This window comes from Alosa pseudoharengus, unplaced genomic scaffold (assembly GCF_046254945.1).
Source record: "Alosa pseudoharengus isolate Yale_2024_CS ecotype anadromous, Long Island Sound unplaced genomic scaffold, YU_APseudo_1.1 YU_APseudo_1.1_scf_9, whole genome shotgun sequence".
Taxonomy (NCBI): Eukaryota; Metazoa; Chordata; class Actinopteri; order Clupeiformes; family Clupeidae; genus Alosa; species Alosa pseudoharengus.
Window position 1 is genome coordinate 29,098,588 of NW_027468881.1, and position 144,179 is coordinate 29,242,766.

Here is a 144,179-nt window from a genome sequence, read left to right on the forward strand (position 1 = left end):
GAAGCCTTACCCCTGTGATTCACTGTGACTCACTTGACTTACGGTATTTGAATTATTTGTCACTGTTGAAAGTGAGAGATTTTTTCTCATTTTGGAGAAAGTGAGATGGGTTAAGAGTCCCCAACCTGGAACCCTGCCACACAATCTACAAGCAAAATGATATTCTCAATGAGAACATAAAGGCTTTCTAATGGTTCTATTGATTCTATTTTATGTGTGCTCATCATTTTATGATCCTCAATATTAAAAGGTCTTGACTCCAGCAAGACAATCAAGCTCCATGAGGCCATTACTGAGATCATTAAAAATAAGCCATTAACCGTTTTTTGTTTGTAATTCGATCTATTAAGAGATCCACTTTTGTTCTTGTGTATTTTCTATTAGATTGGATGACAACATCCTCTATCAGAGGAAAAGAGAGGGAATGTGTGGCTAGCTTTTGTTCACTCATTGTATGTGGCAAGTCATTTCCATTTTATATCTGGAGTATTCAAAATGATTTTCCAGATTTGACTCTGTCATAACACTTCCCTCTGTTCACCCTGTTTTTTATACCATACTGAAATGCCCTTGTGTCATATGCAGAAACATATAGCTGAATGATATATGAGTCATACCACTATACAACATCATGAATATCCATCATAAAACCCCATTAGCTTATTTATATTTGACCAGGAAAAGGCTGTAAGATGATGACCTTCACTCTCCCTCCACTGGGGCATCTGTGGCCTATCGGTTAGCGCTTCAGACTTGTAACCGGAGGGTTGTCGGTTCAAACCCCGACCAGTAGGCACGGCTGAAGTGCCCTTGAGCAAGGCACCTAACCCCTCACTGCTCCCTGAGCGCCGCTGTTGTTGCAGGCAGCTCACTGCGCTGGGATTAGTATGTGCTTCACCTCACTGTGTGCTGAGTGTGTTTCATGAATTCACGGCTTGGGATAAATGCAGAGACCAAATTTCCCTCACGGGATCAAAAGAGTATATATACTTATACATATATATCTTCTTTAGGAGGCCATGTTATTTGATGACTAGAATGATTAAGGAAAAGCTCTGCTGGAGTCCTGTCTGTTTTGTGGAGTGTCACTGGAGTGTCTTTCCATGGGAGCTGTACGAAATGCCACGCTTAGAGAGCTACAAAGGCTACGGGAACTGCTTTATGTCTGGGCATGGACACTGTTCTCAATCACACTGTGTGACTGAAGTGGACTAAGTGGACCGAATGGTTGGGGGGGGGGTTATCCACCTCTCAAAACAGTTTATTCACCAATTGCAACTTGTAACATTCAAACATCACACTGTATTATCCACATTCACAATCACAATATGTACACTCATCAACATTTCATACCACTGGTATTGTTATAAACATTGGACAATAACCTCCACCATCATCAAATATGTTCTGAGTGCCTTTTAAAAAAAAAAAATCTGATTCCGCATGGCGCAGTCCACCTTACCAAGATCACAGAATTCATAGTTTACCCACCTCTTATTTTACCACTACATCCCTGGGGTGGCTTTCTCTTGATACACTTTTGTCGGGAATATCTTGTTAAGAGGAAGTCAAATTGGTTCTAAGCACTTCAGAGAGATATCTCCGTTGGTGAGATTGGAATAAGGGAAAATACACAATATACATGTCCATGCCACAAGGAAGGCTATGGGCTTGTAAAACCATACGGTGTGGTTCTCAGAGAGTTACATATTCATTGTGATATGATGCAAAAGAACCTTGGAAAGGAGAATATATGTGAATGCTCAGAAGAATGGTCAAGACACTTTCAGAATCTCAAATACCCAAATATGGTGGTGAAAGAAGCATCACTTGGCATATTCTAGTTTCTTATACAATTTGATGTCTACATGTTGATGAGTATGTATGTAAAACATTGCAAGAATAACTACAAAAGCTGCAATATGTAACTGTATATTCAACATGAGTACTACTGTCCACTAACAGACTGAAATAACATCTGAAATGCCTTTGAGGGGGCCTTATATTAAGCAGTCAGATATTACAGCCATAGCCTAATGGGTATAAATAATTCTATGCTCACACAGGACATAGATCCTCTCTGGGCTGCTTTTGAAGAAGAGGAGAATATCTAGCTTGGCCTTTTTTCGGGAAGAAAACATCCGGCGAGGGGACATACCAAGATGAAAGCCTCTCTGCTCCTGTGAGCTGAGAGCACATGGAGCCAAGGTGCTCCTCCTGTGTGTGCTGTGCTGTGCCCTCACCCCACACCACCCCCACACACCCTCCTTCTCTCCCCTCACGCCTTCCCATTGCCAGCCCTGCCTCTCCGTTGTGCTGCCCGGCCTTGATACTGACAAGGTTGACATCAGAGGAGAGTCCTGACACTGGCTGAGTTAGGGCAGCCAGCTGTTAGCAATCAGGCCTATTTTGAAGTCAGGGACACACGGACCCCCGGGGGCCGAAGCAGTAACTAGCGCAGCCCTTTCAGCGCCCTTCCTCTCCCCAACCTCGCCGCAGCCCGGTGCAGCTGTATTGATTCCAGATGTGCAGTGCCTGCAGCTAAGGGGCTTTTACCTAGGAGAACCCCACAATAATTACACCCTCATGAGGAGGGAGAGAATGTAAGCAGAGCAAATATAAACATAAACACTTAGGCCCTCATCACGTCAGATTGGCCGCAGGACACACAGGCCGTGTCGCCGCACCATACCCTGAGACACTCTGTGTGTGTGTGTGTGTGTGTGTGTGTGTGTGTGTGTGTGTGTGTGTGTGTATTCTATCAACACATTTTTATGTTTTTCTCATTGACTTTCCAATTCTATGGTATCACCAATGTCCTTTGTTGTTTACAGTGAATGTTTAGGTTTATTTTAGAGAAGATGACATTTGAATATTTTGTCCACAAAAATACATCCACTTATTACATATGAAATATCAAATATTTACAAATTTTTTATTACATATGAAATATAAAATAAAATATTACAAACTTTATGAAGTTCTCACTTCTTGAACTTGATCAGGAATATTCTCAAGATACTACCAGGGAAAACTTAATAAAACAGAACATTTTGTTTGCATGATCTGTTGTCACTTATTACACTTTTTTGCAGACACAATGTTGTACTGCAAGTACAACACCAATACCTTGTCCTTGATAATACTTTCAAGTCAAAGGACTGGGACAACCACAGCAGAAAACTGTGTGAGGTCCTCAAAGAAAATCTATAAAGTCAATTTCTTTTAACATTCACTATTGACTTTCTGAATGGAGGCATATTTGTCTTCACAAATATACTTAAGGGTGAGGGATGTGTATCTTTAACTAATTAACATTAGGAGACCCACTTTGTGCAACACTCAATGAGGTAAAAACATGTAGGGGTTGTGGTGTATTTTTTTATTCAGAATATTATAACGAAGAAATGCAATCTACCATCATCCAAATAACAGTCTTGGATGAAAGGCTATTGAACATTTTCATTACCAAGTAGTATAACAGTAGTCAAAAAATAAAACATGCATACAACATACAACATACAGACAGAAATATGAACTTCAATGATGAGTTTTGAGTGATGTTTGAGCGCTATAATACCTAAAACAGTTTCCATTTCTGTTCTCTCGATGGCATGGGAGGGATGAGTGGGTAACTGAATCCCCCATCTCTGGAACTTTGTAAAACCTATCACACGCCAGGGTTTGGCAGCCAATCTGGCTCTTCACCTCCTCACAGGAAATGAGTTTGGATGTCAGGAATGCCTTAATGTTGACTCCTCGACCTTATCTGGGATTGAGTTTTTGAAATTTGTTGATAGAGAAAAGGGCTCAGTTCTGTGTTCAATGTTGAGTTCAGAGTTGGAGTGATTACCTGCATAGAGTTGTTGGAGTGATTACCTGCATCATTTTTTTAAATATATATTATGAAGATAGTCATGAATACTCATGATGTTGCTCTTTAGCCAGTCAGGACATCCATGTTAATCTCACTTATTCTTCGAATGAGTAAGATGACTTCAAATCCTAAAATGTATGATTACCAAGCAGTATCACCTATTGAATGTACAAGCTGTTTACTCAAACTTAAATGGGATATTTCTATCGGAAGAATCAGTCAGTTGTTTAAAATTAATCATTGCTTATAATACAGCTATGGCTCTGAGACTGTATTTGAATCCTCTCTCGTGACCTGTGATGCATCATGGGTATGATACCTGCAGCCCTCCAGGATATACAGTATCTATATACTGTATATTATGGCATATTTACCATGCTGTTTCCACTAACAGTAACAATCTATTCATCTACAGATCTCCTCTTGTAGGCCTGCTTTGACAATTAGTCACTTCGGAATGAAATGTGTGCTCTGCCTGTATGAACTCCAACAAGGACAATGTGTCGCTGGCAGGCTATCTTTAGAAATTATTGGATCCATCAGGGCGCCAACCCATGTACAGCATTTGAGCCGCTCCAAGATCCCCCCACCCACATGCACTGGACACAAGTGCTGAGACATAATTGGTCATAATTGGCAGCAAGTTATGCTTATAGGCTTACATTCTAAATTAGCTTCATTGTTCAATTAACCTTTATAACAGCCTGCAACTTCTCAACTTCTTTTCAAATGAGCAGCAGTGAGTTATTATGCAGTAGTATATTGTCAAAATATTTGACCATTGTTGGTTGATTTACACACACACACACACACACATACACACACGCACACACACACACACACACACACACACACACACACACACACACACACACACACACACTCACTCACACACACACAAACACCCCCTTTTCCAAATATTTGGTGTTTTTTTCTGTGCCATAGAACAACACGATTCTATGAAATAGCAGGAATGAAAAGTCACTTAACTCCATGTTGTGCTTTAGTTACAATTGCATAAGTTTGTAGCATTGGCTAATGTTTGTTCAAGTTTGTATGAAACACCAAACACCAGCTCTTATGATGCAACTTACGAACATACAGTAACAACTCATTTGATATCATAAGATATGCTATTTTTGTGATTGAACTAAGCAAACATATTGCCAATGGTTTCACTACCTATGCTATTTTTACCTTTTTGTTGGGGCCTTGAACACTTGCACAGGAAGAAACTCTGGCATGCATGCAGTAGAGGTTCAAGGTACAGATTCAGCTTTTTTCCAAAACAAATTTAAGCTAGGCTCTCTCACATTAAGCACATTTTATGTAATCACCCTGTAGTACGTTACCAGTGAAAAGACTGAAGATTTGGTTTATTTTCTGAAAAGGGGCCACAATACCATTTACTGCCCACAAAGACGGAAAAAGCTTGAGAGCTACTGCTGTAAAGTACTTCATCATGTAAAGTGAGACAGTTTCCCTTCCTCACCTGGCCCCTCGGGTTCCCACAGCTTGGTGCCATTACAGAGGAGGGGAAAGAAGTGTGAGGTTGCCGTCTCAGGGACAGACCCTGCAACTTCACACAATATTGTGCCATTGCTTCCTAAGCTTTTCTCAGTTTTGTGTAGTCAACAAGTTGGTCACATGCTCCAGAGATAAATCATCTCTTTTCTTTTTCACACACTTTAATGAATACCAGGAATTACTTTTATGCTCAAACAAGAGGAAAGACTCCAAAAATCAGAGCATTTTCTGAATCTCTATTTTACCAGAGCTTGGTTCCCAGTAAGACAAATATATTTTATACTGTATATCAATAACCGCAAGGGTACATTAACAACTGTTATACCACTGTGGATGCATTCAAGACACAACGTGAGAGAAACATATGTTTTTGACCAGTACATGCAAAATGTCCACCCACCATCTCACTGTAAATTGACAGTCTGGTGCAACAGAAATACAAGGGTTGGGAGATGGGAATGTTTAGATTATTGGTGCCACCTTGTGGCTACAAACTCAAATGCCCGAAATATCATCTGTATAAATTAGGCTACAACACAGCATTTTAAGAATGGTGATATGTAATGACAGATTTAATGGGTGCACATTAAGTGTGCAAGCTTTTGTATAGGCTATTTGTGACATCCGTCTCTACCACAACTATCATATTTATATTAGTTATAGTGTAACAATAATGAGGAAGTTGTGAATCACATGGTGATATTGTTTACAACGGGAGTAGCCTACCTGGTGTTTGGTGTTTACCTCAAAGCTGCTTAACTTTAGTGGAATTATTTGCATGGTGTGGTAAGCCTACTACTTTAAAGACCCGTGTGTCACTCTGTGATATCACCAGGATATGGACAAGCAATGAGCCTGAAATGGAAACAATTTTGCTCATACAGGATGCTTACTACATATTTATTTTTCTTTTAGAGGCATACACAGTAAATAAACAAAACAATTAAAGAAAAAATACATTCATTTATCATGGCAATTTCAGTGCTATGGTGATAAGTGAAAACAACTTTCCCAGAGCCAAATGGAACAGTGACAGGGACATTTGAATTATGGAGAGAATAAAAAAAACGTTTTTATTTAAAAAAAAAAAAGTACAGTGTCAGCTATATTTTAATTGTAGGATAGCCTGACATGAACAAATATGTTCATTCTCTTGGAGAGGGAAGGGAATATCATCGTTTTAGAGTCCAGCCAGTCCAGGCCGAAACGTTGGTATCAATAAAAAGAAGAGTCCAGCAACTTGCAACCAAGAAATGGAATATGCTACAAAAAACAGATGCATCTATATTGAATTATGACTCTTTTCAATCTTTGTTGTAAGTCTTTAAACAACACTGTGTTTACAGTATCCTCGCATGAGACATATTGTAGCCTATTGCCTGAAATAATGTTATGATACATTGTAGTGTGTGTAGTAGGGTAGCCTAATTAGTGACTTGCAAAAAGCCTTGCGTAATCATATTTCGATCACAGAATCAGTTCCTGGTTAAAAACACAAAAAGGTCCCAACTCTTCTTACGGTAAATTGTGCGAGGAACGTAGGCCTACAGAAATTACAGAATGATGTTTGACGTTTAGTCTACCTAAATTGACTCAGTTATGCCGAAAGCGAAGAACGCCAGACGTAGCCTATGCCTCTAGTTTTCAACTGCTGCCTACTGTGCCTAGCTGGCTGCGCACTTTCGGTTTCGTCGGAGAGGGAAGTGTTACTACAAATCATCAGTGGCTTCTGTAGCCTATTTTCAGTTGAGTGTTAGTATTCAAATCTTCTTCTGATCAAGAACATCAAAACTGGATTTTAGACGCGTTGGAGTAAAAGTGAACTGGTAAGTAGCCTATACGCAACTGTCCAGATGTTACAGCATCGTAAAAAAAAAAAAAATTTGAGTAGCCTACAACCAATCTACTTCAAATCAGGCGTAGGTTAGCTAGCCACCATAACGAGAACAGATGAGTTCTTGTTGAAATAACCCTAAGTAGGCTATGTTTTAGATGACAGTCCTACACTTCCATTTGGTCTGTGTTTCACACAATCGATGACTGTCAACCGTAATTTAAACAGTCTGATTAATGTGAAGCATTTAAGAACACAAATTAACTGTTGTTATGGGCCTAGTTGCCTCAGGATGGTGACAACATGTTCCAAACATCAGGACATTACGCTTTATCTCACTTCTATCGCTAAAAACCAATGAGGAACATATCAGAAATTATCATATTTCTTTAGAATAACGTCTATCATTTTGTCATAAATGCTTTGACATTATATCTGTTTTGGATGGCCGTTGTGTGGGCTTATGGTTTTTTTGTGCACAATACAGGAAATGTTTTTTTTCCCTTTCTCTTTTAATTTATCTGACACAAAGTATAATAACAATTTAACCCAGATGAAACTCGTACAGTTTTACATGGTCTTGTTTGATGTGGACTAGCTAGTCTATACGGATGGGTAGGATATTCGATCAGTACAGTTAAGTTGTTATCTACTTCAGTTCAGCCTACGTTACAGTAGGCTACATTAGAAGTTGCATACTCGTGTCTTCCGCAAGAAGCGAACGCATTGCAACACCTTCTTTTCTAAAAAGACCTAGTTGCACCAAGCTAAGCTATGCTGAAGTGAAAGTGGTGATAGGAACGACTAGGCTAACGACTTGTATTAATCATCCTAAAGGCCTATTTTAAGATATCTTAGGATGTCTGAACTCTCGTTATAGGGCCAGTCAAAAGTTATCCTTAGTGAAAAAATATTTGTAAGTTAAGCAGCGGTCCTCTAGTGAGTTGGAACATTTGCGTGGCCTGACAGTAGCCTAGTCTAGTGAAATAAGGGAAACTTAGTAGCCTACTTCCAGTGCAACTCCAGGTAATGTAGTTATTACCTTTGTGAAATCGTAACCTATAGCTTAGTTATTTAAGTTGTTTAAAAGGATTAGGCTACGCGCAGTGCTACAGTAGCCTAGGCCTAGGCTATAACTCCAGTATTATTAAGGGCATTCGTCATCGGTTGAATCAGCGTTTGAAGCCCATGTCAAAATGTAATAAATTATGATATAGGCTGTGATATTCCCAAACTCCGGGATTTTTTAATATTCCCTGTTAATTATCGTTTTGACTAATCAATTGGAGTCCAGGTCTGCCCGAGTAAACACAAGGCGAAAAGGTTGTCCTGTGCGATGAAGGTTTTCGCAGTTTATATTTAGGCGGTGCAGTGCGATGCGAAGCAAAGTGGGAAAATACTATTGACTATCTAAATTTGCATGATTCGATGCAGTCGTACATTACATAAGCTTATTTGAAATGTTTATTTTTATTTTAAAAATGCAAAATTATAAGTGCACAGTCAAAACATCTCCAAAAAAATAAAACATTAACCCTCACCTCACCCTGACTCACAGATCAAAAGTAGATATTAAAAGAAACCTGCTCAAATTAAAAGATGAGCCCCGTCAATGTGACCGTAGATGTACACAAATCATCACCTATAGTACCACCCCATTATACTTGTCCTCTCTTGGCCTAAGAGATTATTAGTCAGAAACCCCCAGTAGATCAAGACTGGGGTGATGAAATTGCATTCTTGCACAGACATCAAGACATCAGACCTGACATCAAGACAAGTTTCCCTTTGATATCATAGTCAGGTTACTGTCAGTCTTTTATAAGTGCTTAGCAACCTTGAATTTCCCCTTGGGGATCCATAAAGTATCTATCTATCTATCTATCTATCTATCATCTATAATTATTTTGGCTTACTGTCTGTATTATGTCACAGTTCGACGCCTGTCATTATTGTGACCTATGAGTGTGGAAACATGAGCCTACCTCCGCCCTGTATGCCCTTACATCAGGAGAGGAAGCCAGTTTACTAAGATACCTTGAGATTCAGTACTTAAAGGTAAGGTTTCAACAATACATGAAATGTGCCGAGTTTATAGCTTCGACAAACAAAACAGTACTTCACGTGTCCATTCTGTGTTTGTCTTATGGGTTAATAAATGTGTGCATTGCTGTGTAGGTTAATGGTCAATATACAAGCTGCAGTTCTCTGAGTAAAAACAGACAATTGTCTTATTCTGAAGTAGTTTAATAGGCAGAAAAGTAATATCCATGTAAACATAATCATTGGGACTTGTGGGGAATTTAATAGACATGTTCTAACATCTGAAAATACTTTTGGAACAAAGTTTTTTTAAACTATGCTCAAATTCAAAACAGCAAGGTGGAACTTCCAGCTCTGTTTATTTTGGCCGTGTTACAAAACAAAACAATTCGTATAGTCATAGTGGTAACACTTTATTTTAGGTAACACATTTTAGTCATTAATACATAAGTAATATGTGTATGTATTAGTGCTTAATAGGGTCTGTGTTATGTGTCATTACACATTTATTAGATCATTATTAATCCATTTCTTATTCTTACTGAATAGGTGATTTATTTTGGGTAAATCCTTAGTAAATAACTAGTTCAGGGGTTCCCAACCTTTTTTGGCAGGTGACCCTATTTTAATGTCACAAAACGTTGGTGACCCCGATCATATACAACATCTCTGTTGTAACACCCAGTCGATGGTGGTACTTTGATTTTCCCCAAATGTCGTTTGTTCGTTTGGATATCAATTACATGTCAGGTTGTTTACTTTTTGGAAAATTGATCAAACACGATTATGTCAATCAAACATCTCATGTCTATGTTTATTTTGACGTAGCCAGATTGTAATGAAGGGTCCGTTAGTTATTAGTTACTTAACTTGGATATCATGGGGTTTTTAATATTTTTATTTAATGTATGTATATTTTAATGTAATGTACTGGCCAAATGTAAGATACCCAGTATCTCAGGCGACCCCATTTGAATTTCAGGCGACCCCACATGGGGTCCCGACCCCAAGGTTGGGAAACGATAAACTAATCGGTCTTGATCTAAGGTTATTGATACTGTGTATAGTATGGATCAAAGTAGAAACTTGATAGCCTTCTAATACATTGGCAAGAAATTACTATTCTGTCAAAATAAGTCACATATTCAGACAGTGTATTAGGTCTATTAACTCTCTATTTTGATCTATACTATACCAGTAGCCTTACAGTACAGCAAGACCAACTAGTAGCTCATCAAGGATTTACCTATTGATTAAGAATAAATTGTTCAATAAAGACCTAATAAATGTGCAATGATGATTAATACAGACCTTGTTGAGCACAAATACATGCACATAAGTTATGTATTAATGGTTGACGTGTATTCCCTAAACTAAAGTGTTACCGTAATGGTTAAGATTGACAACACGTGTAAACATAAACTCTGGGGCCTATTGCACAAAACTAGGATAAGGGATTAAGCCGGGATATCTTGGTTATCCTGGCTCAATTTATCCGTGATCCAGTTGCACAAAAGCAGGATAGGGGGCAGCAGGATATGTTATGGTATAAGTTACCATGGCGATTTATTCTGTGGAGCTATTGGAAACACCTCACCTCACACATCAACTCCTCAGAATTCCTCAGAACATTCTCAGAAGGTTGTTTACGGTGTGCTAGAGAATAAGAGGGTGTGTCAGACCATTTGACTTGACACAGCATAAAGAAGTAGGATGACAGTCACAGATGCACTGTCATGCATAGGTAGATAGGCAGTACTTATATATACTTTTGATCCCGTGAGGGAAATTTGGTCTCTGCATTTAACCCAATCGGTGAATCGGTACTTATCAGGCAGTATTATTATATTCTGGTTTTGTTGTTGTCCACAGTTACACATAATGCTACAACATACATTTTGCAATGTACAGTCAAACACGCAATATTTTTAAAAGCATGACATAAAGCAACAAGGTAGGTTTAGACAGTAGAACGACATGTTACTGTAACTAGTAACTAAATTTTTATATATTTATTCGGCTGTTCATTGCTGTTATTTAACAGGGGTTGATTATGACTTTTCTGGCTTTTGCTGTAATTATAACTCTCCTAGTTATGAATCTTGTGCATATGAAACTGTGTCTCACCAGCTTATATATTCCCTTGTTCCATTGTTTAAAGAGGCCCTAATTTAGTTTGTTTGCTCACAGCTGGTTTCAGCGTGGTGACCATGGCTCAGTGGGACCAGATGAAGTTGGTGGTGCAGCGGCTGCCTAACCAGGCTCTGAATGACCTCTATCCCACCTCATTCCCCATGGATGTTAGACACTACTTGGCCAACTGGATTGAGGATCAACCATGGTATGGCTTATAGTTAAAGGAGAATTTCTGTGATTTTTCACATAGATCATGAGATGTCAAGGTCACCGAGTACTGTCGGTACGAAATGAAACGAAAAAAACGCTGCTACCTAGCTTAAGTTGCTGCAGCCAACAGCTAGATTAGCCAGGTAGCTACAGTGCTACACTCTGCAGGCATCTTTAACATAACCTTGAGAACCGGAGATGTATGTGAAAAATTGCCAGAGCGTCCCCTTAGAATTATACGGTTCTATCGGACATTTTTGTCAAAATTGAGTTATTGACATATTCTTATTCTGTGACATCTTAAGAAGATGAGGTGAGGTGTTTCTTGGAGTTGTATGCATTTTTGGACATTATATCTGAAGAGGTTTGTTCCACTTATCAGTATAACTCTATGGAATTCTAAAACTTTGAAGCTCAATATCTCAACTACTCAGAACGTAGATAGAACCCTATAATTCTAAGGGGACGACTGAGGTTTCCTTTAATTGATTTGTATGATAATTACAACTTGAAAGATATTGTGGAGAAATCAACAGCTTGAGGTTTTACCATGCATTGGATGAATATGCACAAATATTCACCCAATTCTCTAACTGAGATATTCGACATTACGCCTGCGATCCTATATTCAGCTTCTCTGTGTGTGTGTGTGTGTGTGTGTGTGTGTGTGTGTGTGTATGTGTGTGTATGTGTGTGTATGTGTCTCCTCAGGGAGGAGTTTGACATTGAAAATATGGAACAAGAGCCCCAAGCACAGAGGCTTCGGGAGCAGATTGTGCTGCTACTCATGGAACAGGCCCACCAGCATCAAAATGTGCTTGAGAGAATGAGACTGCAGGATTTCAGCAGAAAAATGGTACTGGGCTGTTTGTGTTATTTATGTCCGCCACTAACGTATGTACTGTGCGTTGTGTAAAGGATACATGTCAGTAGTACTTAATGCGTACAGATGAGAGACTATTGCTTGTCCACAACGACCTGAAGAAGAGTCGATGTGATGCTGAGTTCACCTGTGCTTGGTCACTGTCTGTAGAGCGTTGTCCAGCCAATGATGCTAGTTCAGACGGTGAGGGATATGCTGCGGAAGGAGAGGCACTTCCTTGGCCCGACGGTAAGCACATGTTCAGCCTCTCCTGAGTACTCCCAGCGTAGAGTTGGGATGTCATAATGGCCACTATGGCCACTGTGCTGTATTCAGATTAGGTGAGCTGCTTGTTTTGGTCTCATCCCACTAGGGGCCAGCGAGGGCTCACTACCACCTTGGTCAATGTCCGCCGGGGCAAGCCGTCCACCAGCCTGGGCTCTCGCCGAGCCCTAGAACCGTGAATGGCAATCCCATAACCAAGAGCAACCAAGACATGGACAACCTGGTCCTCAAAGTGCTGGAGATACGCAACTACCGCCAAACCATGCACCAGCTGCAGGAGGAGATGAACTGGGAGAAACAGGATGGAGAATCCATGTCAAGTGTGTCATCTCTAGGACATAGTTATGAACTTTTGCCTGTTCCTCCTCGATAGAGAATATGGGCCTTTTTACTCTTTAAAATGCATATTAATGTTGAGGACCTTCACCATTGGAAGCTGTCTATAGGAATTTGGTCTGTTGAATCCGATCCACAAAATGTGTCACATCTATTGTCTTGAACAGTCTTTGCATGGATAAAATAGGTGATACAAATAGGTATAACAATGATTTGTATCTTATTGTTGCTTTACCTTAGGGTGCATTCACACTAGACCCTTTACTCCAGACCTGAGTTTGTTTGAACCGATGGTTCTGTGATTTTTGCTAACGTGAACGCAATGTGAACCAGGGTCCGCTAAAAAACCGAGGTCTGGGGTACGGTTTATTAGAACTCCGGTCCAGTGCCGTTTGAATGCTATCTGTTCCAAAATCAAGAAATAAACTGCCGTTTTTGTGACTGTGACAGACCCAGGTCCGCAAACGAAAATGTAATGTGAACAGAGACCAGCTGGGTCAGGGCTAGGGGGGAGTAATCACACATGGGTACTGTCCAGTTAAACAGATGCAGTGTGAATGTTCCCCTTAAATAGGCATTTCCTTGAATATGCAAATCTTTCCTGTAAAGGCTGAGTAATTCCATATTCCTCAGGGACCCTACTACAATATCCCACTTGCATGTGGAATACACCCAAGCATAAACATAAACCTGAAAGTTTATGCTAGGATGTATTTACAGCATTTGTCTGTTAGGTCATGAAAGTTCAAGAGTGCAGCACGCACATCCAAGTAGTTGAGTACTGGGTGCTGGACAGGAAGGCACAAGCAAGTAGAAGAACGTTGAGTCCGCACACCAGAATCTGCTCCTTAGCGTTTTTTTTGTAAAAAAAAGTCAGGATTGTGTGGTTGAGTAATGAGTAAAAGTATTTTTTTCATATTTCCGTGCAATTGTGAGACAGCACATTGTCTCAGCTGAAGTTTTCCACACTGTTGTTGGGTCATTGGAGTTGTCCTAACATGCCATTCTGTTTTCTATTTTCAGGCCCCATGCACTCCAGTGAGCTTGATACATCACAGTTAGAAAAGCAAAAACGCATCCAACAGCTGGAATACAAATATCAGGAGTTTGGCAAGGTAGACCCATCCATCTGTACCAGGGGTGGCCAAACTACGGCCCACGGGCCAGATCTGTCCCATCATGCACTTTAATCCAGCCCACCGAGCATTAAATTATCAGCTACTTGCTATTTTCTTCCTCGATAGACGATGTTGTGGTTAGCTTTACTGCAAACTGCTTTTCACTCTTCTGTTTTAGAGAATGTTTACAATGTCAATGTCAAAACAGCATGTTACATAGAGATAAAAGGAAATCATGAAGGCAACAGTAGTTCCCACTACTGACCATTTATTAACTGTGAGACAGGCTTGTGCAAAATTCAGAATTGAATTGAGAATGACTCCTAAATTCCAATTAAATTCTTGAATTTGAATTGAATTTGAATTGAGGTCCAAAATAGGATGTAGAATTACAATTCGAATTTGAAGAAATTCATAAACATAATTTAAGGGTAGTGCTTAACAATGAAGCTTCACAGTATATGTCAGATATGATTGCATCAAACACACAACTTATAAATTAAGTTTATAAGTAAATTTATAATTTATATAAATTATAAATCTGTGTACTTTTGCGTTCATTCATTACTCTAATTGGGTAGGGAAATGGAAAATGAAAAACAAGTGGTATGTGACTTTTTGAAGTTCTATAGTGCAATCCAGGGATTACAAAGACAATGTTGACTTAATGAATGGATAATGTGAAATGCAATACATTTCCCCTTGGGGATGAATAAAGTATCTATCTATCTATCTAAAGAAAAATTAATGTCATTCTAACCAGGTTATTTGGACAGTAGGCTAGGTTAGGTCTGAACTAGATAGACCTGGAAGTACAAACAAGGCCGGTTTTCGCTAATTCTTTGATGGGGGGGATGGGGTGGGGGTAATATGGGGGCCATCTGAATGATATGGCATCTCTTCAGGTATAAAGGCTATAACCTACAGACATAGGCCTAATCTGTGACACAGACATCTGTGCAGGACGTGGATGCGCTGTGATGAGTGTAGTGTAGATTTTGCGATGTTCACCAACTCAAGCGAGGATTAGGCTAGGCTGTCGCATGATGCGTAGCTGGAACTTGACGTTTCGTCAACAAACAGAGCCAAACCCGAGTGCATCGTGTTTAAATTTCTGTAGAGACTGGTCCAACCCGGTGAAAATATATGACCGCGACCAAAGGAACGGTTGTTTGCAGAAAATCTAGTTCAGATCTTTTAGGTAGCCTACTGTCCAAATAACACTGTTAGAATGACTTTTATTTCTCTTTATTGCATTTTGCATTTTACATTATCCATTCATTAAGTCAACATTGTGTTTGTAATCTCTGGAATATGTCAAAATACGACATCATTTTCATTTAGCAAGTTACTATAGAACTTCAAAAAGTCACATACCACTTGTTTTTTCATTTTCCATTTAACACAAAAGTACACGGACCCTTTCAATTTCCATGAATTTAATTCCACTTCCTGTCATTACAATTCAAATTCAAATTCAACTTCCTGTGGGACAGAGCCAATTCATTTCAAATTCCAATTCATGATTCCAATTCTAAAATTCGGAATTTTGCACAAGCCTGCTGTGAGAGGGCACAGCACAAGCCATAGGCTATCTTTGAGTGGAACTGGCAAAAGATCACTGAGAACTAAACATGTTCTTAAATGCTTTTAAAGTGACAGTGCACCATTTAGAAATGAGTTAAACAGCATCAAATTAGCAGTATTTCTTAAGAAATTAATATTCTATAACAAAATTGCTTTATCATTATTATCATTTAAATGATACAAAATGTCTAAACCCAATGTGGCCCTTGAGCCAAAATGTTTGTCCACCCCTGATCTGTACTGTTTTTATAGATTTGTTGATTACTCTGTGGCAGCCGTGGCCTACTGGTTAGCGCTTCGGACTTGTAACTGGAGGGTTGCTGGTTCGAACCCCAACCAGTAGGCACGGCTAAAGTGCCCTTGAGCAAGGCACCTAACCCCTCACTGCTCCCTCAGTGCCACTGTTGTTGCAGGCAGTTCACTGCGCCGGGATTAGTGTGTGCTTCACCTCACTGTGTGTTCGCTGAGTGTGTTTCACTAATTCACGGATTGGGTTAAATGCAGAGACCAAATTTCCCTCACAGGATCAAAAGAGTATATATACTTATACTTAACCATTGTTTTTTTTATTTTCTGCATGGTTTTTGTGGAACCAGCTCCCATGTTTGTGTTTGTGTGTGTGCTCAAATGAACTTCAGTGTTCATTGTCAGTTCTAACTCTGTAAAACAGAAGCAAACATAGACCTTAAATTAATGTTATATAGAATCTTGAGCCAGAATTGTAAATTGTACTACTTATAGAAATCTTATGGTAATCTCATATTGACAGAAACGCGTTCAGCTGCTGCATGAGACCATCGGCATACTCCAAGAGTGCCAGAAGCGCCTCATCCAGAGAATCAAGGACTGGAGGTGGGAGCAGCACCAGGCCACCATTGGCGGTCCTTTTGATGAGAACCTGGGGCCTCTGCAGACCTGGTGAGAGCCAACGCTCCTGTATGGGCTTTTCAGTCAGCTCTTCTCCTGCAGTGATTAGTGCAGCCTTGTTTGGGCTAAGGTGGTGTACTTGAGGTTATTGAGGCCAGTCTGTTTTGAAATCAGCTTTTGCCAGAGTTCAGGTAGATAACACATACACCACCTTCTCATATAGCCCAGATACACACATTTGAGTGAAGCCATAGACTGTATAGTGAAGCAGATGGACACCCCTGTAACATTTTCTTGATCTCTAAACTGTGTGACATGTATTGCTTTCTTAGTCAATCAGAGGTGTTTTGTTTTCAGATGTATATTCTGATCCATTTGAAAATGACACCAGTTTGGAATGTTAGCAAATGTTTTGCACAAGCAACATCTACCCTGACTTCTAATTTCTGAGTTGTGCGGTTGCTGAACCCTATCTGCCATGCCTCCTTTGTAGGTGTGAACAGTTGCTAGGTGTGAACGTGCAGCTCAGACAGGAAGTCATTTTGGTGGGACAGGATCATGGCAGTTCAGATCCGTTCTCAGATATGCAGGATCGGCTTGGGAATCTGCTCAAGACCCTCATCCAGAGGTGAGACCCCCCCCCCCCCATATACACTCACACACATAGACATCCCTGTTCAGATTTCAGACATTTACACCGTACCATGATACCATGACATCTGTAGGAATACACCGCTGTCTTTTCAACTCAGGTTCAAAGCAGCATTGCGACATGTGGATCTGGTTTTAGGCTACTTGTGAACATAGAATGAATGTTCTTTAAAACACTCTAAATTGATAAAGGCCATTGGCTAATGTGGAATAGATTGTATTGAATGTTTCTTATTTATTATATAATCTTTGTGATAATCTTTGAGTGTTACTGAGTAAGGAGAAAGAGGTTGCTGTGTTTGGATCTGAAAGGCTCACTGTGCTCCACTCTCTTCCTACTTCAGCTCCATGTTGGTGGAGAAGCAACCTCCGCAGGTCATAAAAACCCAGTCCAAATTTTGCACCACCGTGCGCTATCTGCTTGGAGAGAAGGTGGCCACGGGCAAGCCCATCCTCCTCAGGGCTCAGATCGTCACAGAGATGCAGGCGCGGAACTTGGGACAGCCCGGGGGCATAGCCATGTGAGCGTTGCACTATTTCACATGACATCTCTCTCTCTCTCTCTCTCTCTCTCTCTCTCTCTATTTCCCTCTCAAGTCTCAGGTAGCTGTAATTGTAAGTGGTATTTTCATGACACCAATCCAAAGTTTCCTGTGTGAAGTCTGCAAACCTCAAAATAACCACTTTTTTGTAAACTGCAGATTTGATCCTGTAACAAGGATCAATTCAGTTCAACAGTTCCACAACAAATTGCGTTTCATAAGTCATGAAGATGTAATATGCTGCAAATGAAGTCTTGTACTTGACAGCTGACAAAATTATGTGATGTAAAGCTAAATGTATTTTGACCTGCATCCTCCATACTGAAAAGTGCATTACTCTTTCACATTGACAACTTCCTTTTTGAAACACTCAGTAATAATAATATGTTGTGTAATCATCTGAAAGCACGTGGTACTTTGCAAGACATTGTGTATCTGTAATTGTGATTATTGGAAGGTGATAAAGCAATGAATCAGTTCTTAAGAAAGCGTTTGGTTGGCATGGGTAAGTGCCGAAGTGCAAATTCCACTGTGACGCTGACACTATGGTGTTTCCCCTCTGTTTGGCAGTGAGAACGTTGGGGAGCTCATCAACAGCACGGCGATATTAGAGCATATCCCGTCCAGCAAAAGCATGTGTGCCAACTTTCGAAATATGGTGGGTGTGGTAGCAGTGTGTGTGTGTGTGTGTGTGTGTGTGTGTTTGTGTGTGTGTGGAGGAGGGGCAGGTGGAAGTGAGAGCTCTGCTGAGTGCTCCTTAGTCATGGTTTTCATTGGAAAGTGCTCCATTACAACACCTACATTGGAGCACGAGGAAGATTCTTTTAAAGCTGCCGTTTCCTGCTGTCTTCTGACAGGTTTATCACATGCACTGCAGGGATTTTTTTTTTTTTTTGGAATTTATGTAGTCAGATTATGTGGACAGATAATGTTGAAAGTCCAACTGCTATTGGCATATTATAAGAGCCACAGAAGTGTGCTAAACAGCATCCCAGGATCTCAGGGCCAGATGTACTAACGCTTTTGCACCCACTTCAGGTGTATTTGTTTCGCAATGTGCGTGTAAAATCATTGCGAGGTATGTACAAACAGGCCGCAATGATGTAAAAACGCAAACTACCTGTCGCGGGAGCTGAAAGTGGCAGATTGCGTTTGTCATGTCATGCATATGCATTCATGCGAGGATCCAGGGGTAAAGAGCGCCTAATTATGAATTCCGCGGTATGTACAAAGACTGCTCCTGAAAGCGCACGTCTATTCTGCGCCTAAACACTTGTAAAAGCAGGTGTTAATCCAAATGTGTCAACGGCGCTTGTATGTATGCGCTGCCATTCAGTTGTGGATGTTCGTAAATTGCGTTTATGGGCGGAGAAAGGCAGAGAAAGGCGCAGTTTACACTAAGGATTGAACAATTGATAAATACGACGGAAACTTGGGTCTGACAGCGTTCGCAATCTGCGGTGTGTCCATGACGCTGATAACGCTACGTTCGCAAATGTACGTACATCTGGCCCTCAGTGTCACATTTCCGTAGCATTTACTGCTTTGCCACAGCGTATACAATTGCAATAGTGCCTAGTTTCTATTCTAAGATTGCTTGTTTGTAAAATACTATGGCCATCACATCATCTATAGTCCTATTGAATTTTTTTATTTTATTTTATGTATTATACTTGCCCAGGGACTACAGGTGCAAATTAGCAATTACTGCTACAACCTGGCCCAAGACATTTTCCTAGCTGGATCCCAGGATAAATGTTATTTTGTGCATTGTCCCTGCTTCAAATAAATAGATTTCCATTCCATTCCATTCCATTCCATTCCATAGTTTCACCTGCTTCTTCCTTACAGACCTACTACACAATATGTTGTCTGGAGCAAATATCCACACTGTTTAGTGAGGAGCCCTGCAGTTAGTTGCTCAGCGTTTTTTGTTGTGATAATGTGTTTTTATTGTTGTTGTTGTTGATACTGGGCTTATACTTTATACTTATACTACGATTTGGGCTGAAGTCAATGATCTTCTCTGTTGTCACTCTATCAGTCCATCAAGAAGATAAAGAGAGCAGACAGAAAGGGCTCAGAGTCAGTGACGGAGGAGAAGTTTGCCATTCTGTTTACTGCTGACATCGCCATCACAGGATGTGACACCGCTTACGGCGTCCAGGTATGTGAGCAACCCATAGCCTCCGTTTACACAGTGCGTCTCACTCAAGCTCTGTGTACCACAACTACGCACGGCTTAAAGTTCTGGCCATTTGATCTGAAAGCCAAGGTCACTGTACCTGAATACAGGCCATTTCAGTTGATTGGACTACGCACAGGATAAAGTTTCAGGCACTGTGCCTGAATACAGGCCATTTGATCTGAAAGCCAAGGTCACTGTGCCTGAATACAGGCCATTTCAGTTGATTTGACTACGCAAGGCTTAACGTTCTCAGGCACTGTGCCTAAATACAGGCCAATTGGTTTGGAAATAAAAAAAAACCTATGTAACAAATAGATAAGTGCTTCTAATTACTTCAGGCACAGAATTTTCTTGCTTTAAGCCCTGCCTACTAATAATAATAATAATAATCATAATAACATTGACAATTACAATAATGATAGTGTGCAACTCTGCTAATGTAATTATATTGTATTGTATAATTATATGCCATCATGTATAATTATATGCCATCATTTATATGTTATATTATTGCAATTATTATATTAGAAGTATTGAAAATAATCAGTCTGCTCTGCAAAAGAGTATTGAAGAGATAAAGAGAGTGTTTATAAGGCCCTCTAAAGGCTCCTGGGATTCTCATTGAGTGAGGAATACTCTGGCGCTCTGGCTAATTAGTTTAGCTAATAGATGTATTTCTTCCTTACAGACAATCTCCCTGCCTGTGGTCGTTATTGTGCATGGCAGTCAGGATAATAATGCTATGGCAACCATCGTCTGGGACTGTGCCTTCTCAGAGCCGGTACGTTTGTCTCACCTATCACCTTTTATATCCATTTGATATCCCTTCTTCCCTGCAATACTAATTTTAGATGAATCTCAATGCAATATTCACAGATTATATTGTTGTATTGTAGTATATTGTTCTTTGTTAAATATATGATACTTGGTTTGGACATATTGACTTTTACACAACCGAAGAGGGACCTTAGGACAGTAACTTCAATAGTCAGTCTTTCCAGCACAATCCTTTTATTAATACTGTTTCATGTATTCTCTCACCTCTCACACATTGTATACCCCCCCCCCCCCCTGCAGTGCAAAGTACAATCACAGCTGGCTTGCCTCAACATTCTTGACAATATCCTGGTGTTTACACTCCCCGTTATCATCTAAACTATAAATATCAACTGCTGGAGCTTCTGTCTCAGTGATGCATTTGCTATATTTAATTCTCTAAACTCTGATTGGCCAATGGCCATTTGTTTGCTCAAGGGGTTTGAGACCCTTCCCCAGCTGTTTTTAGCATCGGTGTGAAAGAGGGGAACTATCCGTTTTTCTGAATAGTCTACCCTGCCATGTATTTCGCAATCGAGTGTTGTATCAGTTTAAACACGCCCCAATTGGTATTGTCAGAGGAATTGTAGGAACTAGTGCAGTGCCCGTTCAAACATGCCATTCCTGTAGAAAACCCGTAGCCCAATTACACGATCTGTCTGCCACTCGTCTGTAGCTGATCGAAATGACATAAGCCTAAAGCTTTGACGTAAGGCTATATGTTTAGCCTATTGAATAGCTTATTCATTGGGCAGTCGTGGTCTACTGGGGGCAGTCATGGCTTACTGGTTAGGGCTTCGGGCTTCGAACCAAAGGGTTGCCGGTTAGATCCCAGACCAGTGGGAACGGCTGAAGTGACCTTGAGCAAGGCACCTAACCCCTCACTGCTCCCCGAGCGCCGCTGTATCAAAGGCAGCTCACTGCTCCTGGTTAGTGTGTGCTTCACCTCATTGTGTGTTCACTGTGTGCTCTGTGTGTTCACTAATTCACGAATGGGATAAATGCAGAGACCAATCCTTGTGTACTCAAGTGTACTTGGCCTAGAAACCTGATTTACATTTTTTTTTTTTTAATGATATTGAAGACAAAACATTTTGTGGAAAGATGCATCATCATATGAGATTTGCAACAATGTGACTCAAAAACAGTCTTTGGGAGCATAAGTGACGTCGCTCTGTCTGCCACTTGTTGTCTAGCTGTCTTCTGAAATGTTGTTAAATTCGGGACCTTGCAGTCAGAATTCTTGTTTGTTTAGTCAAAGTCTCAAGTCCAAAGTACCCAGGGCTATTCAAAGCATCAGTTGATTGCACATAGTTGTTATGTAATTTTGAATAGCCACTACATGCCAATAGCAAGACACCTATCAAGTTTGAAATCAATCGGACAATCGGTTTGAGAGATATGCGAATAACAGACACAGACACACACACACACACACACACACACACACACACACACACACATACACACACACACAGACGTTCCTGCAATTTATAGAAAGATGGTAGTTTTGCGAGTGAGCATTGATTGGTGTAGTCTTGCTAGAAGGTAGATAGGACAGCACACTTTCTTGATTGGCACTCTCTTTCACAAGCAGAACAGGATCCCGTTTGTGGTGCCAGAGCGGGTACCCTGGACGCAGATGCGGCTGACCCTGAGCAGGAAGTTTATGTCTGAGGTTGGGACACAGCGTTGCCTAGACGACAACAATCTGCACTTCCTTGCCCAGAAGATTTTCAACAAACCAGACATCTCTGAGGACTTCAGCAACCTCTTAGTGACCTGGTCCCAATTCAACAAAGTAATTTCAACGCTGATTATTAGACAGGATGTTATTTTGACTTTAATATGACTAATGTAACCATTGTTTGTGAGAGCTGAAATAATATTTGTGTTTCAGGAAGTTCTGCCTGGTCGGCCATTCACCTTCTGGCAGTGGTTCGATGGCGTGATGGAACTCACAAAGAAGCATCTGACCCGATACTGGAGTGATGGGTATGCTTCACTTCATAATAATGTAGCTAACCACAGCAAAAACAAGCTCATGGGAAAATGGCTATTTATTTATTTATTTGTTTGTTTGATGATTTGTGCCATTGTTTGTTTGTCTCTAGTTTGATCTTTGGCTTCATTGGGAAGCAGCACCTGCACGTGATCCTGCAGAACAAGCCCAATGGCACATTCCTCCTGCGCTTCAGTGACTCAGAGATCGGGGGAATTACCATTGCCTACGTAGCCCCAGCCGAGAGTAAGTCATTACAGTTTTCTTTCAATGTCTAACAAGCGCTTACCCATACTTCAGATACTTTTTTCTTAATTCTTAACACAGACTCACACCTACAAAACACAATTGGCCAAATGGATAATTTTCTTCTTAAAAACACATTTTGTTAAATATAGACTAACTCTTCATTTCAAAATAGAGCACATCTTTCTCTGCACACACTAACTTTACCAAAAGACTGGAAATCTGACTCAAAATGAAATTATTCTGTCAAAGAATAACACTTGTTTTGACTTCACAAGGTACATGCAGTCAATCAAAGTACACCAGGGGCCTATTGCACAAAACTAGGATAAGGGATTAAGCCGGGATATCTTGGTTATCCTGGCTCAATTTATCCGTGATCCAGTTGCACAAAAGCGGGATGGGGGCAGCAGGATATGTTATGGTATAAATCACCATGGCGATTTATTCTGTGGAGCTAGCCTGCTCCAGACCAGGCTAAGTTCCAGGATCTATTTAATCTCATCCCTTATCTCAGTCAGCAGTCACCACAAACGGAAACCAATAGTTATTCCACTGCCCACTACAGATTGTTATCACATATACCTAGACCCATTGTCATTATTTAAACATTTGTGATCATTAATTAACTTTTACATACTCGCCATTCCCGACCTGTCATGCGACAATGTGACGTCACGGGAGTGCCTAACCATTTTGTGCGTGGTGGTCGTGGAACTAGTTGCAATATTCTCCTAGTTGCTGTTTGTTGCTGTTGTGAGAATCTACCTACTTCACACCGTAGAAGAAGCAATGAAGCCGCTCTAGTTGCCATGGTGAATCAGTGAATCTGTGATCGGTGGCGGGGTCTATTTGAGGGAGCCGTGAGCGCGCACTTATCCAGGATAGGTTTCACCTGGCTTGATGAATCCGTGTCTGCTCATCCTGTCTTGCTCGTTGTGCAACCAATTAAGCCTGTACGCTCTTGTTTTGGATTCATTGAGCGCAGCTCAGTAACTTATCCCAGATGTCTTAATTCTGCTTTTGTGCAACAGGCCCCAGGTTTCAAAATACTGGCTATTGTTGACATTACAAAATCGGCATAGACTTTTATGTTTCAGTTTTACAGGTATTTGCATGCAAAACATGCAATCCACCGTTTTTACACCAAATTTCTTGGTTGGGAACTGTCCACATGTAATGTTCATATTCAAAAGCATTCCAGTAAAAAGCAAATCAGTTTTTTCCCCTTTTACTGTTTACTACAGGAGGTAGCCTACAGAAATACTGTTTACAGTATGATAGAACGGAAAAAGTTTTACAGTATTGCTTACAGTGAACAAAATATCCATGAAACACACAAGAGCATTCTGAACAAAAAAACCAACAGCAGCCCAGATAAAAGGGGGAGGGGGGAACTAAAAAAAAGCACAAAATTACTATATCTAATCTCTGCGATCTTCAGGGTTAGGCCACATGTTTTCATCAACATCACATCTGATATTATCCAAGGTATCACTGACTACTGTTCTTGCAGCACTTGGAATGCCACCACCACACATTCTTACACCTCTACCTTGCCCTCTCCTTGGGCCTGCTCTTCTCCCTGCACCTGCACCTCTCCCTGCACCTGCACCTCTCACTGCTCCTGCACCTCTCACTGCACCTCTCACTGCTCCTGCAGCTCTCACTGCTCCTGCAGCTCTTACTGCACCTCTCACTGCTCCTGCACCTCTCACTGCACCTCTCACTGCTCCTGCACCTCTCACTGCACCTCTCACTGCTCCTGCAGCTCTTACTGCACCTCTCACTGCTCCTGCACCTCTCACTGTCATGCCCCTTTCACTGTTCCTGCACCTCTCACTGCTCCTGCACCTCTCACTGCTCCTGCACCTCTTACTGCTCCTGCACCTCTCACTGCTCCTGCACCTCTTACTGCACCTCTCACTGCTCCTGCACCTCTCACTGTCATGCACCTCTCACTGCTCCTGCACCTCTCACTGCACCTGCACCTCTTACTGCACCTCTCACTGCATCTCTCACTGGGCCTGCTCTTCTCCCTGGGCCCCTTGCTCTTATTCTTCCTCGTCCAGACATTACAGTGTTTGTCTTTTTCTGTTTCTGTTTCCAAAAACATCACTTCTCAAAGTCCTCCTTTTACAATGTAAGTGTCAATGTAATAGAAAACAAATAACCCCTGCCACTGAGTCTAAGTCAGACTGGAATCAGCTGTGGTTGGCCCAATATACCCAACATAAATCAGCTGTGTGTCAATTATTCAATTGTTTGTTTATTATCAGCTGATATATATTGTTTTTGAACTGATGTCATTGCAGAAGCAAAGGTTCTTATACTGTATCTAAGGTTTGGAATATTGTTAACATTTGCAAATACTACAAAAACAATCCATAATTTTGTTGGGAGGTATAGCTTGTCTGTTAAGAAAATGTAAGCATTGTGGAAATGGGTTCACTGACTGCATATTGTGTGAAAACGGTATGAAATGCGTGAATGGTATGGCCAGACTGATGCTGTGCTAATTGTGTTTAGAGTTTTGAAAATGTGACAACTGGTTGGACAAACGCTTGTTAGCGACTGAATAAAGCTGTAATATGCTATTTGAGCTGGGAATGAAGCTAGACTGTAAACACATCCATGACCCAGAATGAGATCAAAAGATCTTCGTTAGAGACTGTGTGGTTCAAATCAATTCCGTATCTGATTGGAAAAAACGTCAATTTGGTGAAGTATGAGACAAGTTGATGGGTAACTTGCTAAAGGAGAACGGAGAAAGATCAAAAGAAAGGACATGTTGGCATAAAGTTTTGTAACTAAATGTCTTTTCATAATGCTCAGTAGACAAACTATCACATCTACTACTATTATTGGACAGATGATTTATCCAAAGGTCAAAAAATATGTATCTGGACATTTAAAAGCTACAGACAGATTTGCCAGCTCTTTCACAGCACAGTATAAATGATGATGCTCTGATTGTATGGTGGAAATGTTTTTCTGAGCCTCCATTCTATGGCTGCCCTTCAGACGGTGGCCGAAGAATCCAGAACATTCAGCCCTTCACCAAACGGGACCTGGAGATCCGCTGCCTTGGTGACCGCATCCGAGACCTGGAATTCATCACGCATGTATATCCAGACCTGCCAAAGAACGACGTGTTTGGCCAGTACTATTCAGGTAAAAAAAGACTGACAGCCCACAGTCTTTTCTTCCAGGAGTATTGTCACAAACCGGATATGCACACATATTTTTCAACATCCCAACTCACTCATGGCATTTACGTAACAGTTGAACTGTATTACATTTGCAGTTGTTTTTTTTTCAACTTCATGTATCTTTGCAGCAGATATGTTAGTGCCTCTCCCGCAATCCACAGAGGGCTATCTCCCTACAACTATAACCACCACAGTCGTTGGTGCAATGTAAGTAAAGTTTAAGTGAAGTGTTATTGTTCTCCATGATTTGTTTTAAAGACTTCAAAATCTGATTGATGTGCTTTTGTATGTTTGAAGGGACCATCCCAGCCCGTCTTCGAGTATGAATGATGTACCAATGGCTGCCTTTCCTCAGTTCTCTGGGCCCATGTGAGTACATGCTGTGGGTCTATCTCTCTCTCTCTCTCTGTCTCTCTCTCTTTCCCAGCTAACACTGTTACGTTGCAGTGCCGTCGCTGTCGCTGTCGTAACATTGCGGTGACCATATGGCAACTTTTGGTGATGTTGCTGTAATGCTATGTGTTAGCTGGGCTCTCTTTCTCTCTCTCTTTCTCTCTCTCTTTCTCTGTCTCTATCTCTCGCACTCCCTCTCTCTCCATCCCTTGCTTCCTTTAACCCAGGGCTGGGCTGGAAAGCTTTCCTATATTAAGAAGCAGCTACTGTTTTGCTCTGTGTGTACTGCATGGAATGCTCATGTACTAAATCACTGACTCATTTTGTTTACATGAACTGTGTTTCAGGTCTCAGTTCTCACCGGACTTCAGTCCTTCTCATTCTGCTGCCCATGTAGCGCCAGTATTCCCCCACCATTTTGAAGACTTCCCCATTGCAATGTGAGTCTACAGCCATGTTGTGAGTAATGGATGTGACTCTAGTAATCACAGCAAAGTAATGCTAACTGAGTCATTCTTACTGCAATATTTTGTTTTATATAAATGTGACACTGTGTACATTTTTTATGAAAATTGTTTTTATGAAAAACCATATTCGCCTTACATACAGTATCGCAATGTATTGAATAGTAACCCCTGTATTGTAATATGTATTGTATCGCCAGATTCTTGCCAATACACATTCCTAGTTACTGAACTCTGTAGGATATGTACTTCGATACTCATTGACATCATCAGGGCATCATGACATCATCTCGATCTTCAACTCCAGTGCTCATTCTCGCTTTTTAACCTCTTTAACCTCTTGCTTTCTCTTTTTGAAATAGTTAAACTTTTGAGGTTGCGTCGTTGCTCAGCTGCCTGTCTTAGTTAAGTCAGGGAGCTAGTGATTTAGCTAAATACAACATATCATAACAACATGTACACAATCAATTTCTACCTCACATGTTTTTACAGTAACACTTACTACTTTGCAATAGGCTCGTTGATCAGGACCTTAGTAGCAATGTAATGATTCACGATTAAACATTTGAACACGATTAAGCATTTGAATCTAAGGCTGTGTTTTTACTGTGTCATTAGAATTGAATGGTAGGTTTTGCTTGTTGGTTGATTTTGCAGATAAGCTTCTTGACTTCTCTTTCAAGTCCTCATTCTCTGTGTCACTGTGACTTAATCTGTGTTTTCTTTCTACAGGCCAGCAAATCAGCCTGGGTCAGCTGATGGCATATTGGATGGCATCCTCTCAGACTTTGATGCATCTATGTGAAGACTAATGTGATGGCACAAGCCTCAAAGATGTCACCTGCCAGAAAGAGACTGTGTTGCAATAGACTGTGTTGCAATCTGAGGGTTTGGATTGTCAGTTTGTTGGGACATCATCAGACAGTGTTAGACTTTACACAAACTCCTATTTTTTATGATGTGAGAGAGGCAGGGTCGATAATAGCTTAGTAAATATTAGTGAAGTGATAATAAACTCAAGCAGTTGGTTGGTGGGCAGAGATTGACATTAAAGGGATCCCACACTAAATGCAGTATCCAGTCAGCAACTCTCCATGGATGGTCTCCTATGGATGGCTTTAACATGCTGAAATGGGATGAGCTGAGCTTGAGACAACAGACCCGCATCACTGTCCACTGGTGAGAACTACGAGAAAGCTTTTGGGAACCTGTCCTAGTATTGAAATGCTATTCATTCACACATTACCGCCAAAGGGCCTTCCCCTGCATAGTCTTATTTTATTTTTTATCTTTGAGGTTGTGGTCATTTCCTTATTTGTCACCATGGCCTGCTTAACTTCAATGTTTTCTACATATCCAACAAAGCTGGTACAGGAACCAGAGTTCTCTATTCACCAGCTGTCTTCATGTCCCTGTTTGTGTCCCATTGAAAAGGGATCGTCTTTTTAATGAAAGTGAGATATCTTAGTTCTGATCAGTGTGTCTTTACAAACTAAAAATAGCACTTGACTGTCAGGGGTATTTAGTGATGCTTCACTTTATATCTGACAAGAGATAACTCCCCTGTTAGCTTTGAGGATGTGTATAAGCTCCATTTGCCTTCTATATGGGGTCACTGAAATGCAGCTCATGCCAGAGTACAGTATATTATGTCTGAGCTGCAATGCAACAGCGATGTGAGTGTAATTGTATCCAACACGGCAATATTTAGATAGGCCCAATACTTGGTTGTATGTGTATGTACATTTTCTAAATGTCTTCTAAAGCATTCTCCACAATCATACAGTATATGCATACCTCTAAGGTGATTTAAATTACATTCTTGCTTTTTCAATCTTAATTTTTCAGCGTTTTTGCCATATACTCTTGTTTAAATGCTTTTAATCTACTTTAATATAATTGTAAAATTGTTTATCTCGAAACAGTTCTAAACCGTGTCTGCAAGTATGTTTACATTACAAAAGCACACAGTAGTGTTCTTACAGTGACAAGTTTTGGTCTGACCGTGCTGTGAGGTAAATTGCAGTAATCATATGTGTGGAATAGTAGTTGCCTGTTTTGTCAGTAATCTAGTGGTGACCAAATGGACTCTACTCGGTGGTTATGGCTTACAAATGTTCGCTTCCTGTGTAAAAGCTGCATCCATTGTGGCAAGAACAGGAAGCTATTTACAGGCATCATTATAACAGACTATGCAGTTTTTTACAAAACAATTTTCACTCTAGAGTTCTTTGGGGCTAGAGAGTGGGTGTTCAAGGTTACTGTACAACTGAGCTTGCAGGTACATAGTAATTTTGGAAATGGAAATGATAGTGTTACTGGAAGACACCTATACTCTAACAGTCAAATTGAAAAGTAGGTATCTTCCGTCTTTCCATTTTACGTGTACAAGTACCCTCTCATACATATTTGATTAATCTTTCAAACGTGAAAATGCTTGACTGACTGGCTGTGGCTGTTAGTTACACAAAAATCTAGGGCATGTCAAGTGAGTCTTGGGCAATGTCAAAAATGTGATTTAGTGTTTCACGGCTTCCTCTTTTCTCATATCATCCTAATGCTGCTAGGAAGTAAGTAACCTAAAAATAATGTTGCTGCATGCATCTGGTGCTGAATCATTACTGCAGGATAGGCACACGCACAGGCCTATCTCCAATATGAACCATCGTCGGGTCTTAGTGATCTGATGACTGAGTGCACTGGTCTCATTTTAGTCTTTAAGTGTTTAGGTCCACATTGGGATTAATGTCCTCTAGGCATATACAAACCATATAGAAAAATGGAATGAATTTCTTGAATTTCCCCTAGGGATCAATAAAGTATATCTATCTATCTATCTATCTAGAACATGTCCGTATCAAAGGAATCTGCCCTGCTGGATTAAGTTATTCCAGCTGGTTCTGTAGACTATTCATGCCAACAGAAACAACATGAGCTCCAGACACAGACAAACTTAGAACAAGTTAAAGGGAAAAGAAAATATCAAGTATTGCAGTTGTATTTTACTGAATAACCTCAAAGTAATCGTTCTCATAAAGAACTGTTCAGTAGTCATTTTTTTCCAGTATTCAAATGATGAAAAATGAAGCAGTGAAAGCAAGTGAAATCCTGTCATGGCTAAAGATTACACGGGTCATTCCAGAAAATGTAAACATCCACTCCCCGAACATAACCCTTCAGGTCAGCAAAGAGGACAGGAAAAATATATGCAGTCTAAAAGTACAGCGACAAAGAGGGAAGACATGAAAACAAAACCGCTCATTAGTGTTCCTGACAGAGACAAAATGTCTGTTATTTGGAGTCCAGCTTGCTGACAGAGCAGAACACTGGTGGAGAACAAGCTTAACAGACATTGCCATAGTCAAGTGGCCAAAGAAGAGACAATGTATAACTTGAAATGATTGTTTATATTTATCTAGACCAACAATCATGTGAATTGTTCTTTTTTTTAAAAAAGAAATGTCTTTACACTGTACATTACAAACTCCTCTATCCCAGCCTCCCGCCCCATTTTGTAAATAATTATCCATTTTCAACATTTCAACATCATTTAAGAAATCAAACAAGCATATTTCTTCAAAAGCCACAGGAGGGGTAACCTGACTCGCCAGATGAATTTCGTTCGGAGTGGAGCTAGGTGGAACGAAATTCATCTGGCAAGAGTCAGGTTACAGGATGGGGGCAGAGAAAGAGAAAAATAAACTCTTGGTCTAGCATTGGTCTGTCCAACAGAGGGCAAACAAGAGAGGGTGAAAATCTGCTGGTCACTGCCAACGAGATGTTGAGCCATTCACTCCTCCGTTCATCCATCCGTCTGTCCGTTTATCCCCTCACTCACCCGAGGTCCTGCCACATGAGCTGCTAGCAGCAGGCCGGTGGGGCAAACAGAAGGAGGAGAGGAGAGCTCTGCTGACGCATCACTCAACAGACACCTCCTCATGACTCACCAATGAAGAATGAAATGCGAATGATTCACTAGTTAGAGTACAAAAGCACATCCAACAACCCCTCCAAAAAAGAATAGCAAAATTGCTCAGCTGCCAATAGATCTGGCCTTCCTCAAAGACAAAGGCAGTGACAGTGTCAGGGTTTGAATGGCCTTCACTAGGGCAGAGGGAGCAGACTGCGGAGAGAAACCCAAGCTCAATAGCCTTTCCTCTTCAAATGGAGAGGAAACCGAAAAAATTAGGTGAAAAGAAAACTCACTGCAGCACTGTACACTCTTTTTTTGTCTGTTTCTTGTGTTTTCTAAACCACAATATTACAATATATGAAAATCAAATCAAATAATATATTCAAATAATTGTTTTACTACAAAAATAATGATACTGAACAAAAAAGAAACTCTAAAGTACTGTCTTGCTCCCAGCTTTAACATTAAGTGTATGTCTACAAGCATGAGGATGTCTTTTGGTAAACGTTTGTTTAAAAATACACTGTCATATGTTATTCCAAGTCAGGCCATATGATGCTCTAATGAAACTAGCAGTGGTTCAAACAATATGGAAGGTTATCTGAAAATCTTTTAAACAAAAATATATAGAAGCAGTTAAAGTTAAGAAAAGACCAGTGTTGTTTTTTCTGTCTTTGTGTTTATTTTTTCATATGAATAATAATTGATATGTGCTCCTTGTAAAGAAACACAGACTAGGCCTGAAGCCTTAAGAAACCAACGAAACAATGTCCAAAAAAAGAGAGACTAGACTAGATTCCCATAATATTCAAGGCTGTTGTTATGGGAGAATAGAAAGGGGGAATCCCAACATAATGCGCGTAAAAAAAAAATCAAGAACCTGTACTTGTTTTCAGCAAAAATTAAATGAGCGATGGGGAATATCTTTTCCATGAGCGAGGTAAATAAAAAAGGAACATGGTCATGATACAAACATGGTGATAATGAAAAAATGTAATAATAAAAAAAAACCCGCGAGTAAAACACACACTCATGCACACACACACACTGAAGAAAAATGAAAGTGTGGTTGAATATATCCTCGAAAAAAAAACTATTGGTATATTACAAACACATGGATTTTATGTAGGGAAAAAGAATGGTAGCGAAGTGATCAAACTCAATGAAGGGAGGCAGGCGGGGGGGGAGGGAGGGAGGGAGGAATAAAGTGGAGAGGGATAGGGAGGTGGGGAAGCATGCGGAAGTGCACTGCTCTACGGTAGCTCACTCCTAGTAGTCTACATCTGAGAGAAATGCCCCTGTCCTGAGGAGTCCCGGCCGGCCTTTCAGCCAGGTCCGACCCCCCCCCCCCTCCCGGCATCAGCAGCAAGCCCAAGAGTGAGCAAGCGAGCAAGCACCGTCTTCAGAGGGGGAATCCTCCGCTCTCCCCTGTCCATCTTTGTCCTGCAGGGGAAGGTGGTGGGATGAGTGGAACGCTGAGATGAGAGGGCCAGGCGGGATGGAAGGGACGATGGCGTAGAGGGAAGAGGGTTTCGGTTTTTTTTTTGTCTTTGTCTTTCCTTGTGTTTGCATGGGTAAGTGACTGTGAGACCTCTGTATGAGCAGATGCGTGTGTGTGTGTGTGTGTGTGTGTGTGTGCATGTGTACAGGAGGATGCTATTGTCACTGTGGTGGTTTTTGGTGCTAAAGCAAGCTGTGTGACTTGGGTAAAGGTACACATGTGTAGGTGTGTGTCTTGTCTGTGTGTGTGTGTGTCTGTGCCTGTGTGTGGGGGCTCAGGACGATGCCCCTGTCGGTGGTATTTATAAGGCCTGTGTCTTCAGCTCGATGGGCTCTCCCCTGGTGTCCTGCTGTCCCTCAGCCTCAGGGGGTCTGTTGCCCTTGAGAACGGCCAGCCTCTCGGCCAGTCCACGCATGCGCGGGAACAGCATGAAGTCGTAGAGCAGAGCGCCCATGGCCCCACCAATCATGGGACCTACCCAGTACACCTGGACCAGGACATGGAGGAGAGAGAGAGGACAAAAACATGCGGGAAGAAGAAAAAAAGTTGAGTATTAAATGGCATGTGTCAATGCTCTCCAAAGCATGCTGTGGACATTTCAACTTGGGAAGTGAATTAAAAAGAGGACGTTTTGGGCTGCTATTTTGAAAGTCTTACCCAGTGGTTTACAAAGTTTCTGACCATCACAGCAGGGGCAAAAGATCTGGCAGGGTTCATTCCAGCTCCAGTGTAGTACATCTGTAACGAAAAACAACAGCCTTCTCAGGAGACATCTGGTGCAACTCTTTAGCTGGTTGCTCAATCATAAGTTACATGGTATTCTGTTCCACAGCAATTCACATGGAAATAATTTGTAAGACTTTATGAGCACAGCGTTGCTCAGCACTGATGGGAATCGATGTGTGTCACACACGGCGGATGACCTACCCCCAGGAGGTGACCCATGAGCACAGAGAAGCCAATGGCCAGGGCGGCGGAGCCCAGGCGGCCGTTCCTCCTCTCGTCCGTCACGGCGAAGATGCAGACGACCAATTGCATGGTGAGGAACACCTCCATGGTGGTGGCCATGCCCAGGCTTATGCCAGGCTGCAGCTGGATATGTGTCAGAGAGAAACAGGATATATGTCAGAGAGAAACAGGAAAGTGGGGTGACAAACTGGGTAATATCCACCATCAGCAGTTTGGCACTTCCAGTGTAAAATATTTGTGAGCAGATTGTTCCCAGGAACACAAATTAGCAAAAAACACTGAGTGGACAATAGATGGGCGTGAAGAGACAGCAACAAAGAAAATCTCACTACAATCTAATTTTATCATCTGACCAAACCGTATCTTAAATATGCAGATACAATCATTCCTTTACTCCACCAAATAGGTGTTGGTAAATCAGTAGGATACAACCATGATTTGCACAATTTACTGTCAGTACCAGATTGTCCATCCTTATTTAGCCAGAACTCCTCATAACATTACACTGCATAACATTGCACCATAAAATGACTGATAAACCCTTCAATTTCCTTCTCCCATCACATTAGACCAAACAGAAGACAAAAAAGACGCTTCCACAGTCAGCTCAGCGAACCCAGTGTTGGGGTTTGCTTGTATGCATGACATGTACAAAAATCCAAACGGGTCCAAATGACCAATAATTGGCAATAGTCTAGAGAGCTGGTGTCCACTTACTGTGTTGAGAGCCAGGTTACCCCTCATGTTGTTGGGTGTGACCCCATACAGCACGGCAGCACCGGCCAGGGCTCCTAGGCACTGGGCGCAGATGTAGAAGACGGCGCGGAACAGGGACATCTGAGAGCCGATCAGGTAGGCGAAGGTGACGGCCGGGTTGATGTGTCCGCCGCTGATGTGGCCAATGGACTGGATGAGCGTGGCGGCCGCCAGCCCAAAGCAGAAGGCGATGTGGAGAACGTTGTGAGGCCCGGTGGTCCAGCGGAGGGCCGCTCCCAGGCCAAAGAACACGAAGAACATGGTGCCATAGAACTCGGCAAACACCGCCCGCCAGAACGTCATGGACCGGAACTCCCACATGGCTGCAGTTAGTCAAACAGTAGTCAAACGTAGGCAGGCAGGAGAAAAAGATGCAAGCTGGAGGTATATGTTAAAAAAAAAGGAGACTGGGAAAAGTAAAGCCCTCTGGAGAATGTGGACAAGCCCCAAAAAAAACGTTCTTGTCCTCCTCTTCTTCAGCGACAAAAATGACCCACTCTCAGACAGAAGCCACGAGCGACGAGGGGGGGGGGGGGACAGAGTGAAGCACCAGGTGTGACAAATGGAGACAGAGAAAACCTCTAAAGCTAAAGCCGCATCAGCCACTGCAGACCGCTCAACAGGGGACTGAGCGCAGGTCAGCTTTACTGCTCTGAAAAGGTTTGTGCCGCTGGCCCCTGAGAGCAGTTGCTGTGGTCATAGAGCCTTCAGGTGTGTTGTGTGTGGAGCTTCGGGTCTGTCTCTGAGACACCTATGGGAGAAACCTCTAGCTCTGCTGCTGCCTCTGCTGCGGATGGTGATTTAGGAAAGGAACATGGACTGACAAAGGTTGAGCATGTCCTGCAGACATTCAGCCTCTCTGAGCGAGCTGGGGGACTCCACGGGGGTATTTATAACGCCCCTGGGGCCACGCTGACGCCATCACCCCTGCGGCTGCCCGGGGGGGGAGGGCGCCCAGGACAATACAACAAATCAAAACAAAAATACTTAACCCTTCGGTCACCCACGCTCGAGCCCAACGCTGACCCCTAGTTCACCGTCAGGGACCGTGTCCATGTCCATCGAAACTGCGTGACATTGACTGTGCAGGATGTATGTGTGTGTGTGTGTGTGTGCGTTTTTTTTTTTTTTTTGGGGGGGGGGGGGGGTAGGAGTGTGCACTCTTAAACATTTTCTGGTGGGTTATGGTAGGTTGTATTCCAAATTTGGGAATGTAAGATCTGTCCTCAATAAACCATAGTTTTTAAGTGTAGCATATTGGTGGTCACCTTCTCTGAGGACCATTATGGTCCTCACTGGGAACTGGTTTATGTGTAAAGTGTGTAAAAGTCTAAATTAATGAGTGCTGAAGACTCAAGCCCCCAGAGATGGACTTAAGGAACTTTTCCAGATGCTAAAATAGATCTTCAGGCTCTGTGCCTCCTGAGCTATATCAGGAATTGATGCCAGGAGACACCAAGCTCACATGGTTCCACTTGAACCAACAAAATGCACGCAAAAGGCAACAACCTGCCCTTGGCGTGGATTAAGTGTTGTCCCCGGTGAGCCGTCTCACATGGAGAAAGAGGGGCCCCGGAAGGAAACCCAGCGGAGACAATGATCAGCCAGAGCCATCGCTAAAACAACCGATTCTGCTTCAGCACTTTCTACATCAGCGGCGGGGAGGGGGTTAAGCAACAGTTTCACAAAAAGGCAGGCCTGCATCAGTGAGCTCTATCTATTCATGTTTGAGACAGGAATCGATACAGTCAATTAAAGTTTTGAAGAATATGAAGTGGCCTTACATTCCATTCTCCTGCAATAACCATATTGCCATATAATTGCCAGTTTCATCAATGGCGGCATTGTATTATTGACTATTTATATATGGCAAATGATTGGTACCTAGGACCTTGATGCCATCTTACAAGATCAAGCACACACGTAATTTGATGTAAAGGCCTGTTGGCAGTATATCTAGCTCTGCAGCTCTATTTGATGATAAGCTTTGCTTTGGTCTTGCACAATAATGGAGAGCCTCCAACCCCCACCCAAGCCTGCCACTAAAGCCCCATCCACACCTGACACACACTCCGCCCCCATCCCCATCCTCATCATCCTCATCATCCCCATCCCCATCGCAGCAACTAAAATGGCACACAGTGGGCATTCCACACTAGCTCTAGGTCCTTTTCCCCCGGCTATCGCCGCAGCCACTCGAGGCAGTGCGAGTTTGTTCTGTGCAGAATTGATTAGGCAGAGGTTTTGCATTGTGACGGCTGGCGAGGCTAGCGGGCTGAGGCCAAATAAGCTCTGGAAAATCCATGTTTGGAGAGGAGGAGGGGACTGCAGGGCCCGGGCCATTGAGCCTCTTCATTGGAGCATCACAAGGCCGTGGCCGTGGCCGGCCGCTGAAAAGATACTGCTGTGCTCACGCTTTTTCACCCTTTTCAAGGGCAGCGCAACAAAATGCTGGCAGCAACAATTTCTGTTTGCTTTCTTTGATCTGTTTGTGTTACAGGGGCTTGCTCGAGAGTGCATTGAACAATCCCTCGATCCCTCGTCTTTTTCCCCTATTTACCAATTAAATATTACCATCATACATCTGGTGTCCTCTCTAGACTGGAGAACAGCTGTGTGCATCAGAGAGAGTGTGCAGGTCTCTGCAAAAACTGCACTAATGTGTAGTACTGGAAGGCTTGATGCAAAAGCAGTGTCAGGCCCTCGTCAGAATGATGTATCAGTAGAGAAACCAAATGATATGGTAGACAGGGACAGGCAAAATCAGGCTAAGATGGGGAGGGGAAAATGCATAATAGTCTATTAAAAGCTGGGGGTAGGCCTATAATGTTACACAATAATCAGTCTTTAAGCAGGTTCATGTTTCATATTCCAGATAAGGCAACATATGGCCGTTCAAAGTCTCTCATCATATAGGCTTATGCCACCAATGAGAAGTGTGAATTTCAGTGTGCCCAGCAGGCAAGCACATAACCTACACTTTCATTCAAGTTCCACTTTTGTCAGATGGCGATTCCCTCATGACACTTTGGACTAAAATAGAACTCTGCCGATCGGAGAGTAAAGCAGACTAGGTCCAGAATTAACTAGTTGGGCAATTTGTGTGTGTCTATTGTGGGGCGGATTACGACTCTCTCCTGGCTTCCCCAGAGCTGGTAAGCCCCCTTTTGTGGGTGTAAACCTGCAGCGCGGGGACGGCTCACCAAACCCGCTTGCGTGGGGACTTTTCTATCATTGCTCCTGCAGACTGCTGACACCAACACAAGCTCCCGCCCACAAAAAAAAAAAAAAAAAATCCAAACCAGAATCCCAACATGCCTCACACCTGAACCATAACTAGATCAGATGTGGAACTCAGAGATAGACTGGCCACAGACACACCTTTATTTTTTAGAATGAAGATTCCCCCTGCCACTTGCAAAAGACAAATCGCCCCATATTATTTCATGTCTATTTTTGAGGCAGTAAAGACCACCTACTGCATGCACAAAGTGCTAATGCATCTTTGGCTGTAGCCTACATAGGATTTAGGACTCCTGATATCTGGTAGCTTGAATGACAAATGCAGCGTATTGTGAATCATGTATGGTTTTATGTTCCCACCAGAGCAGGAAATTCTTTCTCTCTCTGAATGTAGCCTAGCTGATGGCCACAAGCCAATGGACATCTTACATAACTTGGCTGGAATAATTTAGCGCCATCTTGTGGTGATTAAACACCATTCCCTCCAGTTGAGATATCTTCGACAGGGGGTCCATGACCCCTCAAGGGGCCCTCAGAGTTACTGCAGGGGGTCCAGCAAGTTATTTGCGCTTATGGTTTTCTGCCAAAAAAAAAGAATTGCTAAGAGCAAATTGCGTAAAAATAGAAAGTGAATAAATATTAAAAGGGATGCCATTGCACTCCAGTCCTTCCCCAGGTGGTCGGAGCTCACAGAACAGGAGTGAGTCTGATGCAGACATTAGTCGTTTGCACATAGTAAAAAAAGTTATTAGTGGTCTTTTTTTGAGTGCAGTCCTCTGAAGTGGCCGATTGTATTTGTCAATACTGAATGGCTTTTGTATCATCACAATGTTTACACATGGATTGGCTGCCGTACGCATTGTTGGCCCAATTTAATAAGCAGCACAATTTAGCAAAATATGTAATCAGTTATTTTTGGCAGACTGCTAGAACACTTATCTTGCTTAAATGAGGTTTCTGTCTTTAAAAATAACCAATTTATGCACCGCAGTGCAAGATGCAAGCCAAATATGCGACGCTCTGGAATGTAGATTAGGGCATGAAGCATGTTCTTGATAACAATCTTTTTGTAGTAAACTGGTTAATCCTGAGTTCCATCCCTCATTTCACACGTTGCAGTGAATCATAGTATACAGCATGTCCTATTGCATGCGTCCATAAATGTTATAAGAAAAGAAAAGAAAAAGTACACCTCAAGTTTAAAAATAAGAAATTTGACACAAGTTTTCTTAGTTTGAGACAAGTTTATTAGAAATAGGTAGACAAAAAAATCCTCACTGCATTTAACTAAAATTCTTAACTCCGCTGAGACAGGTCAGCACAGGATACAGTAATAAGTGTAATCTTGCTTTGCTCACACTTGCATTGATATTCCGAGTGCAAATACAATTTTGGTCATCTATTGGTGTCATCCTTTTCTTGGTTTCTTTTGTTCTGCCCAGCTGTTTGGCGCATGTCTTTAGCCATTTCATCTTATATTCATCATATATTGGAAGCAATCAGTGTTTTGATGCCTGCTACACTTTTAGGTGTTATGAAAACAGAACAGAGTCATAGCCATTAACTTGGAACCATTCAATAGTTTGTACAGACAGTAATATGTATTTGCAATATATCTTATGTACATGGATTTACTTCAAGGGGTAGAGATACCCCTTTGTCAAAAGTGATTCAAGGGCGGTACCAATAGAACCTGACCAGCATACACACAAATCAAGCATTTTCATTCATGGCCTGGTACACCACGGAGCGATTGTGGACATCATCCACACTGAAGGAAATGACAGTCTCACTTGCAAAAAACAAATACCTTTCAATTCATAAATTAACAAAAAATAATTTACAGCCTGCATCACAGAGTAGGTGGGAAAGAGTGTTGAGGAGGGGCAATTAAAAAGTGAATTAAAATATTTTCTTTGCCAAACTTTTGACTCCATCAATTGCGAGACCAATGGCAAGCTCACAGAGTACGCACTCACTGATATGGAACAGAGAAGAGGGAGTAAGACTTGTGCAGGAGCCCACTGCAACCACTTTTGTTAAGTTTAATGGACAAGAACTATGACCCCACAACACGCCATGGAAACTATATTGTCCGTGCGAATTTGAACAGATAGGCGCGGGAACTGCCAAGACTTCAGAGGCAGCCCTGCACATCAATACACAGTAAGCTCTGCCCCACGCAGATCTTCAAAAAGAGATAGGAGAACAGCTGCTTTAAAAAAAAAAAATGTTTGCAATGTTTCGGTTTCTTTTGTATATGGCTAACAATGGATACCCTAATCTTTTTTTTTTTTTTTACCAATTGACATTATGTGACAGTCCTTGCTTCCAAGTATTACACAGCCTTCATCATGACTTCCTTCACTCCAGGTCAGGCATCTCTGCAGAGAAGAAAAGAACAATGTCATTTATGGAGTTTTGAACATGCATCTGTGTATTCTGATCTGACTAAATAGTGTTTTGTGGAGCCATGTATGTTAGTTTGAGCTCACTGAATCAGGGAACAGACGTACCATAAGCTAGTGATTATGTCTGAAATGGCAGACAGAAAAGATATTTGCAATTGAGAAGTATGCGTCTTACACACTGAGAATGGCTTGTTGGTGCATTCTTTGCCCACTGTGAATTATTGCTTTCCCACTCTGCAACCCACTAAACACCACTTTTATGAACATGGAGGTTCAGCAAACACAGTGTTTGCACAATCAGTTGCCATTTTATTTGAATGACTAATTGCAGTACTGCCTTTCCTAATGCAGAGTTAATACAAATGAAAACACTGCTCAACAACAACAAAAAAATGCAGTAAACATGTATGCTTCATTTCCCCAAGTCATGGACACAAATGGTGAATGAGTCCATTACATAAAAACAATTTTGTTAATGGAGTATTAACAAAAAACAGTTTGTTAATACTCCATTAACTGTACTGAAGGAAATTAACTATTTTAACTGCAACAACAGGAAGCTTCTCTGCATGTTCATACGAGGCCCCATCTTGGCTGTCTGGTGAATCTACAAATGAGATCTATGCACTCAAAACAGCAAAGTAACTTTGCTATCAGTGGCATCTTGGTTTGAATGTAACTGTATTATGCTGCTGGCTGGTGAACAGAACGACACTACGGTTCTGGAAAACACAGTAAAAGGTAGGGTGTAAGAAAAAATAAAAGATACACTTATTGCCCAATATTTTATTTTGCAATGCCCACTGTTTCCCCTACAGGTAGCAGTGTAGCGGGGCGCTTTCAATTGCTTTCATGTGCCACTGGTAGACTTAATTCAGTCCTGCACCTCTAACTGTAAGAACATAATCCTAGCAGGATTTGTGGATCTGCGTTGAATCTACAACAACTTTACCTGACCCATGCAAGTGGCATACAAGTTTAGCATTTATATTGTTTATACTGTGTGCAGAAGAGAAATAACTGGTCCTTTCCAGATTCAGGTCCAGACGATAGCAGGACCGAAGTTATAAGACAGGGCTAACGCCTTTCACCTCAACGTCCGGCTGGTAGAGGGCAACAGTCGAACACAAGATACAGCTGTAGTCCGGGGAGTTGCTGCTTTATTCAATGACCAACAATTCAAACTCTGCTTTAATCGGCAGCTTCCTTCTTCCAGCCTCTATCTGTTGATCAGCATTGCGTCACTCTCTCTTCTAGTCACTCTCTATGCATCACGTTATTTAGCCACACCACACCACCTTGCTATATGAATGTTGTTGACTTAATAGCTTTATTGCTGCTGTACCATGGATGACAGGGCTATTATCACTTCTGTCCATCACTGGAAAAAAACTGATTGTATGTGCTTAATTGGTTTACCTAAACAAATCTTCCTTATACAATCACAATGTTTCTAAAACTAGATAAAATAGTCACAATATATTGTTGTACGTATAGTATCGCAAAATATGGAATCGTAACCCCTGTATAGTGATATATATTGCATCGTCAAACAGTGAAAATCATGATACGGTGAACTTACTTTCATCATCACTATCGGCAGAGTCCTCCTGTGGGGGTAGATTTCACAAAGACACTTAACATTGTTCACATTCCAAACACAGATGGATATGAAGCAGAAAACGTGGTGTTGTGATGCATCATATCGAAATATTTCATATTTAAATTAGAAGGGCCTTACATCATCTGCAGGATCCACATCTGGTAGATCATCTTCCCCTCCCATGCTGTTCATCATCTGCAGGTGAAACCAAGAAATCATTGACGAATATTCCTAACAATTCCTTAACAAATATGAAATTGAACTTAAAACATTAAGAATAAGAGCTCTCCCTGCTCTTCCTCTTCTCTGTCCAATGACATAAGAACTTGCATATCACATCTTGCATGAATAATAATTAGACTGGCATTGGCCAATTGACAGTTCGCAAAACCCCGCCCATCGAACGCAGATGAGCCAATGACAGTACAGTAGCTCCGTGCAGGCAGACATGGCCCGTCAACTTCACCTTATGGCTTTTGTCCGGTTTTATGATTTTATAGTGATATGAGTTGAAAAGGACAGTCAAATGACATATGTAGGATTAGCACCGATACACAGAAAAATGCTGCTGGAGAAAGAGGCCCCCATGTGATAAAATACTTTTGGGCCTGCATGCTCCCTGTGACGAAAATTTCGAAAAATAACCCCTTAAATGGTGACTTCTGGGGAATTTTGTGGAAACTAATTGACAAATTGACTTAAAATATATTATATTATAATATATTGATAGCATATTACTATACAGCCTATACAAACCTACACAGGTTCTTATATTCAACTAATTTTAAGCAAGTCTATTAGAACTTTGATCTCATCACATACTACATCAAGGGAGTAACCCTATAGCTTCTGAGCAAGCTTTGAATAATGTAAAGGTAACACCTGTTAAACTAACCTTAACATGACATTTACTGAGGGTAGAACATTTTAAATCTTATAGCCTAAACCTTATCTTATAGCCTAAACAAAGCAACACTGTCAGGCCTATATTTAACCTCTATTCTGTAGTCAAGGCAGGGGTAGCTCATTGCAAATAACCTCTTATAACATTTGCATATGTTTACATGTTATATTCTTGTTTTTCCCCCTTTCATTTAATTATATATTTGTTTGAATGAAAAGGCCTTCTGCCTTTATGGGGACTTTTAATTTGAAAATGGGTTATTGTGATACTGTATGTAGGCTAGGCCTAGTTTAGGCTATGTCTGCTGCTCTTACAGCCTGTGTCATTGAAAACGCGATGGCGCAAATGATTACTTTTTTGGATGACAATGACAGCTGGTAGCGTAGACTTACTAATAGCTTCAATGACGCATATTTATGTGGAGACAGTAGCCCTACGTGGCCGATGAGCCAGGCAGTCGACTCTTCCACCTCTGATTACGTCCGCCCATTCTTGTTTGCTGGCTAGTAGACTCCAGAGCGGTAGAAAAACGGCTCTGGTAGACTCCATATGTGACCTGACGGCATTCACTCCCATCCAGGGGCATTTTTTGTCTTTTTACAGATGTGGTAATAAGCCTCTTGGCTGTTGCCAACTAGCCTAAGCCAGTCTTTGAATCTCGAGTCCTCTAACCAAATGTCCGAAAAAATTAAATTTCCCATGACATCGTCAATGGTAGCGAACTTTTGGCAACACGTTTAGGCAGTAAGCCAGCACTATATCTCCAGTTTGAGCATAGAGTTTGAGGGGGCGCTAAAAGTTTTTACCGCAAACGCACATATCGCTCAGGTCCTACTCGCACATATAAATAATATAATATAAAAAAATTCACGCGAATTTTAGGAGATAGGCCTGCACTTAACACAAATGGAAAACATCATAGTTAGTGGTTCGAAAATGTAATACCTCATCAGATGACGTTTATTACTTTTTAATACTTTTAAATGGCCTTAAATTTGGTTAATTTCATTTACTACCTTTTAATACTTTTTACAACCCCGCGGACACCCTGTTTGCGAACGGTCAATTGTGGTGTGCAGTACTATGAGCGTCAAAGTTTTAAGCTAATTTCTTCTCAAATAGTGGACATTCGGTTTGCATCACCACAGATATGACTAGGGGGAAGCAGTGAAGTCCGCACCTCTGAGAAGCGATCGTAATTGGAGAATTCTTCATCCGAGTCATCTTCCCAGTCTTTCCAGTTATTGAAGTCCACACTGAGCCAATTGAGCTGAGATACCAAAAACAGATGGAGGTTTGTTTCAAAGTTATGTTTCTCTGTATGAATGTAATGCAAGGCAAAAGGGCAAGTCTGAAAACATTATATACAAGTTACATCTCAGATATGACATGCATATCTATCTGACCTTTGCCTTTTCTTTTGTTAATCGAGGCCATGACTTCCCAACCTCAGACTTCCGTAGACAACACAACACAGACCTGTCTGTGCGCTTGTGCTTTGAGTCCTAAAACGATATTCAAGTACAATTCAATGACAAAAATGAACAGACCCTGTAACCTGCAAACAAACTCCAAACAAACAGCATTTAATCAATACATCAATTAACATCACAAACTTCTATTACATAACGGTAAAAAGGACACCCAACATGGTTGGATTGCCAACGTAGTATTTAGTACAGTAATATTGGCTATTTCAACAACAGGACATTATAAAATACTGCAATCATACTTACATTTGGGTCAATCGCCCCAAAGAGATCAACTTCATTTAGGTATTTAGCGTTATCTGTTCCCCCAACACAGCTTCAAAAACAGAGTGAAACAAAAAGATATTGATGATTACTGGCACACACGTTTAGTCAAAGGTATAGTTGATCAATAGCCTACTTACTGCACTTCATTACAACCGATGGAATAGAATAATATAGTGAAATAGGTTCAATAATACAAATGGACAGAACATTACCCAATATATCAAATGGATAACTGAAAACCAAAGCTTACCTGAAAATAAGTTTTGACGGCTCAAATTTTACTTGGAGATCTTTAGTGTCTTCTACACAAAATTCCACAAAGACTGCATCCCTTCTGTCATACCACTTAGCACTGGCTGACTGCCTGTTGAATAGCACAAGAGAGGGGGACAAAGTTTGAGTCAAGTTTGAATTACTTTTTTTCTCCACCAAACTGAATGGCATGGTGTGATCTAAAACATCACATGTTAAAGTCAATCTCAACTCATGCAAGATTTGGAGTGGGTTAGGATAGACACATAAAGGGGCTATACAGAAAGCCAAGACAACCCTATGAGCTTATATTATATTGGAATAGCATAACATAACCTACCACTGTAACAAGCTTCCAAAAACAATGCTTGCTGGGATGCATTTTACTCCAATAGAAAATGTTAAAGCGATGGTTCGGAGTAATTTCACCCTAGTGTCCTTTGCACCATGACCCCGAGCGAAACACCCTCCCAGAACCTTTTTTCCCTTGGTCGAACCCTGGTCGAGTAGCGCTATCAAAAACTAATGACGTTCTGCAGTCGTGATGGAACCAACTTTTATCTCGTAAATTACCCCACTAATAATGCCCTGAATGGTACGAAACTTCTGCAGTAGTACAACTACGACCTTTAGTCCAATAACGAGGCATTAGAAAGTGTGCACCAGGAGTTTATTTAAATAAGACTTGCCTGATTACAGGGCTCCAGACTAACTTTTGGCACTGGTTGCACTGGTGCGCTGAACTTTTTTTTTTTTAGGTGCACCAGCACAAAAGTTAGGTGCACCCAAATTTTCAACCACATCGCATTTAACACTGCAGCAGGTTTACTTTTTTCCCTTAATTACTGTCCTAGGTTGTCCTATGACTTATGATTTACAATTCTACAAGAAAAGTAACTTAATGAAGTGTTGGTGCTTTAAGTGCTTCACTGAGCTGAAATGTAAACTTAAAACATATCAAGATTAATTAAATAAAAATAACAGTGAGTAAATTAACAGTGCACGTCTTTTAAGGGCTTCAAATCTCATGGCTCAATGTCTTACATATAGGGATGTCCGATATTGGCTTTTTTGCCGATATCCGATATGCCGATATTGTGCAACTCTCAAATTTCGATTCCGATATCAGCCGATACCGATGTCGATATGTGGGTTATTTTTCCTCAAAACTAATTTAGGTAACATCACATATCTCCTGTTGTGGAATTAACACAACATGCTTAATGTTATTGTGATGCCCCACTGGATGCATTCTTGAATGCAACAAGGCTTTCCAAATGTTAACATTGTCTGTGCAAAATAAGAAAAATACTTCAACTTAATTTAGGGAAAAAGTGCCATGTTTATTTATTTTTTTTAAATTGTCTCAAACAACAGTTTGGATTACACTCTCCCTGAGATAATCTTGACAATGCCCACAACAAATAGGGCAAATTTGACTTCTTCACAAATGATAAAACATTGTACCTGAACAACTATGTGCAACATAGCAGAATGTAAAGCCAACTAAAATAACAGGCATAGTGTATGACAGGCTACCCTTTTTCTGTGTTAAATGAGCCTGCATTTGTAGGATGCTTCATGAACTGTTTCTTTAACTAAAACTCAATCACCTTAATTGAATGAATGCACAAATATGAGTCAATTACAATGTGGCAACTATACTGCACAATTTTGAAAACATTTGTTTGAGCTACAAAAAATACTTCAGGCTTGAGGTGAAGTACAAAAAATGAAACATTTAAGGTGTACAAATCTAAGCAGCCTGTGTCCCTAGCCCATTACTTGGGCTAATGCAATCATTTAAATTATAAACTGGGCTCAATCAGCACTGCTCTACATGAGCAACAACAAAGAGCTGCAACATGAAGGTAGTGTGCAATAAGAACAAGGAATGCACAAAGTTTCAGTCCAGACCTTCCAGAGTAGTAAACAAAGTCCTCCTTTAGTATTAGTCCAATGAACGGGGCTAAAAGACTGACTGGCCTTCATAACGGGCCATACCCACAATCAGGCTTAGAATTTCACCATTTTAGGGGCAAGGCCACTTGGCCTTCAGTTGGGCATATTTGGTGGGGGGCACAAAGGCCACATGTCAGGGCACCAAGGCCAAAGTTAACTATACAGTAGTAGGCTATAAACATGATCAAAGTTGTATTCACTGCAGTAGACCTGCATCACTGTATGAAACATTACAAAAACATAAAACATGACATATTACATATAACTGTAAATCATCTGATCATCTAATATTTTCAGATATCTAGGCTATATTTAACATTTATTTTATATTTGGCCTGTTATGAAATCATGTATTGAACAATTTAAGCACAGCTCAGCTTTAAGAAACTCAATAGATGCATGCTTAGCATTTTGTGATCATGAAGGCTACTTTCACAAACTCTTATAGTCAGCTGTCCTCTGATTTACCGATATCTAGGCGACATTTGTAATATTTGTTTTGGCCCGTTATGAAATAATGTTGAACAATTTAAACACAGTGTAAAACTTAAATCCCAAATTTGGAGACATCCATGTATGTTGAAATTTACTGCAAATTCAAAACGGGATTAGTCTGGAACGGCTAACTGTACAGGGGACTGCTTTACACCTTTCTGTTCGGTAAGGTCTGCTGTTTATTCTGATATATGGTTTGTCATATGTTAAACGTAGGGTTCTGAAGTATTCCACCGAGATGAATGGGTAGGGAGATGGACGCAAAACCTTCGGTAGAATTTATGATTAAATTGACTGATATTATTTACTTTTCTCGCGAACCGTTCACCACAGCAATTAGCGGCTAACATCGTTTAAAAGCTGAGAAAAAGCTCTTTCATGTGATACTTGTGATGTCTGTGTGATGAGTAGGATGGGTTAATTTGGACGCACTTTCTTTCTTGCGCTGTCACTTTCTCCACTGCATAATTTGGCCATAGGCCATAGGCTAAATATATATCCTATTAGTAGGACGCAAAGCAGAATATTTAAAGAAGGGGGCACCAAGGCCACCGTGGCCTGTAAACATCTGATTTTCAAAGGGGCGTCACGGCCAACGCAAGGGGCTACTACGGCCACGAGCAAGTTTGTTACTACTGCCATCCACGCTTGTTTGTATGCTTCAAGACGCAGATTGATGAGGTCATCATCTGTGCGCCGGTAAACGCTTCAGGAGCACATAGGCACTATTTGGGTGTAACGCAAGCATTATTTTATCGGTTTTAAGGCAAAAAAAATCCGATAACGATATTAACAGATATTAAATGTTTATGCTAATATCGGGCCGATAATATCGGTTATCGATAATATCGGTCGCTCCTGGTGCACTTACAAACTTTCTAATGCCTCGTTATTGGACTAAATGTCGTAGTTGTACTACTGCAGAAGTTTCGTACCATTCAGGGCATTATTAGTGGGGTAATTTACGAGATAAAAGTTGGTTCCATCATGACTGCAGAACGTCATTCGTTTCTGACGGCGCTACTCGACCAGGGCTCGACCAAGGGAAAAAAGGTTCTGGGAGGGTGTTTGGCTCGGGGTCATGGTGCAAAGAACCCTAGGGTAAAATTACTCCGAACCATCGCTTTAAGTTTGCTGATATGGGGGCAATTGTGGCCTACTGGTTAGCGCTTCGGACTTATAACCGGAGGGTTGTCGGTTCGAACCCCGACCAGTAGGCACGGCTGAAGTGCCCTTGAGCAAGGCACCTAACCCCTCACTGCTCCCTGAGCGCCGCTGTTGTTGCAGGCAGCTCACTGCACCGGGATTAGTGTGTGCTTCACCTCACTGAGTGTTCACTGTGTTTCACTAATTCACGGATTGGGATAAATGCAGAGACCAAATTTCCCTCACAGGATCAAAAGAGTATATACTTATACTTACTTAATACAACATGGACTGACTGCAAGGCTTTAAAGAACTATCAAACAATCTAACATTGACCATCTACATTCCAAAAGTCTGCTCATCTCCACTGACATGTACCCCCTGCTGGCGATGCTCGATGCACGTGAGGCAGACAAAATGACTTAGAGCCTGTCTCAAATCGCGTACTTCTGCACTTACAATACCTAATTTGAGTGCATGAGGGTGTTCACACTAACAATTCCAACGACACGAAGGGCGCTGCAAGTTCCCGGATGGTGCACTCATAACGGTCAAAAAGCTGAGTGTGCAACGCTGGACACTTTTCGCCCTTAACGGACGCCATCTTGGCCAGATAGCGGAAGGGGAGGGAGCGTTTTCAAACTCGTGGAAATCGCGGTTGAGAAAGCTGAAGCAGCAGCAGTGGAAAACAGACTTTAAGGAGGTACAAGCAAGTTATAACATAAACGGTTCATGTTTTGACACAGTATGACCATGTCACTGTCGAGTTGAGGACGCCAATAAAGTTATGTTAAAATGTTTGCGATCGTCATTTCCGTGAAGTGCACGGAGTTAGTGTTTGATATGAGACAATACTATTTTGTTAAAATTTGCGCACTCCGCCAGTAAGCACACAGTGCACATAGTGTACTACACGAAAGTGTACTCACGTAAGTACACCATTTGAGACAGACTCTTAGCCAACAGTTGGCGTTACCAAGACAACAGCCACTAACCTAGCATGCCCAAAGATTCTAGAACGCTCTGCTCTAAAATCTTTGGGCATGACCAGAGAGGATTGAAGCGGAGCAATCAAGGATGAAAGCAATGACCTTTGAGCATGATGACTATCCAAGATATAAACATAAGAATATACTGCTACGGCACATAGTCAATCGTGCCGCAACACAATTCAAGACACTATCATACCAAAATCTCAATACATTTTAGTTCAGGGACATGACCATGATCTTACCTTGTATGTTAACAAATGGCATAATACTATATACAGTTACATGTCGAGAACATCAAGAGAACAAAACAAAGTGTGTTGCCTACCCAGTGTTTCTCTTGCAAGGGATGCAACAGACTGCAACTTGCATGCATTGCAATATCCCAAAGAGGCTCACATTTCACCGGTTAGCTAGACATGTTAACGTGACGCTATTAATCTCACTGTTAGTTTAACTGGAAATACACAATCGGTTAACTACGTTAAACTGAAACCTAGCTGTAACAATCATCATCCTAGACATTGTTTTACAACTTCTTAGATAATGTTTAATAAGTGATGTTAAAAATGTAATTAAAATAGCAATAGGTATCTAACCGATAGCTTGCAGAGCTGTTGTTTGCAAGGGTAACGTTAATCTTCTCTGGTCATAGCATAGCATAGTAACGTAATGCATGCTTGTTTGTCAATTCAAAACCAACTAATCTTGTAGACGCTTTTGTGTAAGTGATGATTAAAACCACAACACACAAAATAACAAACAAGTAAGAAAACAAATGCTAACTCGATACAGCTTCGGACCCAGTCAATATCCTGCTATGTTAGCTGGCGTTAACGTTAGCGTAAGTTGCCAGTAATGGTTTTTATCCACGTGATCAAATCGAATATTGCCCAGCTAAGTGTTGACAGAATTATTTCCATATACACAGAAAACGCAGTCACATGAAATTTTGTACTTGTACCAAATCCACTATCCATTAGGCAGCTATTAGTACATTAGTGGAAGGCATAATGAGTTCACTAAAAAGCGCTAACCTACCTGGTTGCATGTAGCTAACGTTAGCTAATGTCACTTCAGAATGAGGGCCCAGCTCATAAGAATGTTCGGCTATATTTTTGTACCGGTTGCCGTCATACATGGGTTGAGTTACAGATATAGCTGCTATTGTACACCTCAAGCTGTTCAAACAAGTGATCGTAATATATTCATTAATTAGCAGTTATCCTAAAGTTAAGTTAATTCCACGAAACTGGACAAAACCCGGCATTGGAGGATGTAAGTTAGCGTTAGCTTCAGTAAGCTAACATCATTTCAACCTCCTTCAATGTTCGCGACCCAACTTACATTTCTATCACTTTTCTCTTGTACTGCTTTTTTCCCGACTATTGTTGTGCCAGTAGAAGTCCTCTTCTGATAATCTCGTTACAGCGTGCCACAACTGTTATTGTAGCAAGAAGGAAAGGTACCTGGTTGACGCTAAATGAAAACCACCAAGTCACTAGCCTCGCGTGTCTTTCCTATGGATCTCGCGCGGAATGACGCAGCTTTGCTCCGAGTCTCGCGCTCGACGTTTCTAGAGCCAGTGGTTCCACATGATGCTCAACCGACCTGTGTCACTCATAGGTCACTCCCATAGACAGTAAAACAACTGAACAGAAACTTAACTTATTAACTGGCTTTGATGTGATAAGCTGTTCGAGAGTGTTTGATTTGCTCAAGTAGAATGAAGTTGATAGTGCAGGCCAGTCTTAGTATTCGAGTCCATGACTCGAGTCCGAGTCTTTAGCTCAATTTAGGGACTTGTGACAACTTGGACTTGAGCTCTGAGTAGGGGGATTCAACTTTCTGATATGTTTTCAAACCGGAATTGTGCATATGTCATCATGGTTAAAAACGTATCAATCACGTTATGCTGTCAGCTTAAGACGAGGGAAGTCGAATCCCCCTATTGACTCGAACTTGACTCGGACTCGTACCCTGGAAATCCAGAGTTCTCGTGAGAGCACAATAAATTGTATCTGCAAGACACTAGTAGGGTACGTTGTGTTTGGAAAATAGACTCCCGCTAGATTTTCATGTAAAAATTGATTTTTTTGCATATTTTGCTAATATAGAGTCTAAGGAACAAGATTTTGTTTGTCTTAACATTTTCACAATCCATCTTTAGTGTTTTTATCTGTATGTTTTAAAATAAGCGATTATATCTAGTCCGAAAAGTGATTTTCTTCTAATTTTTTGGCAATTAATTCCACTTTTTGCACACAAAACCAGCAGATAATGTAGAAAGGTTGTTGGTTCTAAAACAATATCCATAGTTTTCAAACTTTGAGTGTCTGAAAAGTGTAAAAACACCTCCACGCTTGTTGCCTATGTCAAAAACGATTTCTAAATATTTGCTTTTCTTGATGTTTTCCTTAACCTGCCATGTCATTCTATTGTCTACCTTAAGAGAATTTTGTCTATTTGTCTTGGAAATAATCTATAATAGTACAGGCAACACAGTACACCACTAGGTGTCATAGGCATGAGTAGTTAAGTAGCAGTAGGCAAAATTAACAAACAAAAGAATATAAGGTACAAACAAACAGACAAACCACGGATATAAGTTACAAACAAACAAACAGACAGACAAACCACAGATGGCCCTCTCACAGCCTGAACTAATACAAAAAACAAATAACTCAAGGGAAAACATTGGTCAGACACTAAACCATGTGCATTTGCTCTCTTTAATCTGGTACGCCCTCCAAATGAGCCTGGGACAGTTGGTCAAGGCTAAAGTTAACACCATCTTGGTCACTGTGATGCTAAGCACTAGTTCTGGTGTGGACTATGGCTACCCTCAACGGTTTTCCGAGGCCTGGCTCCCTCCCAATACCCCCTATGAGGCTGTGGAGCAGCCAGTGCTGGTGGGCTGGATGAATTTTGACTGGTGGGAACAGGCATGGTCTTAAGGGGGCCCTCCTCCCCATACGGCCTGATCTTACAGTGTGTGCCAATTCCATCCAGACACTCCACAATTTCATACTTGGTGGACACCCATGTATCCTGGATTTTGTGGTGACCGTGAAAATGGTTCTTGCAAAAGAGTGTACATGTACATTACATTTAGCAGACACTTCTTGACAAAAGTCACTTACATACTGTATGTCAGCTATATTAGAAGGGATCACATTGTCCCCGGAGCAACTTGGGGTTAAGTACCTTGCTCAAGGGCATAACAGTGGAAGCCAGGAATTGATCCGACAACTTTCAGGCTACTGCACGCTAACCCAGCTCCTTAACCACTACACTACCACCGCCCACTAGGAAAAGACTAGAGTGCCAGGTGGTAATATGGGTACGGTGTCAGGACCACCATGCCTACGATATGCTGCAGCCTCTTCTAAGTGTCTCCTAGCACTAGCATAGACAAAAGTCAGGTACTCGTATGGGGAGTGCTGTGTGGACTGGTACATGGTGGTATTATAGGTGAACAGGAGCTGAGGGCGCGAGGAGCTGCTCACCTGATCAGAGTGGATTCTCCTTGACACGCCATACACATAGAACCATCTCTCAGTTAGAATCTTAGCTATGGTGGAAGCTCTCTGATCAGGGGTGGGAAAGGCCTGGGTCAAATTTGAGAAAACATTTGTGACTACCAGAACATTCTCTTGTCCTGTGCTAGCCCCAATCCAAGAGAAATGGTCAATGGAGATTATCTACAAAGGCTTAGTGGTTAACAGATTTCCCAAGAAGGTTCTGGCTTGGGTTGTCTTGCTTTAACAACCACACAGTGCTCACACTCAGAACACCACTTTTGCACCTTATGCCACATCTGGGGCCAAATGCACCTCTGGCATATCAAATCTGTGGTCCTGTCCACCCCCAGATGGCCATGGTTGTTGTGTAGGCTAGTGAGCACTTTGACTCGTAACACCTTGGGCAGTAAAAGCTGCATCACTGGATCCCTGGAAGGAGGAGCCTGGATCGCTCAGTACAAGGTCCCATCCACTTCCTGTATCTGGGACCACTGCTTTATCAGCTGCTGGACTTCCCTTGGTTCACTCTACTTGTCGTAACGGGTAGGTGGTCGTCCCTGTCGCCAAAAAACCACAGGTATCTGGAAATACAGGGATCAGTCCCTTGCAGGACTTTCAGGTCTCTTTTGGTTCGACCAGGGATGGTGTCCACCATAAAAGATTCTGTCATCCAAGAGTCTTAGATAGGTGCATTCGAGGCTTACATGTTGGCTATGGCAATCGGCAGGGGGATGTCCAGGCCGTTTGACACAGATAGCAAAGTGTTAGTGGGGCTTGTGGGAAGCCTAGAAAGGGCATCGGCATTGCAATTAGCTGTCCCAGGACGATATTTAATGTTGTTATCAAAGAGGGCAAGCTGAGAAACCCAGCACTGTTCCAGAGCGCCCAGTTTCGCTGTCTGCAGGTATTGGAGGGGATTGTTGTCAATGTACACGGTGAACTTGTTGCCCAGGAGATACTTGCATTTTTGCAAGGAGTTTGAGTTTCATGGCACTATAATTTGACATGTTCCTCTTACTTGGCTGCAAGGCCCGTCTAGCAGAGGCCACCCAGATAGCAATTTCCTTTGGGCCGGATCCGCATAAAAGCCTTTAGATCCGCCTGTAGCGGACATACGGTATCTGACTTTGGGCCAGGTCTGCTCCTGATACAGGTTTCAGCTCTGCTAGCAATGCTGTTTTATCACCGGTTTACAGATTTGTCCCAGGTCCAATTTCCGCAACTCAACTGGAAGTCAGGAGATGCTTTTAAAATACAAAACACTGATTTGGCCCAAACCTGTGATACGGATATGAGCCGAAGGACCATTTTTTCACAGCAGACCCAGGTGGTAATGATATTAATTAAGGTGCTGATTCTGCTAAATTGACTGTCCTTTCCCTACTTCATTGTCAACTGGCTGCTAAAGAAAAAAAAGGTATTTTGGAATGGCACACATTTAGAAACCATGGGGGTGCACTATGTTCCCATGGCCACTTCATTTCTACAGTAAGGCTGGAAAAGAAGATATAGTTGGCTCAATATTGATCATATGTTCGTTTCATTATTTTTATTATTACCTAGCAGTGGTAAAAGTAGTCAATTGTTGTTTGTGTCAGATCTAACAGTGCTATGAGACAACCCCATATTCTTTCCACGCATGCAGAAGTCCAAGCAGTAACGTTAATCAAGGATCTTTGGTTTGCTCACTATCAATCTTTTGACATGATTTGCCAGCCTGGGGTTGGACTAGGACAGCCCAACTTTTCAAGGTAGGTTATCTGCTTTTTATCTCTGTTTTATTCAGAGACAACAACAAGCAACCGAGCGATTGATAACTTTAAGGTTATACTATTATTTTCCAGCAATATGGGCTAGCCTACTACCTTAGCTTAAGCAAAACAGCCATCACAATAATTGGAAAAAACATTGATAACGCTAAAAGGATCACTGATGATAAAAAACGAGTGTAATTGTGACTACCTATTTTCAAAAAGGAATAAATGGCTAATGTTTATTTTGTGTTGTTTCAGATTGACCATGGAGATGACTGAGGAAGACAGCCTGAATATCGATGGGAACAGTGGAATTAACACGACTTAAACTTTGTCTGGGATTGCACTTCTACAGCCAGGTTGTTAAAATAATTAGACACTTATGTGTAAAGTTTTGTTTACCCTCCTCTTGTGTAGCCTAGCTTATGTTTATCAGTTGAGCTGTTGGGAAAATGTTACGAACTTTAGCTTGGGTGAACCTATAACAAACCTGTTAGCAAATGTGTAGCAAACAAATTTTTCAGGATAATTAGGCCTAATTACCAATCACATTTCACATGTGAAATAAAGCCAGCTGATGTCTGATAAACGGGTCCGTACCACACACAATGAGCGGACCCGTATTGCATATGATAAGCAGATCTGGAACACGTCAGTAACACAGACTACCATACGGAACTGGGCCAGTCTTAGTCCTTATTGGTACCAGATCCGTCAAACGGATCCAGACCAATTTTGGACCGATGTGCGTTTGGACGCCGGATCAGGTCCATTATGCAGATCCGTGCCGGACGTTGTGGAAGGTGTGGCCCAGTTCCGTTCCAGTGTTTGTTTGCTATCTGGGCATTGGTCGCCGTAACCCATCCTTCTCCTGTCACAGAACTACCCCCAATCCTGCATGGCTTGCATCCGTCTCTAAGATAAAGAGACGACTGAAATCGGCATAACCTAGGACTGGCGCTTGAACAAGCCGTTCTTTTAAGACTGAATCCAGAAAGATTTCTGAAGGCAAACCTGAACCTGACTACATTCAATGTTAACTATCCAATATTCACATGTCACTTTTTGCAATTGAAGTGTATGCAAATTAGTGCATAATTAATGAGATATTGTTAAATTACATCCATAAACATATATTTTCAGAAAACTTGTAATGCAAAAAAATATTGTCTCTGCATAAATAATCAACTAGTAAAGTTTTATAAGAACATCAAGGAGTTACATTTTTTACCCTATTCACCCGTTCTATGTTGCCTATGGAGGCCAGTTTTAGGCCGCAAATGCTAATTAGCAGGTTTAAAGCAACACCAAAGAGTTTTTGTACCTTCAAATATTGTTTCCAAAATCGTTTCAGTGGTTCATCAACTCATAACAGGGTGAACAGCACTTCTGCATTCTCTTCGCGGCCCTCTATCGGCTATAACCGCACTATGCAAGTTTGCCAGATCGGGTAGCGGATTTGTAGATTGATGGAATGAGACATAAGAAACTACAAATTTGACTTGCTTCTGATGTTGCAATACATCATACTTTCATAAAATCATGCAACGTACTCTACCTTGTCAGTAGACATCGTTATTTCCAAAGCCAGTGCTGGATGTGCATGCGACAGGAAAAGTGCTTTGGTGTTGCTTTAAAACTAAAAAATCAGTAAATAAGTAAATATGATATTCAGAATCAGCACCCAAAAATTTTCTCACATTGACCCCCAAGTGATAGTAGTCCCAGTCTTAATTATGCATTATATAAATGATGATGTCAAGTGTGAAAATGGATTGTGAAAATTTGAGAGCAAAACAAATCTTGTTCCTTAGACTCTATACTAGCAAAATATGCAAAAAAAATTATTTTTTACAAGAAAATCCAGCGGGATTACACAAGACACCGTACTACACTCTGGCAATAAGTAATGATACACGTTACTTTTACCCCGATATCCCAGGGAACCAGCTAAACTGATAAAGACAGCGCTGCAACGTTGGAGAACAGTACACATTGGTCGTAGTGTTAACCAATTGCGTCGAAGTCCGAAATCATTCAGAGTAGTGTTATCCAATTGCGTGCAGTGAGATTTTTAAATTCATGCTTGTTGCCGCCCCTCGAGTTGGGCCGGCATTCATTGTTCGTGGCCAGACCCTTAATCTTTCTAGATTACCAGGGTCTGTATTTTCCAGGCTAGGCCTAGGCCAGGGCTATACTAAATTCAGTGTTGTGCGTGAACGAGTTCAAAAGAACGCGTTCATTGAACACGCTCATTTTTTCGTGAACGTTGAACTGAACGCAACACATTTTTTAATAAAGAACTTGAACGTGAATTAGTTCACATTATGTGTCATGAACGGCAGACATCACTGTAAATGAACGTTGGAATTTGTTTTCCATTGAAAACTGAGTGACATCTGTTTTCTCTTTTGAAACGCAACGAGAGAAAGTTCCTCCCTCCTGTATTCTCGCTGGTGCCACTTAAATCATGTATCACCAGACAGAAATGGTTTTGACATTGTGTGCGCAATGCATTGCGGGCAACGTAGTGTCCGGCTGAGAATAGTTGAATAGCATACTGGCTTCCGCACAACGTTACCCGTGATGAATTGCAGCAGAGAGGGGTAGGCATAGCAACGCCGCGTAGCAGGCAACGACGAGAGCGCGGAGGGCTGGAGGAGCGAGAGAGAGAGACAGACCAATGACGGTGAGAGAAAGCGCTGCAATTAAAAAAAAAATGGCTAGTGGAAGTGATGGCACGGAGACTGGTCTACCTTGTCTGTACTGCTGCAAGTTTCATCACCTGGTAAGAAACCCACAATTGCAGTGTCATGAGCAAATGTCTACAATGAGCAGCTTCAAAGAACGTATAGTGATTTCTAGCTTGTAGTGTAAAAAAAAAGTATTTATTTGAATATCTCACGAAAAAAGTAAAATGAACTGAACTTTGAACTAGTTCAGAATTAAAATTGTGAACTTTGAACGTGAACTGTTCACTTTGAGCATGTATGAACTGAACTTGAACTAGTTCAGAAAAGCTGTGAACTGGCACAACACTGACTAAATTGTCCTAATGTGGGACACTGCCTAATGTGGTACACCTTGTGGGTAGCTCTTCCCACATGTCAGTGAAACTATGGGAAAACCAAAGCTGTTGGGTGATCAAAATTGGATGTGGATTTAATGTGTTTCCCTCACATTGTAGCATAATATAGCCTATTACTAAAGTCAAAAAAGCAAAAAAATGCCACATTAGCTAGGCCTACATGATAACAAATAACTAAATGAGCTCTCACACTAAAAAACAGTGTGGAGAACTACATTATAAAACGCAAAGAACAAAGAGAACATAGGCTTAAGATTTTAAAAAAGATATATTTTTAACACCTTTCTGACATTGCCCTTTTCATCTCACTTCTACTAGGCCTACCACCAGTGACACAACTAGGCCTTAGCCTAAATCTAGACGCATCCTAGCGGCAGCAAATGTAATTTGCAGCCAGGGTAGTCTAGTATGGAAGCCCGTTTCCGCCACTTGAAAAAGAAAACGGCCAGATACTAAGTCAAAAGGAGGAGCTACAACAGAGGGCAGCTCATCCCGGACAGACAGGTTACAGTCTGCCTGACGTGACTCGCGGGAGATATCGCAGAATTTTGTTTGCAATAAATACAGCAGAACTTTCATTCTTACTCATTAAAATGAGCATGATGACTGACGAAATAAATTCTTATGATGTAGTTTAAATAAACCACTGTTATCATACAGTTAACAGGCCTGCACTGTAGCACATAAATTCAATATTTCCCTATATGTGTGTCTATCTATTTAGCCAACAGCAGAAAATAACAGAATATCCAAACGTTTTCAGTAGGCTAGCCTACCATTGTTGCAGAAATCACGTATAAGAAGGTATCCCTTCGATTTCTGTTCATTTTCGCATATTCCAACATAAGGAAGCAGCATGAGACACCCGTCAAAATCGGCATGAGGAGATTCCTCCCAAATGGCCCCATCACGTCTTTGAACTGACGTCATGGGGGCGTGTTTCAGCACGTGCAGGTTGTGGAAGGCAACTGCAAAATCTGTCTGCAGGCTAAGACTCCCGCGATATTTTAAGGTCATGTGACATGGTGTCACGGTGGTAAGTCCCTCCCCGGCTGACAGAAGTCGGACAAAATTTCTAACCAGTAAGCATTGCGTCCATCCCAGTATGCATTGTGTTCAATCCAGCATGCATCACATCAAGTCAGATCTGCACAGATCTGCCTCAAGTCGAACACGCCTAATGTCTAATAAGGGGAGAACCGCCACTCTCGGGAAACTTCCGGTTTCTGAACTGGTTGCAGTTCCTTTTCTGGTTCCACATGAGGGCGCTCACGAATAAGTGCAGAATTAATAAAGGTCTATGGAGCTGTACCCCTCAAATCCACTTTTCTCGGGATATAATTTTTTGCACAAAAAATTGAATGTTGCATGCGAAAGAGGGGACAGAGAAAATACACACCGCTGAGTATTATATTTTTTGAGTCACTTATTTGTTCTAAAAAGCCTTTCAAATGCGTCAATAACGTCATTCATTAGCAGAAAGCTAGTGTGTTGTGGGCAACAACGACCCAACCTGTAAGAAATCGAAAGGACGTAAGTACTCGTTCATTCAACTTTTGACCTATAATCCATAGTGAGCTTGCAGAAACCACAATCAAATCTTCGATTTTTCAACGACAACCAGGTGAAGGAGACAAATTTAGCCGTGTTGCTCCATAGACCCCCATTGTTTTTGCACTTATTCGTGATCGCCCCTAGCGGAACTGCAACAGATTGCAGGTACAATGGAGTTAATAGGGAGTGATCCGGCTCTCCGTAAACGGGCTCTGGTCTGGTCTAATGCAGGGGTCGGCAACCTTTTTTGCCTGGAGAGCCACTTTTACCAAAATGTTTTTTTTTTTAATCTCAGAAGAGGCACATAAAGACGGTTACAAGAAGAAGTTTGGATATTTAATGTACAGTTACTTTCATTCAACAGAGGATTTTTTAATACATTGTCTACTAGTTATGGATTTTTTAATACATTGTCTAAAGTAATGTGCAAGTAACTTGAAATGTAAAGTGGAATGACAGAAGTATAGGCCTTAAGCTTCCTATGTAAGCTAAACACCACCCCCTATTTTCCCAGTGTCCTTTGGTATGCAAAGTAACATCATAGTTCACAACACAACACTCAATTTTCATTGACATGTCATTGGCGAAATTGAACATTAGGCCTACCAGAGCTTAGATTTGGTGATGGCCTTGGAGTCTGGCTGGCTCATATTCAGTGAGGTGAAGTTTCATGCAAGAATTGAGGCTGTCATCATTTAAGAGCAACTCCACGCAAAACTGTTATATATCCATAACGCCAACTAAATAGCCTACCATGGCAATGTGTTGGCGTTATGGATGTGACAGTTTTGCGCGGAATTGCCCTTAAACGTGAGCGCAGGTTTGTCTTTATATTTTTCATATGTGAGAACGATATCTCACATGCAGGAATAGGGTTAAAGGAATTATCCGGAGTAAAATGCACTTTAGGATGATTGGGGGTACATACAACCGAAGTATCCCAAGGTCTTTATGTGGTCGGATAGAGATGAATTTCATCAAGCCAGTACCTTTCCGGAAATGTTGCCATCTTTGCTGCCATCTTAAGGGGAAAGTCTGTAGGAGTCGATTGCTGAGTGTGTTGTAACACGCTCTGGAAATTCACAATTGCGTCGCCGTTTTTTAAAAAAAAAAAACATAGTCCAGTATTTCTTTCGAAATTGAAATGAAGTTGTATGGACTGGACTATGTTTTTTTTTTTTTTTTTTTAAACGGCGACGAAATTGTGAATTTCAGGAGCGTGTTACAACACACTCAGCAATCGACTCCTACGGACTTTCCCCTTAAGATGGCAGCAAAGATGGCAACATTTCCGGAAAGGTACTGGCTTGATGAAATTCATTCTGGACTCTCTATCCGACCACATAAAGACCTCGGGATACTTCGGTTTGGCTTTAGGGACCCTCTACTCACTACCACGTAAGTGTTATGTTGTTTGGAACTGCAGAAGAGGTATAAAAATAGCGTTTTGTAGCGGCAAAATTGATATGCCCTGCTCACTTCAGGCTACGAGTTTTGACTGAAAACGGTACAATCGAACTTTCTCAAAACACATCCGAATGACATGATTTTGATGTCAACTCAACGTAGGTACCCCCAATCATCCGTAAATCGATCTAAAGTGCATTTTACTCCGGATAATTCCTTTAACACAGCAATAATAACTCGTTGCAGTGTGCGATATATAACGGACAGTTCATTTCGCGTTTTCAGAATCAGTCTTCGGATAGAAACTTTCCCATTTCAGCCCGCTTGTGTTCGCGCTCGCAAGCTGTGGTCGCTGATGTTTCCTTTTTGACATTTTCCTTATCTAGCCTACTACAGGGAGAGCAGCTTCACAGAAGAGAACTTCTGACGCCAAATTTGAGGAAAAGTTGGTAAACCACCCTTCTTACCTAATTTGAGGGTGCTGATTCTGAATATGCTGTTTACCAAGCTCAATTCTGAGTTCTAAGCTGCATAATCAGCATTTTAACATAAAATAGCGATTTTCTTTGCTTTTTTTCCTCTAAATTGGGTTGATTTCAAAAGTAATCACTAAAACCAATTAAAAGTGTTCTCTAAATACATGTTTGAGCATTAAAGAAGCCATACTATAGTTTATTAACATATTTTATTATTATTTTTGTCAAAAAATAGTCATCATTGAAGGCCTAACCACTGAACGCACGGTCCACCACTGCATTCCATAAAAGATGGGGGCAGTATACCTCCAGAAAGTGAGTTGGTCTACCCTAGAGTAACAACCAAGAAACGTGTATTGCAGTTTGGCTGGCGGTTATGTTGCCCGCATACCGCCTCCCATGGCCGAAACTGGTATTATGACACCTGTCGGGCTGTGGCTAGTAATTTAGCATGCTAATTCAGGTTGATATCTCTGCAGCACTATATATATAGTCATTTTTTTAATGACATCATCACCCTTATTTATTATCATTCTTTTGATGTGTTTAGCTCATTTTTTGGATATTCTTACCTCAATTCTTACACATGGCACCTTTAAATAGCCAAAGTAAGCAAGATCAAGGTCAGTGTTCAAATTACTGCATGCAAATCACTTGCCGAAAGAGCTATGCCGAAGAGCATAGGCCATCTGATGTAGGCTATCCTAGGCCATCCCGTGTTTATGGGATTTCTTTGACAGTTGCAAAGGGAAAAAAGTGAAGATAGTCTTCTTTGCTCCCAGTGTAAGTACGTTTCAACCACTCAGGTCTTAATCAGATAGGCCTACACCATTATCTGTTGCAATATCTGTGTGCATTCCTACATTAGGTCTATTTTTTTGATAGTTAACATAATTTGCTACCACATAACAAAATACCAGATAACAATACAAAGGATTCTTACAAACTTTCCTGCATACTTCTTAAATGTGCTGCAGTCAGATGGGTGTCCTAAAGACGTAACTAGATCTTGAGCATCTATTACCAGTGTTGAATGAGCAGTTTTTACAGTGATCACTACTGGACATTCCACATTGCTAGACAGCACTTGAGTGAGGATAGACTCATTTCCACTTCACAAATAACCATCATTATCTGTAATAGCTACAGTGCAGGGACATTAATCAGTTCATAGCAAGGATTTGTCCTAGGTCCACTTCCCTTTCAGCATCATATGCAGTAATGATGCGCTGGAGAATGTTTCTTTTTGTTGCACTATAAAGGATATCTTGTCTAAATGTTTTGCAAATAATGCAATCTCCATAGCACTCTTCAGCACTCCTCAAACATGCACTCTTCCATTTTTCTGCATGGCTGGAATTTGAATGATAGAAAAGACCACCAGTGAGATGTTTTAACTAGGCAAGCACAGTCACCTAGTTAAGTTACAGTGTAAATCCTCTGTAAAGACTGACAACTGTTCATAATAGTTAGTGACAAAGTACTTTCTACAGAAAAATGAGCAGTCACCTACTATTCTATCAATTAATTTTCAAGGAATCTATTTTGTTTCTAAACGTCATACTGAATTTTAGCTATTATTTCAATTTATATTTTAATTTTAGCTTATTTTCATTTGCTACTTGAGGGTCATTGGGGAAATTCCTGGCCTGTCCTACAACATATCTGACACATAAAGAGTTTAATAATGCCTTATTTTTTGCAAGTCCTATGATATCTTATGGCAAAACCAAAAAGTATGTGAATTATGCTAATTAGCAAGCTTAAAACTCAAAATTGAGCTTGGTAAACAAAATATTTGAATTCAGCACCCTCAAATTGTGTGAAATAGCCCCTTTACTGACTTTTCCTCAAATTTGCCAGCAGGACTTTTTCTGAACGTTTGTTAGCTAACTGCTCTAACAGCAAGCGCGCGCACACATCAACAATAACAATTAAAGACAAGTGTTCTCGTTGACTGAAATGGAGGGAAATCGGTGATTTTGTTTGATATTGACATGGCAACGAACCGCGAATGTAACAACATTGTGCAGGCTACGGTTACGGAGTCAAGTGAGGTGGGAAGTTATATAAATTACTCAGATAGACCTACGAAATAAAATAAAATAGGCCTACATTTTAACTCGTTATTATTTTCAAAAGCTGAGCCGCATCAGAGGGATCAAAGAGCCGCATGCGGCTCCGGAGCCGCAGGTTGCCGACCCCTGGTCTGGGTCTGCTATGGTCTGAGGTCTCTAACCCCTACTGGTTGCATAGTGTCAGTGCGTAATCCGAACGCACCCTAGGAGGAAATAATTTGGACCAATCGTGATTCGCGAATTGTGATGAACTTCCTGCTTACATTTATCTCCATTTCACCGACGAAGGATTTTAAAGGGAACAAACTAAATATCAGATTTGTTTTAGGAATGAACTGTTGTTTACAACAACAACGATATAAAGAAGCTCCGTGTAGCGTTACCAACAGCTTAGTGTGGTTAAGTAGCTCATAGGCAGCCTGTTTGCTATGCCGCACTGTGTCTCTACGGTTTGGATGTCTTGTCTCCCAAGGACATGGGATTTAGGAAGGCACAAATCGCTGGGTCAATACCTCTTACTGGAATACACGTCTAATTGTGAGGTGGAAAAATACTAAATGTTACGACAGTTTTCAGATTGTTTTTGTCAGTGCTTTTACTGATCCAATTGATCAGAATAGACCAATGCAGCAGTGGTCGGATGTTTACATCGAATGGAAGGCTTTTGCTGGTTGCTGTAGTTTTTCTCCTCATAATCAGATCCCACCCGGTCCTGTCGCGACAATAGGTGAGAATATTTTACATATAGCATAACACTGTGACAGACTTGGTAATCATTTCATTGTCCAAGTAACATGCTGTCATCTACATTTATAGCATTTAAAAATGTTTACATGTCACTTTTTTTTCTTTAAACAGGAAGATATAACTTCAAAATAAGTGGAATTTATGGGATCACAAGGTAATATTTAAATACTTAAAATATCTCAATAAACATGAGGTAACGCAAGGTCTAATTCATCACTGACTTGTGTGGGATAGCAGCAGCGAGGAGATCTTTCTTTGTTTGTAGCCTAGAACAGCTGATTCCTGTGCAGCAATTCGGCGACCGCCTGTTGGCTCGGCTTGGCTTTTGCCTGCGGGTAGCCTATCTGTCAAGATACGCTAATTAAAAAAAAAATCTGTTTACGTATGTCGAATAATGTATAAAAGTCACACCACAGAATCATTGAGTGACATCGAAGTATAGGAGAGAATTATATTTCCCCCTTCTTCATCTAGCCTATAGGCTACTTGTGGCTTTGTTCATGACGTTACTCCAGCTGACATTGTAGAATACCAACGGAAGTGCAGCTAACACAGTTACAGTGTCCATATTCTTCTGCATTTTCTAACCAGCCAAAGTAGTTCTGTTGTCTACACTTTTTGAGTTTGAAATAGGTTTGGTGGTACGTATTCTCTCGCTGTTGTAATGCTGTTCTTTACAAGACGGAGTTGTGTTGTAGACTATACGAAAACGCTACACGTGTGTCAAATGGTATGCTAGGCTAGTCGCTGCATCATCACAACATTATGTTAAAGTCCATCACATAAGCTGGATGGACGGACAGTCAAGTGACGGGGTTGCACTGGTTAGCATATCCCACAGCATGTCTGTCATTTAACTGAATGTGCCAAAAATTGTGTCATAGTTTTCATTACTAACATGTTGCCATCTTCCTGAGACTTCCTTTATTTCTTGACTAACCTCATATTGAATAGCCAATTGTAATGTGAACGTGGTTATTATTGCTGTTCCCCCAGTTTCATCAGAAGAGATGAGTGTGAGAGCGGGGCAGGGTAGTGACGAAGTGCTGGTCTCACAGGCCGTGTGGGATTACCTGGCGGCTGCTGGGAGGCGCTGGCTGCTGGAGTTTGAGGATAAGCAGGGACTCAGTGCGGGCATCATTCGGCGAGGTGAGCGCGGGGGCTGCTGTGCGGTGAGACTGCAGCCAGTGGAAGGCAGCAGCCAGGGAAGAGCCAGGATGATGGAGGGATCGGTCTCCCCTGCCACACGGAAGGCCTTCATAGACCTGTGCCGCTGTGCCCGCAAGGAGATGACCAAGCTCGAGGGTGCTCCCAAACGGAAGCGCTCTCTGTTGCCTTGTGTGGGGGGGCTTGAGTTGGATGGGGAGGGCAGCTTGCTTTACCCGCCACCTCCGCCTCCCCAGCCACGACGTTCCCAGAGGCAGCAGCAACAGAGGTCCAGGAGGAGCAGCGACCTGGAGACCTGCTTGGTCCTCCCAACGCCGCGTCACGAGATGACGATTCAGCCAAGGACAGAGGCTGAGGCCAGTCCTATGGCTTCTGTTGCCATGGCTATAGGTGCTGAGGTGAGCAAGGAGGAGAGCAGCAGCAGCAGCTGCCCCATTTGCATGGGAGAGATGGTCGACAGAACCACGCTGGAGAAGTGTGGTCACACCTTCTGCCGCACTTGCTTGGACCAGGCCTTTCTGGTTAAGCGGGCATGCCCGGTGTGCCGTCTAGTGTATGGGCAACTCATCGGCAACCAGCCAGCCAATGGAACCATGATGGTGGAAAGAGACCCAGACCTGGAGCTACCTGGGCACGAAGGCTACGGCTGCATATGCATCATCTACAGCTTTTCTCCTGGCTTGCAGGCGGTGAGTAGACCAGGACGAGCACAAAATGAGAGCACAATTGCACAAAATGAGAGTACAATTAGGACAGTGTCTAAGAAGGGTGCCAAATGTCCCAGGGAAATCAAAGGCAAAAGGTTTCGATTCGGGAATGATGTATCAACTTGTGTTCTATTTTCTCACATCTGTATTTGTAGAAGATGGCCTTTCTTTATAACCTTTCAACTCAAACAGCTAGAGAGATATTCTTACTAAATCGGTTTGAGCAAGTGGTTTCTGACAGTGACAAAAAATGGAGCTATTACATTGATGAAATTGGTTGCTATGCAACAAACTTTCGTACTGTTGAAGACTAGATGCTGTGCTTGAAATGCACCTTGGGTAAGGATCCCTAACTGCATTCACAGTCTAAAAGTGATTGTGATAAGTGATTTCATACTTCCCTTATGCACAAACTGAATGCATTGTATAGTTTACATAGGTGCTTTAGGAGATCGAGAAGGAAATATTCAATCTATTATTTGTTTTATTCTATTTGGCAAGACCAGCAAGACTTGGTTGTGCTAATCTGCGGAGAGCTGTTTGATCATACAGTTAGCAGTACTAACACATCATGTAGAGGAAGTTCAAGCCATCAGTGTTGTGTCTGACTTGTTTCCACTGCAGGAGGAGCACCCAAACCCAGGAATCAGGTATCCTGGCACGGACCGAGTTGCCTACCTGCCCGACAGCCCTGAGGGGAACCGAGTCCTGGGCCTGTTGAGGCGGGCCTTTGAGCAACGGCTCATCTTCACCATTGGCACTTCCATGACCACAGGCATGCATAACGTCATCACCTGGAATGACATTCACCACAAGACCTCAATATGGGGAGGACCGCGCTGGTGGGTTTTTTTTTTGTTTGTGTTCGCTCTTGCAAAAAGGAGTCTGGGACTCTAATAAGATATGCTATAAGTGCTATCCTTTTGTAGTAATCCAGCTCTACAAGTACACACCATGATGACTTCAATGAAATACTATTGCTGTGTGAAAGCTGGAGCTCACATCGGAACATTGCTCATTTTACCAATAAGTACCATAGATAGAGGTGATATTTGGAGAATTGTGAGATTTTCTGAGAAATGGTCATGTTGTGTGCATGTATTGATTTTTGTAATCCTCTAGATTAAACCAAATGAACCAGGACAGGAGCTTATATCAGTGATTGCATAATTTAGGGCAGCCATGGCCTACTGGTTAGGGCTTGTAACCGAAGGGTTGCCGGTTCGATCCCCGAACCAAGTAGGAAAAATGTGGGCGGGGGAAGTGGTTGAGCACTGCTCTCCCATGCCCACATCCACGACTGAAGTGCCCTTGAGCAAGGCACCTAACCCCTCACTGCTCCCCGAGCGCCGCTGTAGTAGGCAGCTCACTGCTCCGGGTTAGGTGTGCTTCACCTCCCTGTGTGTTCACTGTGTGCTGTGTGTGTTTCACTAATTCACGGATTGGGATAAATGCAGAGACCAAACTACCCTCACAGGATCAAAAGAATATATGTGACCCTGCAAGGCGAAACCAGTCGCTTTGGTAAAATGTACAAAATTAAGTTATTGTACTCATACGAACAGCCATAAACTAAGCTTTCCAACTATATGTATATCGAGGGTATTGCAAAACGTATCGCTAAGATAACCGCATCCAAAGTTGGCATGGTTCTCCTGTCACAATACGCCAGAAGAGAAAAAAATCACCTTTTTAAGTAAATTGTCACGTGCGATAGTGTGAGAGCACAGCTATGATTAGCCTTACGGTAGTGTGACTTTGAAGCGGATGACTGACTATGCAGTTTCAACCGTGCCATGAGTCGTTTTCTGCCCCCTAGTTAATACCTGGGACGGTTATAAGGGGTCACTATAGAATATAAATAATGTATTTCGGGGGAAGGGAGAGGAACTTCTGTGTACACAGATTGTGTATAGCCTAGCCTACTTTTAAAATGCGCTAGCCTACTTCAATGTAAAACTTCTCCTGGTCCCTAAAATGAAGCCAGTATTTCTAAAAGTTTGTGCTTTTGACCGTTCGTGCCCTGAAAGGCACGTCTTTCACATTCATATTCGGTTACATCTGCCAAGAACGATATAGAGCTGACACATTAAGTAACGAGTAATGAGTAGCCTAATGAGTAAATTAGCTCTACCGTACCCTACCGTAAAACCTTATAGCACTGTGCACAAAACGACTGGTTTCGCCTTGCAGGGTCACACATATATACTTGTACTATACTAAGTCCTCGCTTCTCTCTATCTCCATTTTCAGCTTCGGCTATCCAGACCCCACTTACCTGGTTCGGGTGACGGAGGAGCTGCGGGAGAAAGGGATAACGGCTGACTGACGGACCGAGCACGCTGCACTTTTGGAGTACAAACGAGAGGAGCGTTGGCGGTGTTCCCACTGCTCACTGGCTCTTCTCTCTCTCCGGGTTCCCTCCAGGTCAACCAGAGGCATGGCTGTCAGCAACAGCTGTGGTGCAATCAGGAGACATCCTGCGTTTGATCCAGCTCTTCTGTACTATCTTAGACATCTGTTCAGTTCTTCTGAGTTGTGTTCATACCAGCTCTTTGAGTGATGTCATAGCAAGTCCAAGTGCAATCCAGTTATCTCTTGTCACTTTTCTATGGTAAAAAGGAGCACTTCCAAAATGAACAGTAATGCAAGCTGCTTTGTGGGTGGGCACCTATGTTGCGTTAAAGAGTGTAAACATTTTACTTACACTGTTATGGTAATGCAAAATGTTAAGGATCTTCTTATTTCAAGCACACAACCATAGCTGGTTTTCTAATCACCTTATTAAGTGAAACAAGTTTGATGGTTCAGTGATGTTATCTGTTCATGTCGGGGTCAAGTGTGACGGCACAACGTGGATGGTTAATGCCAGGGAGTGCAAAAAGCCCCTGCTTAACAAGTTTGCAATCAGCACTAACAGGCACTTTGGCCATGCGGAAGCGCAGGTGAATGGCTTTATATTTGAGAAGGCTGGGTTTCTGTTTTGTGTTCTGGAAGGAAGAGTGATGCTGTAGAGGCTTGATCAATCACACGCCCTGTTATCTTCTGCGCCCTCCAGATTTGATAAGCTTCTGCGAGGGCCATGTCTGTCCTCCAGAGCCTCTGGCCTCTCCTCTCTCTCTCTCCCAGCGATCGTCTCAGAGTGCAGTCACTGCCCTGATGTAGTGGAACCCATAACAGGCTCGGGGAGACCAAGATTTATGTTTGGTTTGTTTCCTCCTACTCATTCTTTAGATTTTGTTATATGTGTGACTCAAGACTCAGTTTCTCCATCAGATTTATATAATGATGTCAAAATTCAAAGGGCATGTACACCACTTGACCAAATCAAATACACAAAATATTGCTGAAATGCTTGTATGCTTTGCTTTCAAATGCCAGGCCGAGCAACATGCACATCATAGGTGAGAGATTTTATTCAATAATGTTGAATTGTTGGGTTTATAACTAGTTTTATGTGTAGCAGGACAATGATAATCAGGAAGTATGTAAAGTTATTGATTCACAATTAATTAGAATCGTGCCTTCAAACGAAAGAACAAAGATCAGAGCATGAGCATTTCAATAGAGTTTATTTTCTGAAAATAATATGTTCCTAGTTGAAATTGTGAACTATGTGTATAATTGGGCTTAAACCATCCCACTAGTGATCATGCAGTGAAAATATACATCATACTTAATAACATTATTGACTTCTGGGTATTCAAATAATCAATGAAAGCAGCCATAGAAAGGATTCTTATGTCTGAAGAAAACTGTGTGGAAGTTCTTTCAGGTGGAGTTTATGCCTACACTAAGTTGTTCTGCCTTTCTCATCTACTGTAACTCTCACCATATTAATTTTAGTATTGTCACATCAAGGTCTTAGGCGCATCCTCTGGACATACAGATCACTTGCTCTTTGTTTAGTCTGACTTTTTTCTGTTGAGGGACCAACACCAATATTAGAGAGAGAGGCAGGGAGTTTACACAAACTACCTTGCTAAATTTTCTATGCAGTGTGAGTGGGAAACAATACAAATTATTGATTGTTGACTGAATGGTACTAATTTCCTTTTATAGTTGTGTTGATTTGTATTCATGATTGAATTGTCTGTTAAAATTTTGAGATATGTGCTTTACATTTTTCATACTTGAATAAAAGAAAGTTATGTTCCCCTGAGTTTTGGTGTTGGTCTATAATCTATGTAATGGATCATAATCATTTCGATAAATGTTACTACTACATCAGGTTATCAAAGTGTTTTGAGGTCACTGGCGTCTGACAATGAGTAAAGTGCAAATATTGATCAATATCGTTCATGGGCTTCGGAAAAACCTTTTTCCCAGTGAAAACATCATCATTCCGCATCATTCACGTCACGTAATGTGTGTGTCAGAGGTCGGAAACTGGGACTAGATTTTGCTAACAGAGTTGCCCAGTTAGGGGCTCGCTCGTCATCACTTTTGTCGTCACGTTGTAGGCCTAGTTCGTTTGTAGTCCGTGTGGCCTTTCATGTCCAACAGTTTTAATGTGAACTTGTGAATTTGCCGTTTTTGTCACTAGGTCTGTCCATATCTTACCTAGCGTTTTTCATTTAAAGGTTTGACTTCATGCTTATTCAGTAGAGCATTTAGTGCTCTCCCCAATCCCAGACGTTCACATTGCATGTTTGTAATGGATGCAAAACAGCCTATAAGTTCATAAGTTCAGTTCAGTAAATATTTTTAAAAAAGATCTGAAAACATACCTGTACAGGAAAGCTTTTAGTTAACTCGTCTTATCCTGTAGACTACTTTTTCAGATTATTCTACATCTGCTGCTATTGGAGGGCGCAGCCAGCCAGAAGCAGATGGGCTCCCCCTATTAAGTCAGGTTCTGCTCAAGGTTTCTTCCTGGAATATGGGAGTTTTTCCTTGCCACAGTTGCCATATGGCGTGCTTGTGGGGGGTAAGGCTGCCAGTCTTATGACATGTCATTTTCTATATTTTTGATATGTTGCTGAGTGGATCATAAACGGCCCCAGCAATGAAGAAATGTGATTGATAATGACTGACTGACTATTATTTTGTTACATGCTTCAAATGTAAAGCACTTTGAGCTGCATTCTGTGTATGAAAGGTGCTATACAAATAAAGCTTATTATTATTATTATTATTATTATAATGCTATGTCCCGACCAGGCAGTAAACCCCATTTATTCTGTCAATGCACACATATCTGTGTTTATACTATATTTAATGCAGGTGAGACATGGAAAAGCAGTTTTAGAAAGATGCAAATATATTTGGGGCTATCAGGGGGTCGAGTTTTGCCATGTTAACCTATGGAGATTGACGGCCTGTGGGTCATGAAGGGCACTTATTTATGTGTGGTGGCTTTAACCACGTAAAAACAGTGAAATAACATTTTGTACTATAGAAACATTATATAATTCGAAACATGCATTATTCTAGCTATATTAATGGCATAGTGCATGCTATTTCCATAACCGCGAAATACGCACTTCACCATGACGGCAAAGAGTTGTTAACAGACATGAACCAAGACATATAGCCCAGCAGCAATCTATCTACCGCAGAGCGGTACAAAATATGACCGCCGCCCAGTCCAGCACATTTTTTCCACAAAAAGAAATCACGCTGAAAGGCCTATATGATTCTAACTGTCTCACTAAATTGCATTATCCACACTCAATTCTCACTGGTATCTGCCAGTACCAAAGTACCAAAACATGATTAGTTCATAGATTTCACATGTAAAATTCATTTTATACAACCCCACCTCCATCTTGCCTGTTCATAATTCTGAGAAATTCTTGATTGTTTGTGTTATGTTTATGTTATGTGTGTGGGTGTGTGTGTGTGTGAGTGTGTGTGTGTGTGTGTGTGTGCGTGCTTGTGTGTGTGCCTGCGTATGTGCCTGTGCATGCAAGCGTACATATGTCTACTGTGTGAGTATGTGTCATACGTATGATTACTGTGAATGTATGTGTGTGTGTGTGTGTGTATCTGTTTGTGCACATGTGTGCACATGAAATGGGTTAACATGACCCCTGGAGGCAAACATACGGAAAAAAATGGTCATCCTAGGCCCTACAGTTCTCAAGATATTCACAGAGAACTGTGTCTGCCCTACCCTCCTTTCGGGGGGTCCAGTCCAGCGGGGGGGCTACAGATCAAAACGAAAAATGACGGTTCCATGCTATCCATGTGGGGGTACATGCCCACCAAGTTTTGTGTACCCCGGTCTTTCAGTGTCCCGGGAATCCTTGTTGGTGTACGTCACTAAATGTACACATAAATTATTTTATTGTAAGGCCCCCCATGAACGAAAGTACACAAAACTTGTCATGCATTCGGAGGGTGTCATAATGATCCTACACTTCCAATTTCGTGCAGTTTTGACTATGTTAGGTCACAGATACCTGCGATTACAACACCTCATTTTTACTTTTTTGTGTTTAACTAGGTGGCGCTATACATGAAATGAGAATGGTTATGGAATGGGTTGACATGGCCCCTTGAGATCAACATACAAAAAAAATGGTCCTCCTAAACCCTACGGTTTTCGAGATATTCACAGAAAACTGTGTCTGCCCTACCCTCCTTTCGGGGGTCCAGTCCAGCGGGGGGGGGGCTACAGATCAAAACCCAGACGAGTTCAGGGAGTGACGTCATACCGGAAGTAGGTACATAATATTCCCGTTTACAGAGAGCCGGATCACTCCATAGAATAGGAATAGAATAGATGAATGAAATGAAAAGCTTTATTTTTCCGTTTCAAGAGGGGGTTGGCAAGATACAGTAGTAGACTATTGCGCGCTTGCAGTGGACCTAGCCTAGTGCTACGTCTTTGTTGTTCATTTGAGATCTACGTAGAGCCACCAATTCCTGTTGGATGCTTGGTAACTTTCCAAGCGCGATGCAAAGATCGGATGGTCTTCTCCTCGTGCCTCCAACGCTTGTTGTCTCAGACTACGGAGGTCACGCCCGTTCATTCTTGGTCAGTTTGAAGGCGACATCACTCTTAGGGCTTGGGGCAGACACGACTGGAGGTTCTGCGGATGTTAAGCTATGAAGGTATATTGGGTGCAAAAGTGGCGAGCACATTTAACTGCAGATTTTGCATGTGCACACTAAAGTCGTAAATGTGTAACAGTAAAGTTGAAGTTGTACATATTTTTTTATATCTTGTTAACACAAAATAGGGGCAACGGGTTCACAAATCCTTTTTACAGGTACACAAATCCTTTTTACAGGTACACAAATCCTATCCTGTGAGTCACAACTTTCAAGAGTCAAGAGTTTCATAATCTGAGAACATGCACAACATTCGTGCATTTGTAAACCCAAATGTGAACTAATGCATCCGAAGTTGTGCATCTGTGAAATAATTTCTCATTAATAAAATTCTACAGATCGCTTTGATTGTCTTGCACGACTACAAGTCAATTGATACAAGTGCTCGAATCTGCTGCTACGAGTGACGATACTTTTGCTCCTGGCTAGGTGATATCAGAGAATGTCTAATAAGGGGAGAACTGCCACTCTCGGAAAACTTCCGGTTTCTGAACTGGTTGCAGTTCCTTCTGTGGTTCCACATGAGGGCGCTCGTCCACGAGTGCAGAATGCATGGAAGTCTATGGAGCTGTACCCCTCAAAATCCACTTTTCCCGGGATATAATTTTTTTTCAAGTAATTTGAGTATTGTATTCGAAAGGGGAGGCAAAGAAAATACACTTGGTTGAGTATTGTATTCTTTAAAGTCACTTAATTGTTCTAAAAAGCCTTTCAAATGTGTCAATGATGTCATTCATTAGCACAATGCTAGCGTGTTATGTGCAACAACGACCCAACCTGTAAGAAATCAAAAGGACATAAGTACTCGTTCATTCAACTTTTGACCTATAACCCATGTTGAAGTTATACAAACTACAATCAAATCTGAGATTTGTCAATGACAATCAGGTGAAAGAGACAAATTTAGCCGTCTAGCTCCATTGACTCCCATTTATTCTGCACTCATGGCGACCGCCCCCAGTGGAACTCTGGTGGAACTGCATCCAAAATTCGGTACAATGGGACTTAATACGGAGTGGCAAGGCTCTCCGTAGACGGGCTCTGGTGATATAATAGGAGCAAAACGATTTGTATGTGTGCACGTCGAGCGAATCGATCGAGAAAACAAGGCGGCCGGATCTGGATCGCGCTAAGACTACCATTGCCTGCTCATAAGGTAAGTAACATGATAATAATATGAAGAAAGTTATCTTGTTTGTTGGTATACATTATCATTTTTTTCCTCGCTTTGTGCAAAGAAAAACTATAAATCGTGTGTCCTTCATTGATAAGGAAACATGCTGAGGTTACTTACTTTATGAGCAGGCAATGGTAGTCTGAGCGTGATCCAGGATCCAGATCCGGCCGCCTTGTTTTCTCGATCGATTGCTCGACGTGCACACATACAAATCTTTTTGCACCTATTATATCACCAGAGCCCGTCTACGGAGAGCCTTGCCACTCCGTATTAAGTCCCATTGTACCGAATTTTGGATGCAGTTCCACCAGAGTTCCACTGGGGGCGATCGCCATGAGTGCAGAATGAATGGGAGTCAATGGAGCTAGACAGCTAAATTGGTCTCTTTCACCTGATTGTCGTTGACAAATCTCAGATTTGATTGTAGTTTGTATAACTTCAACATGGGTTATAGGTCAAAAGTTCAATGAACGAGTACTTATGTCCTTTTGATTTCTTACAGGTTGGGTCGTTGTTGCACATAACACGCTAGCATTGTGCTAATGAATGATGTCATTGACACATCTGAAAGGCTTTTTAGAACAATTAAGTGACTTTAAAAAATATAATACTCAACCAAGTGTATTTTCTTTACCTCCCCTTTTGAATGCAATACTCAAATTACTTGAAAAAAAATTATATCCCAAGAAAAGTGGATTTTGAGGGGTACAGCTCCATTGACCTCCATGCATTTTGCACTCGTGGACGAGCGCCCTCATGTGGAACCACAGAAGGAACTGCAACCAGTTCAGAAACCGGAAGTTTTCCGAGAGTGGCAGTTCTCCCCTTATTAGACATTCTCTGATATCACCTAGCTAGGAGCAAAGTCACTCGTCACTCGTAGAAGCAGATTCGAGCACTTGTATCAATTGACTTATAGTCGTGCAAGAAAATCAAAGCGATCTGTAGAATTTTATTAATGAGAAATAATTTCACAGATGCACAACTTCGGATGCATTAGTTCACATTTGGGTTTACAAATGCACGAATGTTGTGCATGTTCTCAGATTATGAAACACGGATGTGCAAATGTGTTTCGCACCTACTGCGCTGCAACGATTGGAGCAAAAGTGTCGAGTGCGTGACTCTTGAAAGTTGTGACTCACAGGATAGGATTTGTGTACCTGTAAAAAGGATTTGTGTACCTGTAAAAAGGATTTGTGAACCCGTAGCCCCTATTTTGTGTTAACAAGATATAAAAAAATATGTACAACTTCAACTTTACTGTTACACATTTACGACTTTAGTGTGCACATGCAAAATCTGCAGTTAAATGTGCTCGCCACTTTTGCACCCAATATACCTTCATATTAAGCGGTGGGTGGGGCCGTATATCTGAACAACATAAACGGTCATATGGAAGTCCGAACTTAGCCGGTTGTTCTACTGGGAAGGGAATGGCAAGATACGTTGATGTAGCCTACAACCACATCGCAAGGTCAAAGGAATTCAAAAGACCAAATCATAAGCAGAAGGCGCTGAAAAGGCAGTAGGCCTAGCCTACAACGACGTCGTTGACGACAATAACAGCAGTATTTAACTAGAAAATGTAATTTCGAGGAAATTACGAGTGCATGAAAATATAAACATACTGTATATTAACATAAAAAAAAAACAACAACTTTTATTTGGAAACATTTGGCAGGAGTCATAGTGATAACAACTGACAGTGAAATGTCTGAACAGTTAAATATTTGAGTAGTTTACATAGTTAAATTATTTAATAGTGAATTATTATAGTGAGGACATTTATTTTGAAAAGTTGTGGGCAGAGGAAATAGTTGGACAGAATCTGTAGTCTTAAGACAGCCAGATTGTATGTTTAAAGCCTGAGACAGAGTATATAGTTTAAAAGTTGAATGTAGATAGTGTAATGGTTGTTGATAGACAGAAAGTTGAATGGATGTTGATAGGCAGATTGTTTTAATGGATGTTGATGGATAGTTTAATGGGTGGATGAGTGAATGGTTTGAAGAGGATGAATGGATAGAAAGTTGGATGGAATGTGCCTTATATCCTTGTAGAATGGAGAGACACAGAGAGAGTTGGCCTAGTTATGCAGAAAGCAGTTGATACAGGTGCAATCAGTTTAACTGGCCCTTTGATGCGTCCTAGTTGAGCAGCTGGAAGTTGATACAGGTGCAAATCAAGTTAATTAGCCTATTGTGATGTCATCAGCCCAATGTTAAGTCTATGGGGAAATTTTGAGTAGTTTTTAATTAATAGTTTAAAAAGTATAAAAGTTACAAAGATGAAAAATACAAAGCCCAGATGTCCTAAGACCTACGTAACATAGTTTGAATGAAGTTTCTACGTTAAACGGTTGCGTTAGAATAAGAATAATAATAAGAAGAAGCCTAGGAAGAACAGTAGCCTACAGTGCATTTTCATGCCCTGTAATAATAATAATAGGGCAATTCCACGGAAAATTGACTTTTTGTCACATCCATAACGCCAGTGAAATGCCTTGGCATTTGTATGATGTGAATGATAACATTAATTTTCTCATGTACATTCTTCAGCCAAAAATAGCAAATACTCAAATTTCATGTAATCATTCACATCATACCATACCATACCATCACATTTTATTGGCGTTATGGATGTTACAAAAAACACAATTTTCCCAATAAGAATAATCGTAAGAATAAGAAGACTTGGAAGAACAGTACAGTGCATTTTCATGCACTGTAATAATAAAGCTAAGAATAAGAAGCCTAGGAAGAACAGTACAGTGCATTTTCATGCACTGTAATAATAATAATAATAATAAGCCTAGGAAGAACAGTACAGTGCATTTTCATGCACTGTAATAATAATAATAATAATAAGCCTAGGAAGAACAGTACAGTGCATTTTCATGCACTGTAATAATAATAATAATAATAAGCCTAGGAAGAACAGTACAGTGCATTTTCATGCACTGTAATAATAATAATAATAAGAAGCCTAGGAAGAACAGTACAGTGCATTTTCATGCACTGTAATAATAAGAATAAGAAGATCAATGCAGACTGCATGGTGCTTGATTAATACACCTGTGTAAAGGGACCTGATGAAACCCATGAATAGACAGATAGGGAGAGATTGCTTTTGGAAAAATAAAACATGAAAAAACGAACCACTTCACTGTTATGTTAGTATTTTGTTTGTTGTTTAAAAACATTGTATATGATGGCCTTGACGTCTTGAGTTAGCCTGCTGAATTGTACCATAAAGTTCGTGCATGCTCTCTCCAACACAAACCAGCTTAGGGTTACATAGCCTACATAATGCATACATTTTATAAACAAAAACAGCAGCTGTGACAGCGGCCGCATATATTCTGCATCATATATCGCTTCTTGCGAACTCTGCATTCAGAGATTCTGTAATGTACGAGTATGTCGTTCACACATAGGTCCGTATAAGGTCCGCAGGTTAGCATCATATCTGAATCATCCGAAGGGTAGAACCTCCGTTTGACAAACATCCACATACTCCGGAGGTTATATCTGAAAGCCCTTTCTGTGTTCCCTGATGGTTTCTGGCCAAATGAATGATCTGTAATCAGTGCACCCTGACACACTCTCATTCTCTCTCTCTCTCTCTCTCTGTGTAGATGGATGAGATCCATCAACATCTGGATATGAGTCACAAACAAGCCTGCATCAACCTGGAGAAGGTCACTCAATTCATCACACAAGCATTTCAGGTAGACTAACATTATCTCACACACCAATGAATTTGTAGCATGACAGACTGAGACTGTTTGCCATCACTGTCTGCACTTGGAGGGCTTTGGGTTGCACTCTGTGCATGTTAAATGTGCTATACAAATAAAACTGACTTGACTTGACTTGACTTGACTGTCTATCCTCCAGCTCAATATCAATGGTGAAAAGCACCTTCTAGGTATACAATGGTGTATTATGATGGTTCCACACATCAGAACTGGTATCACAGGCAAAATCATTTTTATTTCTGAACCGTAGGCTACCTTCACAAGATACAATTTTCTGTTAGTTGGAAGGTAGCAGCCCTCCCACCTGCTAGTCTGCTGACACCTTTGATGTGTGTTTTGAGATCAATGTCGAAGAATATTCACACTGGACAGCTTTTCTTATTGGGTCTCACTGGGTGGTAAAAACTTGCCATGACTAAGGTACATTAAAGCTGTTCTATAGAGTTTATTTATAACAGCTAACCAACCACCTTAAAGGACATGCAAACACTAACAATAGCACAGTTGGTACTGGTTAGAGCCTTCTAGGATGCCAGTTTGGTTCTTTTGGCAGATTGGTTGACAGTGACATGCTCAGGGAAGGATTACTGCACAGGCCTACCGGGCCCAGGCCCAGGGGGCGCTAAAGCCCAAGCCATTGCATGGAATCATTGCCTCAATATCAACACATCAGGATGTAGGCTATGAATCTGATTGAATTAAAGTAGTGGCCATTCCCCAAAATGCACCAGAATACAGGAAATCACATCATACAAATGAAAAATGTCTGGGGGAGGACCCCCAAACCCCCCTTCCCACATATGTGACAATTAGTGGGGGGCCCATAATACAACTAGGCCCAGGGGCCCAAAAGTTAATAATCCGTCCATGGACATGCTGTGATAGCCTGGCCACACACACCTGGATCTCCTTTCTGGGAGATACTAGTCTGGAACCCCATAATTCACTAACGTTTCCATCGTTTCCAGATAAGCTGCCAAATCAGCGACTATAGTTCTAGTTATAGCTCTATAGTTTTGAAATCGAAAGTGGCTGTGGTAAACGGTAGTGATAGAAATGCATGGGGTTTAGTTCATAATGCCAATATGGCAGTTGTCTACACATATCCCGCCCCTTCCGCAGCCAAAAGTCAACATGTGAATACATCACGGCAATCATGTTGTGTGTTGTGAATACATCGGACCAATCATGTGTTGTGATCTCTCCGCTTGAGCGACTTTGGTGTTTGGCCGCTGAGTGGGGAGAGACTTGCCTAAAGGGACTTTACTTCAAAAGTAATTTTAAACGTTACCATGTTTGCTGTTGGTATGTATCAGCATGAAGTAGGTAGAAACCAGGAGCTCTGCGTGTTGATTGGCCGTCTGGAGGAGAGGGAGGCGGAGACTGAGAGGAGTCTGACGAAGCATGTGCAGTCAAACCGACAGCTGACGCTGAAGATTGAAGAACTACAGAAACTCCTAGAGGAAAAAGACAACTCACTCACACAAGCCAATCAGGTGTGTGTGTGTGTGTGTGTGTGTGTGTAGAGGAAGAAAACTCACTGAGTTGCAAATTCACATTTACTCTGTAATTCCATTAGAGATTACTATGTACAGTACATGGCAAATTAGTTTTAGGTGTAGAGTGTGTGTTGTATGATTTCAGCCCCCCCCCCCCCTGTCTGTGTGTGAGTGAGTGAGAGAGATGAGCAGGATTTTAACAGACATAATGTGTGTGTGTGTTCATAAAGACTGTGGCTCTCCTGAAGATTGAACTAAGGGATGTTCAAAGCCAGCAGAGTAATCATAGGTACGCACACACACACACACACACACATGAACATATTACGAAATCAACCAGGCTGCATATTGATGTTTATGTTTTTTATTTGTCCTTCTACAATGCTTTTGGCGATAGTTTGGGAACATTTGGGAGATATCTTTGATGGAGCACTATAGTTAGAATTTATGTCAGCTAACTTCTGCCATCTTTTTTCTACCTTTAACCTCTGAACTCTGACCCTGACAGGCCAGTTCAGGAAGTAAAGGAATGGCTGCAGAGCGGGGAGAGCCAGCTCAAGGTAGCGACGTAGACACAGACACACTTTTATGGAGTGAAATTCAGTCATCTCATCAAGTCTGACACACACACACACACACATACTGTACACACAGCCTACATACACAGACATCTGATATCTGTGTTTTCCAGCAAATGAAGACTCCCAGCTCTCCTCTCCAGTCAGACCAGCTGAGACCAGCTGAGGAGACACTGTTCTGGTCAGAACCGCCGATCTCTACTAACATCCAGAGTTCGCTGGTCTCTTCTCAGGAGCCGAGTCCACTGCTGTCATCTGATGAAGAAAATCCACTGGTCCCGTCTAATGCTAAAAGTCAGCTAGTCTTGTTTGATGGTCAGTCGTCTCAGTTGCTGGTCTGGACCTACTCTCAGGATCCAGTCTCGGGGATTAAAAAGGAAGAGGGCAGTGATAGAGATGAAGATTACAGGCAATCTGGTAAGGAGTTGTAGGACATGCGCACACACACACACACACACACACACACACACACACACACACACACACACACATACACACACACACATACACTCAGTCATACACTCAGAGTTTCTGATGTTCTGGATTGAAAAAAAAAACTCTTCTCCCTTTTTGGTCTGTTGATTATGTACCTCATTGTCCTTTCTCTCTCACAGAAGGACCTTGTAGTTGAAAGTGGCATATATATGTAATACAATTCTTCTTTTCTCGTCCTACAGTAGAGGGAGCTGATCCTAGAACAGAACAGACCATTTCTTCAGCTGCAGACATTAAACCTGGACTGCTACAGGTACTGAGTTTGGATTGCAGGTCATGGTATTTGTGTTGCACAGTATGTTAATTAAAGGTGCTATGTAGAGTTTTATTTGAATTTAAAACATACAAAAAATGACCTTGCGTAGGAACAGAATGTGAAGAATCCACCGTCTTGACCTAATATCTAAAACACTGAGATGCTTTAGAACAGTGGTCCCCAAACTACGGCCCGCCACCTCATTTGGGGTGGCCCTCCAAAACATGTCCGTGGTATATAGCATCCGGCCCGCACGGGAGTATGACCAAAGATTGTTAAGGCGGAGCAAGATACTTCGTCGTAGTTCATGTCTATGGGCACGAAATGGGGATCGAATCCTGTCTGCATAAAGAGGCGTGTCGATGACGTATTGACGAGCGTAAGTTGCAACCGGCCAACAGCAGCGGCATAAATAACCGGCGCATACCTGATATAAGGTCGATTTTCTCCAGACTGGATTGCTCAAAATTGCTCAAAACATGACATATTCCATATAACTGTAAATCCTCTGATCATCTAACATTTAGATGTCTAGGCTATATTTATTTTATATTTGGCCTGTTATGGAATCATGTATTGAACAATTTAAGCACAGCTCAGCTTTAAGAAACTCAAATAGCCTAGATGCATGATTTGTTGATCATTAAAGGAGAAGTTCGGTGTGAAATTGACCTTAGCTGTACTGAAAGATGTTGCCGAGTACTCACATGTGTCCAATAGGCACCTTCGCTCACCCCCTAGCATTCCAAATTACGCCGTTTTTAGCCGAGTAGCTGTGGGGGCATAGCGTAGCCTATGCAACTAAATAGCTATTTTTACACCATTAAAAAGGTTCCAAGTAACTCTACACTGAGGGTCTTGGAACCTTTTTAATGGTGTAAAAATAGCGATTTAGCTGCATAGGCTACGCTATGCCCCCCACAGCTACTCGGCTAAAAACGGCGTTATTCGGAATGCTAGGGGGTGAGCGAAGGTGCATATAAGACACATGTAAGTACTCGGCAACATCTTTCAGTACAGCTAAGGTCAATTTAACACCGAACTTCTCCTTTAAGGCTCCTTTCAGAAACTCTTACTCAGCTGTATATCTTCTGATTTTAATATTTACCTATATCTAAGCAATATTTGTAACATTTATTTTGTATTTGGCCAGTTATGAAATCATGTAAAACGATTTAAAAAAAATTTGAAACCTAAAGACCAAAGTTGGAGACATGAATGTAGACCTTGCTGCAAATTACATTTTTAATTTAACCAGAATACTCTGGAACGGCTTACTGTACAGGGGACTGCTTTAAACCTTTGTGTTCGGTAAAGTCTGCTGTTTATTCTGATATATGGTTTGTCATGTGTTGAACGAAGGGTTCGTGAAGTATTCCACCGAGATGAACGGGTAGGGAGATGGGCGTAGCACCTTATGTAGACGTTATGATTAAATTTAATCATATTATTTACTTTTCTCGCAAACCGTTCACCACAGCAATTAGCGGCTAACATCGTTTAAAAGCTGAGAAAAAGCTCTTTCATGTGATGTGATACATGTGTCTGTGTGATAGGCTTAGCGATCGCGAGTATTTCAACTGAGAAGAATGGGTGAATTTGGACGCACTTTCTGTCTTGCCATGCGCTGTCATTTTCTCCACTGTGTAAGACTGAATTAGTTTGCGCTGTGATGCTAAGATTATTTTGACAGGCCATTAGCTAAATAAAAATCGCTATTAAACGGACGCAAACCAGAATATTGAAAGAAGGGGGCACCAAGGCCAACGCAAGGGGCAACGACATGGCCGCCGTGAAATTCCTACCCTACAGATGGCAGTATCTTTGCATTGCACCATCGGATGTCATTTTCAAATAATGCCCATCAACATTGCATTTTATTATTATTGTTGTTATGTGTTGTGTGTTTTTTTTTACATGAACATAAAAAAATGCGTTGGTCTTGAGGACTCGGTCTGAAATTACGAGTCCTTCTCCTCCCACTGTGGTCTGAGACCGAGTCAAGAGCGAGTCTTTGAAGGAACAAGTCCGAGTCGAGTCCGAGAAAGCAGAAATCGGTCTCGAGACCGGACTCGGGTACTACATCACTGTTAAATGTAATGGAATATTCAACTAAGGTAGACTGCTGTTGTTCACAGCACTAAGCTATTTATGGTTACTGATATACTCGGAGTCTCTGGCCCTCTCTTAGAGCCAGGCATAGTGAGCTGGCCCTCGGACGAAAAAGTTTGGGGACCACTGCTTTAGATATGCTGTCCAGATATCCAGTGACGCTAGCACGCTCGGGGGCGCTATGGCGCAACTGGCTACAGCGCCTGTATTCAGGTCCAAGTGCCCACATAGTCTGAGCGAATTAGGGTTGAAGGTGGCAGTAAATAGAGCGAAAGCATATTTGGGTGAGAAATGTCAAAACCTATGTTAGATCACATCCTGAGGGTATATGCTTTCAGGAAATATATGGTTTAGGTGGTTGTACCGTTTCCCTAAATGGTACAGCCCAAAAAGGTATCATCCATATACTCTATTTTGTAATATACAGTGGGCATTACTTCAGTGGCGATTGCTGCTCTTTGGAGCAAGGGAAGCTCTGATAAAAATGGTCAATTATTAAATTAATATTATTAAGGTGCTATATTGTTCTTTGAGGGCAAAAATGATCCCAAAACCCAGAATAGTCCAAACAGTAGGCATGGCAGACATGGCATAATGTAGCCTACACCGTTATATAGCGCGCTACCTAACTTAAAACAATATAAATATATATATATATATATATAATGTAAATACACAACTGAAACAAAAGCAAGTCACAAACTCTGTAACTCCACATTACGGTTTTATATACAGTATGCTATTTACAAAGACAAAAAGAAACCGACTGTATTGCTCCCAAATTATGAGAACTTGAGCAGAGACTTGCCTTGCCTCTCGATTTCACCTGCCAAAGCTAACGTTAACGTTAACGCATCCCTTGAACTTAACCACTTCCTGTCAGATCGCGACATATGCTGTCAATCAAAAAGAGTCCAGCCTCTATGACGGTTCCTCCAGTCATCATAGAAGCTCGGCGTCCGGGCAATCCCACTCTCCCAGAGACGCCGGGCTTCCCTGGAAATGACAATTTTGTGGCGCTTGTCTAATAAACGTGTAGCTTTTCTGCACTGAGATCAGCCCACTCTGTATTGCCATTGAAAGTCCAGTGAAGCCCAGCGTCTATGGGTTTTTTGCATGGTTTTTTGATGGATCGTGTCGTCACAGCAATGTATTACGGGTGCGAAATCATGATAAATGACCGGCAAAACCTTATTGCTGAACAAACTAGCCATGAAGATGAACATGTTTTCAGCATGTTCTAGTTGGAATAGTAGGCTAGAAGCTAATGTAATAGTGTTATTTGATGCGATTTTCCGTGATATTTTAGAGGAGGCTGACCTTCCCCTGTAGTCTTAGAGCAATCACCTCTGCATTACTTTGAAATGGCCACTTCATTCGCGCATTACGTGACGTGAAGCTGCGTGAAACTTTAGTACCACTTTCAGCCACTGTGCGTCGCTCTGCCACTGTACGTCGCTCAATCGGTAGCCTGCCTGCCGCCCCTTCTGAAAAAGCAGGAGGCTACCTGGGGGCAGCCGTGGCCTACTGGTTAGCGCTTCAGATTTGTAACCGGAGGGTTGCCGGTTCGAACCCCGACCAGTAGGCATGGCTGAAGTGCCCTTGAGCAAGGCACCTACCCCTCACTGCTCCCCGAGCACCGCTGTTGTTGCAGGCAGCTCACTGCGCCGGGATTAGTATGTGCTTCACCTCACTGTGTGTTCACTGTGTGCTGAGTGTGTTTCACTAATTCACGGATTGGGATAAATGCAGAGACCAAATTTCCCTCACGGGATCAAAAGAGTATATATACTTATACAATACTTATACTACCTTTAAACATAATTGTTGCCGAGAGGAATCCTAGCCTATGAATTCAATAACAAAATAAATCATGCATAATTAAAAATGACCTCGATTTAGGCTACTTGGGTATGGCATAAGGCTTGGCTACACAGTGGTTAATCCGGTGCTGCTCCACAAAACTAAAAAATATCTTAATTTGCTGTCTACGTTATTGTCCATGAAGGCATATCTGGCAAGTTGTTATTTTATGAAGACGCAAATAGTTACTTTGCTTTCATTAATGGTTTCGCTATAGTCAAGTTTGCAAGAAGGAGACATAACGCGTGAGCATGCCACACTATCCACGGACGCGCTCACACAGCTGTGGTAGCGGGGGCAGGAGGACAACTGTTAGCGCAGGCTTTATATAAAATTCTTCAACAGAAGCCTTATGAAATAAAGGCCTGCCTCGAATGCATGCTTCCCCAAAATAAAGGCCTGTGGTTTGTGCAGCCTACAGCAAGTAGGCTAAAAAACAGACCCGCCACAATATGCGGTATGATGATTTGTTACGAGTAAGATGTTTTTGGTGCCCTACACGCACTGCATGTTCTTAAATAACAATGAAATATCATCAGTAATATTCAACCATTATTTTGTGTAAATGGGCTATGCATTGGGTTAGACACCAGGGGCCATATTCACAAAGCCTTTTATCTTACCACTAGGAGTACTCCTAAATCGCACTAAAAGATTTTAGCTTGGAGTTTTCTCTTAAAAGTTATTCACAAAGCCTTTCAGACCTACTCCTAAACTAAGAGTGAGTCTTTATTGCTTTGGATGACGTCATTACTCGAGCTTGACTGAAGTGACCACCTTGATTGGCTGATGATTGTAACGCGGGAATGATTCCAAACACCTCCCTTACGATGATGAGTGACAGGTGACCGGTCTGAGAATGTGTGCGCTACACAAGGACGGAAGATGATGAATTAAATTACTAAACTAAATTAATCAAGAGTAAGGCAAAACAAATAGCCTTGTAGCCTAATAAAACATACGGATTGATGCAGTATCTTTGTAACATTATTAAATTAATCTGTCACATAGCCTATGCCTACGTTTGCAAAGAGGAGAACATTTTAATTTGATTCACAATAACGTTACATTTAATTTACATGTTGACAATGAGTAGCCTAGTTTTGGTTGTTGCTGGTGGCGTTATTGCATCAGTTAGTTATGCCTACAATGCAAAATAGTTTCCTCGAGATTGGAAGCTCCTATAGCCGCATAGGATTTCAAAACATTGCGACGTGAAATGCCACAAAAAGCGGTTTGTGAATAGGTCTTAGTGAGTTAGGAGTCCTCTCGACTTCTTTTAGCTGTCCCAGAGGTGGAAAGGTGCGATTTGTTGGGGGCAGGGCCGGATTAACAATTCATTGACCCCTGGGCACAAATGTGGGCCCCCCTGCCCCCCAGCCAACGTGAATCGGGCGGTCAGTTAATAGGCCTATAACGTGAAGATTTTTCTTGCCATCTAAGGCAGGGGTTCCCAAACTTTTCAACCCGCGACCCCCAAAATAACTGTGCCAGAGACTGGCGATCCCCACTATCCCTGGATGTGACTCAAAAAATAAAATAAAATGTGCGCACCGGCCATACGCACTAGGCTTAGTGGCCTAGTAGTAGGCTAATTTCGGCTTTGTCGGAACTGGCCATTGTAGGCTACGTAAAAATAAACTTTCAAAACTAACCATGGGTATGTCTACAAGGAAAATGACTTAGTGCGCTTCGGGGGTGGCCGCACCCCCACTTCTAACGTCACTGGCTGCCTGATCATCAACATCAACGCAATGTTACGGCCTAATGTTATTAGGTTGGATTTTGTAGTTAGGCTACTGCAAATGTAACACCCTTGTTTCTATGAAACTGGAAACAATTGAACCAGGAGACTTTGTCACAAGACAAAACAGATGCCTCAAAGCCCATTAGATTAACATGAGCCTACTGTGGTTTAGATTTGTATTGCAGTAAGACAAATATTTGGTTAGACTAGGCTAGCTAACTTTACACAACGTAACTTAATGCTCTGAAGTCGCGGTCAACATGACATCCAAAACTTTTTGATCACCAAGTTCAAATTTCCAGGTCAACCATAATTCTGATTATTTTTAATATCATCCTGAATTCCTGAAACATACCAAACGAAGTACATTCTGTGGCTATTGAAATTTGGGTACTAACGTGTTAACTGTAACCCACCCTCTGAAGCCTTTCGTGACACATAGAAAATACTTTTTAATGAACCTGACGTGTTCTTCATTCTCTGATTCTAAAAATGTCATTTTTGAGTCATTAAAACTTAATACAAAGGGGTTTTGAGCCATTTTAAATCGCTGAGCTGCAGCGCTGCGCGTTTGTAGACTGTGCGCTCCTCCTCCTTCTACTGACAGCCAGGGCGTATACATTTCTTCTACGGCTGCAAACGGGATTCACTCGCAGTTAACCAAATATTTCTTTATTAGGGCAGGGCAGGCATATTTCTGGCTATTAAATTATTTCTAAACCAGTCTGCTAAAGTCTGTGTAGGGTTTTCCAGGCTCCATTTCTTTTTACGAGACATCCTGCTCACAAGAGCCATCTGTTGGTTGTTTGGGTTGTTGCAGCATCGTTGCAGCGTCACTGGAGAAATACAAATTAAAGTTGCATGATCGCGTGTGAGGTCATGTGCGAATCATGCGTGAAGCCGGCCAATTTGAAGTAATGCCCACTGTACAATAATAGTATGCATGGGTAGCATACTAATGACGAAAGTGTGACATTACTCATGTCATAGTAGATCACATCCTGAGGGTATAAGCTTTCAGAATATATATGGTTTATATGGTTGAATCGGTTTTTCCTTCATGTTAAAGACCAAAATATATTAGGTGTACACTTTTTTCACCTAGATCCATAAAATCCCATTTATTTCAATTGGGAATTTACTTACCGTAATAGGCTGTAGAAATCTTCAGCTGTGAGTTTGGAAAGTCCATCGCACATTGTTGTCATGTGGGGGCATAGACAAACAAAATGAAACAGGTTTGGTTTTTAATTCATAAAGGACATTTGTAGGGGTTATAAATTACAATCAGCATCTATTACATCAATAAAAACTTCTAACAACAACATTGCTCTTCAGTAAGATAAGGTTATTCACTAATGAATTTGGACTCAATGGCCCCTATTTTCTGACCTGGCGTATGGTGGAAAACGGGTTATTTTCCCAGCGCAAAGTTTATTTCTTATTTTGCACGTCTCTCTTTTTGAGCAATGCGCCAAGGGGTGTGGCAATTAACGACCTGAGGAGGGGTCTGGCGTATTGTCTAAGAATCGCTATCGTACACTACCTAAAACGCATTTCGCCACTGACCAAGAGAAACCTAGTCAGAAGTCCATGGCGAGTTGTTTATATGTTATTTTATGAGCGCATTATCAACAGTGATGGGCGGGTGCACAACGCACCATGCTTCTCATCCACAAACATGCACTGGTGCACATCCATACAAAACATTACAAATTACACGATTACAATGGGAAACATAATTAGAATAAAGATATTACGTAATACATCTCACAGTGAGTAGTTATTCACCATCATTTGCAAATTGGTAATGACCGATAAAAGTGATTAGGCGAGGCGAGAGGCAAATATGAAGCACGGCTGAAGACTCACTGTTATAGAGATATAAGCAGCAGGATATATGTCCATAGGTTTTTTATTCAGTCATTCGAACATTATTGGGGTAAGTGTTGCTTTCTTTCTAACTATGTTTTCTATGGTTTCCAGTCAATAGTGAAAGTAACTGTGTAAACATCAACTGTTTTGTCGTTGACTATGAGACCACGGTGAAGTTAGTTTCACTTTGCCAATGAGTTCAAATAATAGACGAGTGCAAATGCATGTGGGCTATACTCTGCTATAGGTTTTAGTAAAGCATGGTTTAGTGGAATAACTGCGAAATTTGTTCAAACTATTCGCCAGTGACCATGTCTTTTAGACTGTCATGATAGGGCCCAATGTGTTGATTGAGCCCTTATAGTAAGTAAGTTGTTTGATATGGATCTTTCCACCGGCATGGGAGCTAGCATGTTAAACCACTTAACGCAACAGTTTACCACTTGTAATACCACATTATACCATGTGTGGCTGTTGTATTATATACAACGCAAGTCAGTGGAGGAGTGTCCTGTGGCTGCGTTTATAGTGTTTTTATGAAAAATAGTATTATGTAGTGTTTTTATGAATTTGAATTTTGGTGTGGTGAAGCTGTGGTGAAATGGCAGGGTTAATGTAAGCTAAATAAATAGGCTTGGTGCCAAGAATGGCCGATAAGGACTTGAAGCCTGGAGTTACTGGTCAGCAAGGTTAGGGGTCAGAAAAAGTAATTAGCATGAAGCCTCAGCTACCTATGTCTACCCTAATTTGGGGAAGAAGACATAGGAGATGTCTTCTATTCTGAGTTCACACAAAGGGTGACGATTACTTGACAGGGGTATAAGAGCCATGTACAAAATGTCAGAATCAGCTTAATTTATGAACTAATGCTCACAACACAGTCTGGATTGCACTGAAGCTACACATCTTAAAGTATTCTTTCACTTTGTCTAAATTATTCTGAGTTTTAATCAGTGGATTGGAATTTGACACAACACATTCAAGACAACTAGAATCCACTTGGCTTTTTTAAACTCAGCCCATATCATCAGACATGCTAACTGCAAACTGTTATTGAGCTCAATTAAGGTCAGACATGTTAAAGCTAATAAAACAGTTAAACCATCATCAGATGACAAGTAGAAAAATAATGCATTTAATTAAAGGAACATTCAAAACTGATCATTTAACACTGATGTTTGCCTTTTGTATTTGTCATTTCACACTTGAACTTTAGGGACAAGAGAAGTCCAACATGGCTCCAGTCCTGTGTTCCAAAACAGATCTGTCCCCTTCAGACCAACAAGCTCTGGTCGAGTTAAGGACTGTATCCGTGGTGCTGGTGGACTGTTGTAGAACACTGGGCCAGCAAAAGACAGACGACAGCAACAGAAAGCAGCCCAACACTCGTAAGATCTCTCTCTCTCCCTTCAGTCACTCACTCTGACATGAGATTATATACAAAACTGACATGAAATTATATACAAAACTGATATTTGAGCACATGTCATTATAAAAGTAAATAAATCAAAGGGCCACACCAGGGTAGGAATTTCACGGCGGCCACGACGGCCATGGCCGTCGTAGCCCCTTGCGTTGGCCGTGACGCCCCTTTGAAAATCAGAGGTTTACAGGCCACGGTGGCCTTGGTGCCCCTTCTTAAATATTCTGATTTGCGTCCTACTAATAGCGATATATATTTAGCCTATGGCCTGTCAAAATAATCTTAGCATTCACAGCGCAAATTACGCAGTGGAGAAAGTGACAGCGCAAGAAAGAAAGTGCGTCCAAATTAACCCATTCTTCTCAGTTGAACTACTCACGAAGTAGCCTACTCATCACACAGACATCACAAGTATCACATGAAAGAGCTTTTTCTCAGCTTTTAAACGATGTTAGCCGCTAATTGCTGTGGTGAACGGTTCGCGAGAAAAGTAAATAATATCATTCAATTTAATCATAAATTCTACTGAAGGTTTTGCGTCCATCTCCCTACCCATTCATCTCGGTGGAATACTTCACGAACCCTTCGTTTAACATACGACAAACCATATATCAGAATAAACAGCAGACCTTACCGAACAGAAAGGTGTAAAGCAGTCCCCTGTACAGTTAGCCGTTCCAGACTAATCCCGTTTTGAATTTGCAGTAAATTTCAACATACATGGATGTCTCCAAATTTGGGATTTAAGTTTTACACTGTGTTTAAATTGTTCCACATTATTTCATAACGGGCCAAATACAAAATAAATATTACAAATGTCACCTAGATATCGGTAAATCAGAGGACAGCTGACTATAAGAGTTTGTGAAAGTAACCGATCACAAAATGCTAAGCATGCATCTAGGCTATTTGAGTTTCTTAAAGCTGAGCTGTGCTTAAATTGTTCAATACATGATTTCATAACAGGCCAAATATAAAATAAATGTTAAATATAGCCTAGATATCTGAAAATATTAGATGATCAGATGATTTACAGTTATATGTAATATGTCATGTTTTATGTTTTTGTAATGTTTCATAGTGATACAGGTCTACTGCAGTGAATACAACTTTGATCATTTTTATAGCATACTACTGTACTGTATAGTTAACTTTGGCCTTGGTGCCCTGACATGTGGCCTTTGTGCCCCCCACCAAATATGCCCAACTGAAGGCCAAGTGGCCTTGCCCCTAAAATGGTGAAATTCCAAGCCTGGGCCACACAACACAACGTTCCATACTGGATTTGGCTTGCAGGGTCTAAATAACTAGCTGGTAAAACCAGATTTATTCTCTTCATCAGTCTGGCCTCATATTCGGGTATCGTTTTCAACTCTAGCATCGTAATGGCCGTAGTCTTTATGTCAACTTTGAAATCATTGGTCATTCTAATGGCCATGCTTGATATTCACAGCATGTTGAATGGTATTGTCATGTTGTCATTCATATTGTTGACACAAAAAATCCCATGAATACCGTATGTTTTAATTCCATATCGCCCACCCTTACTCCTATAACATGATGTAATAAAACTGTTCATGTTTTATGTGTTGTGCATATGTGTGTGTTCTCATATATATATATATATATGTGTGTGTTTGTGTTTTGGCAAAAGCATCATCCTCGGAGACCCCAGCATTCCCCTCCATGTCACATACAGAGACAGAGATATCCAAAAAACACTCCTGTTCTGTGTGTGGTAGAAAGTTCCACTTCCGGTCTCAGCTCAGGAAACATCATTATGTCCACACAGGTAGGAGGCCACACTACTGCTCCTTGTGTGGTAGGGGCTTCACTTCACTTAGCGATCTCAAAACGCATCAGCGGATTCACACTGGAGAAAGGCCTTACTCATGCCCCCAGTGTGGCAAGAGTTTTGGGCGACAAGCCCATCTGAAAGTCCATCAGCACACTCACACAGAAGAGAGGCCATTCCTGTGCACTGACTGTGGTAAGAAGTTTACCCGTAAAGGAAATCTCAAAATACACCAGCGCACTCACACAGGAGAGAGGCCGTACCACTGTGATCAGTGTGGCAAGAGCTTCACTGGAGGGGACAAGCTCAAAATACACAAGCGGACTCACACAGGAGAGAGGCCATTCCAGTGCACTGATTGTGTTAAGAAGTTTACCTGTAAAGGAGATCTCAGAAAACACTTGCGCATTCACACAGGAGAGAGGCCATTCTGTTGTAATCAGTGTGGCAAGAGCTTCACTCAAGGGTGCCATCTCAAAAAGCACCAGCGCATTCACACAGGAGAGAGGCCATTCTGTTGCAATCAGTGTGGCAAGAGCTTCACTCAAGGGGAGGGTCTGAAAACACACCAGCGCATTCACACAAGAGAGAGAGACCGTACCGCTGCGATCAGTGTGGCAAAAGCTTCACTCAAGGGGAGAATCTGAAAACACACCAGCACATTCACACAGGAGAGAGGCCACATTTTTGCACTCAGTGTGGCAATAGATAGATAGATAGATATATACTTTATTGATCCCCAGGGGAAATTCAAGTAAATAGTTATTCTACTCTTCAATGTCTAAAAAAACACCAGTGTAAACATTCCGATCAGAATATGTAGACTTGCCCTGAGATATTCTATTTCAAGTTCTGTGTTCCAGTTTTTCAACAGTTATGTTTCTCCATGTGTGATGTTTCTATTAAAATATGTGTATGAATGTATTGGGAGTTATTGCGTATTTCATGCCAATGCATTATTCCTCTCTAGGTGTGGTAGCATGTATGAATTTTGTGGAGAGTTTTGCACATTGGTGAATGTGTATCATATATTTGTGTTATAGTATCCCAGAAATTCTGAACCTAGATCTAAGCCTCGACATTTGGAGTCTATTAATTTAGCTTTGGGACACACATACACATAAACACACACTCACTTTGAAGCTATTTATTGAGCATAGGCATTCTTTTCCCAGCCAGCAGCCAGACATAATATTGAGATCTGGCCTGATGAACATGGCCAAGGAGAGAGGGGGCCCTAATTGCAGTGCTGTGCAAAGTCAGTCTATGAGCAAAGTTCTTGTAAATGAACCAACGGCATTACGTTTGTATTTAGGATCTTTCTCATGGTATTACATTTGCAAATAGATATGGCTTAGTTATTAAGCAGGCTTCAGTTAGACTGGCCAGCATTTAAAGTATAGCGCCCACAGTGTCACTCACAGCAATCAGGATTGTACTCCATCGTTTTGGATGGTACCTTGGAATTTCTTTGGTATGTTATCTGGCCGTACCCCAGCAACATTGTGGCCTTGACCAGAGAGAGTCTACCATGGTGAAACAACATGTGCACTGGGCATGTCATGTCTATGTAGTACAGTTGCCTGTTGGCATACAATAAATGCTTTTCTTTCTCCCTATTTCTATTTGTATATTATATGTACATTGATTTCTGTACAACAAGGTGTGTGTACATTGGGAGTCACTGGGTATTTCAGTGTTCAAGGTTATACAGTGGTATATTCTGATGGGGTGTGTTTGTGTGATATGGGTTTTTTGGTACTCACTTTTTATATGGTGAGTAACAACATATATGAAAGGCATTGTTACAATACAGATACACAAACCCAAATATACTTCCCTCCCACCCCTACCACATGGGATACAACACAACTATCAGTGTAGCACAGTCAGTATAGAACAGTCCACTTAGTGTCTTAGTTTGTATTGTCCGAGGAGTAGCGTCATTAATCTTGGCAGAAGAAAGTTCAAGAAAACAAATCTCTAAGAATGTATTCAGCCAATGCTATGGGCTAAGTTGTGGGGTGGAACCCAAACATGAATAATGATCTTTGTAGACCTTTCCTTCATGCATTCAAGTTTAGAGTCATCATTGAGAAGGTGTAAAACAGGATCCATAGGAAGTTGAATATCAATGAGATGAATGTAACACCTTATTCCAAAAATCATAAATCTTAGGGCAGTCCCACATTATATGCATAAAAGTCACCAAAACATTTTGTGAGCACAAAGCACACAATGGATGTGGAGCTTGACCGATTCAGTGTCTGACTTTAGGAGTAAGATAAGCTCTATGAGATCTTCATATGAATAGACTGATTATTAAGGTTTTGAGAGGAGGTATGATATGGGTTCACTCATTAATATAACCTATTGATGATGCACAAAGTAATTTTTTGACCAATGCTACTGGGCAATGTCCTGAAATTTGTTGTCTTGGCACATTCACATTAATGTTGGGCAACATTTTTTTAATGAATTAGAATTAGATAATTATCAGTAGGCAAATTATCACCAGTAAGATATCATGATCATACAACAAAAATTAATCAGGGGGAACATGTTGCCCAGAAATTTGCTTAAAAAAAAAAAGAAATTACCCCATGTATCATCTTAAGAATGCATAGGCTACTAGCACAGAGGGGAAACCATATGCACACAAACAGACTTGTAATCATTAGAAGACGCACAACAACTACATTATCCAAAGAGGGCCTGCTTTTGTGATATATTCAGAACTTAAAATGTAAAATGTAAAATGTAATGCATTGAAAAAAAAAATAGATGTACCGCAGAGCGGTACAAAATATGACCGCCGCCCAGTCCAGCACATTTTTTCCACAAAAAGAAATCACGCTGAAAGGCCTATATGATTCTAACTGTCTCACTAAATTGCATTATCCACACTCAATTCTCACTGGTATCTGCTAGACAACAAGTACCAAAACATGATTAGTTCATAGATTTCACATGTAAAATTCATTTTATACAACCCCACCTCCATCTTGCCTGTTCATAATTATGAGAAATTCTTGATTGTTTGTGTTATGTTTATGTTATGTGTGTGTGTGTGTGTGTGTGTGTGTGTGTGTGTGTGTGTGTGTGTGCGTGCTTGTGTGTGTGCCTGCGTATGTGCCTGTGCATGGAAGCGTACATATGTCTACTGTGTGAGTATGTGTCATACGCAGTGCCGGCCCAAGCCTTTTGGGGGCCCTAAGCAGAATTTGATTTGGGGGCCCCCTCCCACAACGCAGTCACCTGTGCTTGGTGATAATTGACAACTTCACACTATAATGTCATATTATAAATTAATACAGTGAGGTTATGTATTAATACAGCGACTGATTATGAACTACTGTCCCCTTGGACACAGATGCATAAGGACCCTCTCCCCCTACCCTCTTTGTGCAAATGTGGGTACAAACGGGTGTGTGTGTGTGGGGGGGGGGGGGGGTTAGATGTGATTTATTTGAAACATTCATATTCAAAGTGAAGCACTAAGGGTGGTTTACTGAAGTTGAATTGACAAATAACAAAATACAACAGCATTTGTATTTGTTGTAAACAAGTACATCAGTTTAATGACTTGTTTTTCATCAGATTTGCTGAACAAATCCGCAAATGTGCATTAAATGAGCAATTTTCAACTACAAAATAAAAACAAAACAGACAAACATTAATAATCAAAAATAAAATGTCCCAAAAAATAGATAATTATTCCTACTTCGTTCCTGGTTTTTAGGCATCTGCAACTCTGCAGTGGACGAATCTGCAATGATTAAATAAATACATAAATAAATAAAAAATGTGTCGTGTCATATTAACAGGCTATGTAACCATTTGCCATCAAGAAAACCTCACCTTCTGGTAGGTAGAGTTAGGTAGAGGTAGAGATGTGCTCCAAAGGACTCCAACAGTGTCTCTGAAAAAAAAAAATATTGCATAAGTTTATTGAGTTTATTTTGCTATCATTACTTACACTCAAATAACAAGCAATTCCACATGTAACAATTCATATTCTATTGGCAAATGAGGCATACTCAAAAGAGTATACTTAATTGCAGTATGGTGAACGCTTAACATGGTGATCTACTGCAGCCTAAATATTAGGGTAGCACCGCTACATCACTTGCCACTATCTTAATCAAATGTAAATTTATTTTCATCACAGAAGTCTCCCCACCCAACATGGTATATTTTCTCAAACACTACCATCTCTCTCCAAAGATCTTAGAGCAGAGCGGACGTACTGTTCCATCTTTGCCTATGAAGCTGGAACGTTACCGATGCCCAGAGTCGCGCTAGTCAGTGGGTTGGGTTGGGACTGGGAGCCTGGGCTTAGTCTGTTGTTGCTATCAGACTTACCACTATGTCACATATTATAGAGCAGTAATAAACTATCAACACTTTCAGGTGCGAAATCAGAAACAATCCCTCTGTGGTAAATGTGCCTTCAGCTACGTTTTCATGTAGCTACTGTAGTGCTAATGTCCACTTCAGTCAGCTAGCTAACTTTAATTTACGACATAATAAGCCCACCTAGAGCTAGGGTACATGCTTGATTGAACATCCAAAACAATCCCAATATCCTTGACATCTGAAATACATCTAGATAAATATATATTAATGGGAGACATTTCTCTGTTGATGGCGGAGATTTAGCTCTGGTGATGGCTTAACGTTATATTAGATCATGACAGCTAGCTAGCTACCTCAAGCACAAAACAGACTGTAAATAATCATGCAAAACATACCTGTATCTTGCTCGTTTTTCTCCTCCTCTGTCATTTTCTTCGTTCTGTTTTCGGCACCAGAGGGATACGTCCTTTTTTGTGACTTGTCTGAACATTACCGTCTCTTCCGATTGTTGAACTTGATGCAGTGTCTGCACGAATTGTATATGCACCCGAGGTGTCTACTTTATGCGCGTGACTCAAAGGCTGGCAGACACAGTAGCAGTAGGCAGGCATATTAATCATGAAATCATAATTTTCTTGATTTGAATGATAATTGTTTCATTTATTCATTCATTGATGTCACTTGTTTACGTTATTTATTATGTAAAAAAAAAAAAAGAAACTCGATTGGGGGCCCCCTGGTGGCCAGGAGGCCCCAAGCAGCCGCTTAGTTCGCTTATGCCTCGGGCCGGCCCTGGTCATACGTATGATTACTGTGAATGTGTGTGTGTGTGTGTGTGTGTGTATCTGTTTGTGCACATGTGTGCACATGAACTGGGTTAACATGACCCCTGGAGGCAAATATACGGAAAAAATGGTCATCCTAGGTCCTACAGTTCTCAAGATATTCACAGAGAACTGTGTCTGGCCTACCCTCCTTTCGGGGGGTCCAGTCCAGCGGGGGGGCTACAGATCAAAACGAAAAACGATGGTTCCATGCTATCCCATGGAAAAACGATGGTTCCATGCGTGCAGTTTTGACCATGTCAGCCAGAGATATTGTGATGAAAACACCTAATTTTTTGCTTTTTAATTTTTAACTAGGTGGCGCTATACATGAAATAAGTGGTAATGGGATGGGTTGAGATCAACATACAAAAAAAAGGTGGACCTCCTAGGCCCTACGGTTCTCGAGATATTCACAGAAAACTGTCTCCGGCCACCTACAGGCCAGTTGGTGTATAGTAACATAAATTAATTTATTGTGTGGCCCCCCATGAACGGAATTCCACGAAACTTGGCGTGCATTCAGAGGGTGTCATAATGATCCTACACTTCCAATTTCATGCAGTTTTGACTATGTTAGGTCACAGATACCTGCGATTACAACACCTCATTTTTACTTTTTTGTGTTTAACTAGGTGGCGCTATACATGAAATGAGTGGTTATGGAATGGGTTGACATGGCCCCTTGAGATCAACATACAAAAAAAAAACGGTCCTCCTAAACCTTACGGTTCTCGAGATATTCACAGAAAACTGTGTCTGCCCTACCCTCCTTTCGGGGGGTGCAGTCCAGCGGGGGGGCTACAGATCAAAACGAAAAACGATGGTTCCATGCTATCCATATGGGGTTACATGCCCACCAAGTTTCGTCTACCCCGGTCTTTCAGTGTCCCGGGAATCATTGACGGAAATTTGGACATGCGAAAAAGAAAAAAAAAAAAGAAAAAAGAAAAAAAAAAATCTGACTAAACCTATATGACCGCCGCTTCGCTGCGCGGCGGTCATAATAATTTCAAAATATATTTTAACCACTGAATGTTCGTTTTTGAATATGCAACATAAAGCCTCGTGCAGCGTAAATATTAATTTCTCATCCTGTACGCAAGGGGGCGGTGGTCCTTCAGGCTTTAGGCTTTTTTTAGGCTTGCTCCGATACTTAAAGATGAACTGAACTGGAATTTGAAGTAAAGGTGATATAACAGATGTATTTTATTTCTTCTCATTGGTACAATGATTAAAATGGCTGAATTTATTAAAAGGGATAAAATTGTACGTTGAAAGTGGTGTTGTTGTTACACGGGCGCCGCCATGTTGGATTTCAACAATCGGCTACGTCACTGGCATGGTAAGCTACTCTGCACTAGCACTAGCAGCCATAGCAGATAATGAGTCTGAGGCTAGCTGACATGGCTGAGGAAACTAACATTAGGCCTAGCTGAGTTACATATTGGCCATAAGCCATTTATCATAGGCTAGCCTACATCACAAAATCTCATACAAAATGAAACCAAACTAGTGAAACAAAGGCGAACACTTTAACAGGGGAAATTAATTTGGCATGAATCATACTGAACGCTATTTTGTCAATGAGCAGAAACACACACGACATTCAAACTATTGATAAGATGTGCACTATGGAAACTGGTCTGTAACTTTGGACGAATAAATGCCATTGACTTGCCATATCCTGACTTAAAAAACCCTTTTCTTGCTTACTTTATCGCAAACTCGGTGGAACAGCTTGTAGTCTTTTTCAATTCATAGAAAGGCGAGCCCACAGTCTATGTGCCATGGAGCCTAAGTTTCAACTTCGGCTTCGTTCATTCAATGCAGTCACTGGTCGCAATTACAAAGTCTGGGAAGGTTCGTTCAATCGTTTAAAGTTTTAAGTGCAGTAGCCTATCTGTCTCCTTTGGAATAATATCTCAAAGTAGCCTCAGGTGAGGTCCAGTGTTAGATAGGCTACCATACGATCCAACCTAGGAAAGGGCTAGCAGCTAACACCTTGGAAACACTCTTATGTCAAACTCCACAAGCTAGCACTCCGACCATAGAGAGTAAACCATGACTCCGACGATATCACAGATCGATAATAATGCTTTTACTAGCTGGTAACTAAACCACAGCGGGTCTGTAAACAGAATCCAATGTCCCTTTCTACTCACCCTGAAGCCAGTTGTTCACCGTCTCAGGACAGATTGTTGATGCGAGGGAGTTTAACTCGCAGTACTGCTATCCAAGAGACTCGTGCAATATCAACATCCACAAGGTAAAAATCTGCAAACTCTCCACTAACGTTAGCCTAAAATAAACGGCAAACTCGTGTATCCTCCGTGTATCTGGGGTCAACTTGGGGTAACGAAGTTTTTAACAGTTTCAAGGGAGGGAGAGAGAGAGCCCGTGTGAGTTGCTGTTACTAGTGCCAGTAGTCCATACTGCGTTAGCCTACATTGACGTGACAATGCGTGTTATATAGCTTATTTGTATATGCACGTAGCCTTCGCATAGGCCTAATGTAGTGGTGGTGAGTGAGTATGCAGTTGTGTGGAGGATGTACAGTAGGCAATGTATGTGTGTGAGGGATGGAGGGAGACAGAGAGACAGCGTGCGTGTTGCTGTCTCAAGCGCCCCTCGTCCAGTTTTCTACATGACCTAGGCTAGGTCTACAGTAGCCTATGTTGTGCCGCACAAAATGTATCTATGTTGTACATTGCACAAAATGTATACCCCCCGAAATAAACACATACATAAATAAACACATTTTTCCCGTCACTTTGGCTTCCTTGAACATTTTCCCTACGTTTCGCCACTGCTTTGCAACAGATAGATTCCAGTGTCCATGCTCCGGCAGCGCCCACACAGTCATTTTCACCCAAATGATCCTACTGAAGGTTGAGCTGGAGCCTGAAACCCATCTAGTGGTAGTCAAGACACTACAGGCCTGTCCCTCACAGGCTCAAATTTGTAACCCATGCCATTAAAATTACAAATTTTCGTGTATACATAATATGCTGCAGCTGTTGCCTATAGAACTTCTCAGGTCCTACCATGCCAGTGACGTCATTGAACCTGGCAGCGTTCTAATACTAACAAACGCAATTTTGGTGTTGCTTAAAAAAGGCTACGTATTGATTTTTTTAAATTATTTTTTTAGTGTCATTTATTTTTAATTGTCATAATCAACACATTATCAATGTTGATTCTTTCAGTTCAGTTCATCTTTAAGAAGCAAACGTGTCTTGTTTATGCGTTAGATATAGCCTATTAAGCTTTGTTTTTGCATTACAAGGGGATTGGCAAGATAGGGTAGAGTATTGTACGCTTGCAGTAGCCTACGACTTTGGTGTTGTTAAGTTGATATCTGCGTGAAGTCTCCACTTCATGTTCTTGGTAGCCTAACTTTCCAAGCGCGCGATGCAAAGATCGGAAGGTCGTCACCTCGCGCCTCCAACGGTTGTTGTTTCTGGCTACGGAGGTCACGCGGCTCACGCCCGTTCATCCTTGGTCAGTTTGAAGGCGACATCTCACTCTGCGTTCCCTGGGGGTTTCTGGCCAAATTAATGATCTGTAGTCAATGCACCCTCTCTCTCTCTCTCTCTCTCTCTCTCTCTCTCTCTCTGTCTCTGTGTGTGTGTGTGTGTGTGTGTGTGTGTGTGTGTAGATGGATGAGACCCATCAGCATCTGGATATGAGTCACAAACAAGCCTGCATCAACCTGGAGAAGGCCACTCAATTCATCACACAAGCATTTCAGGTAGACTAACATGATCTCACACACCAATGAATTTGTAGCATGACAGACTGAGACTGTTTGCCATCACTGCGACTCCTTTGCTTTGTCTATCCTCCAGCTCAGTAGCATCAATGGTGAAAAGCACCTTCTACAGTAGGTATACTACAGTGGTGTATTATGATGGTTCCACACATCAGAACTGGTACCACAGGCAAAATCATTTTTATTTCTGAACCGTAGGCTACCTTCACAAGATACAATTTTCTGTTAGTTGGAAGGTAGCAGCCCTCCCACCTGCTAGTCTGCTGACACCTTTGATTGTGTGTTTTGAAATCAATGACGAAGAATATTCACACTGGACAGCTTTTCTTATTGGGTCTCACTGGATGGTAAAAGTTGCCATGACTGTCAGGTGCATTAAAGCTGTTCTATAGAGTATTTATAACAGCTAACCACCTTAAAGGACATGTGAACACTAACAACAGCACAGCTGGTACTGGTCAGAGCCTTCTAGGATGCCAGTTTGGTTCTTTTGGCAGATTGGTTGACAATGGCATGCTGTGATAGCCTGACCACACACACCTGGATCTCCTTTCTGGGAGATACTAGTCTGGAACCCCATAATTCACTAACGTTTCCATCGTTTCCAGATAAGCTGCCAAATCAGCGACTATAGTTATAGTTATAGCTCTATAGTTTTGAAATCGAAAGTGGCTGTGGTAAACGGTAGTGATAGAAACGCATGGGGTTTAGTTCATAATGCCAATATGGTAGGGGTGTAACGGTACACAGAAGTCACGGTTCGGTTCATACTTCGGTTCGGACATCACGGTTCGGTACGAGTTCGGTACAATGGAGGGAAAAGCAAAACCAAAAATGCAGAAAGCAATTTTTTTTTTTTATTGTGTATCAGGCTGTACCAGTGTCATACAGTCTCTTCCCTAAGCTATCTGCAACAGCCTGAAGTGTGTAAGATGTAGGCTAAACAGTAGCCTACAATAAGTACCCAGACTCCATCTGTAAGTTGTAAACAAAATAAGACAATCAGCTATAAAACTTAAAATAGGCCTACAGCATCTCTTATTTCTGAAAGTGCAAATTACATAGAATAATGATTTTTAAAAATCCACTTAAGCAAGACCTTTAACATCTGTGTTTAGTTGTATATGGAAGGGTCTACAATTTGCCTCAATATTTTTCAGTGTGTGTACAGTAATAATCTACCCTACTAACTATGAAAATATCACACTATTTTGCCTTCTTTTAAAAAACGAAATTGCTCGTTTCATTTCATAAACAGACTACAACTAAGTCACATGACTTTGCCCTTCGACGTTAACTCACCGTAGCATGGTTTGTTTATTAGCCTGGTTAGCGTTGACACTTACCAGCTCCTCATGTGAGAAGTTACAAGTTACCCCAACATAAAGGTAATTACCACGCGATTTACATGGCTTTCTGTCATTACGAAATCATTTAATTTAAGACATAGGTTTTGGCTCTTTTTGTATGTGTATCCAAAGGCTGGTGAAGCGCAGGGGAAGTTTTTTTTTTTTTTTTTCATTTCAGTGATTGGTAGCCTACATCATCTGGGTGATTGCTTCGAATATGTGTAGCATATATTTCCACTCACATACCCAACAACTGCTAAACAACGCCGACACACAGTTTGTTATCCACCACTCTCTCGCCTGTACTACTGTAACTGAAGTTCTCAAACTTGCGAAGAGACCAGCGGATCCTCTATGTGTGTCGCCACCTTAGTGCTACTATCTCTGACTGACTGACTCGACCAACGACCTGACAAAAAAAACATAGGCGCCAATCAGAGCTTCAGAGCTAAGGCGAGGCTACAGATTAGCGTTAGGTGTCGCTAAAGAACTCCCGTAACTCTCGCTACTTAACAGTAGCCTAATTGCGCATGACATTAATTAATCCGCACACGAGTTTTATGTTTTTTTATACCGTGTATTCTCCGTGTAAATTCATGCACCGAACCGTGACGCCCGCACCGTTTCGGTTCAATACGAATACATGAACCGTTACACCCCTACAATATGGCAGTTGTCTACACATATCCCGCCCCTTCCGCAGCTAAAAGTCAACATGTGAATACATCGCGGCAATCATGTTGTGTGTTGTGAATACATCGGACCAATCATGTGTTGTGATCTCTCCGCTTGAACAAGTTTGGTGTCGTGAAGCCTTGTGCGCAGTTCTGCCCGAAATAGATGCCCGATAAGTACCCAAAGTGTTGCAATATGGCCGCCGAGTGGAGTGACTTGCCTAAAGGGACTTTGCACTTACCTTCAAAAGTCATTTTAAACGTTACCATGTTTGCTGTTGGTATGTATCAGCATGAAGTAGGTAGAAACCAGGAGCTCTGCGTGTTGATTGGCCGTCTGGAGGAGAGGGAGGCGGAGACTGAGAGGAGCCTGACGGAGCATGTGCAGTCAAACCGACAGCTGACACTGAAGATTGAAGAACTACAGAAACTCCTGGAGGAAAAAGACAACTCACTTACACAAGCCAATCAGGTGTGTGTGTGTGTGCGTGTGTGTGTGTGTGTGTAGAGGAAGAAAACTCACTGAGTTGCAAATTCACATTTACTCTGTAATTCCATTAGAGATTACTATGCACAGTACATGGCAAATTAGTTTTAGGTGTAGAGTGTGTGTTGTATGATTTCAGCCCACCCCCCTCTGTCTGTGTGTGAGTGAGTGAGAGAGATGAGCAGGATTTTAACAGACATAATGTGTGTGTGTGTTCATAAAGACTGTGGCTCTCCTGAAGAATGAACTAAGGGATGTTCAACAGTTTGAAAGCCAGCAGAGTAATCATAGGTACGCACACACACACACACACACACACACACATGAACATATGAATATTACGGTATCCACCATAGACTGCATGATGTTTATGGTTTTTATTTGTCCTTCTACAATGCCTTTGGCGATTGTTAACAACATTTGGGAGAGATCTTTGATGGAGCACTATAGTTAGAATTTCTGTCAGCAAACTTCGACCATCTTCTTTCTACCTTTAACTTTTGTACTCTGACCCTGACAGGCCAGTTCAGGAAGTAAAGGAATGGCTGCAGAGTGGGGAGAGCCAGCTCAAGGTAAAGACGTAGACACAGACACACTTTTATGGAGAGAAATTCAGTCATCTCATCAAGTCTGACACACACACACACACATACTGTACACACAGCCTACATACACAGACATCTGATATGTGTGTTTTCCAGCAAATGAAGACTCCCAGCTCTCCTCTCCAGTCAGACCAGCTGAGACCAGCCGAGGAGACACTGTTCTGGTCAGAACCGCCGATCTCTACTAACATCCAGAGTTCGCTGGTCTCTTCTCAGGAGCCGAGTCCACTGCTGTCATCCGATGAAGAAAATCCACTGGTCCCGTCTAATGCTAAAAAACAGCTAGTCTTGTTTGATGGTGAGCCCTCTCAGTTGCTGGTCTGGACCGACTATCAGGATCCAGTCTCGGAGATTAAAGAGGAAGAGGGCAGTGATAGAGATGGAGATTACAGGCAATCTGGTAAGGAGTTGTAGGACACACACACACACACACACACACACACACACACACACACACACACACACACACACACACACACACACACACTCAGTCATACACAAGGACTTTCTGATGCTCTGGATTAAAAAAAAACTCTTCTCCCTTTTTGTTCCGTTGATTATGTACTTCATTGTCCTTTCTCTCTCACAGAAGGACTTTGTAGTTGAAAGTGGCATATATATGTAATAGAATTCTTCTTTTCTCGTCCTACAGTAGAGGGAACTGATCCTAGAACAGAACAGACCATTTCTTCAGTTGCAGACATTAAACCTGAACTGCTGCAGGTACTGAGTTTGGATTGCAGGTCATGGTATTTGTGGTGCACAGTATGTTAATTAAAGGTGGTATGTAGAGTTTTATTTTAATTTAAAACTATGAAAAATGACCTTGGGTTGGAAAAGAATGTGAAGAATCAACCGTCTTGACCTAATATCAAAAACGCCGAGTTGCTTTAGAATATATGCTTTCCAGATATCCAGTGAAGCTAGCATGCTCGGGGGCGCTATGGCACAACTGGCTACAGCGCCTGTATTCGGGTCCAAGTGCCCATGTAGTCTTAGCGTATTAGGGTTGAAGGTGGCAGTAAATAGAGCGAAAGCATATTTGGTATCATTTAAACAGTCATTTTATGTATATTAAGAATTTCAGGTGCCTACAATGCCAATCCTTACTGGAAAAAAATAGAGGGCTTTCTTTTGTACCACAATACAATACATACTGGGCTAAAATGATATGTCAGAACATCGTGGTATTTGGCAATATCTCTCAAGCTGGTTAGAGGATCGATCTTTATCAAACTTGGTATACTTACTCATTATAAGAGCTTGATGAACTGATTTGGTATTCACATTCACTGAGTTGCAAATTCACATTTACTCTGTAATTCCATTAGAGATTACTATGCACAGTACATGGCAAATTAGTTTTAGGTGTAGAGTGTGTGTTGTATGATTTCAGCCCTCCCCCCCCCCCTCTGTCTGTGTGTGAGTGAGTGAGAGAGATGAGCAGGATTTTAACAGACATAATGTGTGTGTGTGTGTTCATAAAGACTGTGGCTCTCCTGAAGAATGAACTAAGGGATGTTCAACAGTTTGAAAGCCAGCAGAGTAATCATAGGTACGCACACACACACACACACACACACACACACATGAACATATGAATATTACGGTATCCACCATAAACTGCATGATGTTTATGTTTTTTATTTGTCCTTCTACAATGCCTTTGGCGATAGTTTGGGAACATTTGGGAGAGATCTTTGATGGAGCAGTATAGTTAGAATTTCTGTCAGCAAACTTTGACCATCTTCTTTCTACCTTTAACCTTTGAACTCTGACGCTGACAGGCCAATTCAGGAAGTAAAGGAATGGCTGCAGAGCAGGGAGAGCCAGCTCAAGGTAGAGACGTAGTCACAGACACACTTTTATGGAGTGAAATTCAGTCATCTCATCAAGTCTGGCACATACACACACACACACACACACACACACACACAGCCTACATACACAGACATCTGATATGTGTGTTTTCCAGCAAATGAAGACTCCCAGCTCTCCTCTCCAGTCAGACCAGCTGAGACCAGCCGAGGAGACACTGTTCTGGTCAGAACCGCCGATCTCTACTAACATCCAGAGTTCGCTGGTCTCTTCTCAGGAGCCGAGTCCACTGCTGTCATCCGATGAAGAAAATCCACTGGTCCCGTCTAATGCTAAAAGTCAGCTAGTCTTGTTTGATGGTCAGCCCTCTCAGTTGCTGGTCTGGACCGACTATCAGGATCCAGTCTCGGAGATTAAAGAGGAAGAGGGCAGTGATAGAGATGGAGATTACAGGCAATCTGGTAAGGAGTTGTAGGACACACACACACACACACACACACACACACACACACACACACACACACACTCAGTCATACACAAGGACTTTCTGATGTTCTGGATTAAAAAAAACCTCTTCTCCCTTTTTGTTCCGTTGATTATGTACTTCATTGTCCTTTCTCTCTCACAGAAGGACTTTGTAGTTGAAAGTGGCATATATATGTAATAGAATTCTTCTTTTCTCGTCCTACAGTAGAGGGAACTGATCCTAGAACAGAACAGACCATTTCTTCAGCTGCAGACATTAAACCTGAACTGCTGCAGGTACTGAGTTTGGATTGCAGGTCATGGTATTTGTGGTGCACAGTATGTTAATTAAAGGTGCTATGTAGAGTTTTATTTTAATTTAAAACTATGAAAAATGACCTTGGGTAGGAAAAGAATGTGAAGAATCAACCGTCTTAACCTAATATCAAAAAACGCCGAGATGCTTTAGAATATATGCTGTCCAGATATCCAGTGAAGCTAGCATGCTCGGGGGCGCTATGGCACAACTGGCTACAGCGCCTGTATTCGGGTCCAAGTGCCCATGTAATCAGCAAATTAGGGTTGAAGGTGGCAGTAAATAGAGCGAAAGCATATTTGGTATCATTTAAACAGTCATTTTATGTATATTAAGAATTTCAGGTGCCTACAATGCCAATCCTTACTGGAAAAAATAGAGGGCTTTCTTTTGTACCACAATACAATACATACTGGGCCAAAATGATATGTCAGAACATCGTGATATTTGGCAATATCTCTCAAGCTGGTTAGAGGATCTTTATCAAACTTGGTATACTTACTCATTATAAGAGCTTGATGAACTGATTTGGTATTAAGGTCTTGAGGTCAAATGCCAAGGTCACATGAGGTTATACGCGAAAATATAAGTATAAGTAAGTATATATACTCTATTGATCTCGTGAGAGATATTTGGTCTCTGCATTTATCCATGAATTAGTGAAACACACACAGCACACAGTGAACACACAGTGAGGTGAAGCACACCTTAACCGGCAGCAGTGAGCTGCCTGCTACAACAACGCTCGGGGAGCAGTGAGGGTTAGGTGGCTTGCTCAAGGGCACTTCAGCCATGGATGTGGGCATAGGAGAGCAGTGCCCAACCACTTTCCCCGCCCACATTTTTCCTACTCGTCGGGGATCGAACTGGCACCCCTTCGGATACAAGACCGAAGCCCTAACCAACGGCTTGGTGTGAAATCTCCCATCCAGATTAAAGGATCTTCTTGAAACTAATACAGTTAATAAAGTCTACATGCACTGATTAGGTACTAAAGGTAATGGGGTCAAAGGTAAAGGTAAAATTATTTCAAAGTTATATGAGGCTATAGCAGGAGGGTAGGACATGTCAAAACCCATGTTAGATCTTATCTTTAGGTTATATGCTTTCAGAAAATATATGGTTTGGGTGGTTGAACCAGTTTTCTCTCAATGGCACAGATCCAAAGATATCAGCTATATGCCCGATTTACTCATACCCTATGTATTATGAATGGGCAGCAAAGTAAAACTGGACTGTGGCTGTACTTGATGCTTACAGTAATACCTTATACTCAATACTTGACCAATGGCTGTAACCCTACCTCAACCTATTCTTGCACTGATATAGTTTTTTTATATTACCTTGTCTACATTATTCTCTTATATGTCCCTATTTATTTTATGCTGGTCTCTAGACGTTATCCTTGCACTGTTGGACTTACTTATTTGTACCATCACCGTGACACTCACTCTCATAGAGCACCATACAATGCCAGCATCCATACCAATGGATGCCTTGTCTTAGCTGAATTACTAAAGCTAAGCAGGTGTGGGCCTGGTTAGTACTTGAATGGGAGACCTCCTTGGAAAACTGGGTTGCTGCTGGAAGTGGTGTTGGTGGGTGGCCAGTAGGTGGCACTCTTCCCTCTGGCCAAAAAATATCTATCCCAATGCCCCAGTGCTGTGACGGGGACACTGCACTGTAGGAGATGCCGTCCTTCGGATGAGACGTTAAACCGAGGTCCTGACTCACTGTGGTCATTAAAGATCCCATGGCACTTATCGTAAAGAGTAGGGGGTTCCCCGGTGTCCTGGCTAAATTCCCAATCTGGCTCATTCAATCTGGCCCCCTAATCATCCCCCACTGTAATTGGGTCATTCACTCCCTCACTCTCCACCTCAAGCTGGTGTGTGGTGAGCGTTCTGGCCCATAATGGCTGCCGTGCATCACCCAGGTGGGTGCTACACATTGGTGGTGGTTACTAGTGAGGACCCCTTACCCCCTCCCCCCTCATTGTAAAGCGACCTTGGGTACCATGAAAGGCGCTATATAAGTCCAAGGTATTATTATTATTATTATTGAATTACAGGCTCAGTCCCTGCCCTGTCATGCTTGATCATCCTTAAGCACACTATGTTGATATTTGATTTAGTTTATATAGTACATTTAGTATTTTAGTATCATGTTTATCTTCTACTGTCTCTATTGTACAGTGGAGTTTTTTATATGTATATTACTTTTTCTGCTGTAAGTGCATGTTGTGTGTGATGTCTGTATGCTACTGAGACCTTGAATTTCCCCCTGGGGATCAATACAGTATCTATCTATCTATCTCTCTATCTAAAGGGGAGAGATGAGCAGGATTTTAACAGACATAATGTGTGTTTGTGTGTTGTGTTCATAAAGACTGTGGCTCTTCTGAAGAATGAACTAAGGGATGTTCAACAGTTTGAAAGCCAGCAGAGTAATCATAGGTACGCACACACACACACACACACACACACATGAACATATGAATATTACGGTATCCACCATAAACTGCATGATGTTTATGTTTTTTATTTGTCCTTCTACAATGCCTTTGGCGATAGTTTGGGAACATTTGGGAGAGATCTTTGATGGAGCAGTATAGTTAGAATTTCTGTCAGCTAACTTTGACCATCTTCTTTCTACCTTTAACCTTTGAACTCTGACCCTGATAGGCCAGTTCAGGAAGTAAAGGAATGGCTGCAGGGTGGGGAGAGCCAGCTCAAGGTAGAGACGTAGACACAGACACACTTTTATGGAGATAAATTCAGTCATCTCATCAAGTCTGACACACACACATACACATACTGTACACACAGCCTACATACACAGACATCTGATATGTGTGTTTTCCAGCAAATGAAGACTCCCAGCTCTCCTCTCCAGTCAGACCAGCTGAGACCAGCTGAGGAGACACTGTTCTGGTCAGAACCGCTGATCTCTACTAACATCCAGAGTTCGCTGGTCTCTTCTCAGGAGCCGAGTCCACTGCTGTCATCCAATGAAGAAAATCCACTGGTCCCGTCTAATGCTAAAAGTCAGCTAGTCTTGTTTGATGGTCAGCCATCTCAGTTGCTGGTCTGGTCCGACTATCAGGATCCAGTATCGAGGATTAAAAAGGAAGAGGGCAGTGATAGAGATGGAGATTATAGGCAATCTGGTAAGGAGTTGTAGGACACACATGCACACACACACACACATACACTCAGAGTTTCTGATGTTCTGGATTAAAAAAAACCTCTTCTCCCTTTTTGTTTTGTTGATTATGTACCTCATTGTCCTTTCTCTCTCACAGAAGGACCTTGTAGTTGAAAGTGGCATATATATGTAATAGAATTCTTCTTTTCTCTTCCTACAGTAGAGGGAACTGATCCTAGAACAGAACAGACCATTTCTTCAGCTGCAGACATTAAACCTGAACTGCTGCAGGTACTGAGTTTGGATTGCAGGTCATGGTATTTGTGTTGCACAGTATGTTAATTAAAGGTGCTATGTAGAGTTTTATTTGAATTTAAAACATACAAAAAATTACCTTGGGTAGGAAAAGAATGTGAAGAATCAACCGTCTTGACCTAATATCAAAAACGCTGAGATGCTTTAGAATATATGCTGTCCAGATATCCAGTGAAGCTACAGTAGCACGCTCGGGGGCGCTAGGGCACAACTGGCTACAGCGCCTGTATTCAGGTCCAAGTGCCCATGTAGTCTGAGGGAATTAGGGTTGAAGGTGGCAGTAAATAGAGCGAAAGCATATTTGGTATCATTTCAACTGTTATTTTATGTATATTAAGAATATCAGGTGCCTACAATGCCAATCCTTACCTGAGAAAAAAGAGGGTTTTCTTTTGTGCCACAATACAATACAATACATACTGGGCCAAAATGATATGTTAAAACATCATGATATTAGGCAATATCTCCCAAGCTGGTTAGAGGATCTTTATCAAACTTGATATATTTACTCATTATAAGAGCTTGATGAACTGATTAGGTATTTAAGGTCTTGAGGTCAAAGGCCAAGGTCACATGAGGTTATACTCGAAAAATATAGTGTTGGTGTGAAATCTCCCAACCAGATTAAAGGATCTTCATGAAACTAATACAGTTAAAGGTGACAGAATGATTGAACGGGGTATTTATTCTTGTTCTGTGATGTGACATATACATGGATTTCTATGCAACGTCACAAAAACATGCGTGCGCAACTAAGAGGCAGAAAGCACCATAGAACAGCTATAGCAGTGCTCTCCATGAAAAGAATAAAATGAGTTTTTGTGCTGAAAACTGCACCAACTCAAAATCACAATGGTTAGAGAATATTCAATATTCCTAACGGAATGCATGTCTTCGCCAAAATACGATGTTATATTAATAATGCAAATGAACGGCAATCTCTGAATTATAGTCTGAAATGAGATGTTATTATTATTGAGACAACAGGGCTATACAAAAAAAATCCGATTGTAGCTTACAGTAGCCGACCATTAGGTTAAGTTTATAACGTTGTGGACGGCCACCAAGCATCTTCTGCCCCACGGCTGCGTGTGCATCTAGTTTTGTTGGTAAACGGGAAACCTGTCTATATTTGGTTGGGTCTGTAATGCCTTTTGAAGCTTCCTAAAAACCTCGCTCAGAAAGCTATGTTAGGGTGGGGGATTTTCAATGCGTGGTTTTGCGCCTATTTGGCGTCCTTTTGGGCTGAACTAGCAACCCTATTACGAAATGCAAGCACTTGACGCTGATTGGCTGCCTTTGCTGCCACTCAAAAGAATGTAACTTGGTGTTTTTATGAATTTTAATTCTGGTGTGGTGAAATGGCAGGGTTAATGTAAGCTAAACAAATACTGTAGGCTTGGCACCAAGAATGACCGATAAGGACTTGAAGCCTGGAGTGACTGGTCAGCAAGGTTAGAGGTCAGAAGAAGTAAATAGCATAAAGCCTCAGCTACCTATGTCTACCCTAATTTGGTTAAGAAGAATTTGGTCTTCTATTCTGAGTTCACACAAACAAGTGACGATTACTTGACAGGGGTATAAGAGCCATTATGTCAGAATGTCAGAATCAGCTTACTTCATGAACTAATGCTCACGACGCAGTCCGGATTGCACTAAAGCTACACATCTTAAAGTATTCTTTCACTTTGTCTAAATTATTTAACTATTCATTATTTAATAGTTTTAATCAGTGGATTGGAATTCCACACGACACGCTCAAGACAACTAGCCTGGAAAATCCAGACCCTGGTAATCTAGAAAGATTAAGGGTTTGGCCATGAACAATGTAATGGCCCAACTCGAGGGGCGGCACCAAGCATGCATTTAAAAATCTCACTGCACGCAATTGGATAACACTGGACCAATGTTTACTCTGAATGATTCCGGACTTTGACGCAATTGGATAACACTGCAAACCATTACTGACCTCCAACGTTGCAGCGCTGTCGTCATCAGTTTAGCTCGCCTCTGGCCCGCCTATATCAGATACGCCAATTTGATTGGTTCCACGGGATGCAAGGGGTAAAAGTAAAGTGCATCATTGCTCATTGCCAGAGTGTCTCACAGAGACAATTCCATTGTGCTCTCGCGAGAACTCTGGATTTCCAGGGTACAAGACAACTAGAATCCTACAGAATTCCACTTAGCTTTTTTAAACTCAGCCCATATCATCAGACATGCTAACTGCAAACTGTTATTGAGGTCAATTAAGGTCAGACATGTTAAAGCTAATAAAACAGTTAAACCATCATCAGATGACAAGTAGAAAAATAATGCATTTAATTTTAGGAACATTCAAAACAAATTTAACACTGTGGTTTGCCTTTTGTATTTGTCATTTCACACTTGAACTTTAGGGACAAGAGAAGTCCAACATGGCTCCAGTCCTGTGTTCCAAAACAGATCTGTCCCCTTCAGACCAACAAGCTCTGGTCCAGTTAAGGACTGTATCCGTGGTGCTGGTGGACTGTTGTAGAACGCTGGGCCAGCAAAAGTCAGACAACAGCAACAGAAAGCAGCCCAACACTCGTAAGATCTCTCTCTCTCCCTTCAGTCACTCACTCTGACATGAGATTATATACAAAACTGACATAAAATTATATACAAAATCTATAGCATGTCATTGTAAAAGTAAATAAATCAAAGGGCCACACAACACAACGTTCCATGCTGGATTTGGCTTGCAGGGTAACATTTGAGACCCCTGGTCTAAATAACTAGCTGGTTAAACCAGATTTATTCTCTTCATGAAGAGAGTCTGGCCTCTCATATTTGGGAATCATTTTCAACTCTAGCATCGTAATGGCTGTAGTCTTTACGTCAACTTTGAAATCATTGGTCATTCTTATGGCCATGCTTGATATTCAGAGCATGTTGAATGGTATTGTCATGTTGTCATTCATATTGTTGACACAAAAAATCCCATGAATACCGTATGTTTTAATTCCATATTGCCCACACCTACTCTTATAACATGAATAAAACTGTTCATGTTTTATGTGCTGTACATACGTGTGTGTTCTCATATATATGTGTATATATATATATGTGTGTGTGTGTGTTTGTGTTTTAGCAGAAGCATCATCCTCGGAGACCCCAGCATTTCCCTCCATGTCACATACAGAGACAGAGAAATCCAAAAAACACTCCTGTTCTGTGTGTGGTAGAAAGTTCCACTTCCGGTCTCAGCTCAGGAAACATCATCATGTCCACACAGGTAGGAGGCCACACTACTGCTCCTTGTGTGGTAGGAGATTCACTTCACTTAGCGATCTCAAAGCGCATCAGCGCACTCACACAGGAGAGAGGCCATATTACTGCATCCACTGTGGCAAGCAGTTTAGATATTTGGTAATACTCAAAAAACACACAAGGATTCACACAGATGAGAGGCCGTACTGCTGTGAACAGTGTGGCAAGAGCTTCACTCGAAGGTACAGTCTCAAAACACACCAGCGCACTCATACTGGAGAGAGGCCATTCCTGTGCATTGACCGTGGTAAGAAGTTTACCTTTAAAAGAGATCTCAAAAAACACCAGCGCACTCACACTGGAGAAAGGCCGTACCACTGCGATCAGTGTGGCAAGAGCTTCACTCGAGGGGACAGTCTCAAAAGACACCAGCGCACTCACACTGGAGAGAGGCCATTCCTGTGCATTGACTGTGGTAAGAAGTTTACCTTAAAAAGATATCTCAAAAAACACCAGCGCACTCACACTGGAGAGAGGCCGTACCACTGTGATCAGTGTGGCAAGAGCTTCACTCGAGGGGACAGTCTCAAAACACACCAGCGGTTTCACACAGGAGAGAGGCCATTCTGTTGCAATCAGTGTGGCAAGAGCTTCACTCATAGGTACTATCTCAAAATGCACCAGCGCATTCACACAGGAACAGAGCCATTCCAGTGCACTGACTGTAGTCAGAGGTTTACTTACAAGTGAGATCTCAAAAGGCATCAGCGGATTCACACGGGAGAAAGGCCTTACTCATGCCCCCAGTGTGGCAAGAGTTTTGTGCGACGAGCCCATCTGAAAGTCCATCAGCGCATACACACATGAGAGAAGTTTACCTGTAAAGGAGATCTCAGAAAACACTTGCACATTCACACAGGAGAGAGGCTGGACAGAATATGTAGACTTGCCCTGAGATATTCTATTTCAAGTTCTGTGTTCCAGTTTCAACAGTTATGTTTCTCCATGTGTGTAGTGTGATGTTTCTATTAAAAGATGTGTATGAATGTATTGGGAGTTATTGCGTATTTCATGCCAATGCATTATTCCTCTGTAGGTGTGGTAGCATGTATGAATTTTGTGGAGAGTTTTGCCCATTGGTGAATGTGTGTCATATGTTTGTGTTATAGTATCCCAGAAATTCTGAACCCAGATCTGAGCCTTGACATTGGGAGTCTATTCATTTAGCTTTGGGACACATACACATGAAGCTATTTATTTAGCATAGGAATTCTTTTCCGAGCCAACAGCCAGACATCATATTGACATCTGGCCTGATGAACATGGCCAAGGAGAGAGGGGGCCCTAATTGCAGTGCTGTGCAAAGTCAGTCTATGAGCAAAGTTCTTGTAAATGAACCAACGGCATTACGTTTGTATTTAGAATCTTTGTCATGGTATTACATTTGCAAATAGATATTGCTTAGTTATTAAGCAGGCTTCAGTTAGACTGGCCAGCATTTAAAGTATAGCGCCCACAGTGTCACTCACAGCAATCAGGATTGTACTCCATCGTTTTGGATGGTACCTTGGAATTTCTTTGGTATGTTATCTGGCCGTACCCCAGCAACATTGTGGCCTTGACCAGAGAGAGTCTACCATGGTGAAACAACATGTGCACTGAGCATGTCATGTCTATGTAGTACAGTTGCCTGTTGGCATACAATACATGCTTTTCTTTTCCCCTATTTCTATTTGTATATTATATGTACAACAAGTATGTATTTTCTGTACAACAAGGTGTGTGTAAATTGGGAGTCACTGGGTATTTCAGTGTTCAAGGTTATACAGTGGTATATTCTGATGGGGTGTGTTTGTATGATATGGGTTTTTTGGTACTCACTTTTTATTTGGTGGGTAACAACATATATGAAAGGCATTGTTACAATACAGATACACAAACCAAAACATACCTCCCACCGCTACCACATGGGATACAACACAACTATCAGTGTAGCACAGTCAGTATAGAACAGTCCACTTAGTTTCTCTCCAGTAAAATGTCTTGAACTCTGGCAATTCCATTTCTCCAAGTTTGCATATTCCGTGGAGTAGCGCCATTAATCTTGGCAGAAGAAAGTTCAAGATAAATAATCTCTAAGAATGTATTCAGCCAATGCTTATGGGCTAAGTTGTGGGGTGGAACCCAAAATTGAATAATGATCTTTGTAGACCTTTCATTCATGCATTCAAGTTTAGATTCATCATTGAGAAGGTGTAAAACAGGATCCATAGGAAGCTGAATATCAATGAGATCAGACAATGAATGTAACACCTTATTCCAAAAATCATAAATCTTAGGGCAGTCCCACATTATATGCATAAAAGTCCCCAAAGCATTTTGTGAGCACAAAGCACAAAATGGATGTGGAGTGTCTGACTTTAGCAGTAAGATAAGCTCTATGAGATATCTTCATATGAATAGACTGATGATTAGGGTTTTGAGAGGAAGTGTGATATGGGTTTACTCATTTATATAACCTATTGATGATGCACAAGGTAATTTTTTGACCAATGCTGCTGGGCAATGTCCTGAGATTTGTTGTCTTGGCACATTCACATTAATGTTGGGCAACATTTTTTTAATTAATTAGAGTTAGAGAATTATCAGTAGGCAAATTATCACCAGTAAGATATCATGATCATACAACAAAAAAATAAACCAGAGGGAACATGTTGCTCAGAAATTTGCTAAAGAAAATCCCCCAAAAGTTCCCCCATGTATCACCTTAAGAATGCATAGCCTACACTAGCACAGAGGGGAAACCATATGCACAGGTCACACACAGACTTGTAATCATTAGAAGACGCACAACAACAACATTAATGAACATTTTGTGTAATAATTCACGGCAAATTAATAAACTGAATATGGTGGTCCAAGAGCCATGCACCAGTAATGACAGCATAGGATGACAGTCAGGTACGAAGCACTGCACCATGTTGAAATAAACGTGTAAAATACACAATGATAAATATAAAATTAAATATCAAAACACTATTATTTACACGATTACTCCTGAAATAACTGCTATTAACTGCACATTCACTATATAAAAATCACTGTTTGGAGGAAAGGGTTCGCGTGCTGTCGTCAGTTGGAAATTGTTCAAATGGCAATTTGCGTCGGTTCGTCCTTGCTTATATTATTCAGTGAGGCGCAGTGGTTTATGGGATGAGTAGTTCCTTCACTCGGAAATTAAAATATGTACACAGTGTTGTACCTTTGACTTTTTTTATTTCCTCTTCGTTTTTTCACTCGAAATGATATGTTGTATGCTTATGAGTTATGCCGTAGCTGGTTAGCCTAAGACATGCTGTTAATCTCTTTAGATACGGATTTTTTCAAAACGTCAATGGGACAAATGAATGGGAATCTTACTTCCGGCACCTAACCGCATTTCGGCTGTGGGCGGGACTGTGATGCTCTATGCTGTGTAAATTGACCTCAATGTTGCTAGCTCTATGTAATCTATGTAATGACGTGTTACGTGAAATCGCGCATGGATTGGATGTCTCCGTCCTGCAGGCTGTAGCAGAGCTCTCTCAACTCCGCTGTCATGTGTGTACTTAATAAACAAACGTCTCCTTGATGTCCCCGGTATAACGTTATTGTCGGGCCCACACAAGGACGTCCTTAGGATGTCTTTGAAATGACCAAATGCAAATGTCATCCGAGGGACCTGACGGTGACGTCCCCAGAAAGTCCTGCACCAGACGTCGCGCAATAACCAAAGGATAACTTGCTCCAGACGTCAATAAAGTCACCGGAACGTCCGCTAGAGAACATGACGTTGGGGACCAATCGGGACGTAGTGAATGGCCGCATAAGATCCGGGGGACATCCCGTGTTTGTCGGGAAGTGTTATGCAATTTGGTGTTGATGTTGTAGCCTAGGCCTACGGTCAAACAAAGGCGGTGTAACGTTTAGGTCCTTTGACTATTTCATTAATGTCATTAGGACTGGCTATTTTATGCCTCAGAAGACCATATTGGTAGGCCTACTTATTTGTAGTATCATATTGGATATGAAATTATCTGCTCTGCAATGTGTATGATTTTGATTGTTGTTAGCCTATAGTCTATAGCCTGTGCAAGATTTATTGTATACCCAGACAAATATCTGTAATAAACTATACTCTATGTTATCACTTCGTATGTTTCCATTGGTGTTCCTTGCCCATATTGTGTTTGTGTAAATTTAGCAAGTATACTAGAAGACCATATGGCCACAAGCCTGTGTCATAACAAAAATATATATATAGACATCATCAGCACAGTTATTTTGGGACATAATCTATAGCAATTACTACAAATGAAGCTGTAAACACACAAAAGGTTGTGAAATTATTTATTAGGCTACTCGGGCCGTTTGCAACCAGGGCAAATAAAAAGTCCTTTAGTGTCTGGCCAGTTCACACATTCGCAATGGTACCAACCCTGGCAGCCATCACATTGTATCTTGAAGACAAAAAACATAGGATTCACATCAGTATTAACTCAAGACGTTATATACATTAAAAAAGAATCTTATGTACATATCATACCCAAGTATCCACAGACTCTTGTGTACAAGGATAAGTGTCTCCACATAGTAAACATAATTCACCAAGGTCTTCCAAGGTCTTTCAGGTAAGTTTAGTATAAGTATATAAGTAGGCTATATATACTAGGGCTGTAACGATATACGATTCGAAACCGAAATCGCGACATTCATATATACTGTGTCGCGGCGTGAAAAGGCAGAATCGTGACACACCCTTTCTAGTGTTTCACGCAGTGCTTTGCATAGGCAGCCGCAAAAGCAACCCACAGCTCCCGCTTTACTTATCGGTAGCCTACGTTGTCCAAAAACAAACAAATAAATAAATAAATAATAATTTCATACCTCTCCTTGCTTTCATTGTAGACTATGTGTGCAACTTTACCAAACAGTATAGAGTAAACCCCCTCTCCTTGCCCCGCTCTCTCTCGCGCTCCCTCCCTCTCACTCTCCCTCCCTCTCCTGCTCAATGAACACGCGCGACTTAAATAAAACATTCAATCGTGAAAGCAAGGACGCATAGACGACTAGCTAAATTACTATTAAATCCGCTTAGCATCATTAGCATGCTGCACATATTTGTTTAAAACTCTTGCATTGAAGTTGACTGATCATCTCAATACCAACGTTTCCCAAAAGTGCCTGTCCCAAGGAGAACAAGTATTACCTTGAAACTTAAACACACATGGGGAAACTGAACAGTCCAATCTGTAGACTATGATAGGCTAAGCTAGCCAACTATGCTACTTTGTTTACAATATTTCCAGGCTTCAACCAGACAGCTGAATTAAAGAGGTAGAGTTGTAATAAAAAATAGTAGGCCTAGGCTATAGGCTAATCTGCATAAAGTGTGCTGTCATAAATATCAGTCATTCAGAAAAATATTTTTTATATCAGGATATAAAATAATAGATATATTATATTGTAATCCTCTGGTGTTGTAATCTAAAGGAGGCTATTAAAATGTTATTTAATAAAATGTCTAGCCCCCCCCCCCCCCCCAAAAAAAAACAAAAAGGAAAAAAAAAACAAATCGAGATTCCTATCGAACCGTGGGTCAAAAATCGTGATACAAACCGAATCGTAAGGTTGGTGTATCGTTACAGCCCTAATATATACTTTTTTGATCCCGTGAGGGAAATTTGGGAAATTTAACCCAATCGGTGAATTAGTGAAACACAAACAGCAAACACTAATCCCGGCGCAGTGAGCTGCCTGCTACAACAGCGGTGCTCGGGGAGCAGTGAGGGGTTAGGTGCCTTGCTCAAGGGCACTTCAGCCGCGGCCCACTGGTCGGGGCTCGAACCGGCAACCCTCCGGTTACAAGTCCAGAGTGCTAACCAGTGGGCCACGGCTGCCCAAGTTTGTCTGAAATACCTGATTTTTCCAGGAGGTATAGACCCAACTTTTTTCTGAGATTGGCCACATCCCTCTGGGTGCAGGGGAACTCTAAATCTCCCCCTGTTACGACTGCCTCTGCAAACTGAGCCATAAACATTCAATTCAGCAATGCTCTTTACATTACGCTTACAGATACTATTAACAATTAACAAAACATTTGAATATGTCAACACATTTACTTTACACACAAACATACCACATGACGTGCCATCAGGCTGGAGGCTGTGGGGTAGGGTTGAGCATCTCCACCTACCTCTGATGCCTTTACTGGCAATGAAATTCCTTTAAGAGCGAGAAGTCATGAACATAGGATATGTTGACATTCAAAGCAGCATTTGATTTTATCCATGTGTGATTTTACTCACCGTACAGCATTCCTGCAGTGTCCGAGTTTTTTTGTGCTCACACCACAAGAGTTAAAATACAAAAATGTTTGTGGGTATATAACCTGTAAAGGTAAGTAAGGGAATCAGGACTGTGCAGTGTTTTAAATGACATTGTTTTAAAAATGAGTGATACTGACCACAAGAGTCCAGTGATCTCCTTTATTCACTGCACCCATTATGAGGTCATACACCTCTGGATCAAACTACAGTGCAGAGACAATATGTTTTGCATTATGAGATTGAAAAGAAAACCCTTTGTGATTTTATCTAGAGCATAATGAGTATGAACCTTTTTCATTTTGCTGCCTTTTCCTTCCCAAATGTTTGTCATTTGAAAAGTGTCTATGGCAAATGCTTTTGTTGATGACCCTGCAGCCAGGCTCCATAAATATCCATTGATTACCATCATACATATTGCAAGGAATATGATCACAAAATAGGTTATATTATTAAGACAGGCATTGATAGAAATATACTGATAATATCAAAGAGAACCTCGCTCTCAAGTTTCTTTCCTGGTTTCAGATTTTCCAGGTCCCAGGTAAAAATCTTGTATGGGCCTATTTTGCTGCAGAGCTTGCCCATCCTCCTTTCCCAAATATTTTCCAGCACTGTGAGAAACGGGGATAATATTGCAGTGATTATGCATTTCATATACAAAAATCTAAATTGACATGTATACAGTATAGAGACCTGCAGCAGCAGGAGAAGCAGGGCTCTTAGCAGGAGCAGGAGCAGGAACAGGGCCCTCAGCAGGAGCAGGAACAGGGCTCTCAGCAGGAGCAGGGGCAGGAACAGGGCTCTCAGCAGCAGCAGGGCTCTCAGCAGGGGCAGGAGCAGCAGCAGGAACAGGGCTTTCAGCAGCAGGATGGTTGTAAGGTGTATGGATGACAGGGGAAGGTGGCTGGGTCATGTCTGGGTTGTCCATGTAGGGAGCTGTACAGGGGGAATTTTTTGGTTCCTAAAATGAATTAAATGGTCGATGTTGATTTTGGGAAAGACTGTACCCCTGTCATCTATTAAGTCGACACTTTTTCCATCTGCCTTCACAACTGTGTATGGCCCTAGAAAATTAGAGTCCAACTTGCCACCCTTCCTCTGCTGGCTTCTGATATTCTGCCTCAGCACCTTGTCACCTACTTGTATGGCCATATGTGTGCCCTGCTGCTGCTTCCTTTTTCGGATTTTATCCCTCACTTTTGCTGCATTAGCTTGCCAAATTGTAAATATGTCATCCTGCCTCTGGATGGCATAAAAAAAAACAATTCTTCGGCCACCAGGTCCTCAATGGAGTCATCAACCTGTAAAAGAGTAAGGTTGCATGTCAATTGTAATGATAGGAACTGTATGTAACAACATTTAGTAGCTCTTTATTTGTGAAAATCTCATAACTGTGTGGTATTCCACTGGGATACCTAGCTTCTCTCCCAAACAATAAATAATAGGGCGATTCAAGATAATCTGCCCATGTCTCCGGCCTATTTTTGACAAGTTTGCTGAGGCATCTGCAGAAGAATAATACACATGATTTATTTTTATCATGCCTGCTCAGTCATTATTATCTAAATCATTATTTAATTTGGTATGGTTTACCTCTGGATGGTGTCATTGAGTTTTTCCACCAAACCATTGCAGTCCATGCAAAAATACTTTAAAAACAATTATTTAATAAATATTTCAGGAAAATATAAGTTAATAAAATTAATTTTATATTTCAGTAGGCAATTCAATTTCATTATCCTAAAAACCCAGAGTCCCCCCCATACCAGGATGGTTCGACCCAACCTGTCACATGCCACCCGCCATCACAGGGGGCAGCCGTGGCCTACTGGTTAGTACTTCAGACTTGTAACCGGAGGGTTGCCGGTTTGAACCCCGACCAGTAGGCACAGCTGAAGTGCCCTTGAGCAAGGCACCTAACCCCTCAATGCTCCCCGAGCGCCGCTGTTGATGCAGGCAGCTCACTGCGCCGGGATTAGTGTGTGCTTCACCTCACTGTGTGTACACTGTGTGCTGTGTGTGTTTCACTAATTCACGGATTGGGATAAATGCAGAGACCAAATTTCCCTCACGGGATCAAAAAAGTATATATACTTATACTTATACTCACCTGTCAATCACTGTCAAAACTAATTTGCGCTGGTTGGGGGTACTTGGCTGAAAAAATATTTCACAGGGGGTACATCACTGAAAAAAGGTTGAGAACCACTGGGCATACAAAAAACCGTGAGAGGGTGAGTGTAAGGGAGGTCTATTGGAGAGCCCAAGCCTCAGGAGGACCTGTGGCAACAAGCATCGGTGAGTTGTCAACCGTACAGGGAAACTGTATGCAATCTCAAAAGCAGTTTCACCTGTAAGAGGTTTGGAGTGGTGTGTGTGTGTGTGTGTGCACTTGTGTGTCTGTGTGTATGTATGCATGTGCCTGTATGCGTGCGTATGTATGTGTGTGTGTGTGCGTGTAATTGTCAGTTTATGTGTGTGCTTGTGTGTGCATGTTTTGTGTGTGTGTATTCATGCATGCATGAGTGTGTGTGTGTGTGTGTGTGCGCGTGTGTGTACGTTTGTGTGTGTGTGTGCATGTTTTGTATGTGTGTTTGTGTGTGTGTGTGCATGTTTTGTGTGTGTGTGTGTGCATGTTTTGTATGTGTGTGTGTGTGTGTGCATGTTTTGTGTGTGTGTGTGTTTACTGTCCTGTGGGGCTCTTCACTGAGCCCACTAGATAGTCTCTTCAAGCAGCAAGCAGTTTACACACACACACAGGCCTGCTCTACAGCTTCTGTCCCTCCATTCTCCTCACACTGTTGCAGTCACATATATAGTCATATCAATATCCTGCATCCTGTTTGTATAAAACCCCTCGAATTGTGAAATCAGACACAAGTGCTGCACCAGCCGTAATATCTTTATGTAAACGATTATTACCTGTATGTAATATTTCCATAAATGATTAAACACATTGATAGCTTTCATGTAACCAGAAACACAACTGCTCTCTCATTAGGAGACACCTGGAGAAGCCCTGTGCAAACAGCACTGACCTGACGGCCATGAACACGATGGAGGGGTGTGGTCCTGTGCTTGGCTGTAAAAAACAGTGTGGAGTCCACCTCCCATCCACGCTGAGTTTAGACTGTGTGTGTGTGTATGTGTGTGTGTGTGTGTGTGTGTGGGTGGGTGGGTGGCTGTGTTGTGCCTGGGTGAATAAATAAACAGTGTTCACCTCTCATCTACTCAGACTCATCAGCACAGAGCTTAGTACCTGATTTAACCACCAGGGGGCTCTCTCGCTCAGGTTTTAAACACTCATCCATCTACACACTTCGCCATGGTACGAGTCCTCTAAGGTTGAGACAAGTCCTACCAGGTGGTCAAAAGTTATCTGATCAGATGTCGCCCATTGGATTGGATCAAGATTTGAAGGGTTGTAGTAAGTCTTGTTCAAAACTTTTTGGAAGGATTGGGATTCATTTGAATAATAATAAAAAAAAATCTGGATTATTCTGATCCCAGTAGAAGGGCGGATTTCAGGCATAAAATACAATGTAAAATTGGTTAAATAATATAACATTTGTGTCATGTATTTGCACTTCATTTATTGAACTGTTATAGCAACAAAGAAGACAAAGTATGATTGTGTGTATGTATTTATTTGTTGTTGATTGAGGGGTCGCAGATGATACAAAATGCAGCAGCTAGGATTCTAACAAAAACTAAAAGAACTGACCACATTACTCCAATTCTTAAGTCCCTGCACTGGCTTCCAGTAAGTCACAGAATTGACTTTAAAGCACTATTGCTTGTTTATAAATCAGTAAATGGAGCAGTACCTAAATACCTACAGTATCAGACATGCTTCAGTAGTACACACCTTCTCATCTTCTCAGGTCCCAGGTGAAAAACCTGTTAGTAAAACCTACTGTTAGAACTAAACATGGCGAAGCAGCTTTTACAGTGTAGCTGCGGCTCAGCTCTGGAACCAACTTTCGGATAACATCATAAAGGCTCCAACTGTAGCCAGTTTTAAATCTAGACTTAAGACCAAACTGTTCTCAGATGCTTTCTGCTATCTGCGCTGAGTTTCACTGCCTTGAAAATTATTCTACCTTGTCTTTTATTACATTTTTACTACTTTGTCTTTTTTACCTTTTACCTTTTCGTTTTATGTTTTCTTTTTATTATGATCTTTACTTTTTGAACTATTCTTTGACTATATTGCCCTTATATGCTTTTATTTGTTATTACTGTTTGCTTTTGTTTATGTAAAGCACATTGAATAACCTCTGTGTATGAAATGCGCTATATAAATAAACTTGACTGTTTAATAGAAACTGACAATGAAAGGGGATGATTATAGTTCTGTTTAAGTCGTCTGTCTCTTTAGATAAAACAATTAAAGCAACTATATGCCACCTAATCTACGGCAACTGTTATCTAAATTATTATTTAGAGGCAACTGGTAATCTTGGTTTTTTTTTACAGAAAAGTTTGTATCTGGATCAGGTTGATCCAATACCAAATTGCTTTGAAAAAACTCATTAAAGTTATATGGATTACCTGATTACCTGAGTTAAACCTTCTGATCCAGATAAAACTTTTGGAACAACTTCGCCATGGTGTTGACAGCTGACGAACTGGACATGTTTGAGACAGGGGGAAAGATGTTTGCAACGTGTTTGAGACATGTTTGAGATGTGAAGGAAACTCATTTGAGACATGAAGGAGACATGTTTGAGACAAGAGGATTTAAGATGTGAAGGAGACGTGTTTGAGATGTGAAGGAGACGTCTTTGAGACAAGAGGGAGATATGTTTGAGATGTGAAGGAGACGTTTTTGAGATGTGTTTGAGACAAGGGGTAGACATGTTTGAGATGTGTTTGAGACATAAAGGAGACGTGTTTGAGATTGAGACATAAAGGAGATGTGAAGGAGTGTGTGATCTCTAGTTTAAGATAGCTGTTACAGAAATGAGATGCTCCATCAGAGCAGAGCCATTAGCATTCATTCAACCCCCTCCTCTTGCCTCTTCTCTTCATCCACTCATCTTTATCTCTCTTCTCTCCCTTGTTCTCTTCTCTTCCCATCTCCTCTCTTCCTTCTTCTCTCTATCCTCTTCTCTCTCTCTCCTCTCCCCTCTCTCCTCTTCTCTATCCTTTCCTCCTCTCCTATCTTCCCTCTTCTCTCTATCTGTGTGTGTGTGTGTGTGGCTTTGTCTACACACACATGCACAAACGCGCACACACACACATGCACACACTACCATATTTACTATGTTGGTTAGTGCCATCTATCTTTAAATTAAAACATGCATAATATACCCCTTTTATGCAGAATGACTTGAATAACTAGACACAAGCTGCAGAGACAAAGCCACACACACACACACACTACCATATTTACTATGTTGGTTAGTGTGTGTGTGTGTGTAGAAATACTGGATGGATGGAAGGTTCTGTGGAGTGCCTATGTTTTTTTGTGTGTGTGCGTGTGTATGTGTGTGTGTGTGTGTGTGTGTGTGTGTGTGTGTGTGTGTGTGTGTGTGTTGAGATGGCGGATTCTGGATGAATAGGCTGCTCTGTTATTACTCTGCTGTTCTCTTTCATCCCTGTTTCGATCTTTCATTTCTAAAGTGTCTGCTCTCTCTCTCTCTCTCTCTTTCTGTCTTTCATTTTTGAAATGTCCCTATGATCTCTCCCTCTGCCTTTCCTTCCTCTCTCTCTCTCTCTCTCTCCCTCTCTCGCTCTCAAACTCAACTTGTCTGACTCTCTTCAGCAAAATACGTTTCTACCCATCTATCTCTCTATCTTCTGTCCGTCTCTTTCAGCCTCAGACGGGGACAGGATGGAATGCTGCCACTCTGTCCCCTGGCATCAGACAGGACAGAGCCACCGCGGGAAACATCATCTATGGCCAGGCGCGTGGGAACCTATTTTTGACCAGGGGTGCTGAATAACAAAAATAATGGTTGTCCAACGATTTCTCTCCCCCCTCCTCCCCTGGACATGTTTCGGATTTTGACTGCTAAATATGTAATTTTAGTGCGGTGTGCGGGTGATAGCGAGAAGTTTTAGAAAAGTCCTGGGCAGCCACAAATTCCAATGTTCCGCGACAGCACTCCGAGTCCACTGCGCCCACCCTAACCCCACAGAAGCGCACTTGACATCATTGGCCTATTTCAGTATAGCTAAGGAAAATTACTTTTCTGATCGTCAAAACCACACCAGAGATGTTAGGCTTTGAATATAGGCTAATAATCAGGCTGCAATGATCTCGCAAATAATTTCTGAATAGCCTAAAGTGTGTCGTCTCTACAACAAGTATGTGTCCTAATCATTTCTATCTTAGCGACTAGGATAGTGAAATGATTTCAATAGCTATAGGGCCTACATTTATTAATTTCGCAAAACTGTAAAACACAATTAAAGTTTCTTTCAGGTTATCCATGCTTTTTTTGAATGTGTAAATCACATAGAATATGTAGGCCTATAACAACCGTAGGCCTACACACTTGATCGCTATCACATAGCTGAAACCACGCTACGGTTCTTACAGTAGCCTAACTGACTCACGTTCACGTTGATCTCTATAACCGTTAATTTTTAGTAGCCTATATTCAAACCTATCCATAACCCTTGCTATTTGACTCATCATTTCACATACAAAAATATAAATAATGTCAGACAGCGAATTAGTAATTATTTAAAAATATATATAATCTTTTTAAAAAATCTATCTCCTGCCAGCAGGGGGTGCTGCAGCACCCTCAGCACCCCCCTTCCCGCGCCCTTGTCTATGGCACAGGACAGGGCAGAGTCTGGTGTGTGGGCAGAGTCTGGTGTGTGCGTGTGTGTGTGTGTGTGTGTAAATCTATCTACAGTAATTGTGTGTTGAGTGACAGGTTGTCGTGTCTGAGTGTGTGTGTGTGTGTAAATCTATCTAATTGTGTGTGTTGAGAGAGAGAGAGCCTGTTAGATGTTTATGGTAGGTAGTGTGAGGCATCTAGCACAGATCAATCCTGACAGAATGTGTGTGTGTGTGTGTATGTGTGAGTGAGAGAGAGAGTATCTGTGTTGTACTGTAGGTGGTATGAGGTATCTAGCACAGATTAATCCTGACAGTCTGTGTATGTGTGTGTGTGTGTGTGTGTGTGTGTGTGTGTGCTGGGCGTGTTCATTGAACTATGTTGATGTTAGTCTCAGAGGCTAAATGAAGCTGTCATAAAGCATTGGGTGAAGAGTCTATCAGCTCAGCTCAACCATCACACACACACAAACACACATACACACACAAACACACACACACACATGGCGTGCTGTCCGGTGTGCTTGGGTGTCTATACTAGGTAATGTCAGGGATGATTATGAGTTTCTGAGCTCTGACCGCACAAGGCAGCTTACACAGACTAGCTCTGATATGGAGTTCACACACACACACACACACATACACACACACACCACACATACACACACACACACACACCACACATACACACATACACTGTCCGGTACTCTATTGCTCCTGGAGGCCAGCAAATCAAGGGGTGGCTGTCCTAAACAACATATATTATCGCTATGGTGATGAATGACCTGGGCAGTGTGTGTGTGTGTGTGTGTGTGTGTGTGTGCGTGCGTGCACGTCCCTGAGGAAAGAGTGCTGAGTCGGGTGAAATGGTGTGTGATTGATCTCTGGGTGAGAGACCTCTCTGAGGTTACTACCGGCCTCACCGCAATAACACAACACTATACCGCTACACCACCCAACACCACACCACCCAACACCACACCACTCAACACTACACCACCCAACACTACACCACCCAACACTACACCACCTAACTGCCTCACTACAGTACACCATCCAACACTACACCACCCAACACAACAGTACCCAAAACTACACCACCCAACACTACACCTCCCAACACTTCACCACCTGATACTACACATCCCAACATTGTCACCATCCCATCAACACAGATGAAGCAGTTTATTTAACTGGCCAACGCTACGCTCGGAATGCTTACTACTGTAACTATATTAACACCGTCTCCTGATTCCTGATGGGGATGAAACACTCTCTGGATACATACTACTGTAACCATATAAGGTGTCCCGTCACACCGGTGTGATTGGAATGTTGGAAAAAGAACGATCTAAAGAATATCTGGGTTCATAGAATTTTAGAACCTTGAATTGTTGTGGAACGGAATCTTATGTTAGAATGTTCAAAAACCCACACCTTTAGGAGTTAACACCATCTCCTGATGGGGAAGATACACTCTCGGGATGCTTACTACTGTAACCATATTAACACCGTCTCCTGACGGGGATGAAAAACTCTCTGGAGCCACAGGTCTGACATACTGTAAGTCACCTGGAACAGTAGCCCTCTCAGCAGTGCTCCTCTCCCAAGGCTCTGCATCCAGAACTACCCCCGGGGGGTTACTGGCCGCGGGGAATTTATGATAACCGTACTTTTGCCCTCCAGAGTGGCGAGAGCTTGACGTGTCCGTGAAGACAGAATAATGGTGGTGTGTGTTAAAGAGATTCAATGGATATAGCAAATCTGCTGGCTCAGACAAAATGTTACTATGAGTGTGTGTGTGTGTGTGTGTTCTGGCTCAAAGGAATTGTTACGATGAGTATGTGTGTGTGTGTGAGTGTGTGCTGGCTCATAGAAAATTCTGCCCCTGGTAGTGTGGTTCAATGTATAGCTGCCGTGGTTCCCCTGCAGTAAGCAGAGGAGCACAGAGGTTATGAGAGGCTGCCAGTGTGATGCATCAGTAGAGTGTGTGTGTGTGTGTGTGTGTGTGTATGTGTGCGTGTGTGTGTGTCAGGAGACCAGTTAACCATCCTGTCATACACACATATAAACCCTCAATACACACACACACACACACACACACACTGTCACAGCCCTCTGGGCTTTGCCTTTCTCTAGGCCGTGGTTTCTCTTCTATTTCCCTGTGCAGGTGGTAGGACGTGATCAAGCCAATCAGGTGCACTGGTGCACAGGTCATCTGATGGCTGCACTGGTGCATATGTCACCTGATGGCTGCACTGGTGCATAGGTCACCTGATGGCTTCAAACAAATTGCCAGCGTTTCTCCCCTGTGCAGAGCGGCCCACTTCTCCCCTGTGCAGAGCGGCCCACTTATCTCGGAATGCCGGTCGGGTTGTGTCATGTGCCTTGTGGAGGTCTGTTTGCTCAGTGCTGCTGAATGACGAGCCTTAGAGGCGAGCGTTTATAGCTTTGAGGTGTTTCTGGCTAATTTTGGTAATAGCCTTAGCCTGTGTTTCCCCATTCTTACATTGTACACACACAAACAATATGTCTCTCTCTCACACACACACATTCTCTCTCATACACAAACAATCATTATCTCTCTCTCTCTCTCACACACACTCACATTCTCTCTCATATACACACACACAAACATTCTTTCTCTCTCTCTCTCTCTCACACACACACTCAGAGAGCTGGTGTTTCACTGCTCCCCCATTTGGGGACTGCTGCAGTGTACTGGTGTGCTCCTGAATTCATTACTGCACTTTGAGTGTGTGAGTGTGTCAAAGAAATAGAGTTTCTCTGTGTGTGTGTGTGTGTGTGTGAGAGAGAGAGAGGAAGAGAGAGATTGTACATAAATGTTTATGTGTGTGCCTGTATGTGTGAGTGCCTGTAAGTTTGTGAGTGTGTGTGTGTGTATGCCTGTGTGTGTGTGTGTGTGCGTGCGTGTGTGTGTGTGTGTGTGTATGACGGTCCACCGTCTTCCTGATTTCTGAGAAATTAAATGACATTAGAAGAGGATGAGCCTCGTCTCCAGAAAGACAGTGTGTTATTTATAATTTAAAACACACACACACACACACAGAAATGCTTTCTTCACTCAGGTGCCACCCTTACCATATTTAGGTTTCCAGTTCCCATCTGCCTACCTTATTAAAAAGGGTACGACCAAAAATAGTCCTTCTGATCTTCAGAAATTCCATACGGTCTACGCCATACAGAAAACACATTTGCGCAGTTTCAAAGAAATAGTTCACCCTTACTGTCAACGACAAGTCTCTCTCTCTCTCTCTCTCTCTCTCTCACACACACAAACACACAAACACACTCAACATCCTACATTCTCCAGCTGGGAGTGTAACTTACTCAAAGTCAAGATAATTGCCTTCATATAGCAGTGTGTGTGTGTGACTGTGATTGTTTGTGTGGTGTGGTGTTAAAAATAAATCATAAGCCTTGAAGCAGCTTCTTTGGGCCCTAACATGAGTGCAAAGGTAACCAACAAGCAAAGTGTGTTGTTGTATCGGCTGTCTGAATCAGGGGGAGTGTGTTTGTTTACTGCTGTGGGACGTAGCACCTCAGACCATCAGTCAGCTGTGAGGGACGAGGAAGATGCATGCGAGATGTCACGCCTGACGAAAGAGCTATCAGAAGAGGCAGAGCCGTGTCCGACAGAAGAGCTATCAGAAGAGGCAGAGCCGTGTCCGACAGAAGAGCTATCAGAAGAGGCACGGTTGCACCTCACAGAAGATTAGACCTGGCAGAAGGCAGAAGATTCAGCTGGACTGTATGACTGACTGTGAACTGCTGTATGGACAGAAGAGTGCAGAATCCTCAGGTTCAAAGTCAAATTCAAATTAAAACGCTGCATTTTGAGCTCCTGTCTCTCGTAAACGCAGTATTCTCTTGAGCTCCTGTCTCTCGTACACGCTGTATTCTCTTGAGCGCCTGTCTCACGTTTTAAAACGCCGCATTCTCTTGAGCTCCTGTCTCTATCGTACACGTTTTAAAACGCTGCATTCTCTTGAGCTCCTGTCTCTCGTAAACGCTGCATTCTCTTGAGCTCCTGTCTCTCGTACACGCCGTATTCTCTTGAGCTCCTGTCTCTCGTACACGCCGTATTCTCTTGAGCTCCTGTCTCTCGTAAACGCAGTATTCTCTTGAGCTCCTGTCTCACGTTTTAAAACGCCACATTCTCTTGAGCTCCTGTCTCTATTGTACACGTTTTAAAATGCTGCATTCTCTTGAGCTCCTGTCTCTCGTAAACGCTGCATTCTCTTGAGCTCCTGTCTCTCGTACACGCCGTATTCTCTTGAGCTCCTGTCTCTCGTAAACGCAGTATTCTCTTGAGCTCCTGTCTCACGTTTTAAAACGCCGCATTCTCTTGAGCTCCTGTCGCTCGTAAACGCTGCATTCTCTTGAGCTCCTGTCTCTCGTACACGCTGTATTCTCTTGAGCTCCTGTCTCTCGTACACGCTGTATTCTCTTGAGCTCCTGTCTCACGTTTTAAAACGCTGCATTCTCTTGAGCTCCTGTCGCTCGTAAACGCTGCATTCTCTTGAGCTCCTGTCTCTCGTACACGCCGTATTCTCTTGAGCTCCTGTCTCTCGTAAACGCAGTATTCTCTTGAGCTCCTGTCTCACGTTTTAAAACGCCGCATTCTCTTGAGCTCCTGTCGCTCGTAAACGCTGCATTCTCTTGAGCTCCTGTCTCTCGTACACGCTGTATTCTCTTGAGCTCCTGTCTCTCGTACACGCTGTATTCTCTTGAGCTCCTGTCTCACGTTTTAAAACGCCGCATTCTCTTGAGCTCCTGTCGCTCGTAAACGCTGCATTCTCTTGAGCTCCTGTCTCTCGTAAACGCTGTATTCTCTTGAGCTCCTGTCTCTCGTACACGCTGTATTCTCTTGAGCTCCTGTCTCTCGTACACGCTGTATTCTCTTGAGCTCCTGTCTCTCGTACATGTTTTAAAACGCTGCATTCTCTTGAGCTCCTGTCTCTCGTACACGTTTATCTGTATTCACTGTATTCAGTCTCTGCTCTAATAACCACACAGCATCTCTCTCTACTCCCTAACTCTCACTGACCTAGCCTGGACACCTACACACACTCCACTCACACACACTGGAGGCACTCTCCATTTTCACTCTATCTCTTTAGTGTGTGTGTAATTGCTCTCTCCCTCTCTTAGTGCAGAAGTTGTGTGTGTGTGTGTGTGTGTGCTTTTGTGTAAGGCGTGAATAGATCCATTTAATCACAGACAGAGAAAAAGAGAGGCTTGAGTGTGTGTGCAAGTACATGTCTGTGTGTGAGGGCCACATGTATTCACATGTGTGTGAGTGTGTTTGTTTAAGTATATGTGTATGTGAGTACGTCTGCTGTTGTTCTGTGTACACAACACACACAGAGAGGTCATCTCTGTACATTTACCACTATCTGTCTTTACACTGGTGCACTGGAACAGGTGATGAACAGTGAACAGGAAGCAGCCTACATATGTAATATGGATTGTGTAACTATGGGTCTGTTATGGGATAATTGGCCTGGATAATTACAGGCAGGTTTCTGTAGACGGCCAAAGTAAGGCTTTTATAAGGCTTTTATAACGTCTTTATAAGGCTTTTATAACATCTCATAAGACTGCACTAATAACAACACTTCTGTCTCATAAGACTGCACTAATAACGAAACTTTCATAATGACACATAAGACTGCAATAATAAAACTTCATAATGACCTTGAATTTCCCCTTGGGGATCAATAAAGTATCTATCTATCTATCTATCTATCTATCTATCTAATGACGTATAAGACTGTACTAATTATGAAACTTTCATGACGACTCATGCGACTATAATAATAACAAAACTTTTGCAACGACTGATAAAACTGCATTAAAGCTACATTGTGAAATTTTTTGAGTTGATTCTCAGCAAAAATCTATTTTTTCTTTAAAAAATGTGTGCTCATTCATGTGTAATTACTTTCGCCAACAAATTTCTCGTAAGTGTAGAATCTGCCATTTAGAATACAGTCGCCCGTATAGCGGCAGCCATGTTTCGGCCTCTATCTTTAGAATACATTTGCCAAGAAATTCTATCTCCACCTTTCGCGTTTGTCGTTCAGTTATTGAAAGACAGAGTTGTGCTTGCCGCTGCCGGGAAAACCCTAACGTTGAATCACCTGATGATCTCCGACTCTTCGTACGGAGATAGAATACCCTGTTAGCGTTATCTTGAACTACATATCTTGTACAGTATTGTCAAATAACGTTATCATTAGCTTTCAGTATGGTACGATGTCTTTGTAAGTGACATTTAAATAAAAAAGTGTTTCATTCTTCCAGGTTCTTCCTAACAAAAACGCTATTCTGACTAGAACTGAGTATTATGTCAGGCTAGTACCTTTGCACTTCGTTTACAAAGTTGCTCGGTGAATATAAGCCAAAATAACAAATCCGTAACAACATTATTCATCTTGCATGAAGTATATGACCTATAGTTTTACAGACTAAATTACTATTTACAATTACAATCGTGTATGACATCGTGTAGCGTCAGCTAGGACATTTATGGTGTGGCTTCCATAACTAGGAGTCTGATGGGACAATTTCCCCCAAGAATTAACCCAAGAAATACACAATGTAGCTTTAAAAATAAAACTTTCATAACAAACCTCTATGCCAACAGAATATTCTATCTATCTATCTATCTATCTATCTAAATGTTAAAGATGCTGTACACACACACACACACAGTGCATGGCAGACATGTTGTCCATGAGAAGCACATTCTCATTAAGCACTGAGTGGACCCAAGCCACAGTACACACCATCTGCCACTCATATTAGCAGCCAACACGCCTCTCACACACACAACACTCACATCACCAATCAAACCCACACACATACATCACCAATCAAACCCACACACTCTCACACACATCACCAATCAAACCCACACACTCTCTCCACCATCACCAATCAAACCCACACACTCTCACACACATACATCACCAATCGAATCCACACACTCATACACACTCATACACACACGTACACACACAACACTCACATCACCAATCAAACCCACACACTCCCACACACACACATCACCAATCTCTCACACAGTCACACACCACTCTTATATCCCATACTGGGCTTCTCTCTCTCTCTCTCTCTCTCTCCACATACACACTTATACACACACACACACACACATACACACACATACCATCTCTTTCTTCACTTTTAGAAAATGAGGGGTCTGCCATCATGCTGTCGTGCGCCTTGAGTGTGTCATAGCAACAAGCTGTTAATTCTGCCCCATCGCTCCATTGTGATGCTAATGGCATGCAGAGATCAGGTCCGCCTCCTCACATGGATCCGATAAGAGCGTGTGCGGTCGCTGGCCGCTGCCGAAGGGTGGACGGCTGTGTTTAGGCCTGTATAAATAGGCATCTTCACTAGTCTGTGAAGGGCTTAATTATTGATATTATAATGTTTGTGTGGCATATTTTGGAGGGCTCTTGAATGAGGTCTTGGGATGAGGTGTTTTGCATTGGCTGAGAGTGGCCTATCCTCATGGCTTTCTATGGTAATGAATGGCCTGTCTCCCCGTGGCTTTCTATGGTAATGAATGGCCTGTGCGTGTGTGGGAGACCGAGATAACAGCCAAGACAAAAGCAGTAGGTAAACACGTTCTTAGGATGACATCTCTAGCCCCACTCCCCTCAGTACCTCCCATGATAGTCAGAACTGAGTCAATCCATCCAATGGCGATTGTTTTAGAATGTTTTTGAGTAGTGTTTAAGTGGGATTGTAATAGTGTTTTACTGGTTTGTTGTGTGTAGTAGTGTTTTAGTGGATTATAGTAGTGTTTGTTGTTGTAGTGTTTTAGTGGGTTAGTATTTGTTGTTGTAGTGTTTTGGTGGATTATAGTAGTGTTTGTAGTACGTAGTGTTTTGGTGGATTGTTTGTAGTAGTGTTTTAGTGGATTATAGTAGTGTTTGTTGTTGTATTGTTTTAGTGGTTTGCAGTTGTGTTTAAACAGCGTTCCGACATACGTGTAAAGGTTAACTCTGCAAAAATGTAGATTATGAATTTTTTCATAAAGGGCTCCACATCACTGCAAGAGAGCCCTCTTGCACTTTACGATTTGACAGTGAGACAGTGGGCCTCCGCTGCGCTTCTGTGTTCAGGAGTCTGGGAGTGTGGACATTAGCCACATTTACATGGACACTTCTATTAGGGGTTTGCACGGCGTGTCATCAGATCTGGGCATCGCCATATTGGAGATACTCGCCTCATTAGAAAGCATTAGGCACTGAAGTAAATCCCTAACATCGTCAAGGAAAATGGTTAATTATTGCCGTGTTTTAGGTTGTACCAATAGGTTAGACTGAGAAAAACATCTGGTGTAGGTATCGACTTCCAAAAGTTATTAAAAAAACAGGGAGAAGGGACAATAATGCCAGAAGTTATCAGAGGAAGGGGGGCGCTTGTGGTTGAACTTGGTACTTCGTCTCGCTCACCCAACTCATATGGATCTGCGCTGCCAATAATCCGTAATTTTTCGAAATATCTCACCTTTTCTTGTGGTCCAAGTCCTGCCCTATATGCCTTTGCATCTTAGACGCTTAGCTTTTCTGTTGTTTAGACACGGCTACAATCACGTAAGATATCCAAAGTGCATAATACTCCATTGTACTTCATTCACAGAGTACCGCCAATATGGCGCGTGCTGGGTTACCATGGTTACCGGCCAGAATGTGATGTCCGTGCAAACCCCTAATAGACCCTTTCAACAATAAAAACAAAAACAATGCTTGAACGTTCTATTTGGTTCCCAATCTACTTCCTCTGCATTAAGATAACATATATAATGTTAAAACGGAAGCCTTGTGGGGCCAACTATGATGCTGATAATGGAACTCTCTTGAAAGGGTCTATTCCGATTAGAAACAGAATAATCAAAGATTCTATAGTTAACTAAGATGAATCATGAGACGATTCACCAATGGAACGAAATGGCACTAGTTCCGGACTCCTAAATAGGCGTGTCAAAACATAAACTTTTCTCTGAATAAGCAATAATAACATATACATATAATTTTGTATAGTATTTTACAGTCATTGTTTGTGTGTGATGCCAATGAAACACTCTTTCGGACACGGAATGAATAATTTCATTTTGCCCTGTTAACCGAGCTAGCTAGCTAGCTAGCTAACGTTAGCACAGTAAACGGAAAGTGAATGGGAATGTTCGCTACTTAGCTAGCAGCTAAGAACTTTGGTTAAACTTATATATTGTTGCAAACAAACCTGAAATAACATATGTTCAGCAACTTTGTGGTAGTCTACTAGTTCTAGCAAAAAATATGTTAGGTTAGTTTATCAACCATCTCTGAGTCTAGAGCCTCTGAGAGCAGGTGGCTGTGCACCAGAGCTTTGAGGAGACAGTGACAGATCACGAACAAAGCTATTTTGTTTTTATTTGTTTCGTTGGAAAATACAATTTCAATTTCGGAATGTTAGGGAGACATGTGGCTTCTAGAAAAATGGGTTCAAAACTTACATCGCTGAATTTAGGGCTAAGGGATTGGTCATATTCCGTGAAAATTTTCATTTCTCCCATAGGAATACATAGACACTGGACCTCCCACTAGACTCCTAAATGGGCGTGACAGCTTTGAACCCCACGTCACAACGTGCCAGAATTTACCCTCTTATGAATCGTCTCGCTTTATCAACCGTCTCTGGAATAATGGCTCAATCGGAATAAAAATTGTCATAAACACCTCAATCGGAATGAAAATGCCTGATCCGGTCAGAATTTTAATCTGAATGAAAGAGGTGGTGTAGTCCACTTTTATTCCGAATGAACACCCATGTATACGGTCATTTGGATTGACTGCTGTATCTTCTCAAGGAAAAGTAGGCAACAACGGCTATTCCAAACAAAGATTCTAAAGTGCTTGAGAGCACCTGATCGGAATAGAACGTACCCCATGTAAACAGACGGAGTGTAAATCGGAGTAGTTTAATTAGCCTATTTCACGAATGACAAAAAAACTGTCCGTAAACGTGGCTATTGAGATCGGAGATCGGGGCAATAGAACTTTATTGTGTGTCTGTGAGCGTGGACATTGAGATCGGGGCAATAGAACTTCATTGTGTGTCTGTGAGCGTGGACATTGAGATCGGGGCAATATAACTTCATTGTGTGTCTGTCTGTGAGCATGGACATTGAGATCGGGCAATAGAACGTCAGGTCTCTTACATGTGGGTCCACTCAGGTACTGAACCCAGTCTGGAACAGTCACGTCCCTTCCTATCCACTCACCCAGTGTGTATGTGTGTGTTAGAGCTTCAGTGTGTGTGCGTGTGTGTGTGTCGGAGCTCGAGTGTGTGTGTGTGTGTGTGTGTCGGAGTTCTCTGTCTGAGCTGTAGCGCTGCTCTCTGTCCGTCTGTGTCTCCGTCCAGCCTCTCTGCTGACCCGTCCTCAGGCCCTCCGTGCAGTATTCATGAGCAGCGTACCTTTGTCTGCGTGTTCTCCATTAGGCTGCCTCCTATCTTAAAAGAGGTTTCACCTTCCAGATGTGAAACCGAGAGAGAGAGGTAGAGACTCTGCTGATGAATAGCTTTTTCATCAGTCCTAATGGACCTGGACTGGCGATAGTGTGTGTGTGTGTGTGTGTGTGTGTCTGCTTGTGGATGTGTGATAGTGTGTTTGCATGTGTGTGTGTGCTTGTGTAGCTTCAGACAGTGATATTGGCGTACTACGTATGCTTATATAATCCTCCCTAGCTTCTTTGATGTCCATCACCACCACACACAGAGCATCTGATCCGCTCCGCATTTCTGAGAGTCTTAAAATAGCCTCCTCATGTTCCCGCTACAGACAGCAGCAGCGCAGGATGAGGCTGAAGTGGAGGATGTTGGTGCACTGAAGCTCCATGCAGTCCCCATACACGCAGTGATGTACTATGGGCAGTTGGTGAGCCAGGCCCTGGGTGGTCACATGGTGCTACTCCTGTCCTCAGGCTCCTGGAAAAGGGATCGTTTTTTTAAAGACTTAGACAAACCTAGATTAGTCTGGGTGCCACGCTTCCCATTAAGGTTCCGTTTAAATGACACATCCTCCATTAGGAATCCGTTTAAATGACACATTCCGCATTAAGAATTTGTTTAAATGACACAGGGATAAATATTTAGAGTGTCTGTATCAGGAGCAGAATATATTTGGCCAAACAATGTGGATATATTTGGTGAAACGATGTGGAAATTCAGTCAAAGGTTTGGATCTGTGCGATCACCCAAACAACGTGGCAACAAGGTAAGATCAGGCCGACGCAACGGCGATAAATGGCATCAGGCCCCAGCTAACGAGCCCAAACACGGTTGCGCCAAAAGCTCATTTAGCCATGGTGCCGCTGATAAGGTCAGGTCTGTGCACACGTCACAGATAACATCATCAAACTGACGCGATTATTCAGACACTTTTTCCAAGAAATGAGGGAGTGTGGAAGCCATCTCAGTGACTAACTGCACACGTGCTGCAGAAACGCTGCTGTCCCACAGCCCCACTGGGCATGTCAGAGGGAAGGAAGAATGGAGAGACGGGCGGGGTGGGGGGTCACCAGGCAGAGAGACTGTGGAGGTGTGTGTGTTGCAGGGCCGGCGCTAGCCATTTGGGTGCCCTAAGCACAAATGCCCCCCCCCCCCCCCCCCCCCACACACCCCAAACAACCACCACCACCACCAAAGGAATAAAAACCATTGAGAATTTCATAGTTTTTTTTCTAATTGCAGTTTCACCAACAGATGTCGCCCATGGCCTAGTATGAACCTCTTGGAAATGACCGCATAGAACAACAACTAGTAAATTTATCTAAAGCTGTCTAATTTGGCAAAATCATATCATGTTCAGTTGCAGGGTTTTTCCAAAGTTCACCTTACCAAGAGTTGTTCCCAATCATCATTTCATTACGTTGTGAAAGTGTCACTTGTAGCGTTACTTTTTCACTACACAATTAGATCGTTTGATCATAATAACAAACGCCAAAAAAGCGTCCTGAAATGCAAAGCAAACTAGGCTAATAGGCTAACGTTACCTGACTATATCTCTGATGGCTCAAAGAAATAGCAAACCCAGATTAAGCATAATCAGAAATAGCATTGCTAGCTAGCAACCTGAGGAAGGATTGCTAGTCTTATGCACCGATTGCTAATGTTAAAGGAAAGTGTTGAATTGCATTCAATAACCCATAATCCATATCCATATCCACAACGTAAAATAACAAGCTAGCCAGCATCAAATCATTTGCAATGTAGGCCTAACACTTGAACATGAACATGGCTAGTAGGAGCTTACGTTACAAAGTGTATTGACGGTAGTAGTATTACCTGGCATAAGCATAGACATGCATACACGCAAGGGCTACAAAACTTTTTTTTAATTTATTTAAAACATTGTCTTAACTGCAAGTGAAGCGCGAGCATCATCCCGCTGTCTCTTCTTTTTCCTTTTTTCCGCCCCCGACTCTTAGTGCCTTTTCAAGGCGATGTCTACTGTCTGCCAAATTTGGGATTGAGGAATAATCGAACAGACCACTGGGAGGTGGGGGAGGGGGGCACCAGAGGGAGACTGGAGAGAGGGCTGCACAGGAGATTCACCTTTTTCTCGACTAATTTAGTCTAGGCCTATTACATTTGTATTGCTTTTGCATATTAACATGCTTTAGACATATTTTATTTGTTATTAATACTAGTAGCCTATTGTGGTGATTTTTCACGACCCAGATTTTTTGGTGCCCTACGCGCAGTGCGTGATGTGCGTGTGCGGAGCGCCGGCACTGGTGTGTTGTGTGTTCAAGTTCAAGTTTTATTGGTCATATGCAATTTTTAGAGTACAATGCTTTCTGCCCTTGGCTCTCTCTCAGCCCATAATAACTATACTATCATAATAAATAATAATACATGTACAGTACCATCTTAAGAAATAAGTTAAGTAATAGAAATAAAAAAATACATCTCACACCATGACATTGTAATAATAGGGGTAAAAATAGGTAACAGAGACAACAGAGACAACACACACTGATAGAAAAACAGTCAACCACAATCATGTGTGTGTGTGTGTGTGGTGTGTGTGTCGTGTGTGTGCATGCGCTGGAGTCACTAACGGTCATTCAGCTGCTTTATCGCTGGCCTTCATCTCAGACTGTGCAGCTGTGCAGGCCGACTTTTACAGCTATACTAACTAAATCAGGGCACTCACACACACATACATACAAACTTCCTGTGTGAGGGATTTATTGTCTGTAAGTTCATTTGAAATGGTGCACATCAATCTCGTGGCACTGTGTTCTTTTGAGATGAACTTTTTCTGAGAGCTAATACCCTTGCGGGTTTTGGATTGGAGAGCGCAGTGTGGAGACGTCCTTGAGGCGTGTCAGCAGTGATTGAAGGAGCCACACTCTCCGCACGCATCGGCACTGAGCCTCATCATTTGGACTCTGTCCTAATTGGATCAAAGGGGATGTTAGAGGAACCCATGCAGGCTCATTAGAGATTTCCGCTCTGAGAGCATCCATCCCTGCTCTCTTCCTTCTCTCACTCTCCTCATCGCTCCTCTCTATCTCTCCATTCCCCTTTCATTATCTCTCTCTCACCATTCTCCTCTCAACATTGTTCTATGTCTCCATCTGCTCTACCTTTTTCAGCCATATATTAAAATCAATGTGTTTTAATACAGAGCATATGCAATACAGGATTATGAACCATCTCCTACTGTTCTCCTAGTTGCTGCTACTGGAAGAAACTGGAATCCATGCATTTCCACTGAATTATTTTTGGAATCTGATCCCTTATCATACCTGTTCATTCTTACTCGTCGCTCGACTTATCGTGACTAAATTCAAGATGGCTACAAACGCTAAACTTCGTGAAGATACTGTCTGTATAAATCGTCTTGTAAGTAAACTACCAGTGCTTTTTCAAAGTTCTTAATGTCTCGTTTTAAATGTCAAGGGTCCTCGGAAGTCTACCAATGAAGTGTGGAGATACATTGAGCCTCGTAAATGCTGTAAAACAGTGATTTATTTGCATGGCTAGCCCGATGCCGAAGCACCACAATTGAAAAAGCTGTTGGTAGCATCGGCTAACTAGCGCCAGATTTTGGAGTGCAGGGGACAAGCCGAGATGGGCTATGAGACATACGTTCACACTCGGTATCATGTTTCAATACACTTTAGGTCAATATCACACCGGAATTCTCCTTTAATGTAGATACGGATTACGCTTCACTGCTGCCTGTGAAACATGTCTAAATGAACAATGTGACAATCTGCACAACTTCCTTTCAGAGGACTGGAGGAGGATGGATGATGAATAATGATATAGTAATTATTTCTGATATACTAATAAATATAGATTACGTTTAATTAGCTCGCCCCTAATGATAGATGCCAACATGTATTTGATGCACACAAATATATAATGCATGCCTATGCATGGGTTATGGTTCACTAAAGTCATAGAACAGCCAGAACTATATATTTCCTAAAAGCATATGTGACCAGAGCAGTAAGGAGGGAGAGAGAGAGGCTATAAGCCACCCCCAGTAGCCTGACTACGCCACCCTGGGCTTAGTACCCAGGGACTTCTTTAAGAGAATTTGCTAAGGAAGGTTTGACACAGGTCCGAAAGCACCAAGCAGACAACGTGAATTCCAGTCAAATCATAAAAGTTTATTAAATAACCAAAGGGGGGAAGGGAGGAGCGTCCTGCAATAATACCTGAAATGAGTCAGAGGTTATGAAAGTACAAAAATATTTATTATTGTTATCTTTTATTATGATACAATAGGAACAGGTGATTTCTAAGTGGGGCCAAGGCTCCACTAGAGCTAAAAAGATACAGCAGATGGGGGCTTACCTGAGGGAGACAGGCTAACTGGAGGTGTGTTCTAAGTTCCAGCCATCACACGTGCATACACACTGCAAGAAAGTGACTTACCAGTGACACAGCAGCCCACCGCAAGCAACAAGGACACCACAAATGTGCAGCTACAGGGTCCCACCACCAGGTGACTAGCCTCCCTCAAAGAGGGCCCCACATCTGCTAAACAAACAAATAAAACAGCACCACAAGGGGGCAAAAATACAGTAAGCCTATACAGACGTTATGGTAGATAATGCAGGCACACCAGGACAAAAGAAATACAAACACACAAATGACAGCCAGCACCAGACCGACACTAAGCAGTTACCAGGTTGAAGCATATGCCACTTATGCCCCGCTCCTCTACTAATGCGGCAAGCAACATGTAGGCTGACATATAAACGCCAAATAAACCCAAAGAATACAGGCAGACGTAGACATTAAGTTAATGCCCACAAAAAGAAACAAAACAGACACGGACCTTACTTGAAAACACAACACAAACACAATTAGGCTACACCAAAATAAACTAACTACAGACAAGACAGCAGCACGACCCACGCTATGCACCCCACGTAGATGGAAAAGGCCACGCTACCTGGACAGGACAGAAAAGACATTGAACATAAAGCCTTCTACTGCAGCCTAGAAAGTTACCCATTAAAGCAAGCATCGTACATACCTATGTTCGTAACTACGATTAGTGCACAAAGCGCCGTATGGAGAGCACTCACCCACGTTCAGCTACAGGCATACAAGAGAAAATGTTACGACTCAAAACAGAAAAAAAAACTACGAGAGATTTAAGACAAACATAGGTGCATACCTGTAGAATGAATAATGGATGGTGTCTAAAACACGGGCAGCAGGAGTAGACTAGCCAGTGACCGCGAAGCTACAGGTGAAGACAAACATTAAATAAACCATGTTATTAGTCCGGCAGCAAACGGGAGTATTGCAACATACCTGATGACTGAATCCGACACGCTAGGGGGTTAAACAGGCAGAGCTTACAACGCTTCTTCATGCCTGGGTGGTTTTATACTGTCCGGCCAGTAATCAGTGCGAACAAACTCCGGTGTGTAACTAATCACCACGCCCCCCTAGTTAGCGGGAGCAGGCCAGTGTGGGACATGTAGGGAAAACAGACAGACATGGGGAAAAGACAGAGAAACAAGGTGAACTGGCTACAATCTACCCCCTTGTTCTTTATCGTCGCCCCGACGATAAACAGGCTAACTGGCAAATGGGCGACAGCTTAAGATCTAAGAGGAACTCCGATTAGTCAAGACACAGGTCAAGGAGAGCTTGCAATCACATTACTCGGCCTCTATACGCCACGGGGGAGGTAATGGACGTTTGAGTGATGCCCTGCCGTGCCTCGGGCAGTCCTCCTAAGGGTAGTCTCATTGCCGTCAGAGTTGTTCTCGCCTTGAGATGTCGACAACCCAGGGGGAAGGGTCAGAGCTGGAGGTGGCAGGTCCACTGGCACCTGTGCAGATGGAACAGGACGCCTACCATCCATAGGACCAAGCCTCAAAGAGCATGGTTCCAGGTCAACCTGGAATGGGACAGGAGCTACAGCCTCTGTGGTGGAGGGGTATACCGAAGAGGGTGCAGTTGGGCCCTCTCCTACAAATGGCTACACATATACCCTGTACATGATCAACTTATGTTCCCATCTTCCACCACACTTAATACATACTCTATTCTGTATAGGCTGATCTAGTGTACAGCTGATACATTTTGGTATGTACAGTCCAGGGGAAATAAATTAAACATCCTAAACTATATATTTTCTGAAAGCATAACCTGTAGATGAGAACACCAGTTAAGACATGTCTTATCTTCCTCCAGGCCATGGAGATCGTCTTGTAAGTAAACTACCAGTGCTTTTTCAAAGTTCTCAATGTCTCGTTTTAAATGTCAGGGCCCTCAGAAGTCTACCAATGAAGTGTGGAGATACATTGAGCCTCGTAAATGGTGTAAAACAGTGATTTATTTGCATGGCTAGCCCGATGCCGAAGCACCACAATTGAAAAAGCTGTTGGTAGCATCGGCTAACTAGCGCCAGATTTTGGAGTGCAGGGGACAAGCCGAGACATACGTTCACACTCGGTATCATGTTTCAATACACTTTAGGTCAATATCACACCGGAATTCTCCTTTAACAGAAGAGCGGATAACTTTCAAAAGCTGTGAAGCTTACTAGCAGATTCAGTTGACGGGAGATGTTCTAGAGTCACAAATAATGACGCAAAGACAACCTTACTACTGAGGGTGTTGTGCCGTAATGTTGTAAGAGAGTCTGTGGACTTCCCACCAAAAAGTACAGCCATCACTTGGCATCTTAATTCACCAATCACCTCTATTGTCTGATTGGGAGTAGTGAAGGCATTGGCACATGACTGAAGGACAAAATCTCCTCTTCTGGAATGCTGTCTTTTGCTGACACCAAAGATCCTAGAGATTAAAGTTGACATGATATTTCAACTTTATTATCAAAATGTTGTGTTTAATGTTGACATGTCGACTTTAAACAACATGTTGGGTTTGGCTTCTCATCATGGCAAAAATATTTGTTTTCTTCATGTGTGGCCCAAATAGTCTGTCGTATGTATGTGACTGAACTGACAGAAAGTCGTGAAAAAAAAGTAGAATGAAATAATGTATATCGTTCTCTATGTTTTAAGTAGACTGAATTGGCAGCATAGTTGGAAAGTTGTGGAAAAGGAGGGACTAATTACAATTCAATAATTCAATTCAATTCATGACTTCTTGTTACGCCACAACCATCTTTTTAGGGTGGCATGATTTACTAAAGGATTGTGTGACACATATGATTCACTCTAAATCTGATTAAACACGAAAAAAAACGTTCCTAGGCAGAATAATGCTTCAGATATAGCCAAAATTTGCTTCTGGTGGCCATCTTTGATGCCATCTTGAAAATGACAAATCTTTGAAAATGATGAACTGATACTTTAGTCTGACATATATGAATCAGTGACCTCTAAATCTCATTAAACACGAAAAACACTTTCCTAGGATGAATAATGCGTCAGATATAGCCAAAATTAGCTTCTGGTGGCCATCTTGGACGCCATCTTGAAAATGACAAGTCTTTGAAAATGATGAACTGATAATTTAGTCTGACATACAGTATATGAATCAGTGACCTCTAAATCTGCTTAAACACGAAAAACACTTTCCTAGGCTGAATAATGCTTCAGATATCCCAAATTAGCTTCTGGTGGCCATCTTGGACGCCATCTTGAAAATGACCCCTTTACTGGGGTCAGATTTTACTAGATTTTTAATACGTTATTAAGTACATCTAAAGGTATCATAATCAGTTGAAAAACCTTTTGTATCAATTTTTTTGAGGATAGGTGTTTTTTTTTATATATGTTTTTATATATTTTTCTTCTTTGTCTGTCTATCATGTTGGGTGGCCCCCTGCTGGTTAACG

At 41.8% G+C, this 144,179-nt stretch overlaps 4 protein-coding genes, 2 long non-coding RNA genes and 1 pseudogene across 10 annotated transcripts; 4 read left to right on the top strand and 3 right to left on the bottom strand.

Moving 5' to 3' along the window:
- Positions 1 to 7,074: 7,074 nt before the first annotated feature.
- Positions 7,075 to 29,118, top strand: stat6 (signal transducer and activator of transcription 6, interleukin-4 induced). 3 transcript variants are annotated; one of them, XM_076276943.1, is made up of 21 exons: positions 7,075 to 7,230; positions 9,174 to 9,296; positions 11,472 to 11,622; positions 12,339 to 12,483; positions 12,661 to 12,738; positions 12,863 to 13,094; positions 14,134 to 14,225; positions 16,585 to 16,733; positions 17,176 to 17,310; positions 17,678 to 17,854; positions 18,446 to 18,533; positions 19,920 to 20,042; positions 20,752 to 20,844; positions 22,477 to 22,680; positions 22,780 to 22,874; positions 22,994 to 23,127; positions 26,152 to 26,301; positions 26,468 to 26,546; positions 26,637 to 26,708; positions 27,080 to 27,191; positions 27,929 to 29,118. In XM_076276943.1, exons 3-20 carry the CDS (start codon positions 11,492 to 11,494, stop codon positions 27,174 to 27,176), a joined length of 2,274 nt encoding a protein of 757 aa, XP_076133058.1. In that variant the 5' UTR covers positions 7,075 to 7,230; positions 9,174 to 9,296; positions 11,472 to 11,491; the 3' UTR covers positions 27,177 to 27,191; positions 27,929 to 29,118. The 3 variants fall into 3 exon arrangements, with proteins under 3 accessions (XP_076133058.1, XP_076133056.1, XP_076133057.1); XM_076276941.1 differs by having other exon boundaries at positions 27,080 to 27,172; XM_076276942.1 differs by having other exon boundaries at positions 26,471 to 26,546; positions 27,080 to 27,172.
- A 3,613-nt stretch (positions 29,119 to 32,731) lies between these two features.
- mipa (major intrinsic protein of lens fiber a) lies at positions 32,732 to 34,656 on the bottom strand. The gene is made up of 4 exons (XM_076275700.1): positions 34,297 to 34,656; positions 33,538 to 33,702; positions 33,268 to 33,348; positions 32,732 to 33,097 (listed from the first exon to the last, which is right to left on the bottom strand). Exons 1-4 carry the CDS (start codon positions 34,654 to 34,656, stop codon positions 32,912 to 32,914), a joined length of 792 nt encoding a protein of 263 aa, XP_076131815.1. The 3' UTR covers positions 32,732 to 32,911.
- A 4,146-nt stretch (positions 34,657 to 38,802) lies between these two features.
- ptges3a (prostaglandin E synthase 3a (cytosolic)) lies at positions 38,803 to 50,643 on the bottom strand. The gene is made up of 8 exons (XM_076276058.1): positions 50,445 to 50,643; positions 44,504 to 44,617; positions 44,233 to 44,302; positions 43,903 to 44,001; positions 43,677 to 43,766; positions 41,731 to 41,787; positions 41,572 to 41,599; positions 38,803 to 39,962 (listed from the first exon to the last, which is right to left on the bottom strand). Coding segments are annotated over exons 1-8 (480 nt in total). The 5' UTR covers positions 50,447 to 50,643; the 3' UTR covers positions 38,803 to 39,942.
- Positions 50,644 to 54,281: 3,638 nt separating this feature from the next.
- LOC143114792 (uncharacterized) lies at positions 54,282 to 55,476 on the top strand. Its single transcript, XR_012984996.1, has 3 exons — positions 54,282 to 54,372; positions 54,634 to 54,734; positions 55,256 to 55,476. It is a non-coding gene; the product is annotated as an uncharacterized LOC143114792 (long non-coding RNA).
- A 5,655-nt stretch (positions 55,477 to 61,131) lies between these two features.
- Positions 61,132 to 69,761, top strand: dtx3 (deltex E3 ubiquitin ligase 3). Of its 3 annotated transcripts, XM_076276264.1 has the most exons (5): positions 63,571 to 63,705; positions 63,837 to 63,879; positions 64,722 to 65,581; positions 66,224 to 66,441; positions 67,853 to 69,761. In XM_076276264.1, exons 2-5 carry the CDS (start codon positions 63,867 to 63,869, stop codon positions 67,926 to 67,928), a joined length of 1,167 nt encoding a protein of 388 aa, XP_076132379.1. In that variant the 5' UTR covers positions 63,571 to 63,705; positions 63,837 to 63,866; the 3' UTR covers positions 67,929 to 69,761. The 3 variants fall into 3 exon arrangements, with proteins under 3 accessions (XP_076132381.1, XP_076132379.1, XP_076132380.1); XM_076276266.1 differs by lacking the exon at positions 63,837 to 63,879 and having other exon boundaries at positions 61,132 to 63,654; XM_076276265.1 differs by lacking the exons at positions 63,571 to 63,705; positions 63,837 to 63,879 and adding an exon at positions 64,234 to 64,366.
- Positions 69,762 to 72,293: 2,532 nt separating this feature from the next.
- Positions 72,294 to 113,648, top strand: LOC143115295 (uncharacterized; annotated as a pseudogene).
- A 26,851-nt stretch (positions 113,649 to 140,499) lies between these two features.
- LOC143115250 (uncharacterized) lies at positions 140,500 to 140,837 on the bottom strand. Its single transcript, XR_012985077.1, has 2 exons — positions 140,702 to 140,837; positions 140,500 to 140,562 (listed from the first exon to the last, which is right to left on the bottom strand). It is a non-coding gene; the product is annotated as an uncharacterized LOC143115250 (long non-coding RNA).
- Between the last annotated feature and the right edge of the window lie 3,342 nt (positions 140,838 to 144,179).

Bases quoted from the DNA above. Each gene is read 5' to 3' on its own strand.
- mipa (XM_076275700.1), bottom strand. From the start codon at position 34,656: ATGTGGGAGTTCCGGTCCATGACGTTCTGGCGGGCGGTGTTTGCCGAG. The intron at 33,349-33,537 runs GTAGGTCATCCG...TTTTCGTTACAG, and splicing joins TCATGGGTCACCTCCTGGGG to ATGTACTACACTGGAGCTGG. The intron at 33,098-33,267 runs GTAAGACTTTCA...GTCCTGGTCCAG, and splicing joins GAAACTTTGTAAACCACTGG to GTGTACTGGGTAGGTCCCAT.
- stat6 (XM_076276941.1), top strand. From the start codon at position 11,492: ATGGCTCAGTGGGACCAGATGAAGTTGGTGGTGCAGCGGCTGCCTAAC. The intron at 17,311-17,677 runs GTGAGACCCCCC...TTCCTACTTCAG, and splicing joins CTCAAGACCCTCATCCAGAG to CTCCATGTTGGTGGAGAAGC. The intron at 22,875-22,993 runs GTATGCTTCACT...GTTTGTCTCTAG, and splicing joins ACCCGATACTGGAGTGATGG to TTTGATCTTTGGCTTCATTG.
- dtx3 (XM_076276266.1), top strand. From the start codon at position 63,603: ATGCAGCAGTGGTCGGATGTTTACATCGAATGGAAGGCTTTTGCTGGT. The intron at 63,655-64,721 runs GTAGTTTTTCTC...CTGTTCCCCCAG, and splicing joins GAAGGCTTTTGCTGGTTGCT to TTTCATCAGAAGAGATGAGT. The intron at 65,582-66,223 runs GTGAGTAGACCA...TTTCCACTGCAG, and splicing joins TTTCTCCTGGCTTGCAGGCG to GAGGAGCACCCAAACCCAGG.
- ptges3a (XM_076276058.1), bottom strand. The intron at 44,303-44,503 runs GTAAGCTTTGGT...CTGTTTTTGAAG, and splicing joins CCGTCAAAACTTATTTTCAG to CTGTGTTGGGGGAACAGATA. The intron at 39,963-41,571 runs GTAAGTTCACCG...TCTTCTCTGCAG, and splicing joins TGCCGATAGTGATGATGAAA to AGATGCCTGACCTGGAGTGA.